At 43.5% G+C, this 144179-nt stretch overlaps 5 protein-coding genes across 8 annotated transcripts; 2 read left to right on the top strand and 3 right to left on the bottom strand.

Annotated features, from left to right (window-relative positions):
- Positions 1–34714: 34714 nt before the first annotated feature.
- Positions 34715–43934, top strand: eif4h (eukaryotic translation initiation factor 4h; the record flags this gene model as incomplete). 3 transcript variants are annotated; one of them, XM_083695920.1, is made up of 8 exons in its annotated part: positions 34715–34806; positions 37701–37888; positions 37972–38036; positions 38146–38239; positions 39901–39972; positions 40342–40500; positions 41020–41135; positions 42690–43934. In XM_083695920.1, the coding sequence occupies exons 1-8, from the start codon at positions 34742–34744 to the stop codon at positions 42708–42710; spliced, it is 780 nt and encodes a 259-aa protein (XP_083552046.1). In that variant the 5' UTR covers positions 34715–34741. The 3 variants fall into 3 exon arrangements, with proteins under 3 accessions (XP_083552046.1, XP_083552045.1, XP_083552047.1); XM_083695919.1 differs by lacking the exon at positions 42690–43934 and having other exon boundaries at positions 41020–41159; XM_083695921.1 differs by lacking the exon at positions 42690–43934 and having other exon boundaries at positions 34729–34806; positions 37707–37888; positions 41020–41159.
- A 2212-nt stretch (positions 43935–46146) lies between these two features.
- rffl (ring finger and FYVE-like domain containing E3 ubiquitin protein ligase) lies at positions 46147–66528 on the top strand. Of its 2 annotated transcripts, none has more exons than XM_083695853.1 (7): positions 46147–46325; positions 60481–60656; positions 61206–61595; positions 61778–61864; positions 63250–63460; positions 63774–63797; positions 64102–66528. In XM_083695853.1, the coding sequence occupies exons 2-7, from the start codon at positions 60486–60488 to the stop codon at positions 64281–64283; spliced, it is 1065 nt and encodes a 354-aa protein (XP_083551979.1). In that variant the 5' UTR covers positions 46147–46325; positions 60481–60485; the 3' UTR covers positions 64284–66528. The 2 variants fall into 2 exon arrangements, with proteins under 2 accessions (XP_083551979.1, XP_083551978.1); XM_083695852.1 differs by having other exon boundaries at positions 60477–60656.
- Positions 66529–67667: 1139 nt separating this feature from the next.
- Positions 67668–76254, bottom strand: LOC310822566 (E3 ubiquitin-protein ligase TRIM50-like; the record flags this gene model as incomplete). The annotated part of the gene is made up of 6 exons (XM_083694943.1): positions 67668–68435; positions 74408–74538; positions 74677–74699; positions 74822–75052; positions 75318–75413; positions 75847–76254. The coding sequence occupies 6 exons, from the start codon at positions 76252–76254 to the stop codon at positions 67876–67878; spliced, it is 1449 nt and encodes a 482-aa protein (XP_083551069.1). The 3' UTR covers positions 67668–67875.
- A 928-nt stretch (positions 76255–77182) lies between these two features.
- atp1b3b (ATPase Na+/K+ transporting subunit beta 3b) lies at positions 77183–95789 on the bottom strand. Its single transcript, XM_083696423.1, has 7 exons — positions 95651–95789; positions 81707–81835; positions 80702–80800; positions 80345–80532; positions 80170–80220; positions 78452–78538; positions 77183–78293 (listed from the first exon to the last, which is right to left on the bottom strand). Exons 1-7 carry the CDS (start codon positions 95751–95753, stop codon positions 78126–78128), a joined length of 825 nt encoding a protein of 274 aa, XP_083552549.1. The 5' UTR covers positions 95754–95789; the 3' UTR covers positions 77183–78125.
- A 1465-nt stretch (positions 95790–97254) lies between these two features.
- Positions 97255–112530, bottom strand: tfdp2 (transcription factor Dp-2; the record flags this gene model as incomplete). The annotated part of the gene is made up of 11 exons (XM_083695122.1): positions 97255–97439; positions 97910–98076; positions 98986–99137; positions 100626–100694; positions 101059–101205; positions 101699–101861; positions 105933–105965; positions 106314–106361; positions 106587–106708; positions 110146–110231; positions 112494–112530. The coding sequence occupies 11 exons, from the start codon at positions 112528–112530 to the stop codon at positions 97255–97257; spliced, it is 1209 nt and encodes a 402-aa protein (XP_083551248.1).
- Between the last annotated feature and the right edge of the window lie 31649 nt (positions 112531–144179).

The raw sequence follows: 144179 nt of genomic DNA, 5'->3' as shown, positions 1-144179 counted from the left end.
CAAAGGGGACGTCAGCATTGCGGCAGTACATAATGATGGCTCCAAAGCTGACAAAAGACATACGAGGCAGGAAAGCGACCAGCACCTCTTGGAATCTGTCACGGTGTCTTGATAATGTTCTCATCATTCGTCTAAGAACTTGAAAATACATAGGCTACAGTATTCATATCGTCATGGTAATAGATATATATCGGGCAAGATGCAGTTCTACCCACATTATTATAATTTAAGAATTACCGGATGGAGCAAAATGGTAAAATGACGGAATCCAGCCCTAAAGGGCAATGTTAAGTATAGGCCCAAGCTTAACCTTCAATGTGGACGATCAAAGGTTGACACAATTAGCCAATACTATATATGACTGGATGATGAAAGAGAGTAATCAGCTTTGACACATTGTAACAGCGGCTTGGATATACAAGTGGAATTGAATAGCCTAAATAGCCTAAATAAGATTGTTCTAAAGTGGTTGATGCATTGACATAGCCTAGACCTTGTCGCCCCATGCCGGTTAATTGTAATATAAAGTTGGAGATGCGGGCGTAAAGCAGCGAGAACGCTGTCCAGTGCTGAAGTGCTTAATTGTCACGGTAAAGCGGGCCGTTGTTCAGTATTGTACAGCGACGGCGCTGTCCAATGCTGAATAGTCGAGGCAAATAATGCTTTCTCTAGTCTCCACTCAATCGTGTAGAGAGCTGTCAATGTATTCCATAATAAACTTCAGACGTTATGGACCTGATAAAGCGGACGCTACGTAATAGTGGTCACATGACCTAGTGACACAATTTCAGCAACATAAAAAACATATTACAGGTTACGGTATGTCACCTACAAAGTCATATTGCCAGTTATGTTCCCATTCAATACCTTGGTCTCTAAAACAACACCTTAAGAGATATCCCAGGGTAGTGAAATTATAAAAGATTTGTTTGGGAGGTATAAAAGAAAAAAACAGAACTATTCTCAAGCAAATCCAAACTATTTCTGTAAATCAGATAAGATGAGAAAACCAAAGGTTTTAATGCATTGAAATTAGCAAAATATGCAATCATTGTTTACTCCTGTATAAATGAGTAGTGTTCAAGCTGAGAGTAAAAAAAAAACCTCCCCTCAGAGTAGAATTAATGAACCCCCCTCCACAGGTGAGGAGGAAGCGTGCTATGTGATGTCTACCATAATGTAATTCGAAGCAAAAAAATAAAGTTTAACAAATGTTGCAAAATAAAAGGAAAAATAGAACAAGGACCCTTAGCAATGCCTAAGGCCAAGTGTAAAAAAACAAAAAGGAGAATGGATGACCTCTTGGCTGGTCTCTACGCCTTGTACCACAAGAGCCCCTAAAACAGGGCAAACGTGAAGGCTAGCTTCAAAGTGCATGGTCTGAAACCACTGATGCCAACCAGAATAGGAGGCACAAGGTGGGTGTCTCACCTCCTGTGAGCCCTTAACCAGTTCCTGCTGGGGTACAACGGGATTGTAGAGCACCTAGAGCAAGTATAGTTGTAATAGATTAAGGTCTAAGCCTAAAATATAACAATTACAGAGAAGATAAATTCAATCATTGAGGAAATAGAAAAAGTTAATTTAACCAACCTAGTGTGTTTGTTGTTGGGGTTTTTTACATTCTTTAAAACATTTTTTTACAAATGTTGTTGTGAAGTTTTAATTTAGTTCATTGAAATGTTTAATTAGCAATTTAATTCTGACATTATGTGTATTTGTGTTTCCATTAAAGATTCAATCACCAAATGCTGAGGGAGTCAATGCAAATTCAGCTTCTTTATGCATGACACCCTGACTCACCTCAGTAACCTGTCTGTCACAATGCCTGACCTCCACTCAGGCTTTGATAAACAAATACAGATCCAGGTACAAATATTTGTGGTTAATCATTCATACATTTCTCAAATATTGTTTCTCTGAAAAATGAAAAAGTATATGTTTGTATGCACCTTATTCTACACTATGTTATATTGACCTGGACCCATGCTGAAGAGAGCATTGGCAGACCTGAAGACCTTTGAGGGTGTCAGTCTGATGAACACGGACGACAGTGCCCTGGCCCGTGTAAATGCAGCAAAGGACCAATTGATTGTCCAGCTATCCCAAAGCATGGACAACAGGTTTGAGGATGTGAACACTGGGGTCATGCATGCCATGAAGCTGGTCAACTTCCAAAATTGGCCTGATGCAGAAAACAGTGCAGGTAAGCATCTTACAGGCAAAACACATTTGCCATAACATTTTATGTTAACATTTTATCTTAATTGCAGTATACTTAATATTATTTCATGTTTTTTCAGATTTTGGGGATTCAGAGGTGGAAGAGCTTGTAAAGTATTTTGCGCCTGTCTTGATCTCCTCTGGGGTTACGGTGGAACAGATCCAGGACCAGTGGACCATCCTGAAGTCAAGGCTCTACCAGGACCCAAAGACACTTGACAAGATCTCCTGGCCCGAGGTCAACAGAATCCTAAAGCATCAGTGCCCTGACATTCTCCCCCTGGTGGAGCTGATCCTAGCCATCCCAGCCTCCACAGCAGACTGAGCGGGAGTTCAACATAATGAAGCAGGTCAAAAGTGACTGGAGGTCAACCCTGAAAAGTAAGACTCTCTCAGACCTGCTAACAGTCCAGCTGTCCTCTCCATCAAGGAATTTAACCCTAGCCCAGCCATGGAGATGTGGCATCTTGACAGCCCTCGGTCTAGGAGGCCAGACTTCATGGAGAGCAGAGGAGCAGGGGAGAGGAATCTGAAGAGGGAGCATGTATCACCATATAGCACACCCCCTTTATTATTGTTGTTTGTTTATTCAATTTATTCAGATCCCAATTTATTGTTATTGCTTTATTAAAAACATTTTTTTTAAAATGAATATTGTTTATATAAATATTCATGTATTTTTCAACAAGTTCAAGAAACATTTAAGCATGGTCCCTCTTTTTTTTTTTGCTTAATGATTTAATTACAAGAAATGTCTTGTTTTAACAAGTTGAAGAAGCATACAAGCAGGCACATGTGTTTTCTGTGACTGACAGTCTTTATTGTGTGGACAGAAAATGTGGCTGGTAAAAAGTCCAAGTGGCTGGTAAATCTTTGCATCCGCCTGCCATAGTGGCTGGTGGCCCAAAAAGTTACTTTCATGCGCTGTCCATTTTGCACCCTATTATGATGTGTTTAATGACATCACCTCAAAACTCATAAATAATCTCTATGGCAAGACGCATATTTCAACATAGTTTCATCAACATTGAGCCAATCAGTGTAATTTCGTACATGTCCCGGCTGTATGGCAAGACCCATCATCATTCACCCAAGTTTCATCAAAATTGTCGCAGTGGTGTTGGAGAAAAAGCTTGTGACATACAAGACCGTCTCATAGTCCCCTCTCCCATTTCATCGGTGGGGGACAAAAATCGAAGTGATGAGTCAATTGTTGTTTTATATATTGATTCATAAACCTTGGGATCTGTTTCCAGCTATCTTGTATCCTGTATGGCACAGCGGTCAGTGTTTCAGATCTTTAATGAAACTGGTATACTGATGTATTTATACTAATCTTTTTCTGCCATTTGTGATTTTTAATATGAATCCAAACTAAATCCTTACCTTCTCCTTTCGCAATTTTCCCCTTCCTTTTTTGTCGCAAGGCTGCAATCAGTTGATTCGTTTTGTAATGATAGGGTTAGATCTTTGATAGTTAATAATTTCAACGCCCCATATTCATGTTTATTATATAGATAGGCACGTTTGATTTTGTCGTATAATTTGAAGAACGAGTCATGTGGAATTGGTAGTGCAATAAGTAAATATGTGAGCTATGAGATATGACTAAGGAGTTGATCAGTGTGACTTTTCGTCTTAAAGGTTGCAAGATCTTGTCTATTTTAATTAGCTTTATATTGAAATTTGTGGTAGTAAGTTCATTTATATCTTTGGGGATATGAATACCAAGTATGTCTACTGCGCCATCAGCCCATTTTATCAGTAAACTGAACGGTAATGGAAAAGTTGATCTGTCAGCAATCCAATATGTAGTATAGTACATTTTTCATAATTAGGTTTTAATCCAGAAAGACTAGAGAAATTGTCTTAGTCCTTAAACATAGCAGAGATCTCGATTGTGGACTCAAGTAAAAGCTTCAATCATCTGCATACATTGACACTTGTATAAGCCCTGAATATCTAACTGCTTGATCATATTATTGGATTTGATTTGAGTTGCTAGCATTTCGATGGCCATAACAAACAAATATGGTGACAACAGACAACCTTGTTTAACACCTCTGGACAGTTCAATACTCTCAATTTGGAATTATTTTACACTTGGGATTGCTATACATAACTTTAACCCATTTTTATAAGAGATTCTCCAAAATTAAAGAAGTCAAGGCATTTATAAATAAATTCTAATCGCACTTTATCAAAAGCCTTTTCAAAATCTGTATGAAGACCAGGCCTGGTTTCTCTGATGTTTCATAATGTTCTGTTATTTCAAGTAATTGTTGTATGTTATCTCCAGTGTATCGTCCATGTAAAAATTATGTCAGATCATGATAAATAATGTCTTGTAAGATTTTTTTAATTCTATGTGCTATACATTTTGCCAAGATTTTTTAAAAATAGACTGGGTCTTAGTACTGACAGCCAGGAGTTAACAAGATACATAATTCAAAAGATATTGTGTCAGTACATGGGGTGAGGTGCTACCGCAAGTTAAGGAGCTGGGTTGGATAACCAGTACAGAATTCTCTATTCGTATTATTTACTCACATAAGGTTAAACAATGCATATCATAGATGAACACACACTTTCACACACACTTATATCACCCAGTTCAAAATAATGGTAGCCAAAGAAACAGCCACATGCTATTCTCAGTCCTGTCCAACCTGTTTGTCTGCAGCAGCTCCTAAAAGATGGGGCATGGCTGAGTGGTAGGAGCACTAACTTTGACTGATAATCGGTCTCAGCTGGGCCCATCTAACCAGCCTATAAGCCCTTTCTCAATTGTCAAAAACTTGATTCCGTGCATCCTCTCCTCCATCCTCCACTTGCTTCCTACTCAAACTGTATTGGAGGAGAAGATCTAGGTTCCTCACCTTTGAAATTCTTCTCCAATGCTTTTTAAGATGGAAGCGAGTGGAAGATGCAAGGAATCAGGTTTATAACATTGAGAAAGAGCCACGGTCCTTAAAATGCCTGGGCTTACAGTGTGGGGAGGGCCATAGGGGGCGACAACCCCTTGTGATACATTTATACATACACTGACATAGTTCACATCAGAAAAACTGACAATTATTTAAAAGAGATCTGTACAAGGAGAAGATTTATTTTCTCTACATACATCTACAATGACCACAGGGTTGTGATAGGGGTGGGTCTCATCAGGGGCAGGTTGGGCAGTTCCAGCCCAAGCGGACCTCACAACTGTATGTACAGTAGGCCTGAGTTTAGAAGTTGTGACGATGTCACAGGAGTACCGCACTAGTGAATTTTATTTCAGGTCAATCACCTCGGCAAAACAACCACCAGGAGGCATAATGTGGAGCATAATGGATATGCTTACAATGGAAAAGGACAAATTATTGTCTGGTTGGAGAAATTCTAAATGATGTCTTTGGATAAACCTTAATTTAGAACAAATCATGTCTTCATGGACATTTTTCAGCAGTAGGCTATATGGACACAGTGCACTCACAAAGCAAAGAGCGCAGTTTGTGTCAATCATTTTGGATGAGTTGGGATTGATACACTGACAAATATATGCAACATGATCAGAGCTGTTTATCGGGTCCGGATGGGTGCACTCAGGTGAATCAGTTGTAGGCCTTGTGTCATTTACTGGGGACCCGATCATTTCAGGCCTTGTGGTGGCCTTTGGCAGCACTTCACACAAGTGTGTCTGCTGCAGCAGCGACATTGAGGTATACCCCACTGCAATGTCGGTGTGCTCATATTAAACACTGGCCTACTGTATGTGGGGTCTGAGGCTCCCCTATGTTGGCTGAGGGATTAACTCCTACCGGATAAAGTCATCCTATGGGATAAAGTCGTCTGATGGGATAAAGTCATCCTACGGGATAAAGTCATCCTACGGGATAAAGTCGTCCTACGGTGGGTCTTAATGTTATCCAATTACTGATTGTGATATCTCAATGTCAACTTAAAGTCCTCTACTTCCATACTATCCAGAAAGAATTTCCTACATATACAACTTTAATCTACAAAAGAATTCAAGATTCAAGATTCAAGATTCAAAGTGTTTATTATCATATGCACAGTAGAAAACACATTTCCCTGTACAATGAAATTCTTGCTTTGCTGTCCGCAGAATGCCAACCAATGTAAAATGTACAATACTAAAAAATATACAATATATACTAAACAAAATGTACAAGATAACAACATTTAAGGCAGCGTGTGATAATAAAAAAGCAACAATAATAATAATAAAACAGTGCAAATGTAAACAGTGCAATTATGCATGTGCAAACTGAAAATGACAGTCGGGTTCAGTTATATGAGGTAGTACATTTATATGAGGTAGTCAATGATTATAATCTCCTATGCGTTGTTTAGGAGTCTGATGGCAGTGGGAAAGAAGGAGTTCTTTAGTCTGGTGGTCCTGCATTTAACACTTCTGTACCTCCGGCCTGAGGGTAGAAGTGTGAACAGTCCGTGCTGGGGGTGGGTGGGGTCCTTGAGGATGGAGGCGGCTCTCCTGTGGACTCTGCGGTGGGCCTGAGGTGGTGTCAGTTGAGCAGTTGAGCAGTCTTATGACCTGCGGGTAGAAGCTGTCCCGGAACCTGTTGGTCCGGGTCTGGATACTTCAGTGCCATTTGCCAGACTTTAGCCGGGAGCCCTCCTGGAGTACATGTCCTGCACGGCTGGGAGCTCACAGTCCGTGATGAACTGGGCCGTTTTCACCACCCTCAGCAGAACCTTGTGGTTGAGGGCGGTGTAGCTGTCCTACCAGGCGGTGATACAGCCGGACAGGATACTCTCTATGCTCCACTTATAGAAGTTTGTGAGGATCTGGTGCGCCATGCTGAATTTCCTCAGCCGCCTGAGGAAAAATAGGTGCTGACGCGCCATCCTGATCACTGTGTGCGGTGTGACCTCAGTGATGGACACCAAGGAACTTGAAGCTGCTGAATCTCTCCACTGCAGCCCCACCCATGTGGATGGGGGCATGACCCCCCTCCCCCCGCTTCTTCCTGTAGTCCACATTCAGCTCCTTAGTTTTGCTGATGTTGAAGGAGAGATTATTGTCCTGCCACCAGTCCACCAGGACTCTTCCCTGTAGGCTGTCTTATCACTGTTAGTGATCAGGCCAACCACAGTGGTGTCATCAGCAAACTTTATGATGGAGTTGGAGATATGCATGGCCACACAGTCATGGGTGACCAAGGAGTACAGTAGGGGACTGAGCACCCCTGGGGGGCCCCAGTGTTGAGAGTCAGAGTGGAGGAGGTGATACTGCCTACCCTCACCACCTGGGGTCTGCCCGTCAGGAAGTCCAGGATCCAGTTACACAGGGAGGTATTAAGACCCAGGTCCCTGAGCTTGGTGACGAGCTTGGAGGGGACTATGGTGTTGAATGCTGAACAGCAGGTATCTCTCTTGTCCAGGTGGGATAGAGCAGTGTGCAGGGTGAAAGCAATACCGCCATCTGTGGATCTGTTAGAGTGGAATGCAAATTGAAGTGGGTCCAGTCTGGCAGGTAGTGTGGAGTTGATGTGGTCTTAGCCAGCCTCTCAAAACACTTCATGATGACAGATGTAAGTGCAACAGGGCAGTAGTCATTAAGGCAGGTTACCTTGGTCTTTTTTGGCACTGGAAAGATTGTGGTCACCTTAAAACAGGTGGGGATTACAGACTGGGACAGGGAGAGGGAGGTTGAATACCTACTTGACGATATATCCCTGCATAATCCTTGCAGCTCAGTTACCAAATATCCTTCTCACATGTACCTCCCAGGTCCCTCCAATTCTGCCCACAAAGGGTGGAGACAATTAGTTTAACAATTGGGATTAGGATTGATGATGCATGCTGCACACCTGCAAATGAATTGCCTTGTCCATGATGGTTATTCTGGGATTGACGCCCAGCAAAGGTTTTTCATACCTCTCTGTGCCAAGTGTGTTTACTTCCTTATCTCTCAGTTAGGGAGAATGTGATTGGCAGACTCAAGGTCATGAGATGGTAACACAAGTTTTGGATTGGTTTTCTATTTAGTTCAGTCAGCACATTTACGTCGATTTAATCAATCACAGATGTTTTCCTACATCATCTAGGTACATGGGAATATTCTACCTTGTGAACTATGTTGTTACAGTGAATCCATCACCACTTTCCTGCACATGTTTCAGGATTGACCAAGGGATGTCAAGAAACCACCTCATGGTTCCGCTCAGATCACAGAGCATGTCTGTGACCCACCATAGATGATTATCAAGATCTGCCTGGTCATTCTACTTTTACTACTTAATCAGTACCCAGCCACCACCTGCTAATGAGTACTCTGTTTCATCACATACTCGTCTCATACATTCATGCTGCTTGTAACACTGTTTATTGCAACCATTGTCAGCACATCTCCATATCATATAGTACTCAGCGCTTTTTGGGCTTTAACAATGTCTTGAGAATTGAAGTGAAAAGTGGCCATTGATACCTCAGTTTGATGTTGATGCTGCTGAGGTCACAGCACCGATGCAGAAGGAGTGAGTTGTGTATACATCCAGAGATAGTCCGCAACGTTGGCACAGGAGCTGGAGACGTGCAGAAAACCATCCTTGGGTCATGGGTTTGCCCTCCTCTGTGATGAACAGTGGTTCAGTAGGCATTGCCCATGATCGACATTGCAAATAGTGGAACATGAAAGAAAGAGGACAAAATGCAGTATTCATTTGAGAAACAACAATGGAGTTCCTTTGCTATTTCTATCAGATTTATAGTGTTTGAGTGTGAACAAGTGATTATCCATTTTCAAATCAGCGAGTGTGAGATCGTAGGCCGGATCGAAAACGGTACTATAAGAAGTATATTCACCACACCTAAGAAACCTGTAAAAAGCTGTGAGAGATACTAATTCCAGTAAAATGTCCACATAGCCACTGAAACACCTGCATCTTAGAAAACACACAACTTTGTGCACTAGATTTTTTGCTCTAAATGTCAAAGGAAGACGTTTATCATTGCCTTCAGGTTGCATTTTCTTTAATCCGTTTAGGAGGAGACATATGGGGGAATTCCTGAGCAAGCTACAAACAGCCAGATTCATGTACCGAAGATGAAACTGAATGCTTGCTATCTGAGCCTGAATAGAAGAAGGCCATCAACAATTAGTTTTGAGGCAAAGAAGCTTGCATTAACGTGCTATCTAGGGTGACACCTAAAAACTCAAAAGAAGTAAGAGGTGCTACAGTTTATTCCTCAGAGTGTCAAGTATCAGAACTAGTGAACCCAAGTGCAACACACAGAGTCGGGACACAGGCATAAAATAATATCGATATTTAATAAGGAGCTAAACAGGGAAAGGGTAACAGGGTGACTGGGTAGGCAGGTGGGCAGGGCAGACAGGGCAGGCAGAGCAGACAGGGCAGGAGAGCCGGGCAGACAGGGGAGGCAGGCGAGTAGATCAGGCAGCTGTCGGTACACGAGAAGGCAGTCCAGAAATAGACACATATTCCAATAGAGAGTTTTCAGGCAGAGGTCGAAGCACAAAAAGGCAGTCCTAAGAAAAGCAGATAATCTGGCAGGGGTTAGGCAAAAAAACAGTTCAAAAAGCACACAGTCAAAAACAAGGAAAAACAACAGGTGTGGAATTGCTGGGACGTAAGCACTATAACGAACTGGCGGGGAATGAATAGAAAACCGTATAAATCACAGAAGGGTGATGAGGAGACGAGCTGCAGGTGTGTAGAAGATGGCATTAACTATTGCCAGCCACACCCACATCAAAGAGGGAGAGAGACTAACACCGGCTAGGTGGAAGTGGAGGGCGTGACACAGAGAGAGGTAAGCCTAACATTTTGAAAGTAGTTTTGAGCCATGAAATGCAGCAAACAGGAGGTGAATAAGGAACATCGAAAGTAATCACCCAGTAAATGCAAAACGAAAGCAGCCGGCATTTATTGAGAAGAATCCAGCATAAAGCCTCCGATAAGGTATTGAAAATGTGAGGACTGCTGCGGCACCCGAAGGTCAATCTGGCCGAAAAAAACATCTTAGATTTACACAAAATTACGCCAAACAAATGCCACTGAGAGGGAGGAAGAGGCATAATCTTAAAAGTGTTTCCTATATCAGCTTTCCCAAGCCCAGCTCCCACCCCAGCTATTTTAATCAGCTGAACAGCGGGGTCGACGGTAGCATAACAGAGGGAAAACTGCTCGGAGGGGAATCAGGCTGTTGCTAGGCACAGGGCCGTTGTGAGGCACAGAGAGAACGAAATTAATCAGTTTCTTGCCTGAATATTTCCTAGTAGCTACACCAATGTGGTTGATGCAGAAGGAAGGAAAGGGGGATCATCAAAAGGACCCAACAGATTCTCCACCATTCTCCACCTCCCTTTTTAACAACCTATCAACTACATCCAGTTCACTGAGCGCAGACAGCAGATTAGGACATGCATGTGTACCCTTAGGAACTTAAAAAAAAGCAAAAAAACCATGAACAAGACCTGTGATGAGTTAAGCAACAAAAGAACGATTAGGATGGTTGGTCAGCACCTCAGAAAGTTCAGGTACATCAACGGGAGTTGAAGGATGTTTATTAATCTTTTCCCTCTCGGAGGAAAACTGCAGGGCAAATCACCTGTGAGTGACTGTCTCCACAGAAACTGCAAGCATGCAGTTAATACATCTAGAAACATTCTCACTGAAATAACTGTATGTAATGTGATTACTCCTGGTCCCAACATTCACCTGTCTGGGATGTGTAACGACCACGTGGGGTTGGACAACCGGCTGAAAGTCGGCCTGCACCGTCCTTGGACACACGCTAAGAGTGTGGGAGGCTGACCCACAGACAGAGCATGACAGAGTGCAGTGCCGGTAAAAACCCTGGATAGTAGGTGCAATTCCACCTGACATTAAAATGCTGAAGGTACATAGCTGCCTTAGCGGAGAAAGATTTGTGGTATTTGTAAAAACAAATTTTCCCCGTAGGTGAGTGCCAGGTCAGATATAATGCTCAAATGTATCCAATTCAGCCCACCTCTCTGGGAACACTTCACACAAGGTGTCCCGGAAAACTCCAAAAGCAACATTACACTCCATTGTAAAGCATTTGGAAAGCCTCGGATCACATTCCTTAAACACAACAGAAATGTCCCCAAAGTCAATCACACATCTATCTGCCCTCTCAGAAGAGATCACAATCTTGACATGTCACTCACTACCTGCAATTATCTAATTCCTCAGTGTAGCAGAGATAGCAGCGGCAGGTGAGATGAATGAGTGTCCACTGACTGCAACTGGGACTGCAGTACCCAGGGTTCTGCGAGGATAGATGACGGGCAGGAAAACCGGACCCACACCCACTGCTATTTGCATGATCAATCATCAACGCTCTGAGTGAGTGTGTGCACTGTTGTAGATTATCATATTTGCTTACAAAGTTGCCATGAATTCAAAGTGCACGTATTGTTATTTCTGAAACTGTAAATACGAAATGCAGTTAATATGGTAAAAAAAAAGTGAGGCAAATGCAGAAGGCTTCAGCGGCAAGCATTGTTGACACTGTAGGATTGTACTGATAGGTCACTATATATGATTCTGTATTATGTTTAGACAGTTTGGATCGCAAGCTGGATGGCATAGCCAAGTTTCCCCGAGAAACTGCCCATTTTCACAAGCAAAATGGGTAGTTTGGTGAACCTTTGGTCAACCTACGTGACATGGTGCCATCTTTGCAACTTTACCAACTTTATTATCCATAACATTTAAGTGAATAAAAAACAGGTTTAGTTGTTTATGTTTTAGCTCTGTGGTCCCTGCCATTGTGTGTGTGTGTGTGTGTGTGTGTGTGTGTGTGTGTGTGTGTGTGTGTGTGTGTGTGTGTGTGTGTGTGTGTGTGTGTGTGTGTGTGTGTGTGTGTGTGTGTGTCTGCATCGTCATCCTAATTGCTAGTAAAGTTAGACAGGCACTATTCACAAGCATTCCCGTGTTATGGCAAGTTGGTTCTGTGGGAAAGATGACAGGCTCTTTTCTAATGTGCCAAATACATCTGACATTGTTGTTGTTGTTGTTGATGAAAGCTAAGGAGAGGTGACCATATTAGGAGTAGGCTGCTCAATTGATCTTTACATGGAGGAAGGCTTTTCTACAAAACTGTTAACACACTTATTAGCCTTGGCTTCAGGTGTCAGCCTTGGACATGTGCACTACTTAACAGTATTTTGGGTTCTTTGATGTAATACTAGTCTTTTACTCCGGTATGAGCAAGTGGGCTTGAGTGAGGGTCAAGGGCCAGCCCCTCCCCCTCTGCTGATGAGCGCAATATCTCTCTCTCTCTCTCTCCATGCGTTCTGCCTCAAGACAAATCTCCTCAGAAATTCTGAATTCTATATGCAGTAGAATGACACTTCTGGTTTTGGTGGGAATACTGGGTTACCCAAGATAAAAGTGATTTATTCTCTGGATGGAACATTTTTAAAATTATGGGAAAATATGAAACCCTAGTGATTACTCGCAAATACATCACTCAAGGTAAAATCCTCAAATTAGCCATATCTAGCTTTTGTTCTAGCCCAACCAGCTGTTAGAGGTCACTGTTGATACTAATTTATGTGTCTAATGTCCGACTGCAGCTAATGTTAAGCCTCATACATCCATTCTCAGCTTCAGTGAGCAGGCCCCTTAAACATGCTCCATTCAGGGTTCCTCCTTACTACTTAAGGATGTTAAGTTTAATTTTTTTCAAAAAGTTAAACATTCAAAATCAAAGTGACGCTTACTGAACAAGGAGCCAACAATTCAAACAAGTCCTTGTTCAGTAAGCATCACTTTGATTTTGAACATTTATAACTTCTATACTTTTATTTTGGGCAACCTGATTGGCTGAATGCTGTGTAACATCCACTCACCGGCCACTTTATTAGGTACACCTGTTCAATGCTCGTTAACGCAAATATCTAGTCAGCCAATCACATGGCAGCAACTCAATGCATTTAGGCATGTAGACATGGTCAAGACGACCTGCTGAAGTTCAAACCGAGCATCACAATGGGGAAGAAAGGTGATTTAAGTGACTTTGAATGTGGCATGGTTGTTGGTGCCAGACGGGCTGGTATGGGTCATTTCAGAAACTGCTGATCTACTGGGATTTTCATGCACAACCATCTAGGGTTTACAGAGAATGGTCCGAAAAAGAGAAAATATCCAGTGAGTGGCAGTTCTCTGGGCGAAAATGCTTTGTTGATGCCAGAGGTCAGAGGAGAATGGCCAGACTGGTTCGAGATGATAGAAAGGCAACAGTAACTCAAATAACCACTCGTTACACCCAAGGTATGCAGAAGACCAGATGGACTACAGCAGCAGAAGGCCACACCGGGTGCCACTCCTGTCAGCTAAGAACAGGAAACTGAGGCTACAAATCGCACGGGCTCACCAAAATTGGACAATAGAAGATTGGAAAAACGTTGCCTGGTCTGATGAGTCTCGATTTCTGCTGCGACATTCAGAAACTGGTTTCTTGAACATGACAATGAGTTCACTGTACTCCAATGGCCTCCACAGTCACCAGATCTCAATCCAATAGAGCACCTTTGGGATGTGGTGGAACGGGAGATTTGCATCATGGATGTGCAGCCAACAAATCTGCAGCAACTGCGTGATGCTATCATGTCAATATGGACCAAAATCTCTGAGGAATGTTTCCAGCACCTTGTTGAATCTATGCCACAAAGAATTAAGGCAGTTCTGAAGGCAAAAGGAGGTCCAACCCGGTACTAGCAAGGTGTACCTAATAAAGTGGCCAGTGAGTGTATATGGAAGTAACGCAGAAGAAGCATGACCTACTTCGAAAATTGTGTTTTATGAAGACAGTGGGCATATTTTCACACATTTTTTTTCAACTTAACCCTTTGACATGTAGTAAGGGGGAATCCGACAACTTTACAGCCTGAATAGAGCATGTTTAAGGGTTTAAGTGGCCTGCTAACTTGAGGTGAGAATTACCATTAGCTGTGATCGGACATTAGAGGAGACATAGTATCAACTTTTTTGTTTGGTACCACTAACTACTCGTCCGCCTCCCTTTCTCTGCACCGCACCTGGGTCCACTTACAACAACAAAAGCTTACAGAAGACTAAGCCACCATGGACCCAGCGGAAGCAAAGCAGTGCTGTCTCACCTCTGTGCAAGATGCCATCCTCGCTCGACACGAGCATAATCGACAGACCTTTGCTGATGTCCTGCACCGGAACGCTACGACAGGCACCCGGAGGGATGCCAGGAGTTTCTCACGCATTGTTCCCTGGTCTTCAGTCTCCAGTCATCCTCCTTCTCCACTGATCAAGCCCAGGTCGCCTACATCATCACCCTGCTGATGGGTCGAGCCCTGACCTGGGCCATCATGGAGTGGGAGAAGCAGACCCCAGTGCGCCTCCAGATAGGAGAGGGGCATGGGGAACTTATCCAGCTTCACAGAGTAGACTCTCCGATTGCCCTCTAGTCCTCAGCCACCCCTGGCTGTCTACCCACAACCCCCACATAGACTGGTCATCGGGCCAGCTCCTCCGCTGGGGTAACACCTGCAACAGCTACGGCCAACCCCCTTGTTCCTGTCCTCCAAGACCTCTCGCTGCCGTCTCCACAAGGATGCCGGGATCCCTGGGGGGAGAGATCAGGCCCGAACTCTCCTGCGTTCCCCGGGTTTATTGGGACTTGGGAGAGGTTTTTAGCAAGCAGCAAGCCAAGGAATTAACTCCCCATAGACCGTATGACTGTGCCATTGACCTCCTACCGGGTACCACGCCCCCACAGGGTAGACTTTTTTCCCTTTCTCGCTCCGAGACCCTAGCCATGGTGGCATACATTGAGGAGTCCCTCGTGGCCGGCCTCATTCGTCCCTCCACCTCCCACGCTGGAGCGGGGTTCTTCTTTGTGGTGAAGAAGGACAGAGGACAGTGCCCCTGTATTGATTATAGAGGTCTGAACAACATCACCACTAAGAACCGCTACCCCCTCCCCCTGATGACTACGGCCTGCGAGTCCCTGCAGGGGGCACAGGTGTTTACCAAGCTGGATCTTCATAACGCCTACCATCTTGTCCGTGTCAAGCAGGGGGATGATCAACACCCCGAACGGGCACTATGAGTACCTGGTCATGCCCTTCGGGCTTGCAAACGTGCCTGAGGTGTTCCAGGCACTGGTGAACGACGTGCTCTGTGACCTGCTCAATCACTGTGTCTTTGTTTACCTGGATGGTCCTCATCTTTTCCCAGGACCTCGGCCAACATGAGCAGCACCTTCGAATGGTCCGTCAGCACCTCCTAGAACACCGGCTCTTTGTTAAGGCAGAGAAGTGTGAGTTCCACGTGGACACCGTCGCCTTCCTGGGCTTCATCGTTTCGCAGGGACATCTCCAGATGGACCCTGCCAAAGTCTGCGCTCTGCTGGACTGGGTTTGCAAATTTTTGCAGACAATTCATTTACAATTTTAGTAACCTTGCCACCCCCCTGACAGCCCTCATCCAGAAGTGGTCTTTTCCCTTCTCCTGGTCCCCGGAGGTGGAATGTGCTTTCGTCGACCTGAAGCAGTACTTCAGCTTGGCACATGTCCTGGTGCACCCAGACTCCTCTCTGCCCTTCGTGGTGGAGGGTGATGCCTCATATATTGTGGTGAGGGCAGTGTTGTCCCAGCGGTTCCCCCTTTTTGTGATTGCTCACGAGTCCTACCCATTCCCAAGCGTCCATGGTCCCACATCTCCCTGGTCTTCATCTCTGCCCTTTTTATTTCGAGCCTTGAGTCCGTGTTTTTGTACCCTGTTTTGTCTACTCTTCCTAAGTAAATATTGGTACCGCTAACTACTCATCCGCCTCCCTTTCTCTGCACCGCATCTGGGTCCAAAACCTTACAACACCAAAACCTTACAGTATCAGAGCATGCTAATGAGGTTATTGGTCTAGGATGCTTTGGACTGTCACATCCGGACATGATATTCCTATTTCTGAGAGTATTATCTTTCCACAGTACACACATTTTGGCTACATTATAAAAACAAAATATTGATGGAGGAGATCTCAATTCAATTAGGAAAGTGATCTATTGTCTGTGCACCCACATGTAGTCTAACAAGTCCTAGGCTATAATAATTTAGTGAACAAATACATTTAAATTTGTTTACATTTATGGCATTTAGCAGACGCCTTTATCCAAAGCGACTTACAACAATACATTTGTTTAAGTAAGTGAATCATCCAACAGTCATCATAAAACAAAGTAATCAATGCTCACACCAGGGGCCATTAGCAGGAGAGAACTTGTACAGGGGGAGTAGCTGGGGTGAAAAGGTCTCTAGGGTTGGGGTTAGGGTTAGTACAGGGGGGGTAGTGAGGGTGAAGTGGTCTTTAAGAAAGACTGTTAAGATGTAGCCTGAAGAGATGGGTTTTCAATCTACGGCGGAAGATCGGAAGTGACTCTGCAGTCCTGACAGTAGTGGGAAACTCATTCCACCAGTGGTGCGCCAGGACAGTGAAAAGCTGTGACCGAGTAGCGCGGCCACTGCATCCACGTAGAGGTAGCGGTGCCAGGCGGGCAGCCGAGGAGGACGAGCGGAGTGATCTTGCAGGGGTTTGGGGGCTAACCATTGCTTGCAAGTAGGGAGGGGCTGTTCCCTTTGCCGCCCGGTCGGCAAGCACCAGGGTCTTGAATTTGTTGCCAGCTGCTACCGGGAGCCAGTGGAGGGTGCGGAGGAGGGGCGTGACATGGGAGAATTTGGGGAGATTGAACACCAGATGAGCGGCAGCATTCTGGATGAGCTGCAGAGGCCTGATGGAGGAGACGGGGAGTCCGGCCAAGAGTGCATTGCAGTAGTAGAGATTACAAGTGTTTGGACCAAAAGTTGTGCTGCTTCTCTGGTGAGGAATGGACGTATCCTTCTGATGTTGTAGAGGAAGAATCTACAGGAGCGTGCTGTCACTGTGATGTTCGCCACACAGGATAACCGGTTGTCAAGGATCACTCCAAGATTCTTGGCTGTATGGGAGGAGGTCACAGTAGAGTTTACTACTGTGATGGAGAAGTCTTGGAGAGGGCAGGCTTTCCCTGGGAGGAAGAGCAGCTCAGTCTTGTCAAGGCTGAGCTTGAGGTGGTGGGCTGACATCCACGTGTCTCTGCAAGACATGCCGAGACACGTGTTGCCACCTGTGAGTCAGAAGCGGGGAAAGAGAGAAAAATGTGAGTGTCATCTGCGTAGGTGTGGTAGGAGAAACCATGTGAAGAAATTACAGAGCTGAGAGATTTGGTATAGAGAGAGAACAGTAAAGGCCCAAGGACAGAGCCCTGGGGGACACCAGTGGTGAAGGCTTGTGGAGAGGACAGCGATCCTCTCCACGTCACCTGGTAGGAGCGACCGGCCAGGTAGGATGCAAACCAGGAGAGTGCAGAGCCAGAGATGCCCAATTCTGAGAGGGTGAAGAGAAGGAATGGATGGTTTACTGTGTCAAATGCAGCAGATAGGTCCAGAAGAAAGAATGAGAACAGAGGAGAGGGAGGAAGCTTGAGCGGAGTGGAGAGCCTCTGTGACATCGAGGAGAGCAGTTTCAGTAGAGTGCCCAGCTTTAAAGCCGAATTGGTGAGGGTCAAGGAAGTTGTTTTGAAGGAGGTAGTTAGACAGTTGGTTAGAGACAGCACGTTCAAGGGTTTTAGATAAGAAGGAGAGAAGGGATACCGGTCTGTATTTATGGACAGCAGACGGGTCAAGAGTTGGTTTCTTGAGAAGAGGCTTAACTCTGGCTGTCTTGAAGGCAGCTGGGACAGATCCTGTGGATAGAGAGGAATTGATTAAGGTGGTAAGGAATGGAAGGAGGTCTGGAGATGGATTGGAGAAAGGGGGAGGGGATAGGATCGAGGGGGCAGGTGGTTTGGATGTGACCAGCTTCAGAACATCATCGGGGAGAGGGGCGAGAAATCTGATAAACCAGAGACTGGGTGTTGCACAGTGGGTTTGGGAGGAGAGGTAACATTGTTGGTGAGAGGTAGAGGGAAGGAGCTGCTAATGTCATCAACCTTCTTTTCAAAATAGGTGACAAAGTCATCGGCAGACAGAGAGGAGGGAGGGGGAGGAGGAGGGTTGAGGAGTGAGGAAAATGTGGAGAAGAGACAGAGGATTGAATTTTGGAATGGTAGTATAAGGCTTTAGCATCTGATGCAGATGAGGTATAGTTGAGGAGGAGAGAGAGATAAGGGTCTAGATCATCAGGAAGGCCAGATTTTCTCCATTTACTCTCAGCTGCCCGGAGCCCTATTCTACAAGCTTGCAGGGTTTCAGACAGCCAGGGAGCATGTGGAGTGGATTGTGCCGGCCTTGAGATCTGTGGACAGAGAGAGTCAAAGGATGAGGAAAGAGAGGACAGGAGGGTGGAGGAAGCTGCATCAGTGGATAGAAGAGAGAAGGATTCAACAGAGGGTAGGGCGGATAAGACAGAGGAAGAAAGAGTGGTGAGTGAGAGAGTGCGCAGGTTGCGACGAGAGGACACAGAGTGGGTAGAGACTAGTTTGGAGGGTGAGCATTTGAGAGGGAGGGAGAAGGATATGAAATGATGGTCAGAAACCGAAAGAGGGGTAACAGTGAGGTTTGAGGTATGGGAGGATCTTGTGAAGACAAGGTCGAGCTGATAGTGGGACAGGGTAAGGCCAAAGGAGGAAAGAAGGTCAAGTGCTCCAGACGAGTGAAGTTTTTCCAACTGGATGTTGAAGTCACCCAGTAGTGTGAGCGGTGTGCCGTCCTCAGGGAAGAAGCTGAGAAGGACATCCATCTCATCTAAGAAGTGGCCAAGCTGACCTGGAGGATGATAGATAACAACAATGTGAAGTTTGACAGGGGAAGTGATAGAAACAGCATGGAATTCAAAGGAGGATATGGACAGGTGTGACAGCGGAAGGACATTATGTGACCACTTAGGCGAGATGAGGAGTCCTGTTCCTCCTCCTCGACCAGAGAGTCTAGGGGAATGAGAAAAGGAGTAGGCATCAGAGAGGGCTGCCAGAGTAGCTGTGTTAACCGGCGTAATCCATGTCTCTGTGAGAGCAAGGAAGTGGAGAGACATGAAGCAGGCATAGGCTGAGATAGCCTCTGCTTTCCCGACTGCTGACTGGCAGTTCCAAAGTCCTCCCGTGACAGTGAGGTCCTGGTCAGTAGAGCATGGTGGGTAGATTAGATTGGAAGGGTTGCGGATGGAGGTGTAGCGTCAATGTGTCCTCCTGATGGATGAAATAACAGGAATGGGGAGAAAGCACATGATTTTTTGCCGGTATAGAGGGAGAGGATTAGTGGGAAATGTAGGATACAGGTAGGCTCAATACACTCAGGGTAATGATTTTCTTTTTTTTATCAAAGTAGAATTAAAATACTTAGTAGTATGGCCTTCCTCGATGGACTCCACAGATAGACGTGTCAGGGGGCTGGAGGCTGTCACAGAGGCTGTCGCTCTGCGATCGTCACAAAATAAATGCAGATTCTGTGATTGCTGATGACTAGCAGGGTAGCATCCCCTCCCACCTGACGATCAGTTAACGACCAGACAAGTTTCACCACTCACTCAATCCCAAATGTATTAGTCGTGGTCCAGGGTGAGCAGGAGTTAAATACCTGGCAGGATAGTGTTTAGGCCCTCCCACTGGAGATTGACAGCACTTCACAGCTAATTGACTTAAAACAGATGGCTTCCAATAGAAACTACTTAAGGCAGGATAGCCAAACAAACAACTCTCAATAGCACTCTGATTAGAGACAAGATTAAACCAAGTTACTCAGACTGGAGAACAGGCTTCAGGCTGGATAGCCACTGGAAAAACAAACAACTCCTAATAGCACTGTGACTAGAAACAATCTTAACTAACTTACTCAGACTGGAGAACAGGCTTCAGGCAGGATAGCCACTGCAAAACAAACAACTCCTAATAGCACTCTGACTAGAAACAAGATTAAGCTAATTTACTCAGACTGGAGAACAGGCTTCACCACTCATTCAAATCACTCATAAGACCCCTTCTTATCCTACACTTGATTAGGCCAATACCTGACCAGACCCCACTACTACAGAATGTATAGAAAACCTTTACTTTTGCACATTGAGAGCAGAAAAACATTTTGTGCAACACTATCTCCACCTAGTGGCACGTTAATAATTAAAGGACAAAGAAGTTCCAAATGATTATGTAACTAAAACAAGGCATTTAGTTGGAGTAGGCTACCTGTACCTGTTATTGTTTTTAAATAGGAGTCATCAGTAGCAGTTGTGAACATTGTAAGAATTTGAATAATTGGAAACAATATATTAGGGGTGGAAGAATGAAGTTTGTCTTTGCAATTATTAGAAGGACTGTAAGAACATATGGATAGTAAATGTGTAGTATCATTATAGGAGGAGCGCCTCCATCTCAAAAATAGATTTGCCCCGCATATTTCCATTCTTTATTTATTATTTTTACAACATTTACAAGCACTGACCAGTAAACAAGATACAAGTTCCCCAATTAGGTAACACTTTACATTAAGGTTACATTTGTAAAGGGTTTAGAAATGGTTTATAATTAGTTAATAAATCACTTATAACCAGTTTATTATTACGTTATAAACCATCTGCAAACAGTTATAACTCATTCGTTTAGATTGTTCGATATTCACTTGGTGCATGCCAAATAGGGAGCTTGCAATCAGGAGCCAGTTATCAATGCTTTAGAAATGCACTTAGAAATGCTTTAAAAATTAATCCTGATGTGAAATCATGCAAAATGATTTGCAATGGTTGCACAGTTGGTAAAGTTATTTCCTGAATTGTGGGGATGATTCGGCTAGCACCAAACCAATTCAACACATCTTTACATAAAATACAATGTGAAGATCAGTACAGCTCTCAAGTACAGTACAGCTCTCACCATGTTTTTTTAACCATGGCCCTTGAAATCCTGATGTCCTTGTCAACATGTTCCTCATTTAAACATGTCCACCGTGTAAGATCACAGATTTTATTTGTTGATATATCTATCCACTACTTACCCCTTCTCTGTGTTCACTGATGTGTGGTTAGTGCTCTGAGCTGGTTTGGGTATATCAATGAGTAGACCACATTGATAATTAAGTCACATGAGTACTCTTCTATCCTGTGTACTTATGGAGAAAACCTCTGATCATATAAGAGCTAGCTAGCTAGGTAACTACATTAGCCAGTGATGACAGTATCAAAATGAGCATATAGCTTGCTAACGCTGTGTGATTTACATCTTTCTCTTTTTCTTTGAGGAAGAAGCTGGCCATAGCCTACTGATTGTTTGTAGATGTAATATATCATTTGATAGTTTTGACCAAAGACTGAGTAAAGATAGCAACATTACAGAACTATCAATCACGGTTCCGAGTTTGTGATGTTTTCTGAAAGTCAAAATAGTTGTTATTTTTCTCTTCAAAATAAGAGTACTGCCCTATAAATGGTTGAAATACTAGTCAATTGTTACCAGATAACCTGCTGTATCATACAGAGTGACCTGTATATTGTGTCCCAGTAGCAGCCATTAAATCCAAACCTTGACCATCATTGTTAAAGATGGGGGTCGCGCTCCCCAGTGTGGTCCCTAGGTGTCTCTCTCCGTCCATCCACTGTGCCACCTCAATTACAAACTAATCACCAGCACCTGTGGGTAATTGTCACTCATGCTATATGTACCCTCACTTCCCTTCACTCCCCGTTTAGTCTTCACTGTTTGTTGGTCGCTTCACGTGCGTGACTGTTATGAGTAGACAAGTAGACTGTGATCTCCCCTTTGATTTCGAGCATTGAGTCTGTGTTTTTGTATCTTGTTTTGTCTACTCTTCCTAAGTAAAGATCCTTTTGTTTGGTACCGCTAACTACTTGTCCACCTCCCTTTCTCTGCACCGCAACTGGGTCTGCTTACACCTAAACCTTACACATCATTGCTTCAGACTATGATTCTTAGCACAGCATTGCATGTGCATTATATCTCTTTCATTATACCATTGTCACATTTAGACAACATAGGGCACTCATTGGACTATAGGGACATTTTAGAGAGACATTATTACAGTATTAGACAATTATCATAAAATATTATTGTTGTTGTTAATTAATCCATTTTCAAAACATTTTCAATTATTATAAAAGTGTACCCAGAGAGGCTTGGAGAACCGGTCTACTACTGCTGTTGTTTAATGAGGTCTTGCCTTACCAGAAATTAATCAGTAAGTGAAGGGTCGGGGACGCTTCGTGGCGTGGCACACTAATGCGCTTACCACGTAATCGCAAGGTTCCTGGTTCGATTCCGACCCTCAACCTATCTTGCATGTCATCCCTCCTCTCTCCCTCCCATCCTTCCTGTCGATCTCTACTGTCTCTATCCCAATAAAGCAGAAATGCCCTAAAAAACATATTTGAAAAAATAAATAAAATAAGTTAAGGGTCTCAGTTTCAACCATATGTGATGAGAGTAATCATTGTTCTAATTAGGTGGGCTTGCTTAAGAAAGTCCAACTATTAATCTTCAACATACTTTTAAGGTGTGCTTACTTACTTTTAGTTTTGATACCTATTAAACTTTTTAAACGTCACAAACTTGAAAATGCACTTTTTAACATGGAGGTCTATAGAAACCAAACGATTTCTGAAGATTTTACACCTTTTAAGCTATTGACACCATTACACTGTAAAATGTGCCAAAACCTCTGAATTATCATCTCTGATGAGAACTTTTTGATACCTATTAAACCTTTTAAACTGTTAAGCTTGTTGTAACTCCAAAACCTCTCATCCAATTAACATGGTGAATGTTGATTTAGGCCAACATTCTGTGAGCTACTTTGTTACTGCAACTGTCATGGAACCTTCAGGACTAGAAACAACAGAAGGCCTGCAGAACACATTCTTAGAATGATTACACAACAATGCTCTCTCTTGGCTAACAGTTCTACCCCACTAAAACCACTCTCAACCACTCAACCAACCAACCCTCTACCCACTCCACTGAACTACCCCAGACCCATCCCATCTATCTATATATCTATGACCTTCTAACATACTATCTATCTAACCTTCTACCTTTCTAACCTTCTATCTATCTAAACCTTCAACTACCTAGCATCATCCTTTCTGCCTTTCACCAGTCACTATTACTTCAATCAGTATAATCCATACTGATCTTTCTATATCTCTCCTCTCTCATCTACCCATTCTATCTTTCATTTATCCATTCATCCATCCAATCAACCAACCTAACCAACCTAGGAATCTCACTTTCTTTCAACTACCCAGAAAATGTTAATTAACCCTGATAAAAGCTTTCTGATACCAATTAAACTATTAAGCTTTTTGTAACACCAAAACTTTGGTTAACCAACTAACTCCACCACTCAACCAATCAACTTTCTCACCAGATCCTCTCACACCACTAACCTTACTATTACCCCTCTTCCAGTTTCTGACCATCATTTTGTATCCTATCAACTACACCTCCTCTGCATCAGCTGCTAAAGCTTCTTACTACCATTCCAAAATTAAATCCTCTGCCTCTGACCCAAGGAAACTGTTCTCCACATTTTCCTCACTCCTCAAGCCACCCCCTCCTCCTCCCTCCTCCCTGTATGTAGATTACTTCATTAGCTACTTTGAAAAGAAGGTTGATGACATTAGCAGCTCCTTCACTCAACCTCTTGGCAACAGTGCTACCACTCCTCCCAAACCCAATGTGCTACCCTCCGTCTCTGGTTTATAAGCTCTTTCCCCCCTCTCCCCTGATGATATACTAAAACTTGGCACATCCAAGTGGGCACCCTTTTTTCAATCCATCTCCAAAGACCTCCTTCCGTTCCTTACCACCATAATCAATTCCTCCATATCCACAGGGTCTGTCCCAGATATCTTTAAAACAGCCAGAGTCAAGCCTCTTCTCAAGAAGCTAACTCTTGACCTGTCTGCTGTCCATAACTACAGACTGGTATCCCTTCTCTCCTTATCTAAAACCCTTGAACGTGCTGTCTCTAACCAAGTCTCACTATCTCCTTCAGAACAACCTCCTTGACCTTCACCAATCCAGCTTTAAGGCTGGGCACTCTACTGAGACTGCTCACCTTGCTGTCACGGAGACCCTCCACTCTGCTCAAGCTTCGTCCCTCTTCTCTGTTCTCATTCTTCTGGACCTGTCTGATGCATTCGACACAGTAAACCACCAGATCCTTCTCTCCATCCTCTCAATGCTGGGCATTTCAGGTTTGCATCCTACCTGACCGATTGCTCTTACCAGGTGACGTGGAGAGGGTCGCTTTCCTCTTCACATGCCCTCACCACTGGGGTCCCCCAGGGCTCCGTCCTAGGGCCCTTACTGTTCTCCCTTTATATCAAATCTCTTGGCTCTGTAATTTCCACACATGGTTTCTCCTACCACTGCTACGCTGATGACATTCAACTCTTTCTCTCTTTCCACCCCTCTGACACTCAGGTGGCGACACGTGTCTCTGCGTGTCTTGCAGACATTTCTGCTTGGATGTCAGCCCACCACCTCAATGTCAACCGTAACAAGACAGAGCTGCTTGGGAAAGCCTGCCCTCTTCAAGACTTCTCCATCACAGTCGAAAACTCAACTGTAACTTCCTCCCAGACAGCCAAGAATCTTGGGACGATCCTTGACAACAACTTGAACATCACAGCGACAGCATGCTCCTGTAGATTCTTCCTCTCGTCCAGTCCTCATGAGAGAAGCAGCACATCTCTTGGTCCAGGCACTTCTCCCACCTTGACTACTGCAACACACTCTTGGCTCCCCGTGTCTGCCATCGGACCTCTGCAGCTCATCTAGAATGCTGCTGCCCGTCTGGTGTTCAATCTCTCCAAAGTCCCATGTCACCCCCCTCCTCCGCAACCTTCACTGGCTCCCGGTAGCAGCTTGCATCAGATTCAGTGTGTAATTGATTCCTCTGCAAATCAGAGACCATATAAAAACAAAGATATTAATTCCAAAATTACATGAACTATTATCCTTGCATTAAGATGGACTCAATTCAACTTATTGAGTGATTTGTTGATGACATTTTTGCATTTTAGCTATTTTTAAGAGTGTCATAGCAAAGGCTCTGAATACTTATGTCCATAAAGTATTTCTGTATTTAAATTTTAATAAATTTACTGACATTTCTAAAAACCTGTTTTCGCTTTGTCATTCTGGGGTACTGTATATGGATTGATGGCAAATTCTTTTCATTTAATCCATTTTTAACACAACAAAATGTGGACAAAGTGAAGGGGTCTGAATACTTTCAGAAGGCACTGTATCTATATCTATCCACATAGATATACTTCCAGAAAAGGTTTGATACACAGGTAGGTAGTCAATAGGTAAAACAGATAATCCAGTAAGGGGTAGGCAAGGCAGGGTTCGGTACACAGGTAATGGTACAGATTAGCCTCTTAATTGTTTTGATCTTTCTATACCTCCATTAATCCATCCAATCAACCAACCTATCTCACTTTCTTTCAACTAAAAATATCATATCATCATCAACCCTGATAAAAGCTTTCTGATACCCATTAAACCTTTAAAACTATTGAGCTTTTTGTAACTCCAAAAACTCTCATCCAGTTAATCAACCAACTCTGTACCCACTCCACTGAAGTACCCCTGGCTCAACCTATCTATCTATTTGTCTATCTATCTAACATTATTTCCAACTTTCTCTAACTTTATCTGCTACCATAATAAGACTATCTCACTTTCTTTCAACTACCCAGCAAATGTAATCTAGTTAAATACATTTTCAATTTCAGAGTAGCTTCCCCAACACTGGAAGTCTGTTATGCAGCATAATTTAATACAGACACTTGGCCAATATCAATATGGAAACCTGGGGTGTGTAACCTAGGTTTATAGCCAGTCACCAAATAATGTAACCAAATAATTTGGCTGTGTAAATGTTTTTGCCTATTGGTGAAATTTGTGTTTGAAGTAAAGGCCATATAAATACAAAATTCAACACGATAGCAGGCTAAGACACAGCACTGTTGAGTTCTGTATCATAGTAAAAATTATAAAAAGTATATAAATAAACATCTTGCTTCACTCTCACACACAAAATATATTAATAATTGTTACCAATTCACACAAAGAGAGCCTCTACAATGTAGAGTCTACATCATTCGTGGGGGACAACATGTTCACTGTAGACTTGTTTTGGATAAGACATCACTTGCATCTTATCTATATTAAGGCTGACAAAAAATTAATGCCATGTGAATCATACATTACTCAGATGGGTCCCCCGTCCATTTTATCCCAATGATGCAAAAATACTCAATGTGTTTGTTACTTACATTCTCTTACTTTACATTCAGAAGTGCAGACACATTAAAGCAGCTATCAGTTAAGAGCAACAATGTTCCAGGTCGCCTATGCTGCTCTCTCTCTCTGTTTCTATATTCAGTAATATACCATTACTCACAAGTGACCAATGTGGAAGAAATTGATTTAAAACACCAGAAATGTATGTAATGTAATGTATGTATTTTATGTAAAAGGCATATAAATGCGCCACAATTGGTACAAATGTTATTTGGTATGTATACACCCATTTTAGAAAATTCTTTTGGACATAAAACCCCAAATGGCCGCCAGCACAGCAACTAAGTTCAAGTTCATTTTGGTTCATTAAGCATTTTTATGCTTGTTTTTTTTGTTGCCAATAACAAAACAGTTGAACTACTGCTTTGGTTTTCTCACCACAAATCTGCTTGGGGCGATTGTTGGTGAGCATTCTTTTGGTTGAAATAGTATTATACAGCAATTTCAGTTGAAAAAAAGCGAAGTGATGAGTCAATTATTGTTTTATATATTGATTCATAAACCTGAATAAACCTGCCTTTAATATGAGGTAGACAAACTAAATTCTTACCTTCTCCTTTTCCAATTATCCTCTTCCAATTTTGTGGCAAGGCTGCAATCAGTTGACTGTAATTTTGGATTGAGCATACAGTCCCATATTAAAAGTTGTTAATGTGACAAAATATTTCCATCCTTCATAACATCATTGATGAAAATGATTCTGTTGTGAAAATGTTTTTCCATAAATGTTGTTTTTTTCCAATCAATATATTTGAGTTTAGATCCAATACGTAGTATAGTACATTTTTAATAATTAGATTTTAATCCAGAGAGACAAGAGAAATTGTCCAAGTCCTTAATAAGACCTAGCAGTGATCTGGATTGTGGACCCAAGAAAAAGATTGACTCATCTGCATACATTGACACTATTGTGTTCAAGCCCTGAATATCTAACACCTTGATCATAGTATTGGAACTGATTTTAGTTGATAGTATTTCGATGGCCAAAACAAACAAATATGGTGACAACAGACAATCTTGTTGAACACCTCTTGACAGTTCGCTACTCTCTGAGAAGTGTCCATTCTTAATTATTTTACACCTGGGGTTGCTATACATAACTTTAACACATTTTTATAAGAGATTAAATAAGTCAAGCCATTTAGAAATACATTCTAATCAGACTTTATCAAAAGCCTTTTCAAAATAAACTATGAGGACCAGGCCAGGTTTCTCTGATGTTTCATAATGTTCTATTATTTCAAGTAATTTTCATGTTTTCTCCAATGTATCATCCATGCAAACATCCTGTTTGATCATGATGAATAATATCTGGTAAGACTTTCTTAATTCTGTGCCCTATACATTTTGCCAGGATTTTTGCATCACAACACTGTAGGGTAAGGGGCCTCCAGTTTTTTTTAAATACACTGGGCTTTATACTGACCACCCAGATCCCGTTTTAGTAATAGCAAGATCAGACCCTCTTGTTGCATATCAGATAGTTTGCTGTTTTGGTAGGAATAGTTCAAATTTGCTAGCAATGGATCTTTCAGTATCTAAAAAAGAGTTTGATATACTCCTACTGGTACGGCATCAAGACCAAGGGTTTTTCCCATCTGAAAAGATTAAATTGCCTTAAGAAGTTTATATTCTGTAATATGACCTTCACACATATTCTTTTGTATTGATAATAATTTAACATTATCCTCAGGAAAGTCATTGCAATAATCATCATTGAGTGGAGATGGAGAAGACTGAAAAGAAAACATATGTTCAAAATATTGCTCTTCCTCTTTCAAAATATAATTCGGTGATACATGAATTGTTCCGTCATTTATATTTATTTGTTTATTCTTTTTAGTCGCAATTCTGTATTGAAGGTTGAAGAAAAATGTTCACAATTTTCCATCCAATTCGCTTTATTTTTGTAATATACTATACTTCTTGAATAAGTATCTCCAGTTCTTTGTTGCTTTCTCAGTTGTTCTGTTCTTTTCTAGTATATTTTTCATCTGCATCCACTTGGCTTTAGTAATCTCCCTAATCTCCCTACCTAATCTCTTTTACCCAGAATTGTTTTGGTTTTAATTTAAATGTAAAATGTTCTGCTTGTTTAATTGTTAGTAGTGTACCAATATTCAATAATATACCATTACTTATCACAAGTGACCTACCGGATGTGGAAGAAATCGAATAAATAAGTTCCATGCAGACAGAATAAGAGATTTTGATTTGATTTGATTGCTATCCACATCCATGGCCTGAAAGCACACATAAGACAGGTGTTTTCTAACTACTGTGTCCTCCCAAAAACACAAAAAAAGTTCTCATGCATGCCGTTTTACTCTTTACTCTCACCAGCTCATTATTTTTTTCATTGGCTTAGTCAAGTGACATGCATGAGAACTTATTTTGTGTTTTTGGGAAGACCAACTGCCCTGCTTGAACTATACCCAGAGAACTGAGTACCCACCTGTGACAACCTCTTTTCATTCTAAAATGTACACATTGACGGAGCTGCCATTGTACATTGCGTGTCCACATTTGGTGAATATGACAGCAGTGTCTTTCGCCTTCGCTAGAGCACCAGTTAAATAGCTGTGAGAGCCCTTTGACAGCACATGTAACGGTCAGACAGGTGAACCCAAGTGCAGAACACAGACTAAGAGACAGGATCAGTAAAACCCCAAGCTGGGGTGTATTTATTAAGAGAAGGCTGACTGAGCCGATATGTAGACAGGTAGTCCGGTAAGGGTCAGGCAGGCGGTTGGTCAGGTAGGCAGGGGTCAAACAGGTAAGCTGGCAGGCAGACGAGCAGAGTTAAGGCAGGTAATCAGGTTAGCAGACAGGCATAGGTCGAGTAGGCAGGCAGGCAGTCGTACACACAAGAGGTCAGGCAGGGAAGTGGGCAGTCATGCAGGGGAACAGGCAGGTAGGCGGATAGTCATCCTAGCAGGGTTCAGGTAAGCAGGCAGGCAAGCAGGTAGGAGGGTCAGGCAGGGAAGGAGGGCCGGTGGCAGGAGTCAGGAGGGAACTGTGGACACAGGAACAAAGAAGGTAAGGAGGCTGGGAATGCTAAGAAGCAGGAACTAGGAATTATAGCTAGAAGCGTGACTAACAATGAACTGATGTTACGATCTGGCAGGGTAGTGAAGGTTGAACAGGGTATTTATGGCAAACACTGGTAATGAGAATGGGGAACAGCTGGTCATCTGACTCCTGCACACCTGACACCACTCGAGAGAAAGAGAGAGAGAGAGAGAGAGAGAGAGAGAGAGACTGCCCTGACTGCGTGACAGCACAGACTAATCTCTTGTGATATAGATTCCTTTCTGAATTCATACTCTTTGTTATGCACCTTGTCTGACAAAATCTAAATTAGCTCCTGCTTGTTTGTTGGATTTTTGAGAAAGTCAGGGAACTTGGATGGAACCTTGTTGTCTCCCCAACTTTCTTTCTGACTCCCTTTCCTTTCTTTTCTCCGATTGACTCTTTTAGACTATCCTCTTATTACATGTCTCACACAATGTCAATTCTGTCACAGCTCTTTACCTTGTGCTCTAGCCAAGGCAGAAAGACACTGCTGCCATGTGGTTATGCAATTAGTGTACAATGGCAGCCCTGTTAAAGATTTCATCATGTAAAGAGAATGGCATGGATGGGGACTCTATGCTGCCCAAGCAGTTGTTTTGTCTTTAAATTTGTCTTTGAAATTGTGATGTGGTATCACAGTCATTTGTTCACAACCAATTGCTGTGAAAAATACAAATCAGGACAGAAGGCAGTTATGCAAAAATTGATTTGAAATGGATTTTATTGAATTTCATCCTTGCTTTACTGCCTTTTGTCCTGATTTGTATTTGTATTCCCACATTGTTGTGCTTTAATCATACTTCACAACAATTGATGTGATTACTCTACAGCCACCCCCTTGTCCTGCTCCACTGAATGGTGTTACAAACATTTTAATTTACATCCTGTCATTATATGCATACCCCACTTTTTATAAATGTTGCGGTAATGAGTACACTCATGCCACTGCCTCTGTGAACCATGAAACGGGTCACACAACCCTTGAGGTACTATGTAATAACCGCCTCTGTTGTGTTATTACCACATTCTGTACCCTCAACTTATGCCCCATTTATACAAGAGCTAAGGCAGTAGCAGACACAAAGTTATTTTCATCCACAGAACACATACACATGAGGCAGGAGTGCAGTACAATGACCTTTATTACAAAGTAATTCATAAGAGCATGCAAGGTTCCATAGACCAATACCCTTCTAGCAGTAGCGCACTGGATCTGTGGGTTTGCGTGGTCGGTGGATCTGTGGGCTGCAGGGCCGGTGAGCGATGCCATCTGTGGCTGTTTTGTTGTCCATCCCTGTCTTCTAGTATGCTAACTGGGCCAACTCCTTCACATGAACTTGCCTAAGTACTAATAAGGGAAGGGAAGGGCCCTGATTCCTTAGCCAAGTGTACAAAGGGGAAGCACACAAGTTCCATCAATGACCAATTCTCAAATGGGGTATGGTTACCATAAATGTGTGCATCTTCTCAACACAGCAAACAGTGGGGATATAATACTGGATTTCATTTGTTAGCACACACAAGGGCATCAAGCCATCTAATCCAAAACATGCAGCACTCGTGAGCACAACCAGCACACTAGTGACAAAATCAAACAGTGCCTATGTTTGCTAACAAAGCGGACAGCTGTTGTAGGGGCTTAGACAAATGTAACTGGATGATATCAATATTGATCACCCAGTAGGATGGAAACGTAGGATAGGCTATGTATAAGGCACACTCCCGCAACCACTGACGCATCTGTGGAGGTAAAGCACTACATGCCTGGGTCAAGGACAGGCCCTGGGTCATGAGTTGATTCAATTAGCTCACCTCTTGATCTGCTTGTGGCTGCTCATGCCAGGGCCCTGCACCCGTGGTTGCTCTGAAGTGCCCTTTGGGGAGCCCTCCTGCTCCACAGACTTGACCTGGAACGTTGTGACCCGTGCCTTCCCCAGCTAGCAGGAGAGAATGTCAGCATTCTTGTTTGCCGTACCTGGCCGATCCTTCACAGAAAAAGTGAAATTTGCCAACTGTGCTGCACCTCTGCTCCACTGCTCCTAGCTTAGCTATCTCAAGATGCATGAGCGGATTGTGGTCGATATATACGGTGAAGGTGGCACCCCACAAATAGTCCCTAAACTTCTCTGTGATCACCCAATTCATTGCAAATGGCTCCAGTTTAAAGGAACTATAATTCTGGTCATTCCTCTCTATGTGTCTCCCTGTACTTGCGATAGCACCGCCCCAGCCTGTCCAGGCTGGCATCTGTGTACATTAAGAATGGTAAACTGAAGTCCGTGTAGACCAGCACGGGGGCCTGTAGCAACTGTGGAAAACATGTCTCAAATGCTGCAGGTGGCTGGTGAAACAGAGAGAACACAACGATGTCATCCAGATAAATCAAGAGGAAATCATTCACCCCCCCCAGGCACCACTGTATAAGGCGTTGGAATGTGGCTGGAGCATAATCCAAATGCCATCTGTTCAAACTGGAAAAGACCCATGGGGGTAGTAAAGCCTGTCTTCTCCTGGTACCAGGGATCCACTGCAACCTGCCAATACCCACTAGCCAGATGTAAAGTGGAGTACCAGGCTGCCCCTTTAAGGTTGGTGAGGGACTCACTCACTGCATTACATTTTCTGAAATACACACAGAATCGCGAGGAGCCATCTTTCTTTTTAACCAATACCACTGGGACGGCCCATGGACTGGCACTCTCCTTAACCACCCTGCTACCCAGCATACCTTGTAGTCGTGTGAGTAGTTCTGGGTAGAGCCTTGGGGGGATGGGTCTATAGCACTCATGTACCGAGGAGGCATTGCCCGTAGGGATCTTGTGCCGGACCGCATTGGTGTGACCAAAGTCATCGTCTTGGCATCAAAGACAGAAGTCCAACAGGAGGTCATGTGGCAGGTATGGCAGCGATGTTGTGCTGATCTCCACAAAGGGTCCTACGGATATTGTTTGATACATGGAAAACTAGCCATCAAATTGAAAAAAACAACAACTGGATGAGATAGCAGAGATAGAATGTTTTTATTGATCAATGTAATGACATTCTGAGTCAAAAAACAAAACATACAAGACAAGAAATATCCTCTAGTGAAACAGAAGATGCAAGGCCTACCAAACACATCAACAACAGAGAAATTATGGAAGAGGATTTCCCAACCACATTTTCAAAAATGTGGCAGTTTTTTTTGTTTTGTTTTTGTTTGGCAAGCATGAATGAACAACTGAAAAAGCTTGATCTTCTCCCCGGGGTGATGGCCGATATAGTCAACACACAAACAAAACTGGGTCAGGAATGTATTCTGTACAACTGGACTAAACTACCCCCCCCCTTTCCTATGTTTGTCCCGACCATCACTTGCGGCCGAAAGTGAGAAGGACATGACCCCAGGTTGCTACGTTGCAATTGCTGCAACCCAGCAGAGTTCTGCTCTTTACCTTCACAGGCTCCGGCTCAATAGCCTGCTCTATCTCTGGCACCATTACTTTGTGGGTGATAGGGACTGCTCCGACTTTGGTGCGCCATACAGTTCACATAGCTGATGCATTACTTCTGACTCAAAGGCACCCCCCTGGTCAGTCAACAAGTGTTCTGGGCAGCCGAAGGGTTGGATAAGGGATGCCCACAGTCTTAACTGTGGTGTGGGTGGTCTGATCCCTGGTTGGCACAGCCACTGCAAAAAGGACTGTCATGGCGAGAATGTAAGGGTAGGTGTCATTCTTTCACCTCAGGGACAAATAGTCCAGAGCCACAATCTGAGAAACAAAATGACAGCGTGGCTCTGCGAACACGTTCCTCCTCTTCAGGGGCGAGGTAACAGAATGAAACTCGCCAGGTGAGAGGCTTTGTCGTCTTCTCCACCAATCAGCAACCCGCACCAACACTCCTCAAGCCAAACCCCTAGGCCCGTCCCAGCCTGGCCAATCAGCTCATGGGGAACACATGACAGGGTGTCGCAACTTGAAACAGATGGAAAATATACACTACCCCACACCAAATACCCTTAGAGTGCACTATGAATTGTCCATCACAATGTCCATTACACAATGAATTATTCATCACAATGTCCATTATACAAAGCACTGTCCATCACATATGCCAAATGCGTCCAAATGCAACATGGTGACATACGCAGGTGCTCAGTGCCCTGACTGGCAGTCAGGGTGTTCTCTGTCACGCCTGAGGTGGCTGTCTGGTGACTCTGGCGCCCTCCTCTGGCGGTACGGGGCCAGTGGCCTCCCAATCTACCTGTATTCATTTCACCTGTATATTCTGTCCCGTTTGTTATATATAGCCTGTGTTTTCCCCATGTCTTTGTCGGAGATTCTCCCCGTCTGTCCCGCTATTCTAGTTGTTTACCCTGTTGTTTGAGTTTTAGTGTTTCCTTAGTTCTAGTTATTCCACTTGTTAAGTGTGTACTTTTGTTAATGGAGCTGGTTTTCTCTACCCTTGTTTTACCCTTTTTCCCCAGTGTTTGTTTGTATGCCGTTCCCCAGTCTTATGATTAAAACATCCCTTGATTTGTACTTTACGCTGTCGTCTGAGTAATACCTGCTAACAGTTCTCTGACTGCCATGGCCAGTCCTCTCCCTGGAAAAAGTGTTCTCTAAGTGCATTCCATGCAATTCTACATCGTTTTCAGGAACATTTCTAAATAGCAGTTTCCTTGCTACTGAGCCACAACACTAGGGAAAAAACCCTGGTGACTGTCAAGGATCGAGGTACAACACTTGTTTGACTCTCAAGGGTATTCAGGAGTCATATTAATCAAAATCAATTTGTATATTTCAATTGTTTTTAATCAGTGCACAGATGCTGCCTGCTGACTTCATGAACAATGATCACTTCACAAACTGAGAAATGACTATTCATTTGGAGTACTAAAGGTAGTTGGAGGGTCACCTCTCAAATTAAGACTTTACTTCTGTAACCCTTACCCAAAGAGTATACATAGAATAGATTGCATCCTCTTTGTTTTGCTGAAAGTGTTACTTGTGTCCCAAACAGGCACTGCGAGGACAACTAATAGTCAGCTACCCTATGTTGAAGGTCCTTCGAAACCCCTCTGCTTTCTCCTGGACAGCAATCACGGCAATGGCGGATTACGATAACTACGATGACCGGGATCGGGCTTACGGTAGCTTTGGTGGAGGGAGAGGGTAAGAAAATAGCAGCGCGAGCTGACTATGTCAGTATTGCCGTAGGATGATACGAAAATACTCCCCAGTGTTCCTCGTATATGCAAGGAGTTTGTAAAATTTCTTCTGAAAGATGGGCCTTGGCTCAGGACTCGGGCCATCAGTGCCTTTAGCCAGTTAGCTAGTCTAATCGCCGTTTACATGAATGGGAAACCGGTGTTGAGGGCGGGGAAAACTCGTGGATTGATCACAGCTAGCTCGCTAGCTCGGTGGCGTCGCTAGCTACATCCAGATGTCTATAGCTATTGAGGTTTGCTGTGCGAAATGTTTACAACATTGATAATGTCGGATATACTACTAGATAAACATAAGTAGTTGGCTGGATTGGCGTTGGCTGCAGTAACTTGTTAAGATCATTATCACAGGCTTTGCCAGCAGGGCACTTGGCGCCAGCGTTCCCTAAAAAAACAGTCCACATGGGCTGCATGTTGTGCTTGTCAGCAACTCGGGGACTGCGTCGAAAGGCCGAATATGGCTAGCACAAATAAAAAATGGTGTTAACCTGCAACATTCCTCAATGTTAAAAATGCGTCGCGGAGTTAATTGTCCTCGCCCACCACCAGCAGCTTTTTAATTTGATGTGTTACTGTATTGAGTGGGATAGCCAAACCAAGCTGTGGGGCATGCTAGCTAGCTACGATTTGGGCCCAGTCAGTCTGATCTGCCTCCCATTATTCATGCAGCGCTTTGAATGTACACACACGATTTGTTATAAATTGTATGTAAGTTACCGTGGTGGCACACTTGCCCATAACACTGTACGAAAATGCTTCCTTGTCTGGTAGTCACACACAGTACATAAAGTCGACTGTTACTAATTGACGCCACGGCCATGCAGGTTTACCACATGATGTGTTTGCAGCATTGACGATTGTATCAGATAAATTCACAGCTAGCATTTTAGGGATTCAAGATTCAAGCTTCTTTATTTGTCAAGTATACAGTGAAATGCAAAAGTGACAGTGCCACAAAGTAGTGCAACAATAAGTTTTAATAAAATATAAGTACTAGAAAATATAAACAGTATAAACAATGATGAAATTATGAGAAAGTAAAAAGGACACTCAGTGTTATTTTCAGTGTTAAAATAATGAAATATAGTTACCCCTTGCTAATGATGAATACTCGTAAAGCAGATAACTTGAAATCGTATGCCATTTGCATCTTAAATAGCATTTTCTCAATTGTTTAGGTTTTGTTGGTGTCCCTGCATGCATTTTTGAAATAACATCTAGGGGCAGTTTCCTGGACCCGAGTTTAATTTAAATCAGAACTCGGCCTAATTCTACATAAATTAATCCAGAGTAAAACATTTCTGAAACAGTGTTTAACTTCGATTACATAGTTCCAGACTAAAGTAAGGAGTAACCAGATGGTTTGTGTGAGGTTGTTTCAAAAACATGGAATGGAGCACAATTTGTCATTGAGAGCACCAGACACATGACACATTGGGGCAGTCTCCCAAGTAGATCTTAAATTAAGTCAGGAATAGGCCAAACAATGGACGGAGATCAAGAGAAAATGTTCAAAATTGTTAGTTCATTTTAAATAAACAAACCTCGAAGCTGTGTAGAAACACGCCATTACTGAGAAAAATGATTTAGCAACAAAAGCAAAGTTTAAGATAACCTAAACTACAGTTTGTATGAATTCAACACAAATGAAAAAAAGGTGAAGCCTGGACTAGATCTGTGCCCTCTGCCCATTGTGGTATTCATGGGTCATTTCCCAACATTGCCATTGACTTATCTGAAGTCAAACCTACCTTTGTCACAGCCTAATTTAAGACCTCCCTTAGTTCAGGATTATCTCTGGATTTTAATTCTGGAAATCAGATTTATAAAACCTTGATTAGTGAAAGTCTTTCCTCTGGGAAATGCAATTTTAGTTAGTCCAGTTTAAAAAATTATGCTTAATCAGTGTATGGGAAACCGCCTTGAATTTTGCCAGGGGGTATGCCATTCACTTTGCACTGTGTGAATCCATGTTTTGTTGATATGATAGGAAAATAACTAGCTTGTGATTTGTGTCCACAGACATTGTCACATCAAATTTTAAATGTTGGCTTTGTTTTTTTATGTTCCTGTTGAAATTGCTGTATCCAATGTGCTAGCTAAAACAAATTCATTTGACACATTTGCCAAATGATTAGAATTACCTCTCCTATTTTTGGTCAAGATTAAAACCACAACAGCCAAATTAATTATTTATAAAACAGCTTGCTGTACTTGAAATCTGGGAAAGACTCATATGACCAACCTCCCTTCCCCGATATATAAGCAACTATAAACTGCACCTCCTGCATATGCGTCGTCGTCCAGTTTTGCTTTGACACCAAAGGAATGCTGCAGGCATGTAGGACCCCATCTGCATTTCTCTTCGCACCCTCGTCAGATTTGGTTCCTTGCAGTCTCAGCAGAGCCCCGCACCATTCCTCATGAGTTAAGTAACTGCTTTCCAATGAGGAAAAATAAAACATAGGGCAGTTCTGTAGCATTGTTTACTTGTTACCTTTACACCCTACCATATTTGCCTGTGGTGTTCAACATTGTGGGCATTAGAATGGTGCATATGATTTTAGCTTTCTTGTTTTGTAGGGGGTCTGAGCAGTAGAGGTCCAATGAGTGAACAGAACAGATTAAAGGCTCTAAGAAAGTCACATGAAAAGTAACCGAGCTGCGGCTACTGCCGCTGTTTTCTCCTTAACTCACAGCTAATATGAAAGTAAATAACCTGTCTTATGTCACTAATCATACTCTCAGCTAGTGCTACATGGGGAATGGCCTGCTCCTCTTCCTGTCTTTTGTCTGTGCTGTGCTGTGCTCTGCTCTCATGGGGATTTTGTTTCCGGACAGTCCCAGGGGTGGCGGTGGCGCTGGAGGACCCCGCAAGCAGAAGGAGATGCCCACAGAGCCACCCTACACAGCATATGTCGGCAATCTGCCCTTCAACACTGTACAGGGAGACATAGATGCCATTTTCAAAGACCTCAACGTCAGGAGTGTCCGGCTAGTCAGAGACAAAGAAACAGACAAGTTTAAAGGTGAGCATCTGTTTGACTTTTGTAAAAACTCTAATTTCAGGAGCCCCATCAAGATATATGAATTATCTCAATTCTCCTTTCAGGTTTTTGTTATGTAGAATTTGATGACTTGGAATCCCTAAAAGAAGCTTTGACGTATGATGGTGCTGTAAGTACCTGCATTTTTGTATTGCATACTACATAACTGTAGTGTTTTTAGATATTCATGCGTCTGGGTCATAAGTATGAAATAAATGCATACCATGTCTTGTCCGCAGCTCCTTGGAGACCGGTCACTCAGGGTTGACATAGCAGAGGGTCGGAAGCAAGAGAGGGGAGCTGGAGGATTTGGCTTCCGGAAAGATGACAGAGGTACCTGTTTGTGCTCTTTGGAATTCTGACTTCTTCATTGTGTTTGGCTGTTTCTCATGCAATTTCATGTACTATGGAGACATATGATGACTACCCTGTCAACTTGTTGATTTGGGGTCACACTTAACACGACAATGCTTGTATAACATTACAGTGTGCAACAAGTGTTATGATGCTTACTTATGGTTAATAACAGTGTAGCAAAGAGTAGTTTATCACAATGCTTATTACACTGTATTTACAAGTGCAATTCCATAGTAATACAAGTGCTGTAATGTAAAGTGTTAGACCATGCAAACTTGACTAATTGTTTAATGGATTAAACTTCTGTCTTTCCTAAAATAGAACACTGCCCCTTAAAGACCTCAGTCAGACCTCAGCCAGCCAATGTGTATCTTGAACAGCACTAAACACAGCTGTAAGATAGTTGAGCTACAAAATATGAAATCTGTAGTTTTGTTTTGTTAATCAGGTCTTGCCTCATTTACAAATCTAAACTAACTCTAATTCCTAACTGAATTCTCTCCCTTGCTCCGCTGTCAGCTTAAACGTTTCAGCTGCTGTGCTACTATAGTTGCGCCAACACACATCACACTGGGGCAATAAGCACTCCGAATTTGTGGCTCATACCTGGCAAAAATAATAACTAGAAAATCAAAAATAAATCATTTGATTTGGGAGCCATATGCCGGCCGATCAGAAAACGATGCATGAACCATATTTATAATTATTTATCATCCGTTAAACAATTAATTGTGTTTGTATGGCCTTACCATATGTTCTTCTAGATGTGTTAATGATGTTTCTTTAACATTGACCATGAGCTACCACTTTTCACTATCATATTCAAATCCAAGTCTGTCATGAAATACATCTTCATCAATTCAGGCTGCAACTAACGATTATTTTGTTATTGATTAATCTGTTGGTTATTTGATTAATCGATTGGTCTAAATGATTAATTTACAAAATTGGGGGGGGATTAAGTGTTGTTTTGAATTGGTGGGGGGGGGGGGTGGAAGACTGTGATAAAAGACGGACCAGAACCAGTGATATGTTGTTCAACTAAAAGGAATTGCAATTTATATTTAAAAAAAATAAAAATGACTCGTCGATCATAAATATGCAAATCGAAGCATTTACATATTCTACTAATTACAAAAGTCAACTAATCGTTGCAGCCCTATCATTAATTACCAAAAGCTATGCTGATTTGTTACGGTGATAGTGGGACGATGAGATGAGAATGCCAATTCAATGGGTTATATAATTGTCATCTATGACAGATTCTTACAGGAGGAGTGAGTGCAATGCCCTACGGCCCTGTTGTATTTCTGTGGCGTTAGTTTTGTAGTTTTGCTACCGACTTGGAAGTGAGAATACTTGGCACTTTCCATTATTCATCCATTCACACATATTAATAACTTCTCTCCTTTTTCCTCTCATTAGTACATGCATAGCAGTGCATAGCATTTACCTCTACAACCCTCTTTCAGTAGCTCTACCAAGTGTTGTCTGTCTCTACTTTCCCAGAAAAGAAGACAGACGGTGGTTTTAGCAGCAGTAGTACTTACCACTAGCATGGCCCTGGCTTCACTAGCCCTTCCTTACCAGCAGGTGGTGTCTTCCCCCTGTGTTAAATTGAGCCCTGTCCCCTACAGGCCGAGGTGCCCCTCGTGGTGGTCCTAGAGGAGGTCGGGATTCCAGAGATGACTTCGAGCAGTCTGGAGGAGGTGCGATGAGTGTTCCACCTGTTTAGCTGGTCCCAATGGTTCATTAGACCACCAGACTAAGCCTTCTAAGATTGGAATGGTGCAATTATTTTCGAATAACACCAGTTACTCACGTTTAGAGACTTGAATGGCACATAACTGCAGAATAATTTTTAGAAAATGCAGTATATGATGTTTCTCCCCTCAGGAATACAGGTTCTGCAACCCCCCCCACCCCAACCCCCCCCCCCCCCCACACACACACAGCTTCATCTCATTCTCATTAGTCACATTACAGGGCTGCTCCAGGTGCTGGGCAAGGCTGGAGATTTTAAGAACCTTACTAATCTGTGCACTCCAACATACTTTGCCTCCCTATATTTCTAATAGGCTTCAGAGACGATGATTTCTCTGGTGGAAGAGGTCGAGGAGGCAGTCGCCCCGGTGGTGATAGAAGGGGAGGTGGAGGAGGCGGAGGCATGGGACGCTACAGAGATGGACCACCACAACCACCTCGCGGGGGGACAGATTTCAGAGAACCCTCTGACGGTGTCACAATCTATTTCTTACAGTTTTTTTGTTTTTTTATATATATATTTCTGTGATGATCAATCCAGATGTTTTTTAAGAGCATATTTAGGTTATTTAGCTATGTCCAGTAAACAGGGCAAATAGCTTCCATCTCTAAAAAGCACATGCTAATGTTAGCCAGTGGTCACTGGTTGATCCGGCTAGCTATAAAACAGGTTCTAACCAGCTAACTTTTTGCAAATTTGGTTACAGATCTTGTCTTTCAGTCGTTGGGTAAGATTTAGCATGCTGAATCTTGGAGACCACAGCATATGTTTTTAAAACTGAGTAGTTCAGGTCTAATGTATTTAGTTTTAAACCATTTTCTCTCACTGTTTGATCAGTGTTGATCAAGATAATTTGTAGACTTATGATTTGACTAAATCTACCTTTATCTTGACTTAGCTTATCCACTTGCCATTTAGCTGATAAGTTTTGCGATTTGACTAATGACTAATTATGTAATCTGTTGTTTTTATATTGTTTTTTTTCTTGCAGAGGAAAGGGCACAGAGACCAAAGCTGCAGCTGAAGCCACGCACAGTGGCTGCCCCACTAAATCAAGTCGCCAACCCCAACTCTGCCATATTCGGTGGAGCCAAGCCGAGGGAGGAGGTAATTCCCAAAGAGAAACCCTAAGAGACTGTGACCAGGCCTTCGAGCCAGGGACGGGACGGGAGGGGAGGGACTGTGTAGAAAACTAACAATGCCAATGGGATATGTTAACACTGCTGTTGGCATTCCTTTCTGACAGAGATGAACAGAAACCCTCTTCCTCTGAATTTAGTTTGAGCAAAATATTTATTCATGAAGGAATAAAAGACAAAAGAACACACATACACTCAAGAAAAATGATACAACACACCTGCAACCCACACAAACGAGCAGCTTGTGAATGCATGTCAAACTGTTAACATGGTTTTTACGTACACCTCTGCTTCCCTGTGATTAGTGCCTGCTTTGTGCTGTAGTTCTGTTTGGGGAAGGTTCATTCACACGTTGACTGCAGTAGAAGTTAGATATAATTGAGCTGAAAAGCAAAATCCAAATGGTTAATTAATTATGTTTTTTGTAGTACAACCTTCTGTAGTGGACCCTCTTTGGTGTGTTGGAATTGATGTCTATTGACACAAATTGTGTGATGTGGTCTTTATGCTTCCATGTAGGTGAGCATTGATCCTCACAACATTATTGTCCCTGTCCACAAAATAATACAATGTGAATTTGGAAAATTTAAATGTAAAAATGTTGCTCTGATGCTTGTATGGTTCATAGCAGCTGCTGCTGAGCCTCTTTATGGGGCTGAGAATTATGGGTTATCATACCTTCATTGTCTTAAGAGAATTTGTTCAACACTCTCTCGCCCCCATCATCCCTATACACATACCGACAACTATGCTTGTTCAGAAATGTGGTGATTTTGTTTCTGTTCAGCACATGACATCCAACTGTAAATTGGTGTTGAAATGCTTTGTAGTTTAGCCGTACAGTCAGTGATCAGTTTGGAACTGTGCAAAAGGTAACTAGTGGGGCCATTGAGGTCATTATATCTATTGCTTAAAGGGATGGTTCAGCCTATTCTCATGTTTAGGTTAAATATCATCTTACTGAGTTGTCCTCATAGGCCAGTAGTGAAAGGTGTTCCGTTCTGCACTTTGCTACCGCAGCATAGGTTAACAGTTACCAGTGCCCTCTCTAGACAGGATTCCAACAGACCCTAAATTAGTGTTGTTTAAATGACATGCCAAAAATTCCTCAGAAAAACTTGAACCATCCCTTTAATAACCCAATTATGTTTAAAGGTATACTATTATTAAAGAGAGAGTTCCTATTTTACACCTTAGTCAGATGGTTCCTTACCCTGAAAGTAGTTCAAAATGTCATGATCAAATTAACTCTGATTTCTTTGGAAGTAACTTTGAGATTAAACAATTTTTGAACCTAGTTTACTAGTCCCTATCACTCCCATTGTTTTGTTATTAGCAGTAGGTAAAGTAGCTAAAAAAGGTTAGTTTCTCCTGACCCATAGACTACTTTCAGGGTAAGAAAACATCTGACATTATGGCGTAAAATAGTGAACTATCCCTTTAGGTCATTTGTAACATTTGTGTCCCGGAACTGAGCATTTCTAACCAATATGTTTTGTTTGTTTGTTTCCCATTCTCAAAGAGTGCTGATTCTGCAGAATAACTGCATTATTCTGGAAGGCTACACTGGATCTACTGGCTTTGTTCACCAAAAATCTTTCAAAGACTTCTCCCAAAGAAAACTGGCTGGGAAGTCAGGCGCTGGGTTCCTCACTCTGCTCGCTAACACAATGCAGGTCTTCATCTAATTGGGTAAAGAGCAGTTGGACCCAAGGCTGCCGTGAGGGGCAGGGTATAGGCTTATGTCAACCTGACCTATACCCCACATCAAAAGGAACTCTGGACAGTGGCTTCAGTTTGATTCTGTTGCCTTTGGGTAAGGACGTTGATGTGTAATTTTCTCTACCTTTCCCAAGGCATCCTTTGTGTTCACCAATGATTTGCAGTTTTAGACATACAGCAGTCAAGGCTGCTCTTTGGTGTCTTTTATATATTTTCCATCTAAATTTCTGCTCTATTTGTGAAATGATAATCATTTCAACTTCAAATTTCCACTGTCTTAAATATTAAATGATTACATTGCCAAGAGAAACTGAACCTTTATTGTTGTCTCTGTGTAATTCTGGAACCCAATTTTGAAAGATTTTTGATCTTAGTCTGTTCAATCCAAGCAAAATAGCTTCCTGCAATAATGAAGTGATGCAGAAACTGTTTGTTAGGAGCAAATGAAATGCTCACTAGATTAAATCTGAAACATGGGTTATTGCAACAGTCTTTGTCTGGTAACTTTCTACTTCCACAGCTTAATAGTTATGCATTATATCAACAAAAAATGGATCACTTAAACCACTGCAAAATGTACAACATTAACATAGGAAACTTACTGAACAAAAATCAACTGCTCTCATTTGTCTAATGGAGACTTGGGCAAAGATGCCCTGTTGTCTGCCTACCAGTAGATCCAGTATAGATTTCTTTTGAGTTTTTGTGTGTTGCAACCATTTTATTTACATTTTACTGGATATGAAATTGAGGAAGTGATACCTTTTTCTTACTGTACTATAGAAAGATCCACTGTTTTTATTCTTTTTTTTTGGGTTAATTTTTCCTACACTGTTTTATGGCAATAAAATGTATCATCCTACATTATTTCTTAAGAATGTGTTTAAATTTTGGGTTGGGGGGAATGTGTCATGGCAATGAAGCCCCCCCTCCTCCCCCCCCCGTTCAGATAAAAGGGTGTTCTACTTTTCATTTTTTTGCCCTGGTTCATCTGACTGTAGGGTAGGCAGTTTATATGTCGCCTCCCTATACTCAGTGGCCTTTTTTTTTCACTTTTTTTTTCCCCCCAGTATGCTATTAGGGCTCCATTCATTCTGGAAATATGTCTAAAACACATTTGGCAGTCCAATACTGTTGTAACAGGAGTAGGATTAGAGTGTCTAAGGTTTTTATGGACATATTTCTTGAATTAATAGGGATAGCAAAATACACAGTGCCTTGTAGAAGGTATTCACCATCCTGCACAGTTGTACCATTTTGTTGCCTCCAAGCCTAAAATTTTAATTAAATGCGAAAATTGTGCAGAGGGGTGAAAACTTTTGCAAGGCAGAGTATCTAAAACTACAGCCATAGTTAATACAAAAAAATGTCAAACATCTCTTTTGCATGTGACACAATGTGAATATCTTCGGACTTTGTTCGGTTCGAACACTCAAAATAGTGCACACAAGTTATTAAAGGTTATACCATGAGTGTTTTTTTCTATGCCTGCAAGTGTTGAAAGAGCTTTCTGTCTCTTATGCTCATCAGCAAAAATTGGAGATCTCTTTACCCCAATGCATGCAGCGAACCTTGTATTGAAAACCCTTCACACTTACAACATAATGCAGAGTTTATGTTAAATACCATTGAAGGCAGTCAGTGTCTTATGCGCTTAAAATCACAGTAGCGACATGCAGTGTTTGGATCCTTTTTCATGTGAGTGTCTGAATGCCACACTGAATTCTCATTATGAATTTGCCATGGTTAGTTTGACCTAAGATATAGATAGGAAAGTATTTTTGCTGTTTTCCGTTTTGATGTACTCACTCCATATAAACCAGTGAAGAGTTTATTTTTGAGGGTATGAGCTTCATATAGCTGCATAAGGCTAACAAGTCAGTATGAACATTATAGGATTTGGTATTTTGAACAATCTTTTAAATAAAACTCAAAATGTAATTACTATCTTTGTCGCTGCTTAAATAAAAAGCTTTTTTTTTTTTTGTATTACATGAAGGTATCAATATCAAACATTCTAGCATGTATTACATTGCTTTCACATAAAAAAGGAAGTTCCAAGTACAGTATAAGGCCACTGTTTTGACCATATTTGTCAATAAATCTTTGCTCTAAACTCAAATTACGTTTCGGTGTGTCTGCCACATATTTAGTCGTTGCGTATTCTGATTTTCCTTTTCAAATAACCGGCATGGTTCACAATGTCAGTCTGACCTTCTCGGTGTCTTACTGATATGCATGTTAAACACTTAACAAAATGTAATACTAAAGCAGCACTGATTACATCGAAGTAGCACTCTATTACATTGCGTAAAGTGGTGAACTTGTAGGTCCTTTGGTATAAACAAAGTATGGATATGTATTGTGATACAGCGATGTGATACATGGCGAAGACTGCTTTGCTGTTTGTGGTGTTCAGTGTGAAAGTAGCTTCTATTCAGCACGTCACAGCTCTAACTTCTCACAATCAATCACTTTGGTTAGGCATGGATTCAGAGGGGGAGCCAGGCCTATCGAGAAGAAGCAGAGGTAACTCCTGATCAGTCAATATTTGTTTTGCACATGTGTACAATGCAATTGTCATTAAGGAGTGATTCAACACAAAGCGTGCCTTTTTAGACTACTTTGACCGGAATTATAGCTTAATGTTTTTTATGCAACCTTTATTTGGCGGGGATTCCCATTCAGACAAAGGTCTCTGGGACACATGTCTACCTCAAAACCGTCTTCAAATAAACGCAAAGCTGTAAGAAGACTTAATTGATCAAAGAAGCACTACACGTTCCGTTAACTTTTCATTCATACGTTTGAATAATTGTAACCAATTCACACAAGAAGGGGCGCTACATGTTGTGGGGGATATGTTTACTGTACACTTGTTACTCTTTACTTGCATCGCATAATCACGGCTATATGGTTCCTCGGGACTGAGCAGCCTTCTTTGAACGTTTTTGGCCTAGAAGACCATCCTTACAAAATATCAATGTAGGATATACGCATCTTTTTCACTCATGCGGGTGCAGGCATTCACAATGACTCAATGATTGATTACTTGTAATCTAAGTGGTATACTTAAAATAATTGTATTGCGCTTGTTCCCCCCCGTATCAGAATAGGCAGCAGAGAGCGCTACTTCACTGAAAATAAAATACAACTTAGTCTTGATCATCTTGTTTCGTGCACTGTCGCAGTTCGCAACTAGTGATGATTCGAAATGTAACTACGTGCACTGACTACACACGCACGGGTGTCATTCTTCCTGTTTGAGCTAGCTTGTTTAACTACCTAGCTAACTTGTTTGAGTCTGAACTCTTAAAGATATACAAAACAGAACTAAAAGTTTCTGAACAACTTGCTATCTACTTTCCAGGCAGCTGCTACTAGCTCAGGCCTTACAATTGTTGCCCTAGCCTGAGGGGGGGGGCTTCGTTTTGAGGTAAGAACTTGATTCAAGTTGTTTTGACTCAAACTTGGCTAGCTAGGTCTTCATCATTCTGGGGCAAAGGAGTAAGCGACTTAGCTATGCAGCTTACCAGTTAGAAACAATGTGTTTAGCTTTAAGGGTCTCCACAACTTCTGAAATGGTCAGCTAGGTAGACTGTAGCTAAATTTGGCTAACTTTACTATTTAGTACTACTTCGACTTGTGGTTAATTAGCCAGTATTAGCTAGCTACGACAAGTGATCAATTCCAGCTCCTTAGGGAAACATGGTTTAGCCTTGTTGATTGTTTGGCTTGTTGATTACTTTTACACATCGTTTCAGTTAACACGAATAGTTCTTAATGTCTCAAAGTGACCCAGCCTTCTTTACACTTAACTAAATATTGTCTGTCTATCACAGTGACATGCACTTTCCCCTACACGTTTTGAATTAACTAGCTACATCGCTCTCATTGTTATCAGTGCTGTTTGTTAGTAATTTTATTTCTATGCCTCGTTCTCAATGTGAGATGGTGACAGCACAGCATTACATTGGTTTTGATTTTGGACCCTTTGTTGTTTTGGACTTTGCACGACCCTGTCATAATTGCTGACAGTCAGTCCAGCTAATAGGCTAACTCACAGTCTATTGTTCATTAGATCTAGATTCTATCAAACACCTGTAGCTGTGATCTGAAACTTTGGCGCTAGTATAGACCTAGGCTATACCTACTCTGCTTTTCATATTTAGCTGTGTATGAACAGTCTAGGCTAGTCGAGCTACATTTTATTGAGAAATTGAGAATGTTTGTTTGATTATCCATTTAAATGTCCATGGAAATGTATTGGGCGGCTAGAATAAGCCGCCCTAGCTACCACTTTTGAATTGCGAAAAATGCTGCTTACCATAGTTATGCTTTTAACTATCAAATAAGTAATCCATTATTAATTATTCTTGAATTACATTGCGGAAAGTAACAGTAGTGCTTTTTTAGATTGCATTCAGATGTGAGTCACCTTCCCCTCGAGCTGTTTGCTCTCCACTTTGAGCTAATTAAATGCAAACAACTACGTTTTAAGTGACATAAGATTGTATAGCCGAAAAAGACAGGAAATTCAATTGCGCTCCAGAAATCTATATCTGACAAGGTTTTCCAACACACTCAGCTTTGACTCCTGCTACAGTACAGTTTGCTGGTCTATTAAACAACAACATACACTCACCACTGGACAGGTTGTTTAGGATTCTCACCTTCTCAACCAGTTGAATACTAACTCTGTACTTTCTTGCATGAATTTCGGACTGTATATATTGGGTTAGTTTTGTGTAACCGTACCACTAAATCACATTGTTCTCATGCCTCTTTTGGAGTTTTGGAGAATTTTAGATTAGCGTTCTGGCTTGGATTGAACTGGACAGAGTGATGGCAGAATGTGCCATCCATATCATTGGATGTTACATTCCAAGAACCCTCCCCTTGGGGTGGCTAGAGGCCACATTTCGAAGAAATCTTGCCTTTTGTGATAAGGCACCACATTTTACACAGAGCAAGGACAGGTCTTAATGAGCATTTTTAGCTAGATGATCATCACAGATTTGGGCCATGTTCCAAAATGCGTTCTTGCACTCTATCTAGAGTGTATGCCAAGTATGGTATATGCTCTAGGTAGAGTGCAAGAATGCATTTTGGTGGCCTTTTTAAAAAATTTTGCTGATTTTGTCCACAGCTGGCCCTATGGCTGTCTTTTTCAAAATGGCCACCAAACATTGCTACAGGACCAATAGCACTTCCATTTTAAATGGCTATAACTGAATGAATTATTGCAGAAGCCCAATGTTGGTTAATAATGTTTGTAGGGGTGTAGAGAAACATAAACAAGACCATATATATTTCTAAATGTATCTTTTTCATGTTTTAAGAGACACCCTAAACCACCTCGACAATGAGTAGTCTGACTCCACTTAAAGAAATTCTAAACATATTTCTGATATAATTTATACTTTTTAAGCTATACTTGAATTTGTGTATAATCCCATTAATTCCAATGACTATTGACTTTAATTGGTACATTTTTGCTACTTTTTCATATTTTGAGCTAGACACCTTTTATTCGACTTTACTCCACCTAATTCACTTCTACAGAAGTAGAAGTCTGCATTTTAAGATGCTTCTCCTCTTTGCATCACAATGGTAACACCTTAATTTCCCCCCGGGGATCAATAAAGTATCTATCTATCTATCTATCTATCTATCTATCTATCTATCTATCTATCTATCTATCTATCTATCTATCTATCTATCGTTTAAGTTAATTACCCCAATCCATGTGCGTTTTATCTCTCCATTGGACGAAAAGAGTGAAACACACAGGGCAGATTTCTTGTCATATTTCTTAACACTAACCTCATTAGTTACAATGTTGCATACCATTTTAATCAGTAGACACTGGGGAATAGTAATATATGCTATCCATTTAAAGGACACACATACCTGGAAAACCTTTGTCATTTGTTTGTGTTCTCTACCCCCTACAAACAGTAATAACCATCATTGGGCTTACTGCACCAATAATTCATTCAGTTATGGCCATTCCAAATGGGTGTGGTATTGACCCCATAGTGATGCTTGCTGGCCATTTTGAGAAAGACTGCTATAGGGGCAGCTGAGGAAAAAATCTGCGATGGCCCTGTATCCAATTTAATTTTTTAAGTCCCTCTCTATCAGAAGGGAAAGGTTTTATGCTCTCATCATGAAGACACTTTGCTAAAAAGGACACCCATATCTTGCACATGAGTTTTCATTATCATGTTCTGCTTCTGTTTTAAACCTTTAAAAAAACAAAAAAACAACAGGATTTCATATTGGCCAGTGTGTTAGTGTTAGTGTGTTTATTGCACAGCTGTAACCTAGTGCACTCGCATTAGGAGTAGAGCCTAGCTGGTACTGGATTTTTGGGTCCGAAACCTTCAGTGGTGAAGACAATTCCTTTTTAGCACAGGATTCAGAAGAGAAACAATGGAAAAAGATGCTCACAGTCTGATCATCCACTGAGTTATATTAGTTATACTCAAGTATATTTAATTCACAAAAACATTTAAAGAATGTACTGTGAAATGCAGTCTTGAAACATACTGTTAGCCTCCTGCACTTTGTTGCCAACCAGTTATTTCCCCCCCAAAATTATTCCCTCCCCCTCCCCAAGACTAACTTCAGCAAAGTAATGTGCCAACAGTACATTATGCTCCATGCTGTTGACAGACATGGTTGATTCAGAACTACACACCCAAGCTGCTTATGACAAGAACACCTGACTCTGACATTCAGGGATACTAGCTAGCCATGTTAACTGGTGAAATAAATTATTGGTGAATAATATCTTACTGTGTGACTCCTTATGCTGAATAACTCTTCAGTCAACATCCAGTTTGCAACTGTGTTAATTTACTGCAGTCCAAATAGCTGACGTTACTTATATAGCAATATATCTATTGCTCTGTAAAAACCCAACTACACTGATTTGAGAATTTTGGAATGTGAGGCTGACATCTTTGGTGCTGTATCGGTGCATTATCAGAGGAATATGTGCCGATGCAGATATTTCTGTAAAAGGCAGATATCGCCCGATAATATTGATGCTCTGACACACATTGAGAACTTTGTTAGGAACACCTGTACACCTTCTCATGGTGGATGTGGTGTAATGGTGTGGGGAATGTTTTCTTGGCACACTTTGGGCCCATTAATACCAATCAATCATCGCTTGAATGCCACAGCCTATTTGAGTATTGTTGCTGACCATGTGCATCCCTTCATGGCCACAATTTACCCATTTTCTTATGGCTACTTCCAGCATGATAATGCACCATGTCACAAAGCAAAAGTTGTTTCAAACTGGTGTCATGAACATCAGAATCAGAATTCTTTTTATTTGGCCAAGTATATTTGCACATACAGGAAATTGACTTGGTGAGGTTGGTGCATGGACATGAAAAAATAAATAGGAAATATTGACAAGAAATTTACAAAATAGCAATAATACATTTACAAAAAAGAGCAGTAGAACAATACATCTTGTAGGCTGTGTGAGACTAAGTGGCAATGAGATTAGAGGCTGTGAAATGGTTATGGGGCATGTACACTATAAATTAGAATAATTTACTTTTGCCATGGGGAAGAAACTGTTCAGGTGGCACAAGGTTTTAGTCTTGATTGACCGGAACCTTTTGCCGGATGGAAGTCTCTGGAAGAGGTTGTGACCAGGATGGGAAGGATCAGAGATGATCTTTCCTGCTTTCTTACTGGTCCTGGTGTGGAACAGCTCCAGGAGAGATGACAGGTTGCAGCCGATGACCTTCTCGGCTGACCAAATGTTCCGCTGCAGTCTGCCTTTGTCCTTGGCAGTGGAGTCAGCGAACCAGACGGTGATTGATGAACTGAGGATGGACTCAGTGATGGCCGTGTAGAACTCGACCATCACTTTCTGCAGAATGTTGAATTTCTTCAGCTGCCGCAGGAAGAACATCCTCTGCTGGGCCTTCTTGATGGTGGAGGTGATGTTCTCCGCCCACCTGAGGTCCTTTGAAATTATTGTCCCAAGGAATCTGAATGACTCCACAGTGTTAAGTGGGGAGTCACACATGGTGAGGGGGGCAGTTGGGGCTGGGCTTCTCCTGAAGTTTACTACCATCTCTACAGTTTTTATGGCGTTCAGCTCCAAGTCGTTTTGGCTGCACCAGGAAGCCAGGCTGTCAACTTCCTCTCTGTAGGCGGCCTCATCACCATTGGAGATTAATGCAATGACGGTTGTGTCATCCGCGAACTTCAGGAGTTTGACAGAAGGGTGGCTAGAGGTGCAGCTGTTGGTGTAGAGGGAGAAGAATAGAGGAGAGAGCACACAGCCCTTTGGGGCTCCAGTGTTGATGGTCCGGGGCTCAGAGACAAGCTTGCCCAGCCGTACCTGCTGCTTCCTGTCTGTCAGGAAGTCAGTGATCCACCTGCAGGTGGGCTCAGGCATGCTCAGCTGGGATAGCTTGTCCTGGAGGAGAGCTGTTAAATGCAGAGCTGAAGTCCACAAACAGGATCCTGGTGTAGTTGCTGAGGGAGTCTAGGTGCTGGAGGATGAAGTGAAGTCCCATGTTGACTGTGTCGTCTACAGACTTGTTGGCTCTATAGGCAAACTGCAGTGGGTCAAGGAGGGGGTTGGTGATGGTCTTGAGGTGGGGGAGCACAAGGTGCTCAAAGGTCTTCATTACCACAGAGGTCAGGGCGACTGGTCTGTTGTCCTTAAGGCCTGTGATCCTCTGCTTTTTTTGGAACTGGGATGATGGTGGATGTTTTGAAGCAGGCAGGTACCATGCATTCAACCAGTGAGGTTTTAAAGATGTCCGTAAACACTGGAGACAGCTGGTCTGCACAGTGCTTCATTGTGGAGGGGGAGACAGTGTCTGGTCCAGCTGCCTTGCGGGGGTTCTGTTTCTTTAACAGTTTGTTGACGTCTTTCTCCTGGATGGAGAGCGGTGTGATGGGGGGGAGCGGGCTGTCTGGGTCCATTGAGTAGGGGGGGTAGTGTCTCTGTCCAGGCTGGGGAAAAGAGGTGTGATAGCTGTGGGGGAGCTTTGATTGTGTGGGTCAGAGGTACTTAGCCAGTCTAAACCTTTCCTTGTCTCCACTCCTGAAGGCCCTCTCCTTCTCCAAACGAAGCTGTTTGAGTCTTGCTGTGAACCAGGGCTTGTCATTGTTGTAACTCACCCTGGTACGTGTTGGAATACATCTGTCCTCACAGAAGCAGATGTATGACGTCACAGACTCTGTATTCATCCAGGCTATTGGAAGCAGTCTTAAAAATGTCCCAGTCTGTGGTGTCTAGGCAGTCACGCAGCTCCTCCACCGCTTCTCCAGTTCTTGGATGTCCGCACAGCAGGTTTAGAAAGTTTTAGTTTCTGCCTGTATGCCGGGATCAGATGAATAAGAGCGTGGTCAGATAGACCCAGAGCCGCGCAGGGAACTGCGTGATAAGCTTTGCTGATGGTGCTGTAACAGTGATCTAAAATCTTCTCCTCCCTGGTCGTTTGATTAACTGTTTATGTTTAGGGAGTCCGTGAGTTAAGTTGCCCTTGTTAAAGTCCCCAAGGACAATAACTGGGGAATACGTGTTCACTCTCCTTCTCTCCACTCAATATTTGGTCGGCGAGTTGACGTTGAGCCACTTTCACATCACCTTGCGGAGTGATGTAAACGCCAGCCAATATAAAAGAAGTGAGTAAAACGGTCTGCAGGTGATGGAAAATGATTCCAGGTCAGGAGAACAAGTTTGCAAAATCACTTTCACGTTGTTGCACCAGCGTTGATTTATATAGAAACAGATCCCTCCACCTTTTGCTTTGCGTGTAGAAATGGGGTCGCGATCCGCCCGTAACAGCTAAAAGCCGTTATTCCATCAGCCACGATTCTGTGAAACACAAAACAGAAGAGAGAGAAAAGTCTCCATTTGTCCTGATAAGAAGACGCAATTTGTCCATTTTGTTGCACAGTGCGCGAACATTTGAGAGGAGTATTCCCGGTAGAGGCGAGCATAATCCTCTCTCCCTGAAGCGCACTAAAGCCTTGATGTGCTTGCCTCTGCGCCTCTGTCTCACTGCTTGGCCAAGGGCCAGAGCACCTTTGACTAGAATGTCCAGTAAATCCAGATGAGGCGAGAAAGTTGGGACATAAATCAGATGGAGTCCCTGATGTTAAGTATCTCGTCCCTCGTGAAAATAAACTTAGTGGAATCACAATTAATGGAATTAAAGACTAAAAACAAACAAAGAAGTGCGCACCAACACACCGTGGCAGCCGTTGGAGGCGCCATCTTGAAAGCTAGAGAACATGACAATGAGTTCAGTATTCTTCAGTGGCCTTCCCAGTCACTGGATCTGAATCCAATAGATCACCTTTGGGATGTGGTAGAACGGGAGATTCACAGCTTGAAAGTGCACATCATGGACCATAATCTCAAAGGAATGTTTCCAACATCTTGTGGAATCAATGCCATGAAGAATTGAGGCTGTTTTGAGAGCAAAGGGAGGCCCTACCCAGTATTAGTATAGTGTTCATTATAAAGTGCTTGGTGAGTGTATCTGTTGGGCTCCAAATAGGAGGGAGGCCCGGGTTCAGTGTAAGCTAGAGTTGTGTGTTATATCCCCTGTTGGTATATATTTATACCAACACAGTGCTGCTATCACACCTCATCCAAGTAATCAAGGTACTTGAATAATTAGCTTGGCTGATGAGTAAATAGAGAACATATATTTGTGGTGCTGAGACACATTAAATTATTGAGGAGCCTTTGGAAGTGTGCCTGTTATTCTCCTGATGCTGTTACACATCAATGTTCCTGTACTAACATCACACCAGTTCCATCTGTCTAGCAAAGATGAAGAAGAAGCAACACAAATGGGAATATTACCTAATACAAGATATTCAAGTGTTATTATATTGCTGCTATGTGTAGCAAATCCAGTGTTGTGTTAACCTATGTGTGATTATTTTTACAAACATGATAATGTGTTAAAAATTAACACTAACCTAAAAATGTAGGACCTATAACCTAGGCCTATACACAAATTAAAACCTAGGCTATTCTTCTAAAAGCAGTCCACTATAAGGTCCTCTCTGAAGAGTATGCATAGTAAGTATTCGGCTGTTTGAGAGAAGGTGTGAATCCTAAACAACTTGCCCAGTTGTAAGTTTAGTAGACCAACAAACTACTGTAGGGGAGAGCCATGACAATGTAACAAATGTAATAATTTTGTTTTTTTGTATTTACTCAGATCAATAGAGCTAGCGCCAGTATATTTTATGACAAACAACTTATATATGTCCCTGTCTATTAGCAAATGTAATTGTCCCCCACTGATGAAATTGAGGAGGGGACTATGGTTCGATCTCTGTCTGTTCGTATGTCAAGTTTTTTGACGAAACTATGATGAATGATGGGCCTTGCCATACAGATTGTTAAGGAGTTTTACAATAGGCCTATAGCCTAACGAATTTGGGAGTCATATTTTGAGAAATCAACGCAAAGCTGTAAGAAACAAGACAGATAATGAATCAAATAAGCACTACACGTTCCGGTAACTTTTCAATCTGTAGGAGTGTAGCCTAATGCAGTAGACTTATAGCCCAATGAATTTCGGAATAATATTTTGAGTGAAGTCTGTTATGCAGCATAAATTAATACCGAAACTTGGCCTATATCAATATGGAAACCAGAGTTGTGTAACCTAGGTTTATAGCGAGTCACATTTGTAACCAAATAATTTACCTGTGCAAATACACTCACCGGCCACTTTATTAGGTACACCTTGCTAGTACCGGGTTGGACCCCCTTTTGCCTTCAGAACTGCCTTAATTCTTTGTGGCATAGATTCAACAAGGTGCTGGAAACGTTCCTCAGAGATTTTGGTCCATATTGACATGATAGCATCACGCAGTTGCTGCAGATTTGTCGGCTGCACATCCATGATGTGAATCTCCCGTTCCACCACATCCCAAAGGTGCTCTATTGGATTGAGATCTGGTGACTGTGGAGGCCATTGGAGTACAGTGAACTCATTGTCATGTTGAAGAAACCAGTTTGAGATGATGTGAGCTTTGTGACGTGGCGCGTTATCCTGCTGGAAGTAGCCATCAGAAGATTGGTACACTGTGGTCATAAAGGGATGGACATGGTCAGCAACAATACTTTAAACGATGCTCAATTGGTACTAAGGGGCCCAAAGTGTGCCAAGAAAATATCCTCCATACCATTACACCACCATCACCAACCTTTGAGTTACTGTTGCCTTTCTATCATCTCGAACCAGTCTGGCCATTCTCCTCTGACCTCTGGCATTAACAAGGCATTTTCGCCCAGAGAACTGCCTCTCACTGGATATTTTCTCTTTTTCGGACCATTCTCTCTATACCCTAGAGATGGTTGTGTGTGCAAATCCCAGTAGATCAGCAGTTTCTGAAATACTCAGACCAGCCCGTCTGGCACCAACAACCATGCCACGTTCAAAGCCACTTAAATCTCCTTTCTTCCCCATTCTGATGGTCGGTTTGAACTTCAGCAGGTCGTCTTGACCATGTCTACATGCCTAAATGCATTAAGTTGCTGCCATGTGATTAGCTGATTAGATATTTGCGTTAACAAGCAGTTGAACAGGTGTACCTAATAAAGTGGCCGGTGAGTGTATATTGTCTTAGCCTATAGCCTAATGGTTAGCCCAAATAATTGTTATGTTTGATCACAGAAGGTGGTCGCACCAAGAGAAAAGCCCTCCCTGTGCGCAACGGGGACACATAGTGTCATAGTAAAATGTTTATGAATGAATGTCTTGCTTCATTCACAGGCTTCTCCATCATTCTCCTTTTACAGAGGGGCGCTACATCATTCGTGGACAACAAATTATTGGTTAATAATATCCTATTGTGTGACTCCTTATGCTGAATAACTCAATCACCCTATGACGAGCCTTCTGCAAGTAGCTACAACAGTGATGTACTTCCACAGTAGCTACAGCGATCCTAGAATAGATACCTTTCAGAAGTTATGCCTCATGTGATGTCATAAACTAAAGGCTAAATTGCGGGCCGGTGTAAAACTATTTTCAGGCCATACGTTGTTTGAATAAACACCATTGCAGACCGAGTAGTCATCAAACATACTTAAACTAGCAAACAGAGGGGAAAACCACCATATATGAGGACTTGGCATTTTAATCTTGAATGCATGCACTTCAGCAACCCAACATGTGTGGATTAGGGGTGAACAGGTTACAGGTAGGACTAATAATTAGTTTGATCAAGGCAGATATAAAGCCTGGGACTACTATGCTGGCTGCAATGTTGTACTGCCACACTAGATGTTTTAGGCAGATCTAGGTATATCATCTATAGTATATCATTTTCATGGGTTGAGGGATATTTTGCCAATCTACTATCTGCAATCTCTCCATCCATATCATTTGCTGGCTATAGCAAATCTCCACTGGAAGTATGTCCCCCTACTTGACTACTGTTTAGCTACATCTAGGGCTGTGACGGTTACGCAGTTACTGGCGGTAACACGAGGACGACTGGGAAACATGACCGTCATAACCGTTGAAATACAATGATTTTAGAATTTTTAAATGGGGATTTTTTATTTTATTTTAATGTAGATATACTTTACCTAATAGCATGAATATAAAATACTAATTATTAACAATTGTTTTGCTACAATAATCCGTCTATCTATCAAACTGTTTCGTATTTTGAGGGAGATATAGTTTCCCTCAAGAAATGCGCTATCTCTTTGAAACTCCCGCTAGCTAGCATGCAAGATGCGGGAGAGAGGAGGAGGTAAGCCGATCTTCATCTTAGTCAGACAAGAGCCGCTGGACTCCCACCTACAGAGACTCCACTGATGATCCCTGGCATGGTGGCGCGTCAACCAGGGTCGCTTTCCTTTGATGGCGAAACTTGCAAGAAAATACGTGTGTATTTTCATAACAAGTTTTTAGTACAGCTGTCCGGTCTTGCCTTAAGCCAGACAACGTAAATATGCTTGTGTTCCTGCACGCAACTTAAAGGAAGAGGCCTAATAATAGACTGAACAAAGTTAGCTTATTTTGCTATTAAATAGCACGTGTTTATTTTCCTCTTTTAGACTATTATTTTAAAAGGTCACACACAACAGTCTATTTTTACTGACTACGGTAGGCTTAGCGTTTATTTTGTAATGTTTCTATTTATCAAGTGGCAGCTGCCTGTATTATTTTATTTGCGTAGCCTATTTATTAAAAAACAATATTTCTGTTCCATGTGTTCATATGACAGACACTTGTGTTAAATATGTGTGCACTTGATTTAATGCCTCATATTCTTGCTTTCTGTTGAATCAATAAATAGATTTTATTAAAAACGTTGGATGTGTTCATTAGTTATTCAGTAATAGCAACAACAGTCGACCACAAAGTTATTCTTGCTCTGTCATGCGTTATAGTTGTGTACCTGTTGTGAAACGGTTATGACGGTTATAATGATTATTTACATAACAACTGACCATTACTCAAAATTCCATGGCCATCACCGCCATAGCTACATCGTTGCTAGTTTAAATTGTAGCCAGGACTAGGCCTACTGTAATTCTAGCTAGCAGCATAACGTTAGTGGGTGCTGTGTATGTTGGTGTGAAGCAAAGTGTGCGTGCGTGTAATATTACTGCGAAAAAGGCTTGAGGTAGCGCTACGTCTGCTCTGAGACTTTGTAGCTAGCACACTTAAGACCACGACCAATATAATCCTAAAAATATTCAGTCATTTTTGCTTACATTAACTTTAGTATGAGTTGGGTGGCCTTTGTAGTAATAAATGGTTGGTTGTAACCTGGGAGGGGAGTAGATAGCATCGACCTCCAGTTGAGCAGGACTGCAGACTAGCTATGGTGGCATTTGTTATCATAGAAATATAATTAGCTTCCAGTAGATAGACATTTTTCCCATTGACTTAACATGGGAAGCTATAGTTGCAAAAGATGGATTTGAATGAAAACTGCTGCATATTCAATTTCAATGCACTGCTTTATGTTACTACCACATTTTGTAGTGGCCTCTCGTTGAAAATGAATACATATTTGTTTAGTTATTTGTCTGCAACACCTTTGCTGTAAAAAAATAAAATAAAAAAAATAAAAACTACATGCTACATTTTCACATAATCTGTTCTTTATAATCGGCTCTTTATGATATTTGGCCAGTATTTACTCTGTCACAACTCAAGTAGACATGCCAAACAGTTGGAAGTGCAAGCAATCTTATGCATTGAGACACAATAATGTCTGGTGGCAGGCATTTCCTTAGCAGCTGCTGTTGTGGATGTCTGTGGTGGATCCTGTTAGGTTTGCCTAGATTTGGTCTCCATGGCAGTGTGTTACACAGGTTACCACTGGGGACCGAGAGCATAATCACCCACCTGTGAATTAGCCTAGACCTGTGCAGTAGTTGAAGACATTTGGTATCTGACAATGAAATCAGCTTTGCTCAATTGGCCCATAACTTAGATATGTCTCACCAATGTTGGTCCTTACAAAGAGAGAGTGCCCTGCATAAGTAATGGGACAGTGAAGCATTTCTTCCTCTTTTGGCTCTATACTCCAAAAGTTTGGATTTGAAATCAATTACTATGAAGTTAAAGTACAGATTGTCAGCTTTTATTTAAGGGTATTTTTTTGTTGATTTCACCTTCTAGAAATTACAACAAATTTTATGCATATGCCCCCTGTTTCACAGCACCAAAAGTAATGGGACAGATTCATATAATGTCCAAATTAAGCACTGATGTTTAGTATTTGGTGGACATTCCTTTGCACTGCCTGAAGTCTGCAACCCATTGACCCCACCAGACACTGGATATTTTCTCTGGTGATCCACTGCCAGGCCTGTACTGCAGCCATCTTCAGTCGTTGTTTGTTTTTAGGTATTTTTGCCTAAAATCTTATCAGGAAATTCATGTTAAATTGGATTTAAATCTGAAGATTGACTTGCCCGGTCAAGAACCTTCCACTTTTAACTCTCGTCTGATGTATTTTAACGTGGTATGGGACGTTTTTTAGGAAGTAAACACAGACCTCACGTTTTGATAGCTATGATGCAGCTGCATGCGAAATTATAGTTTGAGACAGTATGCATTATGGATTGACCAGAAATACACATGAAAATTGATTTTTTTGGGGGAGTAAACTTCCCCTTTTTAATTATAGTGAGCATTCTTCAGTCATCCACTGTAGTATTCCTGGGTCTACGAGCCCATTTGCGATTGCTGAGCTCACTAGTGCTTTTTAAGTGCTTTTCTTTTTAATGATGTTCCAAACTGTTGATTTTGGCACGCCTAAGGTTTTGGCTGTGTTTCTGATTTTTTTCAGCCTAAGAAGGGCTTCCATGACATTCAATGACACCTCCTTGGTCCTCCTGTTGACAGACATCAATAGCAGACTCCAAAGGCAAACGTAAAGCCTAGAATACTAGACATACACGGCTCTCTTATGCCTGCACAAATTATGTGATGGAACACACCTGACAAGCCAATTGTCCCGTTACTTTTAATGCCCTGAAATTGGGTACGATGTATAAAATGTGTAATTTCTCTACTTTAACCTCATAGTAATTGCCAAAAGAAGAACAAATGCCTCACTGTCCTATTACTTATGCAGGGCACTGTATGTTATAGTCCTAAATTGAAAAGAAAACATTAACAAACTTACGAGCACATTTTGTCAGTCACTTCCTCTGAAAAATGTTGTGCACTCGGGATACTTTCCATATATGTGCCTAAATAGGAAAAATCACAACAATATTTTACAATATCTATTGGGAGGGGGTGATCAACAAATGCTGCTTGTAAAAGTTTGACGTTCAAATTTAGACAATAACATATCTCACGATATGGAGTTGAGGATGCTAGCAGTCCAAGAAGGTCTTTAGATAGGTGAGTCATGGCAGAATATTAGCTCGAGAGAGCACTTTGTGATTTCATAAGAGCACCATGGATAGGTCTTTGCATGGCCTAGCATATATGCAATTTTCTCTAGGGCATATCAGGGCTAGCCTCCTCAGTGCTGTAGGCTAAGACCTGATCAGGCTGCAGAAGGCCTCCTCAGTTTATGTCGGGAGATAGGGTGTCACTTTATCAAGAGCAGTGTGGCTAGCCTCCTGTAGCTCAAACTGCACACACACTCTGAATAAATGATGGGAGCCCTACTTCTGCAGCCAAAAGCCAGGTACCTGCTCTCCTTACTGACGACAGTTGAGTTTACTGGGGGCAACTGCACATCTCTCATTTCAATTACAGTGCCTGTGTCATTGATTGAGCCTTACACTCTTTATGATTTGAACATCCAAACAGTATACCAACACCTCACTGTAACGTCAGCATTTTTGTTGTTTTTCTTCAATCCCCTTATTCATCTTGCTCCACTGCATCACCACATCCCTTGCTGATTGCTCTCAATACCTGTCACACACTGCTACTATAGGCCTAGACAGAGACTCACTCATACTACCTCTCCCACACATTTACTTTTCTACTTCTATGCTCATTTTTTCCTCATTGGCTGTCTCTCCTGTTTCTCCTCCCTATAAGTTTGTGGTCTGTGTTGCCAGATAGGGAACATGTGGGCGTCTTGCTGCAACTGGTCCTGTCTGGACACTGCCACTGTGGAGGAGAGCAACAGCAGCACACGTCATCAAGTCTACACAAACTCTGGCTACAGCAGCTACCCCTCTCCACCGGACCTCACATGTAAAGCATGCGGAGGCCACTTCGACAACCTAGCCAGAAAGGTATGCACAAAACCCTTTCCCACAGACTATTAAGCTTCCATTATCTAGAGACATAAAAAGGATGAACCCAAAGTAACAGTCGGGATGTATTCTTTACTGTATTTGACTAGGCCTCAGGGCAAGAATTTAATGAGACAAGTCTTGAATGGAAATCTTGGTGTTTATTCTATGGCATAATATATTATAGAAAAACACTGAAAAGAAAAATCTACTGAAGTGTATGGCTTTTGAAACTCAGATACATCTAACAACAGCCTGATGGATAGTGTTTCAGAGAAGTGAGGGAAGGTAAACATGGCTGTTTATGGCTAATTTTGTTTGAGTTATGACTCATACATTAGTACTTGTACATTCTATTCTGGTTCTTCTTGGTCTAATCATTCTCCTTGTGCACAATACCTACTTTAACACGAGGGCTTTGAGTCAAAGGTCTACTAACAAACCCCTTAGCTAACTCATGAATAATTAATTCAGGCCTCTTGACATTGTCTGTAATTTGTTGTGGTCTGTGTTACCAGCCTCAGGTCATATGCTAACCTCTCCCTGCAGCATGTCTGTATGGACTGTAAGAAGAACTATTGCGGCAGGTGTTCTGCCCAGCTGGAGCCACAGCCACGGCTGTGCCATACCTGCCAGCGGTTCCACTGCACTCTGTTTGGGCGCTCAGAGCTGATGAAGCTGAAGGTGAAGGACCTGCGTGACTACCTACACCTGCATGAGGTCTCCACACAGATGTGCCGTGAGAAGGAGGAGCTAGTGGAGCTTGTCTTGGGCCAGCAGACGCTCCCTTCTAGTAATGTAGGCCCCCTGTCCCAAACTCAGCCCCCCTCGTCCCAGCATGAGTCCACTCCAGCCCCTGCCCCCACCACACCCTCCACACATCCTGAGCCCACGTCCACAGACCCTGTCCTACAGCAGCAGGCTCATGAGGATGGCCAGGTAAGGCTTCCCAAGAGAACCCATGTCTACTCCCAATCATTTGCCAATCATTTCACTGTGTGTTTTGCATGGTTTGTAGTATAACAGCTTCAGAATAGGTCACTTACACTGACGCTGTTGAACTACTAAGAGCGTGACTCTGTAGCTAACTGACTGCGGGTGCATTGGACTTTTGGCCTTAGACTCCATCATTGTTGGTGCCCTCCAGTCCTGAGGAGACACCTGACACTGAGGGAGACGCAGAGGTCCAGGGAGAGCAAGAGTTGCAGGTACAGCCTGAATGATCCTCCAACCAGCCTCTGGTGTCCAACCTCCTGTTAATCATGGCACTATGGCAGCAATAGGCTTCCTCTCCTAAGTTATAAAATTAGATGAGCCAGAGCCTGCTAAGACAGGAGACTGTTATGCTTAAGCTTCCTCAACAGATAACATTTACAACAGGCTTGGTTAAAAGCCGATTACTGTTTTAGTGAGATATTAACTATATTAAAGGTGCATCATGTCGTCAGGCCATACAAAAAAGATTAAAACGTAATATGCTACGTTTTCTAATAGTGGCAAACGTGCATATCCTTGTAAACAAACAAAATGTAAAATGGGTACATAAAGGCCAGTGCACAACCTTGACACCAGATTTTAGAAAGTGCTTTGCTTGGACCAAATCAAAACTGAGCATTCTTAATCATGTGATCTCATTCTCATTCCAATTTAACATGTCCATTTTGCATTATTTTAAAAACTCTAATCCACATACTTGAGCTTTAAGGAAGTTAATAGGAATGTCGGTGTTTTGCCTACCCTCTGGTTAGTTGTTGAAACTTTGAAACTCTGTGTTGTTCATTTCCAATATCAGAAAGAGGAGTGTGCTATAAGTTTTTTCGCATGGTGTCTGTCATGCTGCCATCCAGGTTGGTTGCATTGACTAGCAACCAACCAACCAATGCTGAGAATGGATTTCACTAGCTATCTGATCACCAACGTAAGATAACCAGCGCTAAGCGTCACTTCATGTGTAAATATTCAAAGGCAAAAGTAGAACTCCCATAAAAGGGGGTTGCCTCTTGGTGTGATATGAAGAGTGAAGATCTTGTTTCCATCATAAACATTTTTTAATCATTGGCCAACGATTAAGAGTGGTATATTTCCACATACTGTAGGTAGCCAGGAGATTTTTGACTTCGACCTATTGTAGAGATATGTTTTGTTGTGTTATGGCTGGCAGCCCATGTCTGCATGGTGTGTTCTATTATTCACCTGTCAGAAGGTTCCCCTTGTAGCACTGCAGTTATCTATTCTTATCCCCAATGATGGATATCAGCTTTGGCATATCATGTGGCATGTCATTCCCCAGACTCCCCATTGCATTGTGAAAGCCATATGACCTGAGCAAGTCATTAAAGATAGCCTGTCAATACATTCACTTTGTGAAGTGACCTGATCTTAAATGTTTCACAACTCAGTTATGGTCTAGATGTCTAACCAGCTACTTAGTTTAATGTTCATCAGCATCTCACATGTTGTTGTCTCAAAAATCACATGGTAATATTTGGTATGTTCGGTTGTTCATGGAGGATGTATATGGTCCCTTCCCTTTAACTGTTCTGGTGTTAAGAATGCTTTTGGATGAAATGCTAATGAGTGTGTTCTACCTCAGTCGTCAGACACAGAGGAGGTGCTGGCCCCTGGTTGCAGAGCATCCCTGTCGGACCTGAGTGCTGTGGAGGACATTGAGGCCCTCAGTGTCCGGCAGCTGAAGGAGATCCTTGCTCGCAACTTTGTTAACTACAAAGGCTGCTGTGAGAAGTGGGAGCTGATGGAGAGGGTCACCCGCCTCTACCATGACCAGAAGGACCTCCAGAACCTTGGTAAAGAGGCCTCTACTTTACAGGCTGGGTTAGGATGTCTACCCACCCAGCAAATGAGAATTGTCACTCTTAAGTGTCACATGCTTATCATGCAAATAGACCCGAACAGATGGAGTTGAAGATTGCACTTTCACAGTACCTTATATTTACCACTAGCATGCAGTCAATTGTATGATTTTATTATGTTAATAGTGTTGGATTATTTTCTATTTCACTGTTTTGCATTAAATTCTATGATGCAAACCTGAATACAACTGTTGTATCACAATATGAAAGCCTAAAGTTGAGTTTTTTTCCTCCCATTTTCTTTCAGTTTCAAATACCAATGATGGGACAGGTGAGCTCTTTCTCATGTGAAGCAATCTTCTATTGGGCATGAGGCTAATGCACAATCCATCACTCAGTTGTAATGGTGTCTTGAACAACTCATTGTACATTATCAGCTATAGATACTGCATGTATCTGTGAGTCTCTCAATTATTGGGGCATATATTATTTTACTGATTACTGACAAATAATTGAATGTTTGAAAGCATACACAATGATCATTTTCAAACTGTAGCCTTTAGTGGAATCAGTGGTCAACTGAACACAAACCAGTGTTAATGGTCTAATGGTGTTTGTCCCATTTTTCCCCCTAGATCCCAGCGGCACACCAGGCCTGGAAGAGAACTTGTGTAAGATCTGCATGGATTCTCCCATTGACTGTGTTCTGCTGGAATGTGGCCACATGGTCACCTGCACAAAGTGTGGCAAGCGCATGAACGAGTGCCCCATCTGCAGGCAGTATGTGGTCCGGGCTGTACACGTCTTCAGGTCCTGAGCTGGGACTCTCTCACCCCTAAAGGGGTTTTACCACCAATAGGCTCCCTCCTCTACCTCCAGTTGGTTGAAGCTCTGAAGACCTTAGTTCTGCAGCCGCCCTCTTTCACCCCATGCTGGAGGACCAGGGATACAAACCATACAAACCAATGGCCTTTTTCTGGCAATAAACCACACAAGCCCAATGACTGGACACTAGCATTTTCTCCTTTATTGAATGGACTCATGCATATCTTCAAAGCAATAATTATGTCTTGCAGACAGAGAAATTGACTGTATGTGAACAGGCAATACCAGTTTTTGTTTCATTTTGATACCTAATTGCAAATACAGTATGGGGTACATGCATGTCCAAAGTGCTCTTAGAAATGAACCCAGTGAAAGACTTCAACTGACAACACACCAGGGGAATTCCATGCCTGAATGTCATTACTCTATTTTTAGTAAAGCTACAACCCTTGTAGTGTTTAATTCTAGCCTTAAGAGTATGTTTATTGTTTAAGCCTTAATGTATTATAGCAGGGAAACACCTAAGATGGTGGTGGGCACATTCTCTCATGCTGCAGGGCTTTCATTGTGCTGTAACTAATAGACGCTGCATAAGCTGTGTTTTTCAACTTTCGCAAGTTGAAGCAGATCAGACAACTTCACATTATCCCTCTGCTGTGGAATATGTTGACTCACAATTTTATTTGAGTCCCCTGAAAGTCGGGGAATGGGCCAGTGGTTAAGAAGAAGATTTTGTACACTTTCAATGTGCACTATTTCCTTTATGCTTCCAATTAAGTCAACATTGACCAAAGATCTCTGCTATGCTTTCTATACTGGAACTGGACTCATTTGAGTGGGTGCAAGGCATGGCTAAACATGCCCATGCTGCTCCAGCACTAGGTTGAATGTGCATGGACATTTATTGCTATTCCTCCCCAAACTCAACTGACCACAATGAAAGATTGTTAGACTCTTTATGGCCTTCAAAACCAGCACCTTTAAATCATGGCTGTGAATATACAGTGCTCTCCATAAGTACTTTTAGCTCTGTACTCCAACAGTTTGGGTTTGAAATCAAACAATTACTATGGGGTCAAAGTAGAGATTCTCAGCTTTAGTTCAACATTTTTTTTTTCTTTTTCTCTCAGATTGGTTTCACCATTTAGTTTTTAAACATACTCCCCCTATTTCAGGGCTCCAAAAATATTGGAACAAATCATATAACGTCCAAATAAAGCACTCATGTTTAGTATTTGGTCGACAATCCTTTGCATGCAATAACAGCTTGAAATCTGCGACCCATTGACCCCATCAGACGCTGGCTGCATTCTCTGGTAATGCTCTGCCAGGCCTGTACTCTTCAGCAAATACTAGACATTGACAGCTCTCTTATGCCTACACAAATGATGTGACGGAAGACTGACTGACCACCTGACTAACCAGAAACACCTGTCAAGCCAATTTTCCAATACTACTGGCTCCCTGAAATAGAGTTGTAGTTTATAAATGGTGAAACCAATCAGAAAAAAGAAAACATTGAATTAAAGCTGAGAATCTCTTCTTTCACCTCATAGTAATTGTTTGATTTAAAGAGTATAGAGCTAAAAGAAGACAAAATGCTTCCTCTTTCCAATACTTGTGGAGGGCACTGTATGCTGTACCTTTAAGATTTTGTGAAAATAGTAGAAAAATCATGTGGATGGTTTATCAGTTATATGGAAAATGTTGTTCCTGTAAAAATGAAACATTGCACTAACCTGCTTTTAAGGAATGAAGTTGAATATCTGGCACCTTGTGTGCATTCACAAACTTAAATGTGTAATCGTATGATGAAAGGAAGTGTACTTCTATTTTCTTAATGATAAGGGAGTTTTTATGTTTAGTATATTGCTTAGACTTTTGTTTGATTTATTGATTGCAATTAAAAATTTTTGACTGTGAATTGGATAAAAGAACTAGCTTCTAAATAACATTCAAATTATGGGCCCTTGCTGTTCTCTCTATTTTCCATCACATTGTTTTGAGCCAAACTATCTATATTCTTAACCACTTTGATGCAGTATATTTCTGAAATATTGTTTTAAAATAATCTTAAATACTGTACCAAATATTTTTCTTGTATGAATTCTAATTACATTGTAGTAATGCAATTACTCAAACTTGTCCCTTTTTATCTAGTTCAAATGGTACTTGTGCTCTTATGTGTCATTGCAGATTAGATTATGAATAGGGATAACTGGTTAATCCAGTCAAAATGCTAGGGGTGCTATTTGTTTGTGCATGAATGGTGACATGAAATCCCATGAATCCACTTAGAGTGAACTATTTAGGTTCATTGTGGCCTTTACTGTAATTTGATGCACATTGAGAATATGGAACCATTTGACTTTGTTAACAGATATTGTTGCACTACAGAGAAATGTGTCAATCAATCGATAATGAACCTTGGCAGACTTTTAGGTATCAAAACAATAGCCCTATGGCAGTTTGATTACATGTTTTGGTGCTGGTGTGTTTACAGTAAGGACAAAGCTAAATTAGAAGGGCAATCTGGGACTCAAACAACAACAAAAAGGTCATCCCACCACTTGTTTTGTTAAACAGCTGAGGGATGGGACTGGAGAAATGTGTTAGATTCTAATGGGGTAAAACAGTTGAACTGAGCTCACAAGGCATATTATTTAAGAATCAATGGCTATATATCATTATTTGAAAAGTCCCAATATGGATGAACTTATTTATTGATAAGTTTGGCTTGGGGACTAGGAGATGACCAGAGTCTGAAGACTGGAGGGAGCAGAAGGGACAATAGGGCTCAAGGAGTTAGAGGGAGCAGATAATCATGTAGGGCTTTATAGGTGAGGAGGAGGACTTTGAAGTTCATCCTCTCTTTGACGGAGAGCCAGTGAAGACTCTGAAGTACAATGGTAATGTGATGGCAGGAGGGGTTGATGTGAGGAGACAGGCTGCAGAGTTCTGGACATGCTGTAGTCTGTTGAGGGGAGTGGGAGGGGAGGCCAGAAAGAAGTGCATTACAATAGTGTATGCAGGAGGAATTAATGCATGGATGCATTTCTATGCTACTGTGAAGGAGAGGAATGGTCTGATCCGTGTTTTTCAGGTGGAAGAATGAGAGTATTCTCACGTTACTTTAGTGGCACTCAAGTGAGAGGGTGGAGTCGAGGAGAATCCCCAGTTTTCTGGCAAGGGGTGAGGTATAGTATAGTGGTGTGCATTTGCAAACTGATTATAGAGTAAACTTTGACTTTTGATTCGTTATTGTGTGTGAATATAAAAACTGTATATTATGATAGATAGAACTTTACTCCTCATGCACATACACAGACACACACACTCACAAGAACCAAGAATAATTGGATGATTTTAATTGGTAAGCATGACAGACAGCAATGGACAGACACAAAGTTGGGAACAGTATCAATTTCATGGACAAACTAATTATTTTGTAGAAACATAAATCTGAGTAACATTTTCATTGCAACAGAAACCACAAATTAATTTGTATATAACTGGAATCTGAACAAGCTCATCAGGTATTTGATTTAGTCGTTCATAAATGGCTTCAAAAAATACTTTATCCTTTACTTTTCTTTGTGAGTTTGAGGCAGGGATATTGGGTATTTATTGGCACCCCGCTCATGCCAGCACACATCAAATAGAGGGAACACTTTCCCATGCAGCTCTACATGGTAGGTGTACATGAGACCCAGCTCGTCTGGACTGTTAGCGTTGTAGAACGTAAGTGCTCCTCCCTCGTAGTCCAGGAACACCCCAATCCTGGTTGGCTGTGTAGAGATGGGCAGGGTGACGCGTGGGCTGGTGAAGGCCTCGTACAGACGGCCCTCCTTCAGGCCAATCAGCCATACACCACTCTCTGGGCTCTTAGGAAGCTTGCCCTTCCGGCTGGTGGTGCCCTTGATCAGACCAAGACGCCACTTGGGCTTGTTCCTCACTTCCACCTCCCAGTAGTGTTTCCCTGAGGAGAAGCCCCTACTTGCCAGCACACAGTAGCTGTAGCTGAAGCGCTCTAAGTTGTTGGCCAGACGCTTCAGGAGGGCTCCACACTCCACTGTTGTGTGTCCTTGACTAAGCTGCAGCATGGGGTGAGCTGTTAGAGGATCCAGCTTCAGACACTCTGGGGCTGTGGACACAGAGGGACAGAGATATGCTGTAGTCACACACACAGGCAGAAAATAACTCACAGCAAATGTATAATCAGACCCCAGAGTCAGATCAGGTAAGAAAGAACTTTGATACAACCACTTCTTATGTTGTTGAATTTGACACATATACTTGTGTTACGGAATGGCTGGGCCACATGCAACAAATGTGTGTTACCGTAACTTCCTTGGTTTATTACCAGGGCAGTGTGTCTTGGATAGTTTAAGACTAAACCCACTTGCAACGAAAATATGTCAGGGTCTAACTCAGGTGTAATTGGATGCACCTGTGCAGTAATGCTGAAGGTTTAATCTCACTTGCAAGGAACCACTTTCAGGTAATGGTGGAGGGATATGTTCCCCTAACTTGCACAACACGTTAGAGCTAGGAATTCAGGGGTTTTATTTGAAACTGACTAGAATTCAGGCGAGGCTAGACGAGAACAGATGGGGCAGTGTATCTGTAGTCTCAAGTTGGACAATGAAGTGCAATTCTTAGAACTGCACGGCCTGAAAACATGGTGGTGACAACATGATGGCTATGAAATCATCAATAAAATATTCTATGAATTCTCTTTGAATAAGCACCACATAACACAACCATCAGTTGAACATATCAATAGATCTCTCAAATACCATCATGATATACATACACACTCACTGAACATTTTATTAGGTACACTATACTAATACTGGGAAGGGCCTCCCTTTGCTCTCAAAACAGCCTAAATTCTTCGTGGCATTGATTCCACAAGATGTTGGAAACATTCCTTTGAGATTCTGGTCCATAATGACATGATTGCATCACACAATGCCACTGAAGAACACTGAACTCATTGTCATGTTCATGAAACCAGTTTGAGACGACTTTTGCTTTGTGACATGGTGCATTATCATACTGGAAGTAGCCATTAGAAGATGGGTAAATTGTGGGGCCATGAAGGCATGAACATGGTCAGCAACAATACTCAAATAGGCTGTGGCATTCAAGCGATGATTGATTAATATTAATGGGCCCAAAGAAAACATTCCCCACACCATTACACCACCTCCACCATGAGAAGGTGTACAGGTGTTCCTAATAAAGTGCTCAGTGAGTGTATATACACTCACCGACCACTTTATTACGTACACCTGTTCAACTGCTCTTTAACGCAAATATCTAATCAGCCAATCACATGGCAGCAACTCAATGCATTTAGGCATGTAGACACGGTCAAGACGACCTGCTGAAGTTCAAACCGACCATCAAAATGGGGAAGAAAGGTGATTTAAGTGACTTTGAACGTGGCATGGTTGTTGGTGCCATACAGGCTGGTCTGAGTATTTCAGAAACTGCTGATCTACTGGGATTTTCACGCACAACCATCTCTAGGGTTCACAGAGAATGGTCTGAAAAAGAGAAAATATCCAGTGAGCGGCAGTTCTCTGGGCGAAAATGCTTTGTTGATGCCAGAGGTCAGAGGAGAATGGCCAGACTGGTTCAAAATGCTAGAAAGGCAACAGTAACTCAAATAACCACTCGTTACACCCAAGGTATGCAGAAGACCATCTCTGAACGCACAACACGTCGAACCTTGAAGCAGATGGGCTACAGCAGCAGAAGACCACACCGGGTGCCACTCCTGTCAGCTAAGAACAGGAAACTGAGGAAACCGGGCTCACCAAAATTGGACAATAGAAGATTGGAAAAACGTTGCCTGGTCTGATGAGTCTCGATTTCTGCTGCGACATTCAGATGGTAGGGTCAGAATTTGGCGTAAACAACATGAAAGCATGGATCCATCTTGCCTTGTATCAACGGTTCAGGCTGGTGGTGGTGGTGTAATGGTTTGGGGAATATTTTCTTGGCACACTTTGGGCCCCTTAGTACCAACTGAGCATCGTTTAAACGCCACAGCCTACCTGAGTACTGTTGCTGACCATGTCCATCCCTTTATGACCACAGTGTACCTATCTTCTGATGGCTACTTCCAGCAGGATAATGCGCTATGTCACAAAGCTCACATCATCTCAAACTGGTTTCTTGAACATGACAATGAGTTCACTGTACTCCAATGGCCTCCAGTCACCAGATCTCAATCCAATAGAGCACCTTCGGGATGTGGTCGAACGGGAGATTCGCATCATGGATGTGCAGCCAACAAATCTGCAGTAACTGCGTGATGCTATCATGTCAATATGGTCCAAAATCTCTGAGGAATGTTTCCAGCACCTTGTTGAATCTATGCCACAAAGAATTAAGGCAGTTCTTAAGGCAAAAGGGGGTCCGACACGGTACTAGCAAGGTGTACCTAATAAAGTTTATATATATATATAACATTTTTAAAAAACAAAAAATTCCTTGTCCCCATCACCAGGACTAAACACCAAACCTGGGGGGACCAGGCTTTCTCCGCTGCAGCCTACAGTCTTTGGAACACTCTCCCAAACCACATAAAATAATCCAGCACGATCCCTCAGAACCCATCTTTTTAAACTTGCATTTAATCTTTAACTATTTTTATTGTTGTTTTTATTGATTGTGCTTTTGTTTTAGTTTTTATTTATCTATCTATTCTTGTTCTCTCCATGAAATGTAGTGTCTTTGACTACTGAGAAAAGTGCTGTACAAAATAAATGAATTATTATTATTATTATTATTATATCAGTATAACAGTGGTGTTTTATCATTCATCTGGTGGGACCCGGCAAATGACTCTGTTGCGCGAATTAAGCATCACTCTGTCATCTAATTGCATCTTCATATCCTACCGTTAGCAAACCGAATAAAAACATGATTTAATCTTTGGTTAATGAAACCTCCACGGCTGTGCTTCAGTTTATTTTCCTTGAGTATGGAAGCTCTGAAATGCGTGAAGTTTGCTGTTTTTCGCAGCTGGCTGGCTGGCTCAGCGCCACTGTTAAACTCCAGGCATTTTGTTTTTCTCTGGCTGCAGCACCTTTTTGAACCACTAGGGAACGTGGGGCCGATGGAGCTCGGCCCCTTGAGCTTGTCTATGACTCAACGGTGAGGCATACTTTGAGCATGCGCACAACCATTTTCTCCACTCATAGCATTTCATTGACAGACAGGGGCCAGTCCTGTTCTCAAAGTGTGTCTCTCCGTTGAGTCAAAGGCAAGCTCAAGAGGCCGAGCTCCACCGGTCCCTAGTGGTTCAAAAAGGTGCTGCAGCCAGAGAAAGACAATTTTCCTGGAGTTTACGTAGTGTCATGAATGGTTCAGCTGGCTAGTTGGCTAGCAGACAAAAATGCATATCAATCTGTCCTCTACATCCATTCTTTTGACCTTGTAAGGCAAATCTGACAACATCACAATCACAAATTTCACCAGTCATCATGAATGAAGTAGACTATTTACTCACCATTCGCTTCAGCACTTTGACTTTGAAGGAACACATTGAGATTAAGCGTCTAGGGGCACACAAGCCTATGGATGTTATTATAACTCTGGAAAACACCGAAATCGCAGTTTTAACCCAGAGTGGTTTCAGAGGAAAACATGGCTAACAGGTAGTGTATCCAAGAAAACCCTTTCTTGTTATCCGTGCTTTCTGTTTGGTGGAGAGAGTATTTGGTCCAAATCGGGATTCAAGGACTTCTGTCAGAAAGGTGTGAAGGTTGTGGATCTCATGTGGACAGTGAAAATGGGGAACACCAACGTTGTTGCTCAGTTTGACAGCGCATACCGACGCAACATTGAACGCCATAAGAAACCGAGGAGAATAGGTGCGTGCTGGGTTTGCTTGCATTAAATTGTGTGGTAAAACCGTGGACACGTTGCGTCTGTCGACTCTCTGAACTGCAGATTCAGGTGCATCTTTGAGACAATGTAGTGTGGCAGATTCTAGTCTCCAAAGACATCAAGATGAGCTGCCCGTATTTACATCCGCAATTACACAAAACGAACTACACTGTTGCATAGCCATCTTGTTGATGAGCTACACTCTCGTCCGAGGCGGCTTGTTTATTGTTTAGATGTCGGCCGCATCTTTACTATTGCTTTCCCGTGGGGTCTGCTGCGTGCAAATTGGGCTGGCACAAGTAGTAACATAGCAAATGGTCATAGCTAAACAGAAAGCTAACATGTTGGAAATAGAATCTGCATGATTACGCCCACGAGAAAGAGTTCAACATATTTCTTAATATTAAAATATATTCTACTAATAGGCTATGTCTTGATGTAGGCTATATCCAACTGCGTTCATGACGGGTGATGTGTTTTGTTTGGCTGTGGTTCCACTGGCATGCATCTGAGCGTTTTTGACAGTGGCCCCACCAACATTTTGGGGTTAAAAACTCCACTGCCTGGAGATGACCGATGGGCAACCTTGGCAGTGTTTTTCAACCTTTTTTGAGCCACGGCACATTTTTTACATTGGAAGAATCTTGCGGCACACCACCAACCAAAAATGTTACAAAATGACACTCTGTAGCCTGATACAGTATATATAATTACAATATTATATACATTTCCTCTCCTGTTGTTTTTTCTGGCAGTGCCTTGCAAAATAGGAAGTTTTCTCTAATGGCATCTCCATCCACAAAACGCACATTGGCCAAGAGCTGAGAATGTCCACTAATATCCGTAGACTCATCAAGTTGCAACGCAAATTTCCTACTGATGCGTATCTTTCCCAAAACATGACTTTCGATGTCTGTAGACATGTCATCAATACGCCTGGCAATTGTGTTATCTGAGAGCGGGACTTTAGCTATGTCTTTAACCGCGTCAGGGCCGAGCATCTCGTTGACAATGGCTTTGCAGGCAGGTAGTATTAATGTCTCTGCCACAGAGTGGGACTTTTTTGATTTAGCTACGAGTTCAGCAACTAGGTAACTAGCATTGAGGGCTTTCTCATTTACCTTTGTGGTTTTTCTCATAAAAGTTGCCTGTTTCTCTGTGTTTTCACGCAGGCGAACAAAATAGTCCATCGGCTTGTTTTGAAGCGACGGGTGTTTCGTTTGGAGATGGCGTTTAAGCTTGCTTGGCACCATGGCGCTGTTGGAAGATAGCTTTCGCTGTATTGCCTCGAGCTCACCGTCTTTGCTTTCTTTTTTACCACCACTCATACTAGGGCCTTCACCTGGGTCAGAATCTTGTCCAGGGCCCAGTTCGGAGTACATTTTTCCTTTTTAAAAACTTCTCCATCACTGTCACCACGACCTGTCGCATGCGTCACTAATTCTCTTGTCTCTAAGAAGGAACGAGGCAATTAGCTACCTGCTGCCACCCGGACGAATATTACATTACTCTGCCAGTCACTATATTACAGCACAGACACTCGACAATGGCATTTTATTTGCAGATAATAATTAATAAATGTTAATTAAAAAAAAAAAAAGTGAAATTGGATAATTTCTCACGGCACACCCAACGATCTCTCACGGCACACTAGTGTGCCGCGGCACAGCGGTTGGGAAACGCTGTGTTAGGGGACATATCCAGTGCGAAGTGGCAATGATTATTGATGTTTTTGCCTACCAAGTGACAACGAAGGCTAAGTTGCCACAGCCGACTATGAAAATAACTTATTTAACTTATGCTCTAGCCAAATATAAATTATAAATGGAGCTGAATTCATTAACTATCACAAAACCTTTGTCTGTCTGTACAATGGTTGCTTGTTATGTGCATCGTCTTTTCCGACCGGGTAGGACTATTTTGCAGAGAGTTGTTGCCTATGCTAGCTTGCAATATAGAAGAAAACCTGAAGGTAAAACTGAATTCTGTTTTTTGCAGCCCCAAGGTATTTGATTGGTTTAAAGTGTTGCTAGGAGTCACTCATTTCAACCAGGTTTCCACCCCTTTCTGCAAAGGATTTCCCCAGGCTTTTAGCTGCTATTAAGCTGCAATTTAGCTGCTAACATGATAGCGGTGTTGCAAGTGACCTGCTGTGTTCAACATCCACCCAGACTGGCAATGGCACAGTTCTGATCTCAGTATACTTACCTGGCAGAACCCTCCTGTGTAATCTCTTCCACACTGAGATCTTGATATCACTGTGATTAAAGCCTGGTTTGAAGTTGATGGAACTGTACACCCTATCCTCTCTCTGTTGTCTCTGCTGACATTCTCGAAATCTGCAGCAAAGATTAAGCAAGAGGAGTGTGATGTCAGCCAGATTGACAGAAATATGTGCTGCTGCGCAGTTTATTTCATGCTCAACAGGTTTTCGTTTTGTAAATCTAAATCCCAACAACAGCCTCCATGTCCTTTACCTTGGAGCAATAGATCCATATTTCTAGAAGGGAAGAGAAACCAAAGATTAAACGACTGGTACGTCATGGACACATTTTTGCAGAATTCTGACCGTATGTGACAGTGCTGCCATGTCTAGGCCCTCTCATCATGACAGACACCCACTGTGATGAAGTCCAGATGACTCTCGTTGCTCAGGGCCTCCAGTGTGCCCTCAGCCTCCTGGAACTTGGCCAGCGTGTGGGTGAGATCATCAGCCTGGCTCTGGATGGAGGAGATGAGGCCTGCAGCTGTGCTCTCTACCCTCTGCATGAACCCAGCTTCCTCTAGCTCCAGGCAGTGCCGCAGTTCCCCAAACTCCTTACGGATCACCCACTTCAGCACATCCGACTCATTCTGAAAACAATGGAAATAGGTGCTCCATCATAGATATAGATCTCAACCTGTCACAATATCTTCTACCTGCAAAGGCTTTGCTGGATAAGCACTCTTCTGGTCAGTATGCCTGGTTTAATGTTCTAACTTTTTGGGGCATATTTGTTGAATCAATGGATTATATTTACTTATCAAGCTCACTTGCTCAACTATTGCAGGTTGGCATTATATTTGGAATGGTATGATAAAACATTTATGAAATGCACAGCACAAGGGTGTCACCTACAGTGATACGGGATTTGTTGTAGGACATTTTACAAATCTGCTCCTCCAGTTTCCGCTTCTGTGTTTGAAACTCTGTCATTAAGCAGGAAATATCCTCCTGGGAAATCATGTTACACAGTGTCAATCAGGACACACCAAATCATCATCATTATAGGTGATAATTGCTCTCAAAGCACACATTGACTGAATTAGATTACACTCTAATTGATCATGTCATGCCTTTATCAATTACTATACATAAGGAAGTGGCTGAGTACATTTTATATGAAGTTTAGACATCAGTCTTACTATACAGTATGTGGAATAGCTATCAGTAAAACCTTTTAAGAGGTTGTTATCTAGAATGTGTCAACAGTCAAAAGAGATGTTTTTCCTTTTTTTCCTCTCGTAACTAGTAAATAGCCTTACATTATGTAATGGAAATAAATGATTGGCTATAAACTATTTAAGTTTGGATGAGACCTCCCTTTCCCTATCTATCCCCCTGGTCACTTGTGTTCTTGAGATCAGTGACAGGACTGTGTGATTACCTTCATGCGGCTATACACACTGCTGACGGGGGTGATCTTGTGGCAGCGGTGAGCCCCAATGCTTCCGCACAGCCCACATATGACAGTCTGGTCCTCCTCGCAGTACAGACTTAAGGGGTTGTGGTGCTCAGGGCAGCTCTCCAGCTGTGCCCGCCCTGCCCCACTCATCTCCTGTAGCACATCCACGATTCGGGCCAGAGTGACGTTAAGCGGGGGGCTGTCCCCGTTCACGGCACAGCGGCATACAGGACACTGCAGCTGGCCCAGGGGATCCATGGTCATGGAGCGCACACAGCCTCTGCAGTAAGAGTGGCCACACTGCAGCATCAGAGGCTCAGCAAACACCTCTAGACACACAGGACACCTCAGCTGGTCCTGCAGGGACTGCAGACTCTGTCTCCGGTCCATCATCACCACAGTATACTTAGACAGGACCCTACCCAATAGCGGAAGCCTCAAATCCTCTTCAACTGCAGATATCTGAAATCAAGGCAGACCATTCTCAGAGTACACACAGTCCCAACAGCAGGCTCTCCACAGTAAGACTGTGAAAACTGGCTCCAACCTCTCCACATGTACAGTACTGGAAGATAAGGACCGATATCTCTCTGCTCTGGTGCCAGAGTGGTGAAACACTACAATAGGCAGTCAGAGGTCACCTTCAGGCAGTGCTTATCAAAGCTCCCCTTTGTTGCTAAACGCCGGCCACTTCACTCTGAAGTGGCTGATTGCCGAGAGACGTGCACTCTGAAGTCAAACATATTTAACGTCATGTCTGACTCGAGGAATAAAGAGGAAACTGGAAATGTTCAAAGACAGAAGACCAATATCTCAACATACTAACCATCTTATATCTACACCATAAATAGTTTCCTATACACAGCATTATATTTCACTACAATAATGGAATGACTTGGACTTAATGTACAGAGTTTCGATTTGAAGATGCATCTAACTGTATACAGTATAAGCAGCTTATCAGTTGACATTTTAAGAGTAAAATGAATCGAACAAAACCATTGAGAACTTAACTTAATAGTGGAAATTGCACATGTAGCAGGGGTTTATAAATGTAGCAGGGGTTTATAAATGTAGCAGGGGTTTATAAATGTAGCAGGGGTTTATAAATGTAGCAGGGGTTTATAAATGTAGCAGGGGTTTATAAATGTAGCAGGGGTTTATAAATGTACAGAGGACATTCATTTATTAGCCATTTATCTCCAGACCCACCATGGGAGGGCAGCATGTCAGCTAAAAACAGGCACTGAAAATAAATGGATGTAGTCAGATATATATATATATTTTTTTAAATCATCTTTATTTCAAATTTGTTCTCATACATACCTTAAGGTAACTGTACAAAGCACAGTTCCTCTAGGGGGTTCAATTCCCTTAGATGTTGGACAGATAGAATGAAGTAGTTATATATATCAGGGGATGTTGCATCACTTTTGGGGGACTATGCATAAAAAGTGTTGTAATTTCTGAATGGTGAAACCAATATGTACAAATATACCATCAAGTAAAAGCTGAGAATCTCAACTTTAACCTCATAGTAATTGTTGGATTTCAAATCCAAACTGAGTGTAGAACAAAAGAAGAAAAAATGCTTCACTGTCCCATTACTTACACAGCACTGTGTGTGTGTGTGTGTGTGTGTGTGTGTGTATATATATATAGGCATTTTCATCTTTAATGTATTCTCTTAATCAAGAATCTTAAATTACAACTATTTGACTATTTAATACTTTTATTTCTTAGTGTTCAGACAGTGAGATAAGACAGAAAGAGTGTTTTATACCCATCAAGTATTTACATAGAGAAACTTCACATCACACACAGTAGACTGCACAGCACTACAGGAGAAATACCACATCAACTCAATGCTCCAAATACAGCTATATACAGGTCCCTACTATGGCACGATGTCACTATATCATCACTGTCTTTATAATGGGGTGAAAAGGGTGTGGGAATGTGTTCATTTTGTTAGTTTTTGTTATTGTATTCCTGTCCATGGCATGGTGGAGGACAGGGTGGGAGGCAGGCTGGGGGATGAAGTAATTGACTTAGTAATTGATATAGGGTGGGGTCAAAAAACTTATATCAGGAGCACACCACCATGCCTACTATAGCCTCTCCAGGTCCACCCCTTCAGGCCAGTTCCTGGTAGGATGGGGGTTAGTGTGAATGGGTAAGAACTGTCAGTGGAGGTGAGTGAGGTGGGGCTTTGATTAAACGTAACTTCAGCATTGTGCAGCTCTGGTTGTCCCTAACCACTATTCGGACACTTTCACCCTGAACGTGACACGACCCAGGAACTTGTCACGGTCGTCATCGTTCCGCAAGTCAGAGCCCTCCACCTTGCATTCCACTGTCAGCTCTGTGTTGTAGTCCTCCTTGGTCAGCAGCAGCTTCACAGCTACCAGGGGCTGGACGTAAAAAGGCTGTCATACAGAGGGAAGAGAAGGAAGAAGACCACAGTTTATACACACACACACACACAGTGGTTATCAACTTCATGACAGTATGTTTGCAGTTTTCAGAAATTAGCTGTTTCCTTCTCAATAATAAATACTGTTTGTTTATGCAAGAGTGTACTTACATGAGCTTTTTTCCCGTAGTAAGGGAAGTACATCATATCGAACCGTCCCTCACCGGGAAAGTATTGCATATGCAGGTGGCTTTCTCTCTGTGGGAGGAAGAGAATGAGGGGGAGGTGTCACATCACAGCACTACACCAGTGATACACTGGATCATATGAGGCTGCCTCCTTAGACAGGTTCCTGCTCAGATGTTTAAGGGGTAGAGCCATACCATCACACCTCTCAGACCAACAATCTGACTTTCACAGAAAACAACACACAATGGCCCTGTAGTGTACAAACATACACTTACAATTTACTATCCATGGTAAAGAAACTTCCCATCATCAAAAACTAGAGCACAAACAGTTGAAAACTGTGTCATAGCTGTCTCAGCCATACCGATTGATATAGCAACAAAACTGTTTAAAATGAATGAATGGTCATCACAAGTAAATGATAATGAGTTATCGATAATGCACATGCAATCACACTCTCCAGCAATGAGAGGGCTGTTCTTGGCTATGTAGTGGTGAGCTACAGGACTGCAAAAGGTTACAGGGGATTGGGGAGGTTTGGAGTCCAGTATAAACAATACTAAGCAAGAGCTCATATTACTACTGCTACAGTATACGGGGGGGGGGATGAACTTGTCGGTGGATACGCTGTAATATCGCTGTAATATCAGCATTCAGTTTGCCTTTCTATACACCAGGGTTTCCCTAGTAAATTTCCTATTCCTTTTGCACCAATGCTCCTATACAGTATTCAGTATACCCTTTTGCCTTCCCAACATTAGCCACTCCTCTCACATCCAGCAGTTTTACAAAGTACATTACAACAACCATTTGTCTATACAATATAAGTAGTAGTTTGGTTAAGCTAATGTGTGTTACATCTCCAAGCTGAGATGTTGCGATTTTACATGTTTTAACATGTAAAATATAATTAAGCTAATTTCTGCAGTTATCAGAGTGATCTACAGTGAAAAGGAATTGATCAAATGAAGGTGGAGTTAACAGTTAAAGCCAGTCACTCTTTTCCTGAAGAGTAGAGTGACAGCAGACAGTCTTAGTGAGGGGATGGATTCCATGGAGGGAGGTGTTAGAATGTCAAAGCCTAAAGCTGTTAGTGGAACCATGGCACCGCGGAGCAGGGTTCTAGACCAATGTTGGGAACCTTTTAGGTTCCAATCCCTTACCATAAACCACTTGGTGTTATAAAAGCATTTGAAATAATATAAAGAATTGAACAGCTACAAATCATCTGGCTATATTGACCTCTTGAGGAAATATTCCGCTAAGGCCACAGCTAGGGAATAGAAGCTCTACAACATGTCCGCCATGGATGCTGTTTAAAGCAGAGTCAAAGCGTCATATCACAGCTGAACAGAAGCAGGGCAGAGACATGAAGAGAGGTTAGGGCTAGGACCCTGCGGAAACATGGGGGCGAGGACCCAACATCTTACCCACCAGTGAACTGCTGGCCCTACAGGCAGCATGGAGAGAAATCAAATACAGACGTGTGTGAAAACACAGACAGGAACATACATGTGCATACATTCATACAAACACACTATCCTCATTAAACACACACATGCACACATGAAGAGGGACTACAACACCTGTCTTGCAGAATCCTAATACATAAAAAACACAAACCAGATACACACAATTCATTGTCTCATCAAAATAACACTAGGAAGTAGTGAGAAGACATATCTGTATGTCTGCTTTACCTTTGCCATACAGTTAATATAAGGGTCTCCACGTGGCTTCAGTCCAATAATCTACAAGAGTGGGAAAAGGAGAATCATAGCAATCTTTCTTAAGTCAAGATTCCAAAATCGACCTGTATGTAGAGTATGTAAAAACATTGATTTGAGTAGTTTTGATGGGTGATGATGAACTCACCCTATTCATCTTGACCAGGATACATGGTTCTCCCTCTGCGTAGCCAAAGGTGGTGTCAGAGAGGCCAGAGCACTGCCTGAGCAGACTGCGCTTGAATTGACACACCTTCTTCTCCTCCTCGTTGTCCTGGTTATAGTATTGTCCCACTATACAAAGCTCGTTCTTCGCCTGGACAGTGTCATTGTATTCTGAAGGTGGGAAAGATTAAGACAGTTTTGTGTTCTGTAAAAAGCAGTTTGTTTACCAATACCAATGTTGACAGAGCCCTGGTATGATCTAAATATTACTCATGAGGTGTCATCTGTACACATTACTCATCCCAAAAAGAGCATAGGTAAAATGGTTATAATAACTTACGCTGCAAAAAGTTCTCCAAATGCTGAACGTAATGGAGGTAGTTCTGAGGGTCAGTGCGATTAAAGATAATGTCGAGGGACCGCGGTCTGATCACCAAACCTGTAAGCATAGGTAACAGACATAGGTAACAGACATAGGTAACAGACATAGGTAACAGACCTATTACACTTTTGATCTACAGCTAAATGTCAATTTACTCACAACCAACACTGCCACATTTTATAACTATATGTCATATCTACTGTTATAGATATTCAACATTAATGCCTTACGGTCATGTACCTAAGTCTTCACAACAGCCAATGCTAATAACACGGTCCAGATGAGAGCCTGCTAGCACATATGGTCAGTTGTGACCATCAAGGCAAATAATCTGGGAATGGTGAGGATGAGGCCTTATTAACAGGATGCTGTAATGGAATATGACTTATGGCTGATTCAAACAAGTGCATCTTAGTATCTCTTGACCTCAAGGGCTCAACACTCAAGACTCCCTTTGGGTGATAGCATGACAGAATGAAAGGACTCAAAGAAAAGGGAACAATGAGATAGGACACAGATTGAGAGGAGATGAGAGGAGACTGTGGTTGGAATAAATTGTGTGCCAACTCAGTTTTTTTTGTTTTTCACAGTGACCATCATCAGTGTTTGACTTGTCGGTTTGTTCCTTAGGGACATTGTACAGGCGCTAGCTGAGACAGCTCTGGTGTTAGTGAGATCTCCTTTTTAGCCAGAGCCTAGTCTGTGTGTCTTCTGAGATCCAGACATTGACGTGTGTATGAAAAAAGGAGGCAAGGCTGTGTGACAGGATAGATACTGACTTGTAGCATGTATGAGGGAGAACGTATACTGTGTTTTCTATGTGTGAGCATGAGTGAGTGAGAGACAAAACTGGATAGAGAGGGGAAATCATGTGAAATGTAAAATACATTAACCTACATGTGTGTCTTCTAGTGCACAAGAATGCGTGTCTGTGTGTGTGGGGGTGTTATGTTTTGACGTCACCTGGATTGGCCACCCTATCGCGGTACTTTGGAATGTCGTCATCCAACGTCTGCAGCATAACCCACATAGTGAGCGTGAACATTCCAGCCAGAAATCCATAGAACACCAGGTAGAAGAGGATGATGAGGGCTGTGGAGAGAGAGGGGACAATGAGAGAAGGGGAGGAAAGAGACAGAGGAACAGAGAGAGATGGGGGAGTGAGAAAGAGAGGGAGAGAGTAATTATGGTCATATAATCACAAAATCTTGGCTCAACAGATCAAAAGCATTCTTCCCAGCACTGTAGGTCACGTGACTTAATTCTTTGTCCCATTATCTTTGGCAGCTTGACTAATTTGTGGAGACAGGGTGCTACCAGAAGTGTTTTACAAGCTTGTGTGTGAGAGTGGGTAGAGAGAGAAAGAGAGCTTCATGAAGAAAGAGGGCTGAAAGAGAAAGAGAGAGAAATATATTTACTATATGAAGCTTTAATTGAGATTCAGAATTTCCGCCTGCACAACCTAAAGCGCTTTTAATATTATTGCAAAAAAATTAATGTAATGTAGTGTGATGCAAAACACCTCCAAATTACATCTCCACTAATACCTCTATCTAATCTGGCGATATCAACTGACATTCCTCTCTCCAGACTAAGAAATATACCTGGTGTTTAATGGGCTCTGAGAGCAGTCTCATGGCTGCAGAGACAATGGATGTTATCTCTAATGCATACTGTGGCTCAGGAAAGAGCTACTCACGGCTGAAGCTACACCCCAAGAGCAACAGATAGGAAGAGAGAGAGTGAGAGAGAGATAAATGGAGAGACAGAGGTATAGTGTGCCCTCCATAAGAATTGGATAGAGGAAGCATTTAGTCTTTTTTTTAGCTCTATTCTGGATTTGAAATCAAACAATTACTGAGGTTAAAATAGAGATTCTCAGCTTTAATTCCAGGAGGTAGACAACCATCCACAGAAGACATCACCAGCAGAACTACAGAGGCTACACTGCAAGGTGTAAAGCCTGCATAGTTCTCTACCAGAGTGATGGCAAGTGTAAAATGTGGAGAAAAAACTGCCCAAAATCCCCGGCATCTGTGAAATATGGTGGAGGGGGTGTTATGCCATGGGCATGTATGGCTGCTACTGGAACTGGCTCACTTGTCTTCATTGATGGTGTAACTGCTGATGGCAGTAGCAGAATGAATTCTTAAGTGTACAGAAACATCTTGTCTGCTGAAGTACGAGCAAATGCTTCAAATCTCATTGGATGGCGCTTCCTCATACAGCAAGACAATGACCCCAAACATACTGTCATAGCAACTAGGGAGTTTTTCAGGGCCAAAAAGTGGAAACTTCTAGAGTGGCCAAGTCAATCTCCAGATTTAAATATTTAATTTGCTGAAGAGGGAATTTAAAGCAAAACGACCTCAAATGGCAGAGCATCACCAGAGAATATACCCAGCTTCTGTGGGGTCAATGGGTCGCAGACTTCAGGCAGTTATTGCATGCAAAGGATAGTTGACATGAGTGCTTTATTTAAACATTAATTGATCTTTTCCAATACTTTTGGAGCCCTGAAATAGGGAGTAAAACATTTTGTACTTTCTAAATGGTGAAACCAATGTGAAAGAAAAATGTATGAATTAAAGAAAATTAAAAAAAACAGACACAAAAAAGAAATATGAAGGAGAGATAAAGAGAGAATATGGTGATGTGGGGGAAAAGATAGGTTTCATAGAGATAGAACATGTGTGTGAGAAAGATAGAGAGTGTGCTTGAGTTTAATTATAGATGCATTTCTTCTTTCCTGAAGTCTCTGAGGTAGGCTGATACTATAAATAGAGTGTGGGGGAGGACAGTAAGTGATGGCACAGCACTGGCCTCAGGAGAAGAGCTCACTTGGTGTGGCGCATCAGATGGATTTGAGCTACACACACACACACATACGGACATACACTATAGGCACAGTTACACACACATACACACACAATTTTCTGTCCATCATCCGTCAGTATACTGCCAAAGTGATATGCACATACATAAAGCTTTAGGTGGCAGACTCATGAAAGACCAAAAGATAATTATATTTTTGGTAGAATTATCTCTCCCTTATATTGACAATACGGAAACCTATCCAAACACTGACACTATAACTGGAATTCGGTTCACACTCATCTTTTGGTGTACAGCCACACAGCTTCAAAAACATATACTGATCAATGATTAAGACAGTGAAGCATTGGATGCTCTTTGGAGCCAACGTCTGCCTAATCTCTGCAGATAGCGTATCAATCCAAGGCTGGGATCAATCAGAGATCAGTCTGTGGCTTCAGAATCGAGTGATGTGACCTCATCAGGAGTCTATTGATGGGTGAGTCCCATTGTTTATAAATATATTATATATATATGGATGAAGCTCCAAATGACTGACCTTTCAATGGATTCCTATGAGAGATAGTGATTGGCCTAGTAATTGCCGTTTATGGGCGACATCTGATTGGTTGCACCACCCTTGGCACCAATGCAGGCATATTCCGTTGCTAAAGTAGAGATGCTTTTCAGTGTTTTTCTGACCTGCATCAGGTTCATGTACTCACCAACACACAGGCCTTGGATGTGTGTGTATGCTTCTGACATGCCTTCAATTAGGTAAAAAAATATACTTTGACTGAAACAAATCAGTCCTAGGGAGAAGCCTACATATAATAATAGGAAATAATAGAAACCAAAATCACAGTCCAAAACAGTCTTAATTGATCACATGGAATACAAAGTTGAACATGGGTTTCAACAGGGAAACATGCTTTCTGGCACCAGCCGCTGCAGTGCCCTGCAGTCCCACACATGGCCACAGGGCATCACAGGTTTCAAAATCTTTCGACAGGATTGCACACTTTGTGGGTCCATGATCCAAACACCAGGTCAATTCACAACTTCTACCCACCTTTCAACTCATCTCCATCCACATTCCATTTACAAAACAACAGTAGCATTCCTTAAACCTCTCATTCTACAATCTCACTAGTACGACCATCAAACTACACACTCACATATTGCACAAACTACACACTCCAACTTACAAAAACTCCCTGCCTCCACCCAACACCACAATCTCAAATCGGCTTCCCACCTACACTCCCACTATCTCCTGTCCCTATATCTCATAGCACTCTCATTCCCTCATCCCCAACCTCACGTCATTTACCTGGCAGCAAACTGCACTGCTCTCACTATTCTCCTTTCCCAATTGCACCCTCTGTCTCTCCTCGCCACCCTCACATAGTCTATATCTTGTCCCAAGACACCAAAAGTGCTCCTCTCACCCATGCTCCCACCACACACCCTGTACTGCTGTCCTACATTGCTGCAGACACACTCTCCATTGGATAGTTCATTTGTAACCAGGTTGGTAAATTCACTCTTAAGGTTGAAATACCTATCCACACCATCACACGACAGTGTGAGACCTGTTACACCTCCACCCTCCAGAGTGAGCAGTGGTGAGAGAGTAGTACAGTTCAGCAGCTGACTGCACACCCAGCTGTTACACAGACCACATTTTTAATGTGTTGGCTGTAACTGAACCTTCTGAACCACAGAGACTACCATCTCTGACCCCTACTCTGGCTGGCCGTTGGGGTTAAAAATACCCTGATGAGGAGGCCAGAGGGGATGGGTGTGTGTCCCCACTGAGAGTGAGAGTGAGGGTATGGAGGTGTACTTTACAAAACTCTGGGAATGCCAAGAACACACATCAACAGAATTAGAATTAGATTCTTGTGGGGAGAGGGGGTTGTAAACTGACTCGCATGAGCTGGTCTCCACACAGTGGGACCGTCAGTTTCTCCATGTACGTCAACATACAAATGCACATGCAGAGAAAAATACATGTAATACTTAAAGGCCAATTCATGCACATTCAAACCAGCCCTTCCCCCATAACCTTAAACTTAATCCTACCCCAGGACAGAGTTCTTGTCAGCTGCTGGTGGTATTTTATGTGGGGTGTATGAATTGGCAAAAACAAACTACACTCTGTTCTCATGGAGTGGGCTAATTACTAATGGCTTTATTTACACTTCTCACTCCTGCCGTTGTGTAAAACAGGAAATCTATCCCACCACTGACACTTTGATTTGGGGTGTTTAATCCAATCAGCTAACAGCCATTCCACAGGAGCCCAGATCCCATCCAGAGTGCTAAGAGAGCAGAGCATCACCAGGCTCTACACTTCACCTATTTCTGTTGGACAAATAATCCATCTCTAATTTCATCTATTCAAGTAGAGCCCCTAGACCAGTAGGTAATGGAGGGAGGAGGAAGAGAAAAAGAGAGCGTGAGGGAGAGAGAGAGAGAGAGAGAGAGAGAGAGAGAGAGAGAGAGAGAGCAGAGGTAGGAGGGAACATGAAGTAATCCTAAATTCACTTGCTACACTGTGACATTAGCCTTGGTATCAGCTACTGTCTAACAACTAACAATGTGGACAGAGAACATGTGACTATATTAATTCTTATGAGAGAAGCTAGATGCACACACTGAGGTGATAACGTATACAGATACTAGCTTTTTTATGTATTCCCAAAACACAAAAAAACTAAACAATGATGTAGTATGTCTATGTAAAAACACATCTATGAGAGGACCTGTCAAACACAGCTACAGGTAAACATTCCAAGCAGTGGAGGCTCCTCAGATGAGGAAGGGGAGGACCATACTACTCAGTGATTTCAGAAAAAAAAAAAATGTTAAACATTTAAAAACGCATCCTTTTTAGATACAACTACTACTAAATATATTCACATGTCACCAAACACCTGATCAAAACACACTGTTTTGCAATGAAGGTCTTGAGTAATCTCAACACTACCCTTTAGTTTAGCACCATGGTGTAGCCAGACGATAGCAATTTTCCGTCCTCCTCTGGCTACATTGACATCAACACAAAACCTAGGGAACTTCTTGTTGCTTTCCTTGATTGTAAACATGGATTGGAATTGTAGATTATGTGTGTTAGTTCTAGTTAGTGATGGCAGTGCGACACTGAAGCTTCGATACGTGCTTCAAACCCTGAACAACAATTCCATAGAACCACTGCTTCAAAGCTTGCTTTGGTGCGAAAAAAATCACGTGACATATGACGTCCGAAGCAGCAACTGCTTCATTGCCTGAATGAATCACCTGACTGGTTCGCGGTCCAATCAGGTGATTCACTGGCACTGCCTCGTCTCGATTCTGACAGGTGACAGGTTGCGACAGTTTTGAATTTGAGCGCCTCAACACTTTATAACCGCTCTAAACAATGCACAATTTGTGGGTTGTCTAGTAGGTGCGTTGTTGCTGTTGTTGGTATTTGCGTTTGTATTCTCTGAGTGTTCTTCTTGTAATGTTTCAGTGTTCCCCATCCCACATAATCACCCCCTGCCATACTTACACAAGCACACCCAACCTATGCCATATTTTCCCCAGCACTTTCTCCTCAACAACACAATACACACATTCATCAATCTTTTGTAACGACCCTGTGTAAGGCCCGTTAGCAGCTCCGCCAAGGGAGTTAACTCTCTTGGTGTTGTGGCTAGCGCGGCCGGTTTGTAAGCGGAAGGTTGCGATACCCGCTTAAGGCAAGCTACTCTACCCCGCCGTTCGCTACATTGGTGTCAGGAGTGGGATGGCGCCCGTGAGGCCATCGGAGAGGCGTGTCCACGTGAGAGACTTGTATAGTGAAGCGTGAGGGCACGCTCTCCCGAACGGAGGGGATAGTGTAACGACCCTGTGTAAGGCCCGTTAGCAGCTCCGCCAAGGGAGTTAACTACCCGCTTAAGGCAAGCTGCTCTGCCCCGCCGTTCGCTACACTTTATTTGTAAATAGAACATGATATTCAGTCTTAGTGTGTGTGTGCATCAAAGAATTTTCACAGCAAAGATACTTTAAATCCAAGGGTGATCAAAGCAAAGATGCTTCAGAACAAAAGATCTTTTCTACAAAAGTAAAGTAGTTTCTCCAACACTGCTCATTGAGGTGTGTGTGTGTGTGTGTGTGTGTGTGTGTGTGTGTGTGTGTGTGTGTGTGTGTGTGTGTGTGTGTACGTGCGTGCGTGCGTGCATGCATGTAATTAAAAGCCTTCTGTCCACCAACTAGCCTGCCTAATTTGACTGCAGCCTTGCATTTCACCAGGAGAGGTCACTGTAACTGAAGCTTCGAGTAATGAACCCATTTTCGAAACAATTGGCTCAAGTGGTTCAGTGCTTCACAAAAGCTTCATTTGCCCATCACTAGTTCTAGTTTCATTACTGAGAACATAGGCTGTGTAGCCGTTATTGGTTATATGGTATGACGATTTAGCTTGGAGAGGTTTTAATTGATCACATGGTCACAGAGAAAAGTGATGCTGTATGTGGCTGCTACGAAAGTGAGCAGGGCGGTGTAGAATGTGTCACTGTCACCTTGATTACTCCGATGTAACTCTCCCCCTGTGCAGCTGGGTTATAAACGTTCATTTGTAGGTTAGGTTGTAGCAACCTTATGATACTATTACCGATACCTCGGTGTGAATCGGTCCAAGCATCTACGATACGGCCGCACCGATTCGAAGACCGCAAACATGAACTGGCACGGCAATCACAGATCGCATTATTCATGTGCTTGGTTTCATTTTGGTAAACGTCATCCCAACTCTTACTTCTTGCCAAAATAGAGTTGGCTCTTTCACCGTCTTTGCTACCAACCGTAAAACGTCCAATAACAGCCCAGGTCTTTTTGCTTTAACAACCGCACGCGGCGCATATTAGAATCAGGCTGTTACTTGAGATCTGGCGTTAATTGTGAGTTTTACGGTATCTGTTGTGTTCATTGCGCCCGCCGACCACTCAAAAAAACCCAACAACAATTGAGCTCGCTAAAGTGTTGGAGGACACAGTGTTTAACGCGCCAACCAGTCTGGCAACACTTCGGGTGCTATTAAAAAGAGGGCAATCTGGACAGAAGCCTTGCGATTTGCTAACTGTAGAGCTGGCATCAAGTACTCGGGCAGTACCACCAACCTTTCAACACATTTGAAAAGACGGCATGGTGTCACTGAAACCGAAGAACACTGTTGCAGAAGATATTCAAAGATGTTATCTTAGTTCATAACAAGCTTTTGCAAGTTCAAAGCAATGCACTGAATACTTGTGTGGAAATAAACACAGTGACTTGTTTGGAAGATTAATATTTTGACTTTGATTTAATGTTGAATTGAACCGGACCGTATCGAGTCGTTACATTTTGAAATGTATCTTTCCTGTATCATATCGTAGACCAATGGTTCCCAAACTTTTTCAGTCAGGCCCCCCTTTGGTAATTGAAAATAATTCAGGCCCCCCCTACACGACACCGTCCCCATCTTTCTTGGTAAAATGAATTGTATTTGTTGCATAGTTGTACAAACCGGCATTTTCTCTCTATAAATAAGAATACAAAGATGCAATTATAGTTACAACTTTTTTGTTGTTAAATTGTGGAGAGAATATTAACATAACAAATAACACCATATTCCTATGCTACACATTCCTATTCTCCTTGTGGAAATCATGAATTGAAAAAAGCCTACACATAACTTATTGACCTTCCCTGCACTATATTACTTTTCTACACATTCAGTGGCTTAGGTGTGCTTGTTTTTCTTTGCAAATCTTCTCAAAACGGGGTTGTTGTTTTCAGATTATCACTCACACTCATGCGTCCACTCAGCTCTCCGTGTGACGCGCTAGATCAGAGGGCGCAGCCCTCCTCGTCTGCCTGACACGGCCTGAGCCCCGTCCAAGCAAATCCCCACACAGTTCTCCCATTTTAAACCCGCTTCTCTCACGTAGCTGTCAATGATTTTGAACAGTTCATCAGCTGTTGTCTGCGTTGGAACATAGTTACAATTTGTAACGTACAAAACAGCAAATCCTCTGTGAAATAATTTGCATCAATGTATCTCACGTAGGCTATTAAAAGGCAGTCCTTATTGCTGTCAGTGGCCTCATCCACTTGAAGAGCGAAGCGTTTATTCTTGATCTTATCGATAAGATGCTCTTTCATATCCACGGATATATCGGTGATGCGTCTCGCTATTGTGTTGTTGGACAGGGGGAGAGATCTCAGCTTTTTGGGCACTTGCCTCGTCTATCATGGTAGAGACCATATCTATCCTGGGCTTGCACATTTTGGTAGTAGAAAAATGTTTAAAGATGGTTTGAATTATATATAGGTAGATTTGCTGGGTAGTTGAACGAAAGTGAGATTCTCGTTATGGTAGCGGATATATATAGATGGTTTGATTGGTTGGATGAATGGTTGGGTGGTTGGATGCATGAATTTATAGATTAGATGGATGGATGGATGGATGGATGGATGGACAGCCATAACCTTAGGCTTGCCAAAATCAACAGTTTAAAAAAGAAAAAAAAGCACTGGTGAGCTCAGTGGATGACTGAAGAATGCTCACCATAATTAAGAAAAATCCCCAAAAAACTGTCCCACAGATCAGGAACACTCTCCAGGAGGTAGGTGTGAATGTGCCAGAGACTACCATCCACAGAATACGTCACCAGCCAAACTACAGAAGCTTCACTGCAAGGTGCAAGCCACTAGTTATCCTCAAAAAGGATGGTCAGCTTACAGTTTGCTGTAAAAGGTGTTGTGGACAGATAAGATGAATATTATCATGAGTGATTGCAAGTGGAAAATTCTGCATACCACCTCATCTGTGAAACATGGTAGAGGGGAGGAGTTTGGGTATGTATACCTGCCACTAGAACTGGATAACTTGTCTTAATTGATGATGTGACTGCAGAAGGCAACAGCAGAATGTATTCTATAAGTGTACAGAAACATTGTGCATTTACATTTATGGCATTTAGCAGACGCCTTTATCCAAAGCGACTTACAACAAATATATTTGTTTAAGTAAGTGAATCATCTATCCAACAGTCATCATAAGACAAAGTAATCAATGCTCACACCAGGGGCCATTGGCAGTCATAATGCCAGAAGCCTGTTTTTTTTTTATTAACAGGAGAGAACTTGTACAGGGGGGTAGTGGGGGTGAAGAGGTCTCTAGGGTTGGGGTTAGGGTTAGTACAGGGGGGGTAGTGGGGGTGAAGAGGTCTTTAGGAGGGATTGTTAAGATGTAGCAGTAAGAGATGGGTTTTCAATCTACGGAGGAAGATCGGTAGTGACTCTGCAGTCCTGACAATAGTGGGAAGCTCATTCCACCAGCGGGGCGCCAGGACAGTGAAAAGCCGTGACCGAGTGGCGCGGGCACTGCATCCACATAGAGGCGGTGGTGCCAGGCGGGCAGCCGAGGTGGAAGAGCGGAGTGATCGTGCAGGGGTTTGGGGGCTAACCATTGCTTGCAAGTAGGGAGGGGCTGTTCCCTTTGCTGCCCGGTAGGTGAGCACCAGGGTCTTGAATCTGATGCGAGCTGCTACCGGGAGCCAGTGGTGGGTGCGGAGGAGGGGTGTGACATGGGAGAATTTGAGGATGTTGAACACCAGACGAGCGGCAGTGTTCTGGACGAGCTTCAGAGGCCTGATGGTGGAGGCGGGGAGTCCGGCCAAGAGTGCGTTGCAGTAGTCAAGGCGACTTGTGCCTGCTCAAGTACAAGCAAATGCCTCTAAATTCATTGGATGATGCTTCATCATACAGTAAGACAATGACCCAAAACATACTGCCATAGCAACTAGGGAGTTTTTCAGGACCAAAAAGTGGAAGGTTCTTGACTGGCCAAGTCAATCTTCAGATTTAACTTCAATTGAATCTGCATTTCATTTCCTGATGATAAGATGTTAGGCAAAAGACAAAACAAACAACAACTGTATATGGCTGCAATACAGGCCTGGCAGAGCATCACCAGAGAAGATATCCAGTGTCTGGTGGGGTCAATGGGTCACAGACTTCAGGCAGTTATTGCATGCAAAGGATTGTCAACCAAATACTAAACATGAATTGAACATAATTCTGACATTATATAAATCTGTCTCTTTACTTTTGGTGCCCTAGAATAGAGGGACAATGTATAAAAAGTGTTGTCATTTCTAAATGGTGAAACCAATATGTACACAAACATTTCCAATCAAAACCTTTGGAGAATAGCCAAAAGAGCAAAAAACACTTCACTGTCCATTACTTACACATAACACTGCATAATAAGGGGCTTAAAGGCACACAGTGAAATGAATTGTTAGTTGTAAAGACTTGTTTCCTAGTGACCCCTTTCCATTGTTTGATTGTCAATGTGTGTTTTTGTGTCAGTTCCCATTATTTTGAGCGACTACTGTTTGAGGTGTTGGTTTTTGGGAACGTAACAGTATCCATGAAGCACATATCAATAACTTGCAGGGGCATTTAAGACATGTCTTAACTCTGTTAACTTGCATAAAGGAGCAGCATATTTCATTGATAAACCACCATAACTGGGTCATTGTTGATGATGTGAAAGGCCTGCATCACTGCCACATGACTGGTCCTATTGGAGAAGAACGTTACTTTTATTCCCACTAAAAAACTGTCAGAGACCGCATTGTCCAATTGCTGCTTCAACTCCTCCCTACACTCTAAGCTCTCCCCTAGCCTTGCCGCAAGGAATGGAAAATAAACAACTTTGAGACCAATACTTAATTATGAAGCTCTCAATGGTTCTCTTCAGACCTCTTTGGCAAATGCGTGTGTGTGTGTGTGTGTGTGTGTGTGTGTGTGTGTGTGTGTGTGTGTGTGTGTGTGTGTGTGTGTGTGTGTGTGTGTGTGAATGAGTGTGTGAATGAGTGATTACCATGATGGATAGCTGGAGATAAGCATTGCCAATTTACCAGGATTGGCAATGCTACCTAATCCACAGGGACATAAGACAGAGAGCTCTGCAGAGGTAGGAATGAGAAAGAGAGAGAGCAAGACCTGTCTATTAATTCAAGCTCAAGCTTACCCATTGGCGCAGGTTTGATTTAGGGTTAGGGTTAGGGTGAGGGGGTGATTTAGGGTGAGGGGGACACTTTGGCGTGGGGTCTGGGTCTGTTTTTATTTTTATTTTATTTTTTAATTAAAGAGTATTTCCTAAATTTCTAGCAATTTAAAAAATCTCATATGAAAAGTAAGAGTTCTTTATACAGGTATATTACAATAACATTGATAATACACTAGAACAGAGGCATGTCAAATATCAATAAGACCGTCCCATGAGTAGATAATGGTTGTAAGAACATCCCAATAAGGTCCCTGTTTAGTCCCTAATGGTGTCCTGGAGACGTCATAGGAGACAAAGTTAAGTAGACATTATTTTAACAGACGTCCTTATGACGTCCCGAGGTCGTGATTTTAATTGCAGAGATGTTTCCTTGTTTCTTTCTATCAGAACCTACTGCCAAAAATAGCCGCATCTCACCTTCACAATAATGCGAAAATCACCTCTCTACCCCAATATTGAGTGATTGACATGATTTACAACTGGAATCTAGCAGTGGTAAAGAAAATGCCTACGACGGACGCGACCAGCGAGCGATGCGGTCTGCAATTTTGTCTCAGTATTGGAATCCTGTAATATTACAGTAAACAAAATAATATTTACAGCAAACATTAGGGCGGTCTTCGCCAATACGCTGGTGAAGTGGAACGTCACTGGAGACACCCAAACAAACTTTTAGCGCTGAAAAACTGACATGAACATTTTAATATTTGGCTGCCAAATGTACCCTCATAATAATATATTGAATATAATATACACGTTTTTCAGATAATAGTGACTGGTCATGTTAGCCACGTAACTTGTAGCACACGTCTCGAATGTCAAATACAAACAGTTTACAACGCTCGACAATCTAGCTTTACTGTATGGAGTTTTCTATACAAGCTTGCTATGTTTGTCTATAATTTCGTTGTCATGGTACTGTTTGATTGTGATACAATCACTTTACCAGCGTATCGCTAGGCTCCAAGCGTTTACTTGGGCCAATTGTAAACTGGGCCAACTCTGATCCTATAATGTGCCCTTGTAATGCAATCTATTGGATAAAAAGTGGCCTGCTTCTATCTCTCCATGCTCATCTTTATTCCACCAGGGAACAGGATGTGTGGAATATGACAGACATTTATTTTACGTAGGCCCTACACCTGATATGCGACATCCTGACACCTGATATGCGACATCCCTCCCTTTTTTAAATAAGTGCTTCAGAATGACAGCTAAGCGAATGGCCCTAACCCCACTGTCAAACCAAAATAAAGTAACCCTTACTTGCCAGTCTCAGCCATGATGTGTTCTAGACTGGCACTATACTTGCATGTTGGGAAAGATATAAACTGCACATAAATATGCCACAGTACACTTGTACATTACGATCACGCACATCTGCCCACCAACAGATGCGCACAAGCACACAGGATCATCTGCTCTAAAACAGAGCAAAAGCACATTTGAGGCCCATAGGTAGGCTATTGGGCTGTATAGCCTCTCAAAATGTGCACAAATCGTATGGAAATGTAACATAACCGTCCAGTCCAGAAAAGTAAAACACATCATCCATCATTAACAGTAGCGAGTATGTCCTGTGCACCACGCAGAGGAGAGAGAGAGAGAGAGAGAGAGAGAGAGAGAGAGAGAGAGAGAGAGAGAGAGAGAGAGAGAGAGAGAGAGAGCGAGCGAGAGAGCGCGCGCGCACGACGGCAGATCGCTATAGGCCTTAACGGAAAAGGAGCAAAACACATAGGTAGGCCTTCACACTAGGACCAACCATATAAATTGATTAAGATTAAGATTAATTAAGATTGATTAAGATGGGCGTTACATACATTGTAGCAGGATGGGGCATGGGATTTCTAACCAAAATGTGAAGGTGAAACTGTACAGACTAACTATGAAGTGACTGACGGCATAATATAATATATATAATAATATAATATAATAATCAGCTGCCTTTCAGCAGTAAGCTATAGGCTAACAAAGATGCCTATACAATGTATCAACATGTTTTGCTATCATGTTTCAAGTCAAATGAACCATGTTAACATGAATATGGTGGCATGGGAACAAAATATATAGTATCAAATTCCCATTCCCATTCCCAAATAGCCATTCTTTGCAGTATTACATAGTCAACGATGTGGGCAAAATAGATTAATGAGTAAGTCAGTACACTGTCATATATCCAGTGGTATATAGTAAGCCTAAATGACACAAACGTTAGGCTGGACCAGCCTCGCCTACATAATAACCTCCCACCTTGCACCCCCAACCTCGTGCAAGCTTTTCAAGACGATACAATAAAGACTAATCTTGTACTGGTCAATAGGCTATTATGCTTATAACACAGCACTGATTGGGGCAGGAATTAGGGTGTTTACTGAGGAAATCTAATCTTTTTGTTGACCTGGGATAGATTCAGCCTGCGAGCTTTTCTTTATCACAAATCGGTTTAGGCTCCAACTTTTCTGCTCCAATTTAGCCAACCTAGCCAATAACTCACGCAATCGCACTATATAGGCTAAATGACAAGTGCAAAGCTTATTCCTAACCGTTCAAAGTTATTGAGGCGATACCGCGAATATATTCAAATATTTTCAGTAGCCTTATCGGGGGTTAGTGACAAGAGCATGCCATCGCAGTTGCTGAGCTGAATTCAGTTGATATGTGAAGATAAATTATAGGCTATTGGGGGAATAAATCAAAATACCGTTAGTCAGCAATGATTGGCTAAAAGCCTATTTGTCTAAGGGGGGCAACTCTGCTATGTTGTCTAAAGGTTGCAAACTCATTTTAAGAATACGTATTTAATAGCACATGTTTACGTTCACATTGAATTTGCCTAGTTTTCTATCAGTACGCTAGTGATCTGTCAAACCAATGTGTCTAGATTGCCTGTGAATTCACAACATGCACAATATGGTACACATATCAATGTAGGCTATAGGATAATCCCATAATCAGATTTGGTCCGAATATTTGATTCTTACCCCAACTGCTAGCGGTGCGACCAATAAACTCTCCTGTTCTTGGGTTGTAGATAAAATCTTTCCAGGAGGACTTCTCTTCGGATTTCTCCTCCTTGTTAGACATGATTGATTTTGGGTTGGTTAACCAAAATGATGACCGTAGATGGTTAATAATATAAATATGCTTAAATTATTGGAAATACGCTATATTGCCGTAATGTATTTTAAGGGAAGTGTTTTTTTGTTGTTGTATGTTTCCGACCCAAGGTAGCTCCGTTCCCGTTACCCTCTCACACACGGCTACACCACTGCAGCAATTGAGTTGTAGGAGAATTCGCGTTTGAAGCATCTCAGCGCAAGCGCAGTTTTGCATTCAGGCTCCTGCTCCAATACTGGCCCGTAAATTGAGGATGTACAGATTAGAGAATAGAACATGTACAAATATACAAAAAAATAGACTAGCAAAATAATATCCTATTCTTCCCCATGACATTGCAAAACCCTCTATTTAGAATTTGAAACATAATCATAAAGCTGTTTATAAGCATCTAGATAATGACACAACCACATATAGTTAAAATAAGTCACATGGAGAAATACTTATGAATACACGTGTAACCAAAATTATACGTTTATTTATGTATATTTACATACAGTTATATCTGCAACCATAGATAAAGACAGTATACATTTACCCAGGTAGAATGTCCACTGAGTGCTGGGCCTAAAGACCTTAGAGTTCAAAAGTAATTATAAGATACATAGGGTCTCAGAGTGCAATGTGTTTGGAAAAGGCCTTTACATCTCAGCTTTGGGATTACATGACAAAGGAATTGCTGAGAGAAAAACTAAGGGTTCACCCTTAAAAGAAAATTACATTAAACATCATACACTATTTCTTGAGACAATGCAGAGTGAATAATTGGGCTAAAGGTTGCTGCAGAGTAAAAAGTAAAATACATCTAAATCAGCAGTCTAAACTAATCTTAAATTAAGATCAAACTTTCATGTGAATTTAGAAGGCTTGCGTCGAATGGGATCCAATCAGAAGATCCGATCAGAAACATTGCCTTTAAGTAACATAAAGCAAAATGCTAGCATACAACACACATACTATCCATATGTTTTCATCTTTCAAAGTAATAGGAATAAATAGGAAGAAAGCTTTAATAACAGAAAACATTATTTTCATGAGAAAAAAAGTACAAAGTCTGTGGTGTTTTGAAGCAATGTTGATGCCAGCTTTTGCATGTTTGGATGCATAGGTGCAAAACTCCCTCTTGTTCAGTAAAAAAACACAAAACAGCACACAACAGATCTTTTCTGGGAGTACAGATTACAGACTTTCTTAGCAGAAAATGGTGCACACATTTTTTTTTTTTTTTTTTTTTTTTTTTTTACTGCTGCCGGAAATACAGGAGCAGCTATTACATTAACAAAATATCTACGAGGGAGAAAATAAGTTTAAATTATTCTACAATATCTCATCATAGACCTAAATGGCAGCTTATTTCCTGTATTTTGTCACATTTCCCAAGAGTTACCATTCCTCCTGTGATCAGAGTACGAGATGGGAAACATGTCCCAAAGAGAGGTATGGTGCATTATGGATGTGTGACTGTCAGTCACTCTGGGGAAGAGGGTTCGTCATCTTCGTCATCATCATCCTCCTCTTCATTGAAGGAGCTAGGTGTCTGGCCTCGAGACTCTGATGCATGGGAGGGGGCAGTGCTACTGTGACGGTAGCTCCTCTTTCCACTCAAAGAGGTGGTGTATAGGTCACCTGGGAAAGAGCTGCCCACAACCAACACTAGTCAGTCACACAAATTTAACACACTAGTGAAGCATGCACTCATTTACAAAGGTGTATTTATATGATCCCTGTGATGTAAGCTTTCCCAATATATAATATAAGCATAAACAGGTCTCTTGTTGCATAGCATTGGAGTCATACCTTCATTGAAAATTAAGAGTCAATCTACCTCGTCTGGCTGAGGCGTGTGTGAGTTGTGCCCCTGGCCATGCCTGTGAGAAGAGGAGGACAGATGCAATGAATTCACTCTTGAACATGCACACATACAAATATACCTCACATACTATATCTTAATACCCCAGGCCTTATACACATGACCTAACTCAATAATCTGGTCACTCCTTACAATGTCTTATTCTATGTATATTGTGCAGATCCAACTTGGCAGGGCTCTTCACTGTATTTGATCTGAAATGAATTGCCACTATGAAAATGCTCTTGAATTAATGCTGTTTCTCCAGTCGTACCTGTTACATAGGACTCCAGAGATTTTGGAACAAGAGATTTGGCCACTCTCAAATTCTCTGGGTTGCACTTCCCACTCTCCAGTCCCAGTGACATGCCCATACGTTTCAGAATCTCAATGTCATCATGGATCTCAAATGTGTTGTCAAAGTTGAAGAGGTATTCACACCTAAAGAGAGTCAGGGGATTTATGTGAGGCATTCTTGCAAGCTAAGCATTTGAACAATCACTTCCTCTGATGCATATTTATTCATGGTGCAACATTGAGCTCCCAACTAAATGTACACAATTTACATTTGGTGTGTTGTTGTTCATATTGGTATGGCACTAAAGGGGGAGACATCAATTCTGCCCCCCTTCTTGAGATACCTTTCCCCGATGGGCCACATGACTGTTGTGTTCTCTCACTTTGATGGCCCTTGGAATATGTGAATACTGAAGTGTCATTCGACTGGTACTGATAAGAGGAAGTCTTACAAATAGCTCTTGATTTGAATACTTATGGTTGGAAATATATTGGGTATAAAACAGAATGTTGAGGAACATATATTGCTCTTTGGTTTTCTGGTCAGCCCAGTTGTTTTCTGTGACATGTCCGGGACATGTCTCTGTCTCTCTCTCTCTATTATTTATCATGAGGATAGAATGTAACATTTCTCTATGATGTATTTGCCCTGTAATAGTTGTATAAGTTTCCAGTGTTATTAAAGCCTCATTTGATTTGTTTTCACTTGATCATTCTTGCTTTAATCAACCCAAACTCAACAATTCTTTGCACAGTGGTAATTAAATTAGTCAGTCAGATTATTAATATAAAGATGTGCTTTGTTATTAACAATACATAGCCAAATTTCCTTCCCAACCCTTCATATTGTACCTGACAACCTGTAAGGCCCTACAGTATGAATACTGTATTTTTGTGTTACGTTGATGCAATGGGATTAGGGTGTCATACAGTAAGGTCACTTATAAAACCCAAGTAACACCATGGTTACAGCACGACTACCTGTCGTGATATTGTCAAGGGGGGTAAGTGAGCAGTGTTTGCACTAGGCACTGGGGTGAGGGTAACACATACTTGTCGCTGGAGATGGAGCAGTCAATGACAGTGCGTACATCTGTGTTGAGGATGATGAACGGCAGTTGAATGACAGACCCAGAAGGGGGCGGTGCTTGAGAGGAAGCCTCAGTGGTTTTGTTTCGCTGAACCAAGTTCTTAAAAGCAATTTGCTGTTTGGAGACAAGCAAAGTTCAGCAATAAATGTACAGTCATGGACACTTTTATGTACATAAGAACTATAGCTACCTTTATCAATACACCCATCATCACACAGTACAATTTTTATCTCTGGAGCCTGAGCATGCATGAATTCCACCTATGTAATGCACTGCCTCAACAGTTATGATTATATTCCTAAATATCCCATGGCACTTAACGCATTGATCTAATTCCAATCATACTACCGATTTATCATGGCCATTTAGCACTATTTTAAAGCTCAAATCTAAATACAGGACCTTCAAAAAACATTTTATATGAACCATCTGTCTCCTCCTCTGTTAGAGTGAGTTAGTTCTAAGAGGCAGCACAGATGGGAGCCAATAAACCATACATCTAAGATTGCTGAGTCTTTCTTGCAGAAACAAGTGATCAATAGCCCATCAAAAATGCCCTCTCTGCAACCCCCTCTACACCCTCTGGCCCCTTGGGAAATCTATGGGGTCACTCAAAGGGCAGAGAATTCATATGCTAATGATATGCAAATGACATGCCGGTTTATTTAAATGGATTTATAGCTATTCATGAATGATGAACTAGGCAGCTATTCAGATGTATGACAACTTACCTGAAGCTTAACTCAAGTGAGTGCAGAAGCAATTCTGTGACATAATTACAAATCATGCATACAAAAGTAAATACAGTGCCCTCCATAAGTATTGGAAAGAGGAAGCATCTTCTTTTAGCTCCATACTCAGTTTGGATTTGAAATCAAACAATTACTACGGGGTCATAGGTAGAGATTCTCAGCTTTAATTCAATGGAGTTTATTTTATTTTTTTTGGGGGGGGGGGGTTCACCTTTTAAGTACAACATTTTTTAAACATACTCCCCCTATTTCAGGGCTCGAAAAGTATTGGAAAAAATCATATAATGTCCAAATAAAGTACACATGTTTAGTATTTGGTCGACAATCTTTTGCATGCAATAACTGCCTGAAGTCTGCAACCCATTGACCCCACCAGACTCTGGGTATATTCTCTGGTGATGCAGCTATCTTAAGTTGGTTTGGTTTGTGGTCTTTTTGCCAAAAATGTTATCATCTGGAAATAAAATGCATGTTCAACTGGACTTAACTCTGAACATTGACTTGGCTTTTTGGCCCTGAAAAACTCCCTAGTTGCTATGGCAGTATGTTTGGGGTCATTATCTTACTGTATCATGAAGCACCATCCAATGAATTTGGAGGCATTTGCTTGAACTCAAGCAGACAAGATGTTTCTGTACACTTCAGAATACATTCTGCTGCTGCTGTCAGCAGTAATATTGTCAATACACATCGTCTTGTGATAGCTATACATGCCCAAATCATAACACCCCCTACACCGTGTTTCACATGGTAACTGTTTGATTTCAAATCAAATGTTTGATGGCAGCTTATAATAATGTTTCCTATTTCCAATTCTTATGAAGGGCACTGTATATGATCATGCAAATACCTGTACTATGAGTTCCTCCAGCTGAGCACTCTTCTGTTGGATCCTCTCCAAGCGTTTCTGTTTCTCCAGCTGTTTGGGGAACATTGGAATCTCACTTGTTTTCAGTAGTAGTACAATGTTAGAACGCTTAAGTGCTCCAGCAAAGCTAGGAAGCAGCAGGATTGCTGACTTACTCCCTGCCTGTCAACATCAATCCCAGACCCTCTACCAGAATGGCTTAGTGTGTGTGTGTGTGTGAGTGTGTGTTTATGTGAGTGTGTGCCACTGTGATAGATCTATGGTCTGCAGCGCACAAAGGTGACACATTACAGAGAGCACTGAAAAGGTCTGGTCACCCCCCACCTCTCTCTATCTTTCTCCCTCCATGTGACCCTCTTCTTTTCTATGACAGATGTTAAGAGTGCTTTTAAGGAGCAGGTGTGTCAAAGCTCACCTCCAGGTTCTGGCAATTCTGTGCAGAGTTGGTGGGTAGGCCGATCCAGCGAATCTCCTTCTTCTCCTTGGAGATAATGTTCATGGCCATAAGTACATTCAGAGCGTCATACACACGCCGACGGATGTTCTTTTGGTCAAACACCTGCTGAGAGAGACAATAGGTAAAGTCATCACACTTGGGCAGTCTTTGTGTCAAAGAGCATCTCATTAGTAACTGTCCCATTTTCTGTTCCCCTGGACTACCCCCGAGGAGTGCACACTGCTAGCCTCACTCTTGGTAAATCTTTTTTTAATTAATTATACTTTTAACATTCCACAGCAAATAAGCAGATTAGGTCTCAGCAAAGCTATTTTCTGTCTTTATTAATACCGGAAAGTATGCACCAGAGGCTGGCCTCTGCTATTAAACAATCTAACTTTCAGTGACTAACACAAAAGTCTGTGAGGGATTTGTTTGTGACATTAACAACACCATTGTCATACTCTCTAAAAGCTCACATCTGTCAGAAATTGCATAACCAGTCTTGACTGTAAACATAAAACCAACATCTTTGGAAAAAAAATGCACCAATGTTTGCAGTCTGTCCCAAATGTCAAGAGAGAGAACAAGAGATCACCAAATCCCTAATGAAACTCACAGAGTCTGCTGCCATCACACTGTTGGAATTGGTGAACTCTGCAACAAGCTCATCTGCCACCTCATTGTAGGATGTGGTCCCTTTCTTCTGCACCTTCTCACACACTTTCATGGAGAAATGTCTCAGGCCTTTCCCGTTCTTGTCACCCTTCTTCATTCTCTTACTGTAGAGAGGACACACACAAAAAACACACTGGGATTTTAACTTAATGTTACAAATGACAACTACAACTCACCATTCACATGTGAAACGCACATCTACACCTTATAAACCATCATAAACAAAGGCTCAAAAAAAAAAAAAAAAAGCACCCAGTTAATACTTAAAAGAAGATTTACAGAGAACATAGAGACAATACAGTATGAACCTCTGAGGTCAGAAAAGTAAAAATTAGTACACACAGAAAAGGCAGTGTTACAAGCTCCCTGTAGGGCTCCCCCAGAGAGAGAGTAGAGAGGGGGATGGGGGATTCTCACATGTCATTACAGTTAGCTCCACCTGCTCCAGCACTGTTTCATTAGAAACAGGAACATATTTGTGAAAACAAAACATAATGAACAGAAACTCATTTACTGGCTCTATGATTTAAACCATTGCAGAGATTGATGAGGAAAGACAAGGGAATATGGATGAATAAAATAAGTATAGAACAGAGACAGCAGTTCAAAAATTTGAGAAAGGAGCATGAGATTTTACAAAGATATTGTGTGCACTTAGGTAAGCGGATTATATAACCATCACAGGGTAATTTCACAGTCATTGAGCAAACCAATGCAACGGAAGTGGTGACATGTTATTGGGTAAATGCACTATGACGTATAAAATGATGTCACAGGCACACATAAAGGGATGCAGACAGAGTGTGTGTACGCATGAGCATTTGTGTGAGAGCGCGAGCGAGAATGAGGGAGAAGATGCAAGTGGACAGATACATGTGGGCAGACACACATAGCCAAGTGAGTGTCTATTCACAAACATTCCACACCCTAACACTGGAACACACACATCCTGTCCCATACTGCACAGTAATGTTAACACAGGATAGTAGAGTAAATGAGACAACTGCAGAGTTGCTTGTTACGTAACCAGGACTCACAACGAGGGGAAGAGGGGGCTTGTGGGAGGTAGGAGGTGGAAGAAGATGGGGGGTGGGGATGGCAGGGCGCTGCATGGTAGAGGCTTAGGGTTCCAGTTGTCGGGACAAATTACTTCCAGACCCCCAGCTTGAAAATTTGGGAATAATGAGAAAAATTGTGGATGTGCCATAATGGGGGAGGGGGAGGACACAGAAGGTAATCAGTCATGGTGCAGAGTATAGTCACTTTGTCATGTACATAAAACACACACACACATTTTTTCTCCATAGCAACAGAGCTGCAGCAATCTCCCTACTGCAGTTGAAGTCTGCACAGTGTTTCTGAGAAGACCGTCTGCTCTGTGAGACTGAGAGTGGGGAGGGGGCTATATGACCTTTTACTGGAACAGAGCAGAAACATCCACCAGAGAGCCGCACAGGGGGGTGAGGGGAGGTGGCCTGGCCTCATTGCCACACAGCCTACAAGATGTACTGTTCTGCTGCTCTTTTTTGTAAATTTGTTATTGCTATTTTGTTAATATTTTGCAATTTTGTAAATTTCTTGTCAATATTTGCTATTTGTTTTTTATGTCCATGCACCAACCTCGCCAAGTCAATTTCCTGTATGTGCAAATATACTTGGCCAAATAAAAGAATTCTGATTCTGATTAGCCCCTTTTTTGGTGCATTCATGTGTTCTGCCTAGACTAAGACTACTCAGATAGAATTGTTATTTATTAGAATATTGTTTAAGAATCAAAAGCATTGCTGCTCATACTTTACACTGCTGACAAGAGAGAGCGGGTGTGTGGCTGGGTGATTGAATGTGAGAGCGAGGGGGGAGAAAATGAGTGAGTGAGGTCTCATCACACTGTGTTGAATTATTCACTCCTGAGAACGTGTCTTTAAGACAGCCAGAGTCAAGCCTCTTCTCAAGAAACCAACTTTTGACCCGTCTGCTTTCCATAACTACAGACCAGTATCCCTTCTCCTTCTTATCTAAAATCCTTGAACGTGTTGTCTCTAACCAACTGTCTTACTATCTCCTTTAGAACAACCTCCTTGACCCTCACCAATCCGTCTTTAAGGCTGGGCACTCAACTGAGACTGCTCTCCTTGCTGTTACAGAGACCCTCCACTCTGCTCAAGCTTCCTCCCTCTCCTCTTCTCATTCTTCTGGACCTGTCTGCTGCATTCAACTCAGTAAACCACCAGATCCTTCTCTCCACCCTCTCAGAACTGGGCATCTTTGGCTCTGCACTCTTCTGGTTTGCATCTTACCTGGCTGATCACTCTTACCAGGTGACATGGAGAGGCTTGCTCTCCTCTTCACGTGCCCTCACCACTGGGGTCCCCCAGGGCTCCATCCTAGGGCCCTTACTGTTCTCCCTTTATACCAAATCTCTTGGCTCCGTAATTTCCTCACATGGTTTCTCCTACCACTGTTACGCTGATGGCACTCAACTCTTTCTCTCTTTCCCCTCCTCTGACTCACAGGTGGTGCCACGTGTCTCTGTGTGTCTTGCAGACATTTCTGCTTGGATGTCAGCCACCAAGCTCAACCTTAACAAGACTGAGCTGCCCTTCCTCCCTGGGAATGCCTGCCCTCTCTAAGACTTCTCCATCACAGTTGAGAACTCCACTATGACCTCCTCCCAGACAGCCAAGAATCTTGGAGTGATCCTTGACAACCACTTATCCTGTGCGGCGAACATCAATGTTACAGCGCGCTCCTGTAGATTCTTCCTCTACAACACCTGAAGGATACGTCCATTCCTCACGAGAGAAGCAGCACAACTCTTGGTCCAGGCACTTGTGATCTCCTGCCTTGACTACTGCAACGCACTTGGCCAGGCTCCCCGCCTCCGCCATCAGACCTCATCCAGAATGCTGCGGCCCGTCTGATGTTCAAATTCCCCCATGTCACCCCCCTCCTCCGCACCCTTCACTGGTTCCCGGTAGCAGCTCACATCAAATTCAAGACCCTGGTGCTCGCCTACCGGTCAGTAAAGGGAACAGCCCCTTCCCACTTGCAAGCAATGGTCAGCCCCCAAACCCCTGCCCAATCACTCCATTCTCCCACCTTGGCTGGCCACCTGGCACCACCTCCTCTACAGGGATGCAGCGGTCGCGCTGTTCAGTCACAGCTTTTCACTGTCTTGGCGCCCCAGTGGTGGAACGAGCTTCCCACTGCTTCCCACTACCCCTCTGTACAGTTAATCTACTGTTAATAATACAAAAAAAATAATAATAATAATAAAGTCTTCCTTCCTTCTTCTAGCATTGTGACTGCCAATGGCCCCTGGTCCTAGCATAGATTTTTTTTATGACTGATGTATAGATGATTCACTTACTTAGACAAATATACTTATTGTAAGTCACTTTGGATAAAAGAACCTACTAAATGGCAAAAATGTAAACGTAAATGTGTCCTGCAGGAAGCACAGACTCTCACATGGCTTTAATATTTCAGTGTCCACAATAATTTGTCTGTTTGCATGGCACACACGACCACTTGTTGTCTATGTTTAACTTTTCATTTACTACAAAGACGACTTTCATTATTGTATTATCCTTGAAATAGATAATCATACATTATACCAACATATCCAAATGTTAAAATCCATTGACTTGGCTATTTCATTTGTCCAACAAATCTACTGTAATTCTTACTATATTTTACTGTCATTTATTGTGACCTCTTGAGAAATATATATATAGAGAGAGAGAGAATGGGAGAGCAAGGAAGGAAAATAAGTAGTGTTCTAGATATGCATGATGTAAAAGAAAGAGAGACAGCAAGAGAGACAAGGTGGGACATTAGAGAAAAACATGTATAAAGAGGAGATGACAGAAAGGGAATGGAGTGTAAGCCATGGTGAAAAATGTTCGAGAAAGAGAGAGACTGACTGACTGTGGTGAGTCAGCAGTGGTCTGATCTCTCAGGGGAATGTGTGTGACAGGCTGAGATGCATTGTGGACCAATTCAAAAAGGCCTAAAACTGCAGCTGTGCTCTTAAACAGCTCTTCCCAGCATATGCCCCACAAAGCATATGCCCCACATAAATCCCTTTGGACTATCGGTATCCTTTTGTAGTATCACGAGCACGCGCATGTACACACACGCACACCGTTAGAACATAATTGCATAGCAATTACCTGGCTGATGAGTCTCCTGAGCAGAGCCCATCCCTGCAACCGTGACATAGAAGAAGTCATTAGTTTGTGAAGCAGTGTGTAGGGTACTTTTATTCAGCCCTCCTTGAATACATGCCATTGTCATCCACTCCATATCCATAGTTACTAATGAACCACATTGCTGTGAAACTAATGAGACACTCCATGTGCTGAGAGAGAAAGAGATTTCTGTCCTTTTCTCTACTCAACAAGTTTGACTGCATCACCCACTTCCATTGCTCCTGTATCACACCATAGGCTGACTGGCTACAACAAATACAGTGTTAGTGCACTAATTCAAACTAAAAATTGTACCTACTTATGCATCTACACCAATGGTAGCCACCAATAAAGTTAACTCACCGGTCAGAGAAATATGAGTCAATGAAATCATGGGCGTGTTTCTTGTCTCTGGAAATTTAAAATAATAATGAATGTCAATAAATGAACATGGAATAAACTGAATGCAACTTCACGTGTTCTTTATATTTTAAAAACAGGTCAACAAAGGGTGAATAAAAATATGGGTCTGAGATTACACCTGTTTATAAAACAGAGGCTTATCATGAGCAGTAGACCCTGTGTTTGTGTTTGTGTGTGCGCATGTGCGTGTAGGCACAAGAGGAGGCAGCTCACCCTGGGGTCCACTCATTGGCCTCCTGTGGACAGCCCTGGGTCACCATGGTGGGTGGATGTGTGAACGGGCTCCCTATGAGGAGACACCCTGAGTGAGGAACTCTCTGAGGGGTGCTGATAATCTACACAAGGAGATGAGATAAGAGAAATAAAGAGCAGAAAATAAAGAGAGAGGGATAACATATTTCCCCACTTGGAGGATTGCAGGATTACAACCAAACATTGTCAGGTGACACAAACACTCTGGGTAGTGCAGTATTTCTGGAGTCAGTGAGTAGCATGTTCTCAAGTCCCACAATACAGAACTGTCTTACCATTGCCAAACAAAAGAGCATCCAAGACAGAGGAGAGATCAGCTGGATGCAGCAGAGTGCTAATAATATCCAGAGCTAATTATAGAAGCCCCAGTACGCTTCACCACACAACACACTACTGGAGATGCAAGAGGATGAGAGCTCATGAACTCGACTGAACTCCCTAAATATTGAATCCTTTACGTCTGAAGCCATGTCGATGACTAAGGATGGAGGGATCCTCTCTTTCACTTTTCCCCTATTTTGTAAATTTTTCCTTGTCTTACCCTAATTCATTTGTTTCCAATCATCTTTTCCTCCTCTCTCCCCTTTCTTGATGTTTTCTTCTCTACTCTGGATTCTCTCCATCAGCGTAGCAGTGACACAACCCCCACACAATCAGACTGAAGACATCAGTTACCATCTAAGCCATCAATCATCTTGCACAACGAGAAACCAATCAACCAACCTTCCACCTACACACCACTCCCCTACTCTGGTCCTGGTCTCCCTCAGCCCTACAGCACAGACCTCCTTCCCCTCCACAACTGAGCCAGTGTCATAAGACTAGCTCTACATAAATATGCACGTAACCTTGAGTCAGCATATGCACAGGAAAAAACATGCACTGGTGATTACATACACATACTATGCACAGACACACACACGCACACGTTAGAAGACTAAAGTGAGTGGCAAACAAGAGGCTTGCATCGGGGCTGAGGTCAGGAATAACCTCAATGAACGGAGTCACACAGGTCACTAACGAGCTCCAGGCCACCTAAAGAGGCTCTCTGTGACACCCAATGGCTAACAATCTCATTAAGAAGGCCTGAGAGAGACTGTTCTGCCTAAACTAGACTGGTGGAGGGCTTCGCTCCCGCTTCCATCCTTGCCTCATAAAAGACCGCTCTCAACCCTATATGGAAGTTTGAGATAATCGCACTGTAGCACCAAGATTTATGTAGATACAAGATTTATGCAAGCTGTTGTGCTTGCATGACTGTGCATGTATGCGAGTGAGCAGTAAGAGCTTCAAATGTCAGAACAGCATCTCCATAGTGCATAGCATTGTCTTAGTTTGCCCCCATGTGGCCAATGGTATAACTGCATGCGGCCCACCTGCTTATCCTCCATAGGAGTGGACTCAAGTTCAGTCACTAAATGCAGATGGTAATCTTCTCAATTGTTAGCTTCCAATACCTTAATCAACCTACAGAGCCAAATTCAAGCTGAGCTGAGTTATACTATGTTGGCTTGGTTATGCATTCACCATAGTTGCTGGAACAGTGCTGGAATGGACAATATGAAAAGAAAGTATCTGAACCAGCCAGCACAATACGGTTGGGGTTGGCCTTGTAGTGTGTTAATGAGGGGCTTCTAAAATGGGGGTCACTTTTTTGCTTTGGGGAGGGTTGGGTGTATTTTTTATTGGACACAGGGGAGGGTAGTGCGTTTTTCCCCCGGTTTACCTTTGCTGTTTTTAAGGTTTTTCTCCTTAATTTATTCCATCCTAGCGAAGTATCCCATTGTGCTATGGATGATGAATGGAGCTTCTATAAATATGTCTGTTTACAGACCATAATTTACAATCCAAATACAATTAATAATTAGTCTCCGTCATCTCAGCCATAGTCATATCCACCTTGAGAACGTTTCTCACTTCGGTGAAAACTGTATCATCAGCCTGGGCCAAAAGTCTCAACCCTCCATGCACTCCTGCAATAAACTCGTTTAAGGACTTGATTGACACTAGTGGGAAACGGCAGGTTTCCCAGTGTTATGGTTCAGTAGCAAGCTAACTGCTAATTCAAAATGTTGTTTAAAACTATGTAGAATTGCATGAAGTGCACTTACAGAAGACAACACTTTTTTTGACCATTGCTTCGGTCTCACATTAAGTCATGGGCGGCCAGAGATACAAATTACGTCGTCAGCTGTAAACGCTGCTCGACCGCCGGCACGTGGAAAAAAGCCAACGGCCGATCTGGGTTGTCACTGTTACTGTAGTCGTAATCATTATTTTGAATTAATTCAATAAAGGGGGTGGGAAATGGAATGTTTTTCAAGTAGAAGGTCATGTGAAAACAGATATCAATACTAATCTATTCATATTTCAACCCTCATGCTCACCTGTCCCTCATTTGGCTAAGACTCAGCCTCACTGCTGTCCTTCTGCTACCTCAAAATCACTAATTGTATTTAACATATGTTAAATACAAAAATACATAAAACTGGTAAATTATTATTACTAACGTAACGTCACACCTCCAACTGTGTCAACCTAACTTTTCAATTTGTAGTGTTCAAATTATCTACTGCAACTCTTAAGCTATCCCCTCAATACTCACCACTTTTGTGACTTACCATTCGCAAGTGCGTTTGTCAAGGTTTCTTTTTCTGTTCATTCTAATACTACGCTGCAGATACACTCCAACTACGCAGTCTACCGCTAATCGCCGCCTGCTGGTTGTATAACCACATTGCATGAACATGCGTCTTCAAAGGTCCAGTATGTAACATTCAAGATTTGTAAAAGCTTCCTAATGGTTGTGATTACGATGTTTAATCGGTAGCGATCAGGGAATGAGATCCCTTGAAAGAAATACTTCATTTATGAATGCTGTTTTGGCCCGGAAAAGAAAGAAACTTCTAAAATGGAGTGTCCTACCCAACACTTGGTGATGTTGTTGTTTGGAACTTCAAACTGAATTTCGCCACGATGGCCAGAGGCCAATTTTAGGCATTTTCCTTAGGCAGGCCAAAAAACCCCATTAAGGGTTAGGTTAGGGAAAAGATTCCGAAAGCGCCGAAAGATTCTCTTTCATTTTTCTATGCAAGAAAAACCCTGAAAAAGTAGTTATCATGTATCCTAACCTCGTCCCCAGGCTATTGCTGCTGCACGCACACACGCCTGGTAACAGAGAACCACAATTCTGGGATGCAGGAGTGGAGTTACAGTACCAAGTAGCATAACCGTAAGTTATACTTCTTAGTGAATCACACGGCCGTGATACGGTCTCGTTTCGAAATTAAAATTCTCTACAAAAGTTTTTGTACATCCTTTATTGAAGATACTGAAATATCTATGTTGCATTCATTAGAGTAGCCTTTGCAAACAAGATAGACTAACCAGACTCAGCTAAAGTTCGCTGTTCTATTAGTATATTTCAAGACCACTAGGGTCCTTAGGTAGCTGCTAGAGCACAAGATAAACCAGAGGGACTGTTTCCATGTTAAGTTTTGTTTGAGCACAATACACTCACCATCTGGGCTCCCACATTCGCATTGACGGCTCCCAGTGTGATCTTTGTTGCTGGGATGTAGTTAGACGCCACTAGTGATACATTACCTGCAAAACAGGAAAAAGGGTAGTACCTGTTTCTTAATAAAACAGTGCAGCATGGGGGATTTTGAGCAGCATTTTAAGAGCATTTAAGAGCAATTTGTTACACGAGAAAGGGCACACAAACTTACTGTCTGAGTTCAACGACAGAGAAGAGGGACATGAATCCTACACAAGTCACACAGACCAAGTGTCCCAAACATCAACACTGAAAAAGCCATCCTGGAAACCCATCACAGTCTCCCATTGGTTGAACTAGGTCTATAACTGAAGAACTGTTGGGTGTTTCCACGATGCCCAGCAGACCCAGTTTGATCCAGTGAGTTCCAGGACATGGGCTGGCCCAGTGCCACCTATCAGGGTCAGCTTGGGCCACGGGGTGTGGGTCCCTCCTAAGGCCCACAGAATGGGCATCTCTGCACTGGAATGCATATCTCTTTAAGGAGCAACAATGAGGGCTGCTTCATTAGAATACAGCTGAACGGCAGTCTCTCTCGATGTCCCGCTCCCTCTTTTTGACACCAAGTTGGGTGCATAGAAACCAGCTTCAGAAGGGTGAAGGCTTCTTCATCACTTTCAACCAAGACTGGGTGGGAGGTAGAGTTTCGATTTTCATCGTGAACCCGACGGGCTCAGCCTGGGCTAGGCCAGATTTTCTGACAATTGATTCAGGTTGGGCCAGGCTCGGGTTTGCCACGACGGCGCTGTTTAAAATGTTTTAGATATAATCTTGCGTGGTTTGTGATAACTCGCAACGCACCTACTGCTCCATCTCCCTCTGCTTTAATCAGTGAGAGATGCACAGGAGCAGGCCAGCAGCATAATGAAATGTTTTTGTGGCTGTTGTTTCTTTTAGGCTAGGCCATATTATCTGCAGAAATAATGCACATTTGTATTTTTTTTGCGCATTTTAAGGTTCCCTCTCTCTTTAGGTCAGTCCTAATTGGACAACTGAAATCCCTCATATTGTCGTTTAAAGGCTATTACATCCATATTCGCCAACATGCATCAGCTCTGCAATGTCTCGTCGCATTCACCTGACCAAGCTACTGTATAAAATCAATAGACAGCAAAACAAACTCTGCTGCGTGAAGCGCTCTTGTGGAGCGCCATTTATACGACATCAACGCTTACGCTATTGATACGGCATCAATACACAATACACAAATTACAAATACACAGCACAATCAACAACAGCAAGACCTGGCTCATTTATAAGGTGTTCTATAAATGTAGGTGCAGTAAATACAGTTGTTGATTGTAACTAGGTTTTCTAGCAATCTCTCTCCACTGGCCTCAGTGAGTGGCTTTCTCCCCTCCTCATTTTGCTGCTGTGCGCAATAGTAATATGCTCTGAATAAAGGCACGGTCGTTTTCCAGAATTCTGGCGTTTTTCGGGCTTGGGCTCATAAAATGTCTGCGATGTTGGCCTTGAATTTTCAGGCCTGATCTAAACTATAATGGGAGGTGGGATTGTTATAGGAGGGATGGATACTGTACAATACCTGTACAATCAGTGCATCACAGCCATGTACATATGACACATCCATGAAGAAACACAAATGTATACACACACACAACATTCTTGTATGGAGCACAAAAAGCATATTATAGCGGAGTTGACCACTGAGAAACATGTAAACTAAAGTATATCATGTTTTTGTGCTTACAGGAAAAATAAGCCCTAACTGTTCGAGGAAGGACATTAGTTTCCTTGGCACTTGGGCTTGTTTCACAAGAAAAACACCACCTTCATGGGGCTATTGATTAATAATCTCAACATTAGATATGCTTGACATCAATAATATTGACCAACTTGCTAAATAGTCCCTCATCCTATGCTTTTCATTCAATTGTTGTGCAAAGTACAGAACAAGTTAGAGATAAACAAGTCAATAAAGAAAGAGGTGGTTTGACCAGCAATTATGTTCCCTGCAGCAATTACATCCTGATTCTGAGTGAATCCTAAAACCCAACCCAGCAAAGACAAGAAGACGCTGAGGGCAACACAAAACACTAACTTTAAATGTTGGTTAAACTAACTCCAAAGTAATAAAATAACAAATAAATAACAGAATAAGAAAACTTTGAACCTATGAAGGAGCAACACCGTAATCCTTTCTTTCAAGGAAAAACACACAAAGGCAGAACTAACAAATATCAACAATCCCCTCTGACTCTACCAGTTTTTTTGTTTTGACTGCAATATTCAGAGGAATAAGTGCAAAGTTACACAAGTCTATGGTTGACACTCTACCTCTTATTTACCTGTCTCTCTGTGGAGGGGGACCAGCAGGACCTCCATGGCTCCCTCTCTCTCTCTGACCCAGTCCCAGTGTGAGCCAACCACTCTACCCCTCCCCCAGCAGGCATGCAGCTAGTGATCAACTTCCAGTAGGACAGAGAGGGTAAGAGGGGGGTAAAGAGTGTCTTTATTGGCCCCTGGCTTAGAACACCCTCCTCCCATCCCTGCTCTGTTCTCAGCGTGCTAACTTATCCCAGACGCACAGAACAAATCCCATTAGATGGCGACATGGGAAGAGAAGGAAAGGCACATTAATTTACCTGAAGTGAAGAGCACATGCCTCTCAGCTTGTGCAGCCTGGGATCCAGTGCCCCCCTCAGAAATGCTCCCTCTCACTCTCTCTCCTCTCGCTCTCTTTTGTTACAATTCAATGGAAACTTGAGAGCCCGAGCCAGGCATCACCGGGAGAGCACAGAGGAAGTCCATCCGCCTTACCCCAGACAGTGTGGGAACACACGGCCCCTATTCATAGAGCGAACGCCAGCAACCTCCCCACCACCACCGCCCCCTCCACACAGGAACCACCATCTAGACAGGCACAATCCTTTAGATCTGCTCTCTGGCTAAGAGGGAAAAGTCCTATGTGGATGGATGATTGCTTGCTCTGGCCTGACTGGTCGGGGTGAACTGGAGATAGCTTCTCTGAGTTTGAGAGGGGGTTTTACATTGAATGTGTCAGCGCCTGCAACTCACTGATATGCCGCAGAATCAGGGGCTGCTATCAATATCTACGACCAACGTTAAAGCATCTCTGGGTAATTACAAATCGCAGAACTGGCTTCAAAATTAGCAATTATCAAATGTCAACTTTATCAAGTCGGGTACATTTCTTCATTAACAAACAAAATGTAGCCTAATTGGGACAAAAGAGAACTAATTATCCATATATTACTAACATGACAATTACAGAATGATACATTTGGTTCAAGACAGTAAAAGTAAGTTCACTTCTCTAAACTACTTCAGGGACTCTTACCTTTGGGGAGTTTTGGTTGTTGCTTAGAAATGCCTTGAGAGAGGCAGCGCCAACCTGAGGAGGCCAAAGAGACACATCTAGATCAGAGAAATGGACACAAAGTGTTTTTGTCCTTTTTTTGGTCGTACCGTCATCTTTTGGCAAGTGTCTTTGGGCCTTAGCAAAGCACTATATACATGTAATTATTGTATTATTGTATTATTATTATTATTATTATTATTATTATTATTATTATTATTATTAGGGGTCTTAGGTTTTTATTATTATTGTTAAGATACCGTCGCTCAATTTCCCTATGAGATGCTTCATGCTAGAGATGTGAAAATTGTCAGTATGATAGGAAGTGGTTACCACTACCCCCATTGGCCTATTGAGGGCACTATAACAAGTGATTGACATTTTGAAAGGCCATATTTCCCACACCCCATGACCTAGAGTCACCAAATTTGATACATAGGTCCCTCTCATCATGATGAATAGAAAACCCTCCAGGGTCCGGCATGATGTGAAAACCACCTAAAACACTAACACTTTTATAGTTATTGACCTATCTGCACCTATGCATGTATGTAGCATTAATGGACTGCGGTGGATTGAGGTGCATCAATGGACTGAGGTGGTCTAACATATAAATGCCTATAAATCAAAGATGGTTGCTGCTATCAGTGGGCAGTCCATTCGTTTTTATAGGGTTTTGATAGCAATAGTGAAGATGGACAGGAAAGGGAGTCGAGAGACGTGCATAGCATGAGCTGGGATTAGAACCCATGCAGTTACAATATTATGTGGTATGCCACCAAGACAAAACAGCAGTAGCCTCTTCGTAGGATTTACTAGCAATTCTAGTGCAAGTCAATGGGGTCTAAAATCATTACTCATTCTCACACATTCTCCCCAGATGGTGTTAATTGCTGCTTATTATTATTATTATTATTATTATTTATTATTATTAATAATAATAATAATAATAATAATACATACTACTTCACTGACAGCCGGTTTCCACTTAAGCATAACACAATGCATAAAGAAACACACAAAATAGGCCTTTGCCTTTTTTCCTTTTATCTAGGAGGTTACATCACACAGAAAAACTGAGAGGCCCAGAGACAGAGAGAACAATCAAGTGAAAATGAGTAGTGCTTGGAGCGCAGAACAGTGAGAGGGATGTAAAAGCAGAAGGAGTAAAAAAAAACAAAAAACAGTACAGGCTCATGAATAATAAAGAGACTGTGAATCAACCTGCATTCAGACTCCCACATCGTTGCTTACAGATACCCATTAGAATCAGAATCAGAATCAGAATCAGAATCAGAATCAGAATCAGAATTCTTTTATTTGGCCAAGTATATTTGCACATACAGGAAATTGACTTGATGAGGTTGGTGCATGGACATAAAAAACAAATAGTAAATATTGACAAGAAATTTACAAAATAGCAAAGTATTAACAAAATAGCAATAACAAATTTACAAATTTACAAAAAAGAGCAGCAGAACAATTCATCTTGTATGCTGTGTGAGACTAAATGGCAATGAGTGTTGCACTATGAACGTTGGCGGAACCAAAAGACGGCGCTCAGAGGTATGATTAGCCTGAAGGCATATTTAATAATAATAATGAGGGAAAGGGGTTGGGGAGAGAAAGAGGGGGTAATCTGATAGAGTGGTCGTGGGTCGGTCCAGGGTTCGGCAGGCAGGCGGGTAGTCAGATGAGCGGAGGGTCGGCAGGCAAGCGGGTAGTCAGACGAGCGGAGGTTCAGCAGGCAGGGAGGTCAGAGACAGGGAATGGGGGCTAGGTCCGTGGAAGGGGTCGGCGAGGGGGGAAACACCAGGGAGGACGAGGAATCTGAGGGAGACACAATGACACACGGTGAAAACACAAACAAACACTGGGGACTCGGAGGAGAATAGTCTAGGCTAGAACGTAGGTGAAGCTCGAAGGGTTACCATGGGACACAATACGATCTGGCACTGGAGTCAAGATCAGGCAGGGTTTATGTAGGGTGTAGATTGGGGATGGGTCGCAGGTGTGCTGATTGGCGATCAGGTCCAGGTGCGCTGTTGACTGGGGAGACGCTCCAGTGATGACCGCCGCGGCCTTGAGGTGGTGCCAGTCGGTTGGGAGGGGGAACCGTAACAGTACCCTACAGGAGACACCGGGCGACTGTCCTGGAGCGTCGGGGTGGGAACGGTAGAAATCGGACAGCAGGGTGGGGTCAGCAAAGTGGGAGGCTGGAACCCAGCTCCGGTCCTCAGGTCCGTAGCCATCCCAGTCGACCAGGTACTGGAATCCGCGACCCCTGCGGCGGACCGCCAGGACCTCCCTCATGGTCCACACGGGGTCGCCGTCATCCAGCACTCTGGGCGGAGTGGGAGACAGGGGGCTGGAGACTGCAGGCTTGAGTTGGGACACATGGAATACTGGGTGAATGGACATGGAGTTTGAGAGGGTGAGATGTACCGTGGAGGGGTTGATGATTCGGTCTATGGGGAAGGGGCCCACGTAGCGTGGGGCGAGCGTCCGGGAGGTGGAGGGGAGGTTGAGGTCCCTGGCCCGTAGCCAAACCTGTTGCCCGGGGCGGTAGGTGGGGGCGGGTCTGCGTCTGCGGTTGGCGGCGCGTCTGGACCGCTCAGTGGCTCTCTCCAAAGCAGACCGAGCGGTCCTCCAGACCCGCCGACACTGGCAGAGGTGGGCCCTGGTGGACGGGACCCCAACCTCTATCTCCTGACTGGGGAGCATGGGGGGTTGGTAACCCAGGGAACACTCGAAGGGAGACATTCCGGTGGTGTTGCTGGTCATGGTGTTGTGTGCGTACTCCACCCAGGGCAGGTGTCGACTCCAGGAGGTAGGATGACGGGAGGAGACGCAACGGAGAGCCCTCTCCAGGCACTGATTGGCCCGCTCTGCCTGGCCATTGGTCTGGGGGTGGTACCCGGAGGAGAGGCTGACCGTGGCCCCAATGCCCTTGCAGAAGGCCTGCCACACCCGGGAAGTGAATTGGGGACCACGGTCAGACACGATGTCCTGGGGAATGCCATGGAGACGGACGACGTGGAGCACCAGGAGGTCAGCGGTCTCGGCAGAGGAGGGGAGTTTGGGGAGAGCGATGAAGTGGGTGGACTTTGAAAACCAGTCCACGATGGTAAGGACCAGTCCACGGTGTTACCCTGGGAGGCAGGCAGACTGGTTACAAAGTCCAGGGCTATGTGGGACCAAGGGCGGCTAGGGATAGGGAGGGGCTGTAGTAGTCCAGCATGGGATTAGTGGGACGCCTTACTCCGGGCGCGGATGGTGCATGCAGCCACATACTTCCGAGTGTCCGTCTCCATGGCGGGCCACCAGAATCGCCTCCGGATGAAAGCCAGTGTGCGACCCCCTCCTGGGTGTCACGCGAATTTGCTCCCATGCCCCCATTCCAGGACTTGAGAGCGGGCTGACGGGGGGACGAAGACCCGTCCGGGGGGTCCGCCTCCAGGGCTGGGGTGAGTTCGCTGGGCCGCCCGGACCACGGAGTCAATGGCCCAGGTGACTACGCCAACCACTCGGGAGGGGGGAAGGATGGTACCGGGGGTTGACGGAGCCACCTCCTCCGGGGCCAGACGGGAGAATGCGTCGGCCTTGGTGTTCATGGAGCCTGGCTTATAGGTGATGGAGAACTCAAATTGAGTAAAGAAGAGGGCCCAGCGTGCCTGGCGGGAGTTGAGTCTCTTGGCCGACCGGATGTAGGTTAGATTTTTGTGGTCGGACCATACCACAAAAGGCTGCTGGGCCCCCTCGAGCCAGTGTCTCCATGAACACCAAGGCCGCATACACCGCCAGCAACTCCCGGTTGCCCACGTCATAGTTCCTCTCCGCTGGAGTCAGCCGCTGGGAGAAGTACGCACAGGGGTGGAGTCTCTGGTCCTCCACGGACACCTGGGATAGGACGGCCCCGAGGCCGGTGTCGGAAGCATCCACCTCCACGAAGAACTGACGGGTGGGGTCGGGGTGAATGAGCACCGGGGCCACCGTGAACAGACTCGAGAAGAAGGGTCGAGAAGGCGGCCTCCGCCTCCGTGGTCCAGGAGTACGGGCGGAGGGTGGAAGTGAGGGCGGTCAGTGGAGTGGCCACCTGGCTGAAACCCCGGATAAACCGCCGGTAAAATCCTGTGAAGCCCAGGAAGCGTCGTAGTTGCAGACGGTTCAGGGGTTGAGGCCACTCCTCCACCGCCTGGATCTTCCTCCCATCCGCCCGCAGGTGGCCCCTCTCCACGATGTGACCCAAGTACTCCACAGAGGCGGCGTGGAACTGGCACTTCTCGGCCTTCACAAAGAGTCTGTTCTCCAGGAGTTGTTGGAGAACCAGCTGGATGTGCTGCTGGTGTCCCCCCTCTGTTCTAGAGAACACCAGGATATCATCTAGGTAAACTACCACAAAGACGTTCAGCATGTCACGCAGCACGTCATTCACCAAGGCCTGGAAGACGGCCGGGGCATTAGTGAGCCCGAAAGGCATCACTAAATATTCAAAGTGCCCCAGGTGGGTGTTAAAGGCCATCTTCCATTCGTCCCCCTCCTTTATGCGCACCAGATGGTATGCACTCCGGAGGTCCAGCTTGGTGAAGACGGCCGCGTGACGAAGGGGCTCGAAAGTCGAGCTCAGGAGAGGGAGGGGATATTTATTCCTAATGGTGATGGCGTTGATGCCGCGGTAGTTGATGCAGGGCCGGAGGTCTCCTCCTTTCTTCTTTATGAAGAAGAACCCCGCTGCCACCGGGGAGGAGGAGGGCCGGATAATGCCCGAGGCCAGGGACTCGGAGATGTACTCCTGCATGGCTTGTTTTTCCTGGGAGGGAGAGGTAGTAGAGCCGACCGGACGGGAGGGCGGAGCCGGGAACGAGGTCGACAGCACAGTCGTAGGGGCGGTGAGGGGGAAGGGAGGGGGCACGTTCCTTGCTGAAGACCTCGGCTAGGTGGTGGTAGGTGGGAGGCACCCCGGACAAGTCTGGGGCCGGAGCGACCGGTCTGGGAGGTCCAGGTGGCGAGGGAGCGGAGCGGAGGCAGTTGGCGTGACACCCCACGCTCCACCCCAGGATCCTCCCAGTGGTCCAGCAAATGTGGGGGTTGTGCCTCTCTAGCCAAGGTCGACCTAACACAAGGGGCGCCATGGACGCAGGGATGACGAGGAGCCGGAGAGTTTCCTGGTGGTTCCCCGATAGGGTGAGGGTGAGGGAGATGGTGCTGGGGTTATGGTGCCCAGGAGTCAACCGTCCAGGGCCTGAGCCCGAATTGGGGTATCCAAGGTGAGCAGGGGAATTCCGGCCTCTTTTGCCAGGGTGGCGTCGATGAGGCTGTCGTAGGCCCCAGAATCCAGGAGGGCACCCAGGCTGTGAGACTCATGGCCCCAGGAGAGGGAGGTGGGAATGAGGCGAGTTTGCGAGGTACCAGCGTGGGTGAAGGAGGTATGGCTTACCAGGACCTCTCTCTGGTAAGCCACGTCTCTTACCTTGGGGGGGGTCGAGGACGAGTTGGGCAGGCCCGGATGTAGTGCCCTGTCTAGCCGCAGTAGAGGCAACGCTGATCCCGGAACCGTTGCTCGCATTCCGCTGCGGACAGACGGTATCTGCCCACCTGCATCGGCTCTTCCTCTGGGCTGGTGTCGGCTGCTCTGTGGCCAGAGGCGGTCCGGACAGGAGGTGTGGAGGTTGGAATTCGGAGAGGACTGGGATGGGGGCTGGAGAAAGGACGCCCGAGGGAGGGAGGCAGTCGTCCATATCCAACGCAAGGATCACTAGTTCCTGATGCGACGAGGGACGATTCTTGAGGAGCCAGTCCTTGATATGATCCGCAAGGCCCCGCTTGTACGCGCTGAGGAGCGCCTTTTCTCCCCAGCCTCTCTCAGCAGCGAGAGTGCGGAACTCTCGGTGTATAATCCGCCACCGACCGGTTTCCCTGCCGGAAGACGTGGAGGCGCGCAGCTACGTCAGTGCCCTCCTGGGGGTGATCGAACAAAAAGCGGAATTCCGTCTTGAACCCCTCACAATCCGCAGCCAAGGCGGGGTTGCTGCCCAGGGCCGCCACGGCCCACTTCAATGCCCGGCCGGTCAGGAGGGTGATAATATACGCCACCTTGTCCCCTCCAGAGCGAAACCTGCTGGGCTGATATAAGAAGGCGAGCTCACACTGAGCCAGGAAACCGCGGCAGAGGTCGAACTCGCCTCCATAGGGACAAGGTGACGTGAGGTGAGGCTTTCGGAAAACGAGGGGGGGGGTTGGGGTACTGGGTCCAGGGGCTAACCTCGGGTCGGGAGGTGACGGGGCTGGTGTGGTGGTTTGGGAGGGTCTGGAAGGCTGAAGCTCGAGTTGCCGGAGGCGATTATCCATCGAACGGAAGGCGGCGTAGAGTTGGTCTGTGACCCGGTTAAGCTGGGCGCCGTGCTGCTGGACAAGGGCGAGCAAGGGATGGTCGATGGCCGCTGCCCCGGCGCCCTCCTCACCCGGGTTCCGTGAGCCGTCTGGTTCCGTCATTTTGGTGGTCAGATCGTTCTGTTGCACTATGAACGTCGGCGGAACCAAAAGACGGCGCTCAGAGGTATGATTAGCCTGAAGGCATATTTAATAATAATAATGAGGGAAAGGGGTTGGGGAGAGAAGGAGGAGGTAATCCGATAGAGTGGTCATGGGTCGGTCCAGGGTTCAGCAGGCAGGCGGGTAGTCAGACGAGCGGAGGGTTCGGCAGGCAGGCGGGGAAACAGACGAGCAGGGGTTCGGCAGGCAGGCGGGTAGTCAGACGAGCGGAGGGTTCGGCAGGCAGGCGGGGAAACAGACGAGCAGGGGTTCGGCAGGCAGGCGGGTAGTCAGACGAGCGGAGGGTTCGGCAGGCAGGCGGGTAGTCAGAGGAGCGGAGGGTCGGCAGGCAAGCGGGTAGTCAGACGAGCGGAGGTTCAGCAGGCAGGGAGGTCAGAGACAGGGAATGGGGGCTAGGTCCGTGGAAGGGGTCGGCGAGGGGGGAAACACCAGGGAGGACGAGGAATCTGAGGGAGACACAATGACACACGGTGAAAACACAAACAAACACTGGGGACTCGGAGGAGAATAGTCTAGGCTAGAACGTAGGTGAAGCTCAACGGGTTACCGTGGGACACAGTACGATCTGGCCGTAACAGCTGAAAGCCGGGCACATGTACAGCAGAGTCCGGTGTCGATTCCATGAGCCACGATTCCGTGAAACACAAAACAGAAGAGAGGGAAAAGTCTCTATTTGTCCTGATAAGATGACGCAATTCGTCCATTTTGTTGCACAGTGCGCTGACATTTGAGAGGAGTATTCCCGGTAGAGGCGAGCGTAATCCTCTCTCCCTGAAGCGCACTAAAGCCCCGGCGCGTTTCCTTCGTCGCACTGCTTGGCCAAGGGCCAGAGCACCTTTGACCAGAATGTCCAGTAAATCCACGGATGAGGCGAGAAAGTTGGGACATAAATCAAATGGTGTTGAGTCCCTGATGATAAGCATCTCGTCCCTCGTGAAAATAAACTTAGTGGAATCACAATTAACGGAATTAAAGACTAGAAACAAACAAAGAAGTACGCACCAACACACCAGGCCTATATTCAAGCAGCACATATTGTCGCTAGCTCATCTAACTTCTAGGCTATATCTCTCTCAATCTAACAAACACTTATAAGCAATAATCATGCAGTGTAGAGTGTAGCAATGTGGATGCCAACCCCTGCCCCCCCCCCCCCCCCACCCACATACTACTTACAGTGTTAGCCATCATATTGCAGTTGATGGACAGCTCCCTGCACCAAACAGCAGTCCTGTCAGCTTCTCAGAGCACACAGAGTACCTACAATCACAAATCCCAGACGTGAGCTTTGTAACAAAACATTTAAGTGCCTGTGAGGCTCCAGTTTGGTCAGGTAATCTTGAGGAAGGATGGTGGAGAGCATTAGTGTCCAGGAGAGGCCATGTTGAAGATACATGTAGGGTCCTGGGAGCCTTGTCCTAGGAACTGAGAAGGGCTGAAGGAGGATTCATACCCCACCCCCACAGGGCACAGTGGCCTCCTGCTGCCTGCGATCTTCCAACCATCCCCCCTAGGAGCATGGTAAACTCGTTCAGCTCACCCCCACGCCACAGTGAGGTCAGCGAAGCCCTCACTCGTGTGTTCGCGCGCACACACACACACACACACACACACACACACACAGAGGTTTATGGCATTATCTACAATGAAATTGTTCCAGATGCTAATTAGGTCAAGATTTGATTCTGAAGAAAATGTTTGATATATCATGGCCAGACCCATTAGCTCCCACTCAAGTATTGTCAATCAATCAAGACCTCAATCATCAGTGGCTGCTACCATTAATGGACATTTGCAACACCAACTAGCCTAATAGACACAATGACATTGAAAAAAATACTACTAGGCCTATCTTTTTCTGTATAAGCACCACAGTTGATCTTCAATCTAAAACTATTGTGTGTTTCTGATGCTTAGGGTACTTAGTCAGAGACATTCAGAAAGTGAGCTTAAGTGCCTGTCCCTGTCTCCCTTCACACCTCCTAGTAAATATTATTGGCACAAAGTTACAGTATCATTACTATATTGGATGAGTGTGCCAGGCGTTGTTGTCATGATGTTGTTAAAGGCCTTCTGAGCTTGTAGAGTGCCTGCTTTTGTCGCCAGTACTTGTTGAGGACCCCAGGAAGCCCACAAAGTGGACAGCTGGTGAGCCTAGCCGGGTTGGAGAGGGATGCTCCACTCAGTACACTCAGAGAAAAGGGCAGTGCCGCCCACATCCCAGCCCACAATAGCCCCCTGTGGCCCCCTGGCAGCACTCCACATAAAGGGCTTTTGTCCAACATGGGAGAGCCTATACAGGAACCAGAGAAGGTTCAAAGTAGCTGAAAGTCTCCCTCTCACTCTCATTCTCTACTCTGTCTGATGAGAATGAAAAATAAGAGGGCACTTAAAGCAAGGTAGTCAAGGAATGACAAAACCGCCATTATCCTAGTGGAAAGGTGGTGATCCTCTGTGGCTCAGTTGGTAGAGCATGACACTGAAACACTAAGATTGTGGGATCGATTCCAGCTGGGACAAAAACATATGCACTCACTGTACTGTAATTCGTAACCAAATTTTTTGTACATATGATCCTGGCTGGAATCAAACCCACAACCTTAACATGTATGTATGTATAATAATAATATTATATTATAGGTAGGCTATCATATAACAACTGTAAAGATAATGCCAGGCTAGGTTTTGACAACACCACAAATTACTTAATTAATCAATCAAATCTTAAAGTAACTCTCAAGCTATGTACACACTGGGGGCAACGTGAAGCTACAAAACCTGTAGTCATTCATTGTCAATGGAAGTTGCCGACTTGACAAGACTTTGAGCAATACGAGACTTTGAGCAATATGAGACTTTGAGCAATACGAGACTTTGAGCAATACGAGACTTTGAGCAATACAAGACTTTGAGCAATACGAGACTTTGAGCAATATGAGACTTTGAGCAATATGAGACTTTGAGCGATACAAGACTTTGAGCTATCCGACCTTTTGGCGAAATCGTTGTGGCTGTCAGCGCGACTAGATGCTGAGGTATATTTTTCTTCAAACCTGGTCTATTTTTTCCAAATAGCCTGCGACAGGGCTAGGCGGTTAACCAATCGGTGGACAGAGAAAGTTACGTCTCCTAAAGATTCCTGAATGGTATACAACCATCAAATAGATTGATGTGTGTACATCTAGTGAGGCCTAACCCTAAGAAGAGAGTGTGAAATCTGTAGCCCTCAAATATTGATAGGGCAGGTCAGGAATTTGGGAGCTTCTTGAGCAGAAACAATATGAAGGTGAGAACAGCATAGACTACTACAGCGTTTCCCAACCGCTGTGCCGCGGCACACTAGTGTGCCGTGAGAGATCGTTGGGTGTGCCGTGAGAAATTATCCAATTTCACTTTTTTTTTATTAACATTTATTAATTATTATCTGCAAATAATATACCATTGTCAAGTGTCTGTGCTGTAATATAGTGACTGGCAGAGTAATGTAATATTCATCCGGGTGGCAGCAGGTAGCTAATTGCCTCGTTCCTTCTTAGAGACAAGAGAATTAGTGACGCATGCGACAGGTCGTGGTGACAGTGATGGAGAAGTTTTTAAAAAGGAAAAATGCAAACTCCGAACTGGGCCCTGGACAAGATTCTGACCCAGGTGAAGGCCCTAGTATGAGTGGTGGTAAAAAGAAAGCAAAGACGGTGAGCTCGAGGCAATACAGCGAAAGCTATCTTTCGTTCGGATTTACTTTCACCGGGGATGAGACAACACCGACTCCATTATGCTTGGTGTGTGGCGAGAAGCTGTCCAACAGCGCCATGGTGCCAAGCAAGCTTAAAGCCATCTCCAAACGAAACACCCGTCGCTTCAAAACAAGCCGATGGACTATTTTGTTCGCCTGCGTGAAAACAGAGAAACAGGCAACTTTTATGAGAAAAACCACAAAGGTAAATGAGAAAGCCCTCAAAGCTAGTTACCTAGTTGCTGAACTCGTAGCTAAATCAAAAAAGTCCCACTCTGTGGCAGAGACATTAATACTACCTGCCTGCAAAGCCATTGTCAACGAGATGCTCGGCCCTGACGCGGTTAAAGACATAGCTAAAGTCCCGCTCTCAGATAACACAATTGCCAGGCGTATTGATGACATGTCTACAGACATAGAAAGTCATCTTTTGGGAAAGATACGCATCAGTAGGAAATTTGCGTTGCAACTTGATGAGTCTACGGATATTAGTGGACATTCTCAGCTCTTGGCCAATGTGCGTTTTGTGGATGGAGATGCCATTAGAGACTAATATTGTAATTATATATACTGTATCAGGCTACAGAGTGTCATTTTGTAACATTTTTGGTTGGTGGTGTGCCGCAAGATTCTTCCAATGTAAAAAATGTGCCGTGGCTCAAAAAAGGTTGAAAAACACTGGACTACTATACTGTAGCCTAGCACTAATACACTATGGCAGGCATGATTAGTTTAAAGTCCTTTCACATTCAAACCCCACCTCCAAATAACCCCAAACTCAAAACTGACCCCTGACCTAGAATCTGTGGTTCTGGACAAGCATCAGCCTGACACGGCACAGACAGAGAACAATGCTGATGTTGGGGGTGGGTAAGTGGACTGACTAGATGAGGCATACTCGACACTCTAAACTGTGACCCCCTCCATCTGTCACCAACCCCATTATCCCTCCACCCCCATTTGGACAACAAGGTCACACGCTGTTATGCCTGAATTTGACTATATATGGGCAAAGGACTGTGATTTAACCTAGTTACTGAACATACAGGCATATGGGGTTGGGCATTCGAAATTATTTTACTGTTCGATATTATTCCATATTAACGCAGAATATGGTCGTGTTGCGCATGGGCAGTTAGGTCCATCTACTGGTTATTGCAGTTAAACATTATAGGAGGCCATATACACCAGATTTATCGATTTTTGAGTAGGGATTTTTCCTGAGTGATTAGGAGTCCACGTACGAGTGCTCATGAGTTCATGTTCATACCCCTACTGCATATACTAAATAATTAATGGAAAATAGATAAATTAATGAGATGAGCGTGTATAGTGTACAGTGTTATAGTGTAGCCTACATTTAGCTGTGCCTTTGTAGCATGTATGAAATGTAGCAGCCTGCTTATCTGTGTATATATTGAGTGAAGTTCGACAAAATATAATTGTATTGTATATGTAATAGTCTATGCTCTAAAAGCTATAAGATTCCCGTTCCTATTTGTATTGCTCTAAAAGCAATCAGATTCCTCCTATGTCTCCTGACGTTTTCCTGGCCTGTTTTGTCCCATGGTGGTACCTGTCGTGGTTATATGTTGTGTTTTACACATGCGCACTGTTCACCCCAGTCTTGCTCCCTTTTTTGCTCTATCGGAGACGACATTGGCCGGTAATTTGTATAGCTCCGCCCCTTGTGTAAATATCATGAGCATGTCTAAAGTGCCATCCAAGTTCTTCACCAGCTCTAGGAAATTATATGAAACGTTTTCTCTGGAAACATTCCCGCTTTAAGTGCTGTATTGACTTTGAATATACTGATGATGTGTTCGCTAGCGCGAGTGACGTCAACATTAGTATATGATGAATGTTAAGAATGTAAAATAGCGGCTAGCTAATGTTTTTCTATACACTTTCGTTTTACATATGAACAGGGCTGGACCTGAATCATTTGATTGACCACTCACCACTGTACCTTCTGTGTTTTATTCTATATTGCCAGGTGTGGCGAGTCTTGTTGTTGCAGGACCAAAATCAAAGGGCTACTGTTGGTGCCATGACACTTTCGACATCCTGGATCAGCGGATTGCCGCTGGTGCAACAACTTTCCAGTTGCCAGTCATCTTTCAGTGTGGTACTCAGAGTATGACATACTTGACGTTGTGAGCAAAGATAGTAGCAGCCAGACTATGTAGCAGCCAGACTATGGCCTGATGGTGACACTGCTCATAAAACATCTCAGTCCTCTCAGGGTACCACTCTAGATCTCTCGCAGTTGAATGTCAAAGTGAAATCCGACGCCACAGAACCATCAGTTTTCAGGGGGGATGGGTCAGATAAGTGTGACATTCAGGAATGTGTAGATATGATAGAAACGTACATGAAGAGAAGGAATATCAGACACACAAAGCAATCAGATGAGATCCAATGCAGACTCATGGGCAGGGTTAAGGATGTAGTCAGAGTCAGTCTATGCAGCAATCTGTCGCTAGACCATGTCACAAACCCAGATATCATCTTTACCATTCTCAAGCAACACTTTAGTGAGATATCCTACTCCAGCATGACACTTGCAGATTTTCAAGGAAGTCCAGCCTTGACCATATGGCAGACATGCTATCCAAAGTCCTTGATGCCTTAGCTCAGCAGGAGAGGCCCAGACAGTCTAACCCATGCTACTATGGGAGAGCTAACAACACTCCCCATGCCTGCTGTGTGTGTAAAGACACAGCACACACTATCTGTTACTTCCCCACATTTGTGTGCGTGTGGTGTCGTTTGTCTGTTTGTTTTTTCCTCTGTCTCTCTCCCAGGTATTGGTTCATCCCCCTGTCAATCATTGTTTCGTCCGTCACTGTTGTCCTTCGACCAATGGGTTCATCTGGCGGTCATCCATCAACCAATTAGACCATCGTCCATCTCCGTTTAAAACTCCCGCGCACTCTTCAGAAAGGGAGGGGTGTGGTAGCATCGGTTAGCGGTTTTTCTGTCATTTGGTATATCATAGTATTCTACTGTTCTTGTAAGTGTCTGTCCTACCATTGTGTTCGCTGCCACACCTGTAGTTAACCCCAGGGGAGGGCGAGTTAGGCATGTTTGGTTTTGTTATATACATTTGGTTAGTTTCCCCAGGCGAGCACCACCTCTTGTATTTTGAGTTTAGGGTAGGCGGGCAAGACTTAGTTAGTTAGATAGGAGACTTTTCGTAGTTAGAACAGATAGGATTAGAATATTAGCTTTGGGGTTATTTTTGTTTTCATTTATTTGGCGCCGTCTGGCGTCCTCCCCTTAGTTCCCTCTCTATGTTTCCTCTGTGTTGTCTGGTTGTTTGTTGTATGTACTAATAACAAATCTGTCTTGTTTGCCATTTTGCTCAGTCGTTGTGTGTGTTGCACTACCACCGCAACAGCAGTTCTCAGCAGCATATACCGACACTGTATGTTATGTTTCTCCCCCCTTTTATATCCCTAGACGTAGTATCTGGGGGGGTTCGTAACACATCATCTCTCGCTGTCAGTCCAGTAGGCTGTGTTTCAAAAGCTATGCTCCTGGCCATGTCAAAATGGACAGCCCAATGAACTCAAGCCAGACCCGTGCAGCTCAGCCAATCATAGTTCTCCCAGTTCTCAGGAAAATTAGTTCATCTGCATTCAGAAAGGAAATGGATGTTGAAGAAAAAACCCTCAGTAAAGAGCCTGACTTTGAATTGGTTTATGCTGTCCTTAATGAGATTTCTCCCAAGTCCTCTAAAGTTGCTTTCCAAAACATTCAGCGTATTTATAGCACAGATAGTCTATTCTACCAGTCATTGTTAACAAACAGCTTACAGTCAATGCCATGTTAGATACTGGCTCCATGGCCTGCACACTAAACAAAACAATAGCTGATAAACTAATTGAAGCTGGAGCTCTAAATGACATGGTAGAAGAAAACCTAGATATAGTACTTGTTGGCTGTGGAGGAAAACGTGTCATCCCGAAGAGTATGTGTATGATTTGACATTGGAAGTTTATGGCTGTGAGCTTGTGGTGCCACCCTTTATCATCCCTGGCCAGGTTGGGACCAATATGATAACATATGTCATTCACAAACTGAAGAATTCTGACAGATACTGGGAGATTATCTCAAAACCAACAGATACACCATCAGATAATGATGATTTCTTGACTATGCTGTCTGGCACACACCGTTGGAGAAGCAACACTGTTCCTGATATCGTTGGCATGGTTAAGCTTAACCAAGCCATCACACTGTCTCCAGGTCATGAGCATTTGGTGTGGGGAAAGCTCCCAGCAAAGACACGAGGCCCACCAGGCAGTACTGCGGTGGTCGAGCCCACGAGTGACTGCTCTGTTCCCAAGAACGTCCTGGTCGGCCGTGTGGTTACTCCACTCTGGGGTGATGGCTGGGTGCCCCTAAAGATCATGACCTTCACGGATAAACTTGTGACCTTGAGAAGAAATGCCAAATAGCAGATGTATATCCCTGCATTGCACTAGAGGATGACAAAATAGCCACTGTGTTGTCCTCATCCACACAGCATGTGACCAATGAGCAGACCACTGAGCCCGGTTTGGTCTCTGAAACCCTGAAACAACACGGATTATAGAAAGTTGACTTTGAGGCCTCTGAGGTTTCAGACAAGTGGAAAACTGAGATGTGTAACCTTGTTGTCAACTATCAAGATATATTCTTTAGACAATGCTTTGACTGTGGAGAGGTGGAGGATTTTGTGCACAGGATCCACCTCGTGGATGAGAGGCCCTTCCGTCTTCCATACAGACTTGTTCCCCCAGCCCAGTACCAGAATTTGCGCATGGCCCTCAACGAGATGGAGGAGAGAGGCATTATTTGAAAGTCTGCCAGTGAGTACACCTTACCTTTGGTCTTATGCTGGAAGAAAAATTGTGACCTCTGTGTGTGCACGGATTTACGCTGGTTGAACACCAGAACTGTTAAAGACGACCACTCCCTATCTCACCAGGCCAACTGCCTCGCTGCACTGGGCGGCAACATGTTCTTCAGTACTATGGATCTAACGTCTTGCTTCTACAACGTTCCAGTGCACGAAGATGACAAGAAGTACACAGCATTCACAACACCAGTGGAGTACAATAGTCTACCCCTGGGCCTTTGCAATTTGCCAGTGAGCTTTATGAGGATGATGACGAATATTTTTGGTGACCAAAACTTTCTGTCTCTCCTCTGTTACCTTGACGACCTCATGGTTTTTGCTTTGCCTGAAGCAGAAGCTCTGAAAAGGCTCGAGATGGTCTTCAAGAGGCTATGACTTCAACCTCAAGCTCTCCCCCAAGAAGTGCCACTTCCTGAGACGGTCGGTGCAGTTCCTGGGTCATGTTATCACAGAGAGAGGCGTGTCCACTGACCCAGCATTGCAGGTTTCAAGACCGAATACCTGATGTGTCCGGATGGTGTTATGCCCTCCCCCAAGAAGATCCAGTCCTTCCTTGGGTTGAGTATCAGATGTGGTATCATGTGGTATCAGAGATTAATCAAAAACAGCTTGTCAAAGCAAATCCACTGTTTAACCTCACTTCTGGGAGCAACGGGAGACAGAAACACAGGAAGCAAAGCCCTCCTCCCAGGAAGCTCACCTGCAGACTGGACCCCTACATGTGAAAAGTCTGTGACAGAGCTGAAAGACGCGTTGCTTGTGCAAGTGATGCTAGCACACTTCGACTTTAACTGCCCGTTCATCCTCAGATGACCTTGGTGCAGTCCTATCCCAGGTGGCTCCCGGCGAAGATAGTGTGATTGCTTTCACCAGCAAATCGTTGAACAAGGCTCAGAGCAGATACCCTGCCGACTGCCTGGAGTTCATGGTTCTCAAATGGGCCATCTGCAATAAGTTCAGCCACTGGCTGATGAAGGGCCACAGTTTCACAGCTTGGACAGACAATAACCCACTCACGCACATTCTGACAAAGCCAAAGTTGGATGCGTGTGAGCAGTGTTGGGTGGCGAAGCTCACAGCCTAAGCTCACAGTTCGACATTAAGTATCTTCCAGGTGCAAAGAACACACTTGCTTATGCCTTGAGCAGAGAACGCTTTGCTGAACACAGAATCAGTCACCGCCTGACAAGAGATACAGAAGCTAGCCAACTGTACCATGCAGGACATGTTCAGTTCCAGTTCCAGTCAGAACGTGCAGACAGTAGGCAGGAAGACGAAGACAGAGAGAAGTCCGGCAGCGAGGCTGGAGGAATGCCCTGTGCTAAAGTTGCTGCTGTCCTGCAGAGCCATGTCAACTGGGAGACCAGGACAAGAACAAGAGCTGTCTCAATAGCAAGTCACGTACAACAGCTGTCAGACATCGTACAAGACACATTACTTTCCTACACTCATCATGACCTGAGGGCGAAGCAGTTGGAAGACATTAACCTAGCCAGAGCTATGACGTTTGTAGAGTGAAACCATCGACCATCCAGACGTGAAAAAGCAAAGGATTCGAAGAATGTAGTCAAACTTCTCAAACAGTGGGAGAAACTAACTGTTGAGGATGGCATCCTGTACCAAGTCTCCAAAGACCCCCTTACCAAGCGTAAGAGGTACCAGTATGTCGTGCCACTGTCCTTGAGGGATGAGACCATCAGAGGCTGTCATGATAACACAGGCCACCAAGGCCAGTTCAGAATGCTGCATCTTATCCGCCAGAGATTCTACTGGGCCAACATTGAACAAGATTTCAGAGACCATGTAACGACCTGTGTCCAGTCAGCACCTTGACCACAAGTTGACCACTAGAGTTAAGAGTCAACACTGAGTATGACAATTCCAGTAGGGTGTGTATATAGGTAGCATGTATTTTGTTTTGCTTGTTGTTTTTCTTACCACCCTGAATGTTGGGTGCATGTTTGGTGTATTTTGCCAAATTCAAGAGGAGAGAATATAGCAGGTATGAAATGTAGCAGCCTGCTTATCTTTGTATATATTGTGAAGTTCGACAAAATATAATTACATGTATTGCTCTAAAGGCAATATGGTTTCCGTTCCTATCTGTATTGCTCTAAAGGCAATCAGATTCCCCCTGTCTTCTGCTGTTCTCCTGGCCTGTTTTGTCCCATGGTGGTACCTGTCGTGGTTATAGTCCCTAGACCCCTTTGGCCTCAAAAGGACCAGGAGGTAGAGGAGGCTATAAGCAATTACATTTACATTTAACATTACATTTAAGTCATTTAGCAGACCCTTTTATCCAAAGTGACTTACAATAAGTACATTTGTCGAGTGAATCAACTGTACATCAGTCATTGTAAGTAAAACCTTTGATAAGTGTTGTCGGCAGTCACAGTGCTAGAGAAAGGAAGAAAACAGTTTTTTAAGTTCAGTACAATAGGGTGTTAGGGGGTGGAGAGGTGTGAGGAGGGGGAGACCAGGTGTAGCCTAAGGAGAAGGTCAGAGGCAGAAGATTGAATTTTAGAACTGTGGTCAGTTTGATCAGTTTTCCTCCATTTCCCTAGCTGCCTGAAGCCCTGTTCTACTAGCTTGCAGGGATTCAGACAGCCAAGGTGTGGCTGGAGAGCATCGTGCTGGCCTAGTGGAGAGTGGACAGAGATAGTCAAAAGATGAGGAGTGGATAGGAGGATGGAGGAGGCAGCATCAGTGCATCAAGTAATGGACTGCCATCAAATGATGCCCTTTGCAAATTCATAATTTATATTACGTATCACAACAGTCTAACCCTAACCCTAAGTCATAATTTTCAACATCAGTGTCTTTATTGTCATAATGAACTATTTATTATGCATCATAGTCATCATTAATTCATCATTACATTTTAATTGGGCTCCTATATTGCCATCTTGCATTCATGATCTTGCAGTATAAGCTACACGTTACAACTATGTTTAAGAATATACAAAATAATAATGCATGTACTGGCCTATACTGAAGACAATATGATTTGATGTACTGTAGTGTCAGTATTCAATTGTTGCGGCACTTCTGGATACAACGCGCCAACGTCTAGCATGGTTCATAAGGTTTCCATACGTTCTCAGTGGCTTGCTCATGCTGACTGGCTCAGATGCTTCCATATGATGTCAGCACTTTATAGCGGTAAGAGAAATGCTTCTATCATCCAAGTTGGGCTATAAAAAATGACGATGGCCATGGCATGAATTTGTATATTTGAAAGTAATTGGAGAACTTCAAAGTCACGCTGGAATTGACCTCTTTTGGCCAGGAACAATATGAGTCTGCCATTGGAATTACATTGGGAATTCTCTTTTTGGGCAGAACTACAAGTGAAAATTACAATGGTACCATGAGTGGCAATGAGGTTTTGCAGCCACCTGCTTAAGAGGCACAAGTTCTTGTTCTTGTTAAGAGGCACAAGCTCTTGTTCTTCTTGTTTAAAGGCTTAGGGGTATCCCCTGTATCTTTAGTGATAATGTTTTGAAGTGAGCTATGCATTGAGTCAAGTTATGCATTCTCATTAAACATATTTAGAACTTTATTTATTAGAAACAAAAAATACCTTCCAATACTGTCAAACATACTGTGATATGATATTTAGGCAATATCAGCGTGCGCTATGATATTTATCCCTAGCATGCGCTTTGAATTAATGGTGACTTTGTGTAAGTAAGTATGGTAGGCTACAACAAAGTGCACACACACACACACACAGCATTAATGTTTGATCATGCAGATAGCAGGGCCATAGAGAAGCCAGTTTTAGACATTGCATACCATTTAACAGTTTAATTTCACGTCAAGCATCTTGTTGTATTATTTATTGTAATTTACTGGTTTCTCACAATTATTTATCTCAGGAAACGGGAATGGGTCATAATGTTATGCTATTTGGAGTATGCTAACAAGAGATCCTACATAAGCCATGTTTGCACTTAATAAAGTAGTCCCAATAGTAAGCTGCAGCTAGAGAAAAACAAAAATCATAGGTCACTTAATCTTCAGGTCCAGTAGATCTACTATCTCTTATCTATAATATGATGTATTTATGTGTAATTGGGGAGAAAATGTCAACGTATCTTTCTCACAGTGACACACCCACTAGCTGGCTCCGCATGATCTTCAAAAAGAGCCTGTCAGCAGGTGTGTATATAACCTCAGGTGTGTATATAACCTCTTTTAACCTGAGTATCCATGTGAACATGTTACCATCCCTGGGAATATGATAGCAACAGTGGGGAACACAACTGGAAAAGTGGCATGCAAAAAAGGGAATGGTAGGCTAAACATACATATTCTACACATCCCCCTCTGTCCCACTTTAACTCACTCTCAAGTCCACTTATATTGAACCACAATCCAATATCGGATACAAGCAGCTATTAAACAGGGTTCAAGCCATGTAAGCATCATCAAGGCTATAAAATTGCATCAAGGACAAAAGGTGATGACCGATGTCTTGCTAATAGAACATTTTTGATAGGTGGTTCTTCCGATATAGCCATAGTGCGGAATAGTGATGATAATAATAATAATAATTCCTACAAAATAGCCTACAATAGGGTTGGACCCTACGGGCTTGAACCCCTAAATATAGCTGCAAGCAGCAATGAAACAGGGTTCAAGCCATGTACGCATCATCATCAAGGTTATTAAATTGCATCGGGGTCAAAAGGTACAAGAGCAATAAGCTAGGCAACATAGATAGTTGGTTTTAGTAAGGGTAATGGGTAAGGAAGGGGATAACTGACACTGGTCACAAGTGTTAGGTGACTATCAGGTTAATTACTATTAGGTTAAAGTAAAGAAAATAAAGGATAAATACAAAATAAATAAATAATAACAATAGTTGCCCACTAATAAGTATGAACAAAAACAATAGTTGCTGAAGCAAGCCCACTAATAAAACCTAATTCTCATTTGGGAAAAGAGCCACAGGTTTAATATTCCCCAACCATAGAGAAAATAATATATATATATATTATTTTTTTTCTATGAAAGTTACAAAAACATTAGCTTTTGAACCCCTTTCTTTGACAGTATCCTTTGCTTATGTCGCCGTGTGAACTGAATTGAACTCAGGCTTGGCCACTAGGGGAGGGAATTGTGTTTTTTGCCTTTTGTTTCCCTCTACAGGTGCCTTGACCTGGAAGGGGCAGGGCTGCGGGATGGGAGCTGATGATCTCTTTGTGCTCTTGTCTTAGTTGTGCTTGCCAGGACATAGTGGCTACATTGGCCACAAACTTTTCCGGGGGCGGGGGGGCGGGGGGCCGTCTGGGCTCTGGGCAGGACTCAGTTTTATGTTATAAATCCTTAGCTTTGTATTGTTATTTTCAATAGGCCTATTGTAAAATCTATTGAGTAAATCTATTGTAAGGTGTTTTGTGGATATATATTTTAACTTGGGGGGGGGGGGGGGGCTTCTGGGGTGGGAATTGAGTGCCTTCACTTAAATTGTCTACCCCTTATCCATGTCACGTGTGCAAAAGAGACTATTATAGTGTTACATGCTTTGTAGTGGTTTTCCTCATTCTAGTTTGCTGTGGTTGTCCCTTATAATCCATGCATATACACCTAGACGTTATCACTATGTGTAGTGAATATACCCACTTTCTCAAAATCTTTAGAAGTGCTTGTGCGATTTTGACTTGGCCCTCATTGAGGGAACTCACAATCCATTCATAATTATGAATAGTATGGTGGGAGGGACGTTAAATTATCAGATCTGCTAGTATTCCCTTTTGTTTAAGCCGATCTGTATAGCCCTCTTTATGGCCCTGCTTGCTATCAGTCCCCCCTTATTTATGAATTGTGTCTTGTAAATTATAACAAAGATATATTTTTCTGGTACTTGCTCTGTCTGCTTGTGTGTTTGTCATGGATCTTTATGAACCTGCTGTCTGAGAGGAGGAGGTCTAGTGGCAAAGCAATCCCCCCTGGTTGGGTGTAGAGCGACCACTCCTCTCGTGACACATATTTAACATTTAACAAACTTGGTATACATGTATTTCTGTTAAAAAAGAATAGGCATAATAATCAAAGGACAGTCCTGCTGCTCATGGTTGGTAGCCCTACTCATCACTGCCAGTAGAGGGGGTAAGCATACAAATGAGTCTACCTGACCAGGGGCAATAGTTGTGGAATTAAACCATCATTGCCTGCTCCATTCATTTCAACAGCTGATTTTTTTTTATTATTTGTAGGCTAACATTATTTGTATGCTAACATCTGAAATAACACATTTTTTAAAAGTGTCTCCTGAATAAAAGCTTTTGTTGTTTATTATAACTCGTTTCAGTTGTGATTTTTTTAGTCCCCAAATATGAAATATCATGTAATGTTATAAGCCATAAAAAATCTAATATATATCCTCTAGGCCTATACCCTAGTCTAATGAAGCTAGGCTAATCTATTTCTAGACACCATTATTTATTTTGATTATAAGTCATTCACATGGGCCCCTTTTTCAGGAGAGCCCTGCTTACAATAGCACAAAAGAAACAAAACAAGAAATATATTTCAAACAAACGTCCTCGCCTTCCATAGTCCAGGTAACTTAAAGATATTTAGACTTTTAACAGTCATGTAATCCCTGAGACACTCTACATCCTACCCCCAGCACCACGGACAGCTCACTACAATGTTTTTGTTTGTAATTCTGCTGCATAAACAAAAAGTAAACACATATATATATAATATAAATAAATTATACATATATGAGACAGAATAACCAATAATTCCTGCTTTTTATTTGGATTTCAAACAGGTGATTAGCACCTAAACTCACGCACAACATAACACATAACAAGGTCAACAAAACTGGTCAGTAACAAACTGGACTATAGCCATAAACCATACTGTACCTGACAATTTGAACAGGGCTATATGGACTATAGTGGACTACAAAACTGTAAAATCAGTAAAGATGAACACATACAACACAACCTGTATACCTGTATCGATAATTCTGTAAATATCCTAAATATCCAGAGACACATCCACTTTACTGTACATAGTACTATTGCTTTACCCACTGCATACACATACATTGCACAGTTAGAAAAGGAGTTGGCAGCAGAGCATTTTGCTGCAAGTTGTACTTGTGTTGGAAAAATAAACTTGGACTTGAACACATAATGCTTCACCTCACCACACCACAGATTAATGTGAGGGATGTGCTTGAATGACAGTTTCAGTCTTAGATTGTTTTCCACACATCGTCTGTGCCTGTACTTTGTCTTCATGCTGATGAGAGCTGAGAACCAAGTCTCACATAGGTAAGTTCTTGCAAAGGGCATTAAAGTCTGAATGGCGCAATTTGCCAATTGAGGATGCACTGCGCGCAATCCAGAAATTTGGCAGCGCCTTCTGATTGAACTCAATTTTCATTGCCCCGTTGGTGGATATCTCAATGAGACTCTCTCACTCAGACATAGGTAGGTGGCATGAGTTGTTGGAAGAAAAGGGATAACAAATCCAGTTTCTGTTTCGGGGAAGTACCTGCGTAATTGTGCAGCCAGCTCACCAAGGTGTTTCCCTATGTCACATTTGACACTGTCCGCAAGTCTGAGTTCGTTTGCACACACAAAACCGTGCAATGATGGGAACACTTGAGTGTCGTTCTTGTTGACACATTCAGACCAGAGTTCCAGCTTTTTAATCATGGCCTCAATTTTGTCCCGCACATTGAATATCGTCGCTAAGAGGCCCTGCAGTCCGAGATTCAATTCATTCAAGCGAGTAAAAATATCCCCCAAATAGGCCAAACTTGTGAGCCACTAATCGTCATGCAACTTGTCCAACAAATGAAAAGGGTGGTCAATGAAGAACATTTTAAGCTCGTCTTTCAATTAAAAAAAACATGCCAAAACCTTCCCCCTTGATAGCCACCGCACTTCAGTATGGAATAACAGCGTTAAATGATCGCTGCCCATTTCGTTGCATAAGGCGGAAAAAAGGTGTGAGTTCAGGGGCTTTGCTTTAACAAAGTTCACAATTTTCACCGTGTTATTCAATACTTCAGTCAGGCTGTCAGGCATTCCCTTGGCAGCAAGCGCTTCTCTGTGGATGCTTCAGTGTACCTGTTACGGGTGGAGAGGTCTTTTTCTGTTAGACCTGGGGTGTTTTGTTTGTTTGTGTTCTCTCTCTTGTGTTCCAGTAGGTCCCTCCTGTCAGGTGAATCAGTGGAAATGCCTGGCAGCTGGGATCCTTCAATCAAGTCCTCATTTGTCCATCAATTAACCTCTACCACACCCTATTTAAGTTATTTTGTTTGGTTCCTCAAGGGGAGTGGCAGTCCTCATTTGGTTTGGCTAAGTTAGAGAGGTGGCAGCTCTCCTTTTGTTTTTTGATACTTTGTTTAGGATGCAGTTTATGTTCCTGAGTTTTCACTTGGTTTATTTTTCAGTTTGTTTACCTTTTTGTAAACCTTGTTTTTTTTCTCTTCTTTTTTCAGCCGGGCACAGAGTTCGAGAGGTAGGGTAATTAGTTACAAACCTGCAGGTTTACATCTTGTCCTGCACACACGTAGGGTACCCCTTGTATTAGTACATCAGATAGAGCGGCGACGCTAACCCTTGTATTGTTTAAGTGCTTCGGCGCCGGTCATGGGGATTTGTTTAGGGGGTTAGCCTTGGGGTTGTTTTTGAGTTATAAGTTTAGATTTAGTTTTTTCCTGGGGTTTTTCCTTTAGTAGTCGCTGCATAGCTCAGGGGGTTGGGTCTATGTTGTGTCTCGTTCTCTGTGTCCCGTGCTGCTGCAAATAAATTATTATTGAACAGATTTTTGGTTGTCGCTGGTCTCCTTCGTTCATGCTCTCACTGTCCTGTGTTGCGCCGGCGGTCCCCTACCACCAGAGGGTTTGGGCGTAACAGTACCCAAGTGGCATCGGGGGCAACTGCTTGCACTCGAGTGACTACTCCGCTGTGTCTCCCCGTCATGGCTTTTGCACCATCTGTACGGGTTCCAACACATTTGGTCCACGTAAGTCCATGTGATGTTATAAAGCTGTCTAGTAGTCCAAAAATGTCCTGCCCAGTTGTCCTGGTTTCCAGCGGTTTGCAGAAGAGGATGTCTTCTTGAAGAGACCCCCCATGAATATACCTGACGGATACCAATAGCTGAGCCAGGCCCGCTACATCAGTTGATTCGTCCAACTGTAATGGATAGAATTCACTGGCTTGTATGAGAAGTAGTAGCTGTTTCAAAACGTCTGCTGACATGTCACTGATGCGTCGTGACAGTGTTGTCTGATGAAGGCATCTTCCAGAAAGTCCATTTGGCCTTTTCCATGTTCTCAGCCATGTCCATAGCAGCGGAGACAATGAGGTCCTCCACAATAGCGTGAGGCTTGCCTGACTTAGCCACACTATAACTGACCATGTAAGACGCTTCTAGACCTGCCTTATTAATAGTATCTGTCGCTGTTAGACATTTCTTAATGTTAGAAAGTTGTCTCAATTGACGCTCAAAAAACTCCATTGGCTTGTTTTTCAAATGGTGTTGTTCAAATGGTGCAAACATGTTTTGTTAACAATGTCCATGACACACAGAAGCAGACGTAGTGTTAGGTTAAGTGAATAGTCCCGTTTATTTGTTCGTCCAGTAGACTTTCCAGTCATTGGCTTTTCAGCCATTCAAACACTCGGCAACTTTTCAGTTACCGTCCTTCTCCCGAAAGCAGAGGCACACACATCTTAAACCCTTTCATTAGCGAGGCTTCATTCGCAACAGGTGTGCAACAAAACCTCGCTTCCGTCACCCTGGCCACGGTCCTGTAGCTCCCTCTACAGGCCGAACGCTGCATGTCCCCCCACATACCCCCACCGCCCGACACAGGCCGGGGACATGATGGCCGACAACCTACTCCCCCCCCCACACGGGAGAGGAAGTCTGCCACGACCATCTGCGCCCCCGGTCTATGCACGACCGAAAAGTTAAAGGGTTGCAACGCGGGATACCACCGGGTGATCCTTGCGTTCACATCCTTCATGCGGTGGAGCCACTGGAGGGGAGCATGGTCGGAGTAGAGGGTGAAAGCGCGACCCAGCAGGTAGTAGCGGAGGGCGCTGACCACCCACTTGATGGCCAGGCACACCTTCTCCACCATGCTGTACCGGCCCTTCCTCTCCGACAGTTTGCGGCTCAGGTACAGCACCGGCCGGTCAGCCCCCTGCACCTGCTGTGTCAGCACTGCTCCCAGGCCTCTATCCGACGCGTCCGTCTGTAGGGAGAAAGGGAGGTTAAAATCAGGCGCATACAGGACCGTTTCTCCACAAAGAGCGCCCTTAAGGGCCTCGAACGACCCCTGGCACTGGCCCGACCATTGGACCGGATCCGGGGCACCCTTCCGGGTGAGGTCCGTCAAGGGACTGGCCAGCTCTGAAAATCCCGGCACGAACTGCCGGTAATAGCCAGCCAGCCCCAGGAAGGCCCTCACCTCCTTTTTCGTCTTGGCCGTGGAGAGGCGGCGATGGCCGCAGTCTTTTCAATCTGCGGCCACACCTTCCCTCGACCCAAGTGGTACCCCAGATACCGGATCTCCCTCCGCCCGATCACGCACTTCTTCGGGTTGGCCGTCAGCCCCGCCTGCCTCAGGGACCGCAGAACAGCAGCCACACTCTGCACATGCTGCGCCCAGGTGTCACTGTGAATGACAATGTCATCCAGGTAGGCCGCAGCATAGGCAGAGTGCGGCTGCAGAATGCGGTCCATGAGGCGCTGAAAAGTGGCTGGGGCTCCGAACAACCCGAAAGGGAGCACCGTGAACTGGTATAGCCCGAGCGGAGTGGAGAATGCAGTCTTCTCCCGAGATACCGGCGAGAGTGGAATCTGCCAGGATCCCTTCGTGCAATCCAATGTCGTGAAATATTTGGCCGTGCCAAGCCGGTCCAAGAGCTCGTCAACCCGGGGCATCGGGTAGGCATCGAATTTGGAGACCGCATTAACCCGACTATAATCCACACAGAACCGTATAGCCCCATCCGGCTTGTTGACAAGCATGATGGGGCTACACCAGTCACTGCGGGACTCCTCGACCACACCCAGCTCCAGCATGGCTTCCAATTCCCTGCACACAATGTCTCGTTTGTGTACCGGTAACCTATAGGGACGCGTGCGCACCGTTAAACCCGGCTGCGTTTCTATATGGTGGTCGATAAGCGTAGTCCGACCGGGCAGGGGAGAGAACACGTCGGCGAACTTAGCTTGCAAATCTGCAATGTCCGTAGCCTGGCTAGCAGAGAGATGGTTATCAGTACCGACCGGAGTGCTACCTTTTGATTTTGGGACTTCCGGTCCGAACTCATCTCTCTCTGGAATTATTGTAGCCAGAGCAACAGTGACCACATCATTCCATTTTTTTAGGAGATTTACGTGATACACCTGCAAGCTATCCCCCCGGTCCGAGCGTACTACCTCATAATCCACGTTCCTCCCAATTTTCTTTAAGAAGGTCTAGGACACCCCGGGGCTTACGCCCGTAGAGTAATTCAAACGGGGAAAACCCGGTGGAAGCTTGGGGGACTTCCCGTACCGCAAACAGCAGGGGATCTAGCCATTTATGCCAATTCCGACTATCCTCGTGTACAAACTTCCGGATCATTGATTTCAAGGTCTGATTGAACCGCTCACAAAGGCCATCAGTGGCTGGGTGGTAAACACTGGTTCGAACCGCCTCGATGTCCAACAACCCATATAGTTCCCTGAGGGTGCGTGACATAAAATTAGTGCCCTGGTCGGTGAGAATCTCTTTCGGGATTCCCACGCGGGAGATTACTTGAAACAATGCCTGCGCTACACTCCTGGCAGAAATATTGCGCAGCGGTATTGCCTCGGGGTATCGGGTTGCGTAATCTATCAAGACCAACACAAATCGATATCCCTGTGTACACCGATCAAATGGGCCGATAATATCCATGGCAATGCGGTCAAATGGGTTCTCGACCAATGGTAAGGGCCGCAAGGGGGCCCGTGGAATGGCTGGGGGATTTACCAACTGACATTCGCGACAAGAAGCGCACCACCTACGCACCTCTGCCCGAATTCCCGGCCAATAAAATCGAGCCATTATACGGTTTAGTGTCTTATCATACGCTAAATGGCCCACCATGGGGTTGAAATGAGCCGCCTGGAAGACCATTTCCCGGCGGCTACGGGGAACCAACAACTGGGTTACTTCCTCCTGGTTATGTGAGTCACGACTTACAGGTACAACCTGTCGCTGATAATCGCGAAATAGGGGTGGGCGCGTACTGTGTCTGGCCGTACCAAAGTACCATCAATCGCTATCACTTGGTCATAGGCTGATCGTAGGGTCTCATCACGAGACTGCTCGAGGGGGAAGTCACCTAGCAGCGGATAGTCCGGCTCCGGCTCCTCGGCAGTGTCGCGAGGCGCCGCCTCAGCACAGAGCACATTACACGCCTCACACCTCCCTCTCTGTCGTGCACGCACCCTGGTAGCCCGCTTTACCGCTTGAGGAAACCCCTCCCAATCTACACCCAGAATAAGGGGATGCGTGAGGCGCCGGCTAACCGCCGCCTGTACACTATGCTTTTTCCCCTCAAAATGAATCTCGATCGCGACCACAGGATATTCATGAATGTCCCCATGCACACACTTCACCAACACCCTTGATGCCTTTAACAATGCCCCCGGTCGAACCAGGCGCTCCTCGATCATGGACTGCATGCAGCCCGAATCCAAGAACGCCTGGTGCGTATCGTGTTGTATCCTTACTGGAACACAATACGCCTGTCCTGGTCCGGGGGGAGGGCCCGGTATGTTGCCGATGCGGACGACCTGCCCCACCTCCATCACTGGGCAATTCGCCTGCACATGGCCCGGCCGTCCGCATTGCCAACACACCCCCCCTGCCGCTCGGGGTGCTTCCCGTGGGGCCAGGGCTGGTTCTCGACATGCCTGCCCCTGCCATCTCGTCCTCGGGGCGGGCGCCGGCCTCTCCTCCTCCGGCAGCACGGCTCCTTCCTGGCGCGGGGTCGGGGTTGGTCGCCGGGGTTCCTGCGGCGGGAGGGAGAGATGGTCCTCTGCCAAGGTAACGGCGGCTGCGAGATCCTGGGGCCGGTGGTACTGGACCCAGGTGGCGGTCCGGGCTGGGAGCCCCGTGAGGAAGTGCTCCAACACCACCCGGTCCCCGACCTCCTCCGCCGAGCTGTTCTCTGGGTCCAGCCACCACCACGCGCTGTCCCGCAGCCGCTGGGCATAGGCAAAGGGCCGGCTCCCCTCCTCCATCGTCAGGGCCCGGAACCGGCGACGGTGTTCCTCCGGGGTGAGGCCCAGGCGGTCCCGATTCCCGATTGCTTTTCTCTGGGCCTGCTTGATGCATGGAGAACTGTCAATCCAAAAGAGAGAGATTTCACATTTTTCTCTCGCCCTCACCATTCTTTTTCAAGGATTGACTTTGTCTCGAGACTGGCCCTAGAACCAGGACTTGCTACATTAGCCCTTGTGCTCTTTCAGATCACTCCTCAGTTAGCATCAAACTTCGGCCACTTTACTATGACCCTCTATCTAGACACTGGCATGTGAACCCTGCACTTCTTTGTGACCCAACCTTTCTGACATTCCTGGAAACACAGTGGGAACTGTTTATTTCGACAAACACTACTCCTGATGTTACGTTCCCACTCCTACATGTGCGTGTATCCTTGTCGTGTTTTGTGTTTCCTTCTGTTTTTCCCTTACCCTGTCACTCTACATTCAGGTGTCCGTCAGCAATTGGCCATTCGTCCCCATCACTCATCACTGTTCCTGACCAATCAGAGGGCTGTCCGTGTCCTTTAAAAGCTCCGCTGGACTTCCCCTCGGGAGTCGACCCATTTCACCTTAGTCTTGCGTTTGCTGTCAACTCGCTGTTGCCTGTTTGTTCAAATCTCCGACGTATTGGTTTTTGCATTTGCTGTTTGTTCAAATCTCCGACGTATTAGTTTGCGTCTTATTTTCTTTTATTAGATTTACGTCATTGTTTACTTCTTTTCTTTTCTCATAATTTGTCTGTCTGTTAATTGTACGCCATAGGGGTAAGGTGAATAGGTAAGAGACCCATGGGTTTACATTTCCACCACGTAGGCTCACCTCTGTTACAATTCACCAGGTTAGGAGTGGGTGCCGCCCCATGTATGTTCTAGTCTAGTGTAGCATAGCACTTTAGCATAGCCCTGATAGTATTATATTAGTAGTATACTTTTGCACTAGTTTAGGACATCACTTTTGTTTATGATTTCTTTGCTTTGGCACCGCTCGTAGTTCCCTTTTCTCCTTGGCGTGTGTCTTGTGTTGTGTTTGCCCCGAGGAAATAAATAACTGTATATAGTTGAATTGTGGCTTGTGGTTGTTAAATTCCTATAATAAGTTCGATGTACTACCTTTTTGTTGTGACTCCTCTACGGCCCCTAGACGTAGACGAGTTTTCATCTGGAGTCGTAACACTGATGTGTCAGCTTCTACCTTATGGGAAACAGCCATGGCTTGGGGTGCCATAATGTCTTAGACCTCTGCAAAAAAAAAAGGGCTTTGTAAAGTCAGCTTGAGCGTGAGATTACAACTTTGGATAGAGAGTTTAAATCCTCTTCCTCCACATCTGTGTTGAGAACTCTCACAGTTGCTCACTCAAAAAGCAGTTGGCCATATTTTTTGCTGATTATTCGAATCTGGTAACAAACCTGGTAGACTCTTTGCTCGACTGGCTAGGGGCAGGGTGGAATTTAATGTGATCCCATCCCTTAAAGATGACAAAGCAACACAGCAATTTGAAACCAAACACGAGTAGGATTATGAAGGAATTCTGTCAGAAATTGTACTCTCCTGAGTGCAGCAATACTGTAGAACTAAGGAAGAAAAAAAAGAAAAAAAAGAATAAAATCTCCCAATCCTCTCTGAAGAATGTAGATTAGAACTGTGTAACCCAGTCACAGAACAGCATGTTCTTGAGTCCATCAAATCTTTACAGGCCAGTAAAGCCCCAGGTCCTGACGGTGAGAAGAGAAGAGCCAAGAAGATGGCTAAGCTAGTGATTGGACCTCTTACTAAGATGTTTACAGAATCATTTGAAAAGGGCTCACTTCCACCAACTCTAAATCTGGCCCACATCTCTCTCATCCTAAAGCAGGACAAGCCCTATTTCTGCGCCTCCTACAGGCCAATCAGTTTGATCGGACTGGATGGTATATTGCAAGCGAAGGTCCTAGCTCGGAGGCTAGAAGTAGTATTAACCATTCTAATAAGCCAGATAAAAAATGATTCATACAGAACAGATACTCACATTCTAATGTTCAACGGTTTCTTAACATAATACAATTTTCACAGAATACTCAGGGAAGGATCGTTGCAGTTTCACTAGACACTGAAAAGCATTCAATAGGTTAGAGTGGGAATATCTTATTGACGTCCTTGAAAGGTTTGGGCTGGGTTCTGATTTTATT

This window comes from Argentina silus, assembly GCF_951799395.1.
Source record: "Argentina silus genome assembly, chromosome: X".
Classification (NCBI taxonomy): domain Eukaryota; kingdom Metazoa; phylum Chordata; class Actinopteri; order Argentiniformes; family Argentinidae; genus Argentina; species Argentina silus.
This window is presented reverse-complemented; position numbering and strand designations above follow the sequence as displayed.

Bases quoted from the DNA above. Each gene is read 5' to 3' on its own strand.
- rffl (XM_083695853.1), top strand. From the start codon at position 60,486: ATGTGGGCGTCTTGCTGCAACTGGTCCTGTCTGGACACTGCCACTGTG. The intron at 61,596-61,777 runs GTAAGGCTTCCC...TTTTGGCCTTAG, and splicing joins AGGCTCATGAGGATGGCCAG to ACTCCATCATTGTTGGTGCC. The intron at 61,865-63,249 runs GTACAGCCTGAA...GTTCTACCTCAG, and splicing joins AGGGAGAGCAAGAGTTGCAG to TCGTCAGACACAGAGGAGGT.
- atp1b3b (XM_083696423.1), bottom strand. From the start codon at position 95,753: ATGTCTAACAAGGAGGAGAAATCCGAAGAGAAGTCCTCCTGGAAAGAT. The intron at 80,801-81,706 runs GTGACGTCAAAA...CTATGCTTACAG, and splicing joins CGATAGGGTGGCCAATCCAG to GTTTGGTGATCAGACCGCGG. The intron at 80,221-80,344 runs GTGAGTTCATCA...CCACTCTTGTAG, and splicing joins TCCTGGTCAAGATGAATAGG to ATTATTGGACTGAAGCCACG.